Source organism: Elaeis guineensis, chromosome 12 (assembly GCF_000442705.2).
Source record: "Elaeis guineensis isolate ETL-2024a chromosome 12, EG11, whole genome shotgun sequence".
NCBI classification, from domain to species: Eukaryota; Viridiplantae; Streptophyta; class Magnoliopsida; order Arecales; family Arecaceae; genus Elaeis; species Elaeis guineensis.
This window is the reverse complement of record NC_026004.2, coordinates 26,891,053-27,035,231: the sequence shown is the minus strand read 5'-3', so window position 1 is coordinate 27,035,231 and position 144,179 is coordinate 26,891,053. Positions and strand designations below refer to the sequence as shown.

The 144,179-nt window shown below is 38.2% G+C and overlaps 4 protein-coding genes across 7 annotated transcripts; 2 read left to right on the top strand and 2 right to left on the bottom strand.

The window, feature by feature from the left end:
• The first annotated feature begins 52,152 nt into the window (after positions 1-52,152).
• On the top strand, positions 52,153-55,320 carry LOC105054678 (protein DWARF AND LOW-TILLERING). Of its 2 annotated transcripts, XM_010936251.4 has the most exons (2): positions 52,153-52,562; positions 53,306-55,319. In XM_010936251.4, exons 1-2 carry the CDS (start codon positions 52,523-52,525, stop codon positions 54,979-54,981), a joined length of 1,716 nt encoding a protein of 571 aa, XP_010934553.1. In that variant the 5' UTR covers positions 52,153-52,522; the 3' UTR covers positions 54,982-55,319. The 2 variants fall into 2 exon arrangements, with proteins under 2 accessions (XP_010934553.1, XP_019709530.1); XM_019853971.3 differs by lacking the exon at positions 52,153-52,562 and having other exon boundaries at positions 52,960-55,320.
• A 19,699-nt stretch (positions 55,321-75,019) lies between these two features.
• Positions 75,020-79,302, top strand: LOC105054679 (probable methyltransferase PMT15). The gene is given in 6 exon segments (XM_010936252.4): positions 75,020-75,668; positions 77,739-77,949; positions 78,050-78,347; positions 78,432-78,824; positions 78,905-78,982; positions 79,056-79,302. Coding segments are annotated over 6 exon segments (1,851 nt in total). The 5' UTR covers positions 75,020-75,044.
• Positions 79,303-81,589: 2,287 nt separating this feature from the next.
• Positions 81,590-113,829, bottom strand: LOC105054604 (plant UBX domain-containing protein 8). 3 transcript variants are annotated; one of them, XM_010936160.2, is made up of 11 exons: positions 113,570-113,826; positions 95,330-95,391; positions 94,623-95,190; positions 94,467-94,550; positions 94,263-94,381; positions 91,269-91,521; positions 90,941-91,153; positions 90,578-90,742; positions 86,211-86,354; positions 86,031-86,087; positions 81,590-81,910 (listed from the first exon to the last, which is right to left on the bottom strand). In XM_010936160.2, exons 1-11 carry the CDS (start codon positions 113,651-113,653, stop codon positions 81,803-81,805), a joined length of 1,857 nt encoding a protein of 618 aa, XP_010934462.1. In that variant the 5' UTR covers positions 113,654-113,826; the 3' UTR covers positions 81,590-81,802. The 3 variants fall into 3 exon arrangements, 2 of the variants coding, with proteins under 2 accessions (XP_010934462.1, XP_010934464.1); XM_010936162.3 differs by lacking the exon at positions 81,590-81,910 and adding an exon at positions 83,942-84,312 and having other exon boundaries at positions 113,570-113,829; XR_012135744.1 differs by lacking the exons at positions 81,590-81,910; positions 86,031-86,087; positions 86,211-86,354 and adding exons at positions 87,390-87,518; positions 87,605-87,737 and having other exon boundaries at positions 113,570-113,829.
• LOC140852796 (uncharacterized) lies at positions 95,398-107,956 on the bottom strand. Its single transcript, XM_073246356.1, has 2 exons — positions 106,502-107,956; positions 95,398-106,414 (listed from the first exon to the last, which is right to left on the bottom strand). Exons 1-2 carry the CDS (start codon positions 106,970-106,972, stop codon positions 106,259-106,261), a joined length of 627 nt encoding a protein of 208 aa, XP_073102457.1. The 5' UTR covers positions 106,973-107,956; the 3' UTR covers positions 95,398-106,258.
• Positions 113,830-144,179: the final 30,350 nt, after the last annotated feature.

Sequence of the window (144,179 nt, the reverse complement as noted above, 5' to 3'; positions counted from 1 at the left end):
CTCAATGCCCAATTCATGGAATGATTTGATCATAAACTTTAACTATGCACAGATCTTAATATGGAATCCAAGGTATTAATATAAGCACTAAGGAGGCTCAAACAAAAAGCAATCAAGTAGGTCCTTCGACTAGCATAATCAATAACGAGAGGGATCACTAGCACAGGGATCTAATAGTTAACAATTAAGATCCAAATCTACATATTTGATGCTTATGTCAACAACATATAGAAAAACAAATGAATGGGGATGATTTTTCAGATAGGGAGTTGTTTTGCCTAATGATGACACTGATATGGGAGTTCTTATAATTTTCTAAGGTATATGCACTTCTGATGAATTTTGGATTTTAGACTCTAGTAATTCTTACCACATTTGCTCCAAAAAGGTTTAATTTGATTTTTTTGAGTTAAGAGAATGTACTTTGCAATTAGCCAATGATTCAACTTATGAGATGGTGGGTTGAGATAGTGGAGATTCGCATATATGGAGCAATGCATACTTAGGAATGCATAGGAATCGAATTTCACTAGGTGCACAGCTTCAAAGGTTGTGGAAATTTAGCAAGAGGTTGAGTTTTAAAGGTGACATGTGGCATCATAGTGCTGATGAAGGGAAAGAAGTGCCATAATATGTACTGATCAAATACAAAATTATTAGTGGAGTCATGATGATGTGTATAGCAAGGTGGAGACATTATACTACAGATGGCATAGTTTCAAAGAGATGATCGTCGAGGATTACTTTGGCCATTGTGATAAATGCACTTTTGTCGATGAATTTCTAAAAAAGAGTTGTAGGTTGCAATTAGTTGGCTTGGTGATAGAAGCCAAGGTAGAGAATTATTGGATTGTAGCTTTATCACTATATTAGAGAACTAAATACAAGTGGGACTCGAACTTGGCCTCCCCCTTTCCCACTATGAGAAGAAAAAAATAGTGCTTGTTACATATGGGTCAGGATCAATGGATGCAACTCTTATGAAGTTAGAATTTTTCTTGAATTGGATAATGATAATCCCACATCGATGTTCTGAGCTTTAAGATATGCTATTATCTCTAAATTACTGGCATACAAAAAAAAATATGTGATTTGAAGAATTCTATCCTTTATATCGAATGGTCAAATATTATTTCGTATAATCTAAAATATCATTTTTTTAACTATTTAATGCATAGGCTAGGAAGCTTCAATCATAAATTTTTTAGTGTGTAAATAGTTTAGAGTTATTAGATCACATTCAACTACTTAAATCATCAATATACAATCTTTATTATCCAAATAAAAAAAAGGTGGAGCTTTGTAAGAGTTCCACTATGTGTAATTTGTGTCATCCTATCCTTGACTCAACCCCACCTCAATCAGGATCATCGAGTCAACACAACCTTGTGAGCTAGGGGTGAGTTGAGTACAATCTGACACAGCTAATCAAGATCTTCTTAAGTGAGGAGGTTAGAATCACTATATGATTTCGTTGAAGTCTTACCCTTTTTCTTGTCCAATCAATTCCCTCCACTGGTAAGCCACCAAACTAGAAAAGCTAGCATAAAAAGATGGTCAGCCAGCCAACCTTCACCTATTTTCTTCTTCTTCCTTAGTTTCCATGACCACCATAACCTTCTCCTCAATCTCTCTCTCAAGAATACTCCCCACCATGACCTTCTTCTCTTCCTCTCTCTCTCTCTCTCTTTCGCTCCCCCTTCCTTTCTTTGCTCAAGAATGTTGTGACCTATTTTTTGTGCCATCAAATTTATGGTTGTAGTGTATGCCAAAGTAAGGTAACAGTCCTTGATCCCTTTCTTCATCCTTCCCGCTTCCCAGTTAACCCACTAATGGCTGAAAAGGAGCAAAGGATGGCCATAAATAGGCCACAAAAATCACATCAATTTTCTATGCCAACCCTATTTTTCCATATATTTCGACCATCGCCACCGTCAATATTCATCAATAAGGTCCTCAATCTCTCCCCTATATTGGTCTCTGGTCTATACTAGAGTCCCAACCACCGACAAGTGAATTGAAACATAAAAACTCAAGTTAAGAAACTCCACTTGTTTGGGCTTATTTTCTACCAATTTAGCATCCTTTTGTGCTAGTCATCATTGCCGATAATGCCCAGCTATTTGCTTTCGAGCCGGTGGCTACATCACCATACCTTATGCTCACTATGGCCAGCATGCTAGCCACAACCACTACCAAGTCCCGTGAGGCCTCCTCTTCCTTTTAGAAAGGGGCACGGACACACACTCCTCTAATTTGCACCAAAAAAAAGGGGGAGAAAGAATAAAAAAAGGTCACATCCCTTGCTCGATTCCTTCTCTCTCTACTATCCTTTTACTCTCTCCTTATCACCCATGGGCCCCACTAGTGGGATCCACTGCAATATACTTTGACCATAGTAAGAGATCCTAGCCCTTGGCCGTTGGGCAGCATGTCAGCTCCACCTTAGTCCTTGTCAGGCACTTTTAGATTTTGATCACCATCACTCTCTATTGAATCACCTAAACTCTAGCCAATCTTGATCAATTAAGTTCACCATACTCAAAATGACCTAGGCCGTCGGACACCAGCACCTAGCCAATCCTTCCTTTTTCCACCCCGATTTGGTTATGAAGCCCAATCTAGTCCATTTCAATACCTAGAATTTCATATTGCTTATTTAGATTTTACAAAAATTAGTTAAATATGAATTAATTATATTCTTAAATGGCTTTAAATAGGTGTAGCTGATTTGCTCAACTAAACTTTCTAATTTTAGGACGAATAGAGGTATGTAATCCTGACACTCCTCACAAGTTTTTATTTACTGATCCAATTCAAGTTATATGAATTATAAAATTATAAATTATATTTGATATGATCTAATATTTTATTTAAAATTTAGGGTCAAATATATGAATCAATATATATATATATATATATATATATATATATATATATATATATATATATATATATATATATATATATATATATATATATATATATATATATATAAATGGAATCATCTCAATGGAGAAGCCTCCATTTGACATGTGGAACGGCACCACTCTAGAATAACATTGCGTATGGTCGTTTAAAAAAGCATCGTCATCCCGTGCGTATCTTATGCACGAGGCCTCCATATGCATGCATCAAATCTCATGGTGAATAACATGCCACGCTATCTTTATGTTTCACCAATTTTTGATTGCACGCTATCCTCTGTGCATTGCTCTAGGATTTGCCTCAGTGCTGGTGCAGCCGTCCACCCACAAGAAAACCATCCAACCTTATCTCTCTCTCTCTCTCATAGTTGCTTTTCCCTTCTCTCTCATATTAAAATGGAGGCTTCTCAATGGAGAAGCTAAGGCTAAGCATAAATTAAGTTTGATCGGATTGAGAGAAAAATTTCATCCGATCGAATCCAATTAAATTGAAGAAAATTCAATCTGCTGCAGACCATTTATTATGTATAAACTATTTGAAACCAAAGTGAATGGTTTGTAGCAGATTTGGATGGATTGTATCGGTTTGGACTTCAATATTGACTCAATATTGATTTTAAGTCCAATGTTGGCCTATTTAAGTTTACTTATCTTTTTTTATCAATTTAATATAAAAAAATTTTAACCTTATAAGTTACAAATTTTGAACTTATTTTTGAAACTGTACAAAATAAAATAAAAAAAAAATTACTCATCTAAAAGCAACTATATTTAAAAGCTTTTACTTTAGAATTATCTCAAATTGATATGCTTCTATCAACAATTCAACATTAATATTCTCATGAATCCAAATAGGTGATGCGGTATTTTTTAGAATGAAGTATTAAAGTTTAAACAATACCGTCTCAAAATAAAAATGAGTTTGTGAAATATTATATCAGTTAGATTCAGTTTTATACAGATTAAAAGTGTAGAAATTGAATCCAACCATAAATAATCAATTTTTTACAAACTTCAATCTGATTCTATTCGATTTATATCTTTCAATTAATCGAAATCGATGTTTATTGAGTCAGGTTAGGTGGATTTCTTCAGATTTCAATTATTTGCTCAGCCCTAGGGGAACCCTCTATTTGCCATGTGGAATGGCATCGCTCTAGAATAATGCTGCGTATGGTCACTTAAAATCGTATCATCATCCCGTGCGCATCCCATATACGAGGCCTCCATATGCTTATGATAAGTGATATATTTTTATATTTATTATAGATATTTTTGATAATTTATGATGCTAACATCTTCTTAAAAACTTAATTTCATGAATAAATTAGATTTTCTTATAAAAATAAATAATTTTAAAAAAATATAAAATTAGAGCATATTTATGAAAAATAGATGTTGATTTAATTAAGCGATTTTAAGCAACAAAATAATATAAAATTTTTGAAAAATTTAATGCATATTTTTTTCTATTTTTTCAGATAAAAATTGAAGCAAAAATCGAGTGAAAAATATCTTAAAAAATAAATTTTATTACCTTCGGTGCATGATGCACCAGTCGCTCGATCCATAGAGTCAGGGCGTGGTCCATTAGAAACAATACGCGATCCACAAGCATGGCTCATAGCACGTTGAGATGATTTTGCATGATCCAATGGTCCACAATTATTTTGACTCAGATCCAATGGCTGCTGTTCGTTGCCGGTTGATAAGAGGAAGCTTTGCACGATCCGACAGTCGAAACTCAATCCATCATATGATCAGACGGCCAGCATCATTTTCGACTTTGATAAGAAGTAAAACTACACAATCCGATGGTCCAGAATAAATTTGAATCTAGATTGAACAGTTGTGGTTGAATTCGTCTTTGATAAGGATTAAAACAGTGATTTTTTATCAGATCTGAGTGGTCCGAAGCTGATCCGACAGTCAAAAATAATTGTAAAGAGTTTTATACGAATTCTAAGGGTTTGGAGACTCCTTTTGTGACCAGAAAAATATGAAAAATTTATCTGTAAATAGGGAGTCTGAGAATAAGTGTAGAGAGGAGAAAAAATTAGAGACAAAGCAAGAAAAACATAGAAAAAAAAATTAAGGAGCCTTAGGGATCAAATATTGAGAGATTATAGAGCTAGAGATCTTGATGTGTGGCTAAATCCCTTCAATCCAGGAATACGATGAAGTCTGCAAACAGATTTTTATTTTCTTTCTCTTGTATTTAATTTTTATATAATAAAATTATACTTTTATTTCATTTTTTTTTTTGAGGTATTGATCTAACCTACACGATCTATATCCTCTATTGACGTGCTATGATCTCTGGATACGGTATGTGCTTTGGAGAGATAGATCGTAGTATATGAGATTAAACCTTAGATCTTGTAATTAAATTTAGATAGTTTATACTCTGACAGGATAAGCTGTAATCTACTGATACAATCTGTACGCTTTAGAAATAAGCTAGACTAATACCTTAATCACAAGAATTAATATTGCAACATAAGAAAAAAATAAATAAATCTAATTTACATGGTGGATTCAAAATTCTTAGGTTATTTCTCTGAATTATTTTTTTTATAAATTAATTTATATTTTTAATTTAATTTTTACTATTATATTTCTTTTTAATCCTTCTACAATCAATTCTCTTTTATTTTTTCTTAAAAAAAAGATAATCGCTCTAGATCCCCATGGAAAAGATCCCTACTCACCCTATCTATATAGTTTAAGTTGGTTTTTATTCTTAACCGCCTACGACAGCGATCAAATTTTGAGGCCATTACCAGGGATCTAGGTATGATTATTTTTTTTTTAAATTTTTTTTATAGTCTTATTCTTAGTTTTTTTTTATTTGCTTTCTAATTTGCTTAGTTCCTTAGTCAAACTTACTTTCTTTTAAAAAAAAAAAATCTCGATATTGACACCTCATAATCTACTTAAAAAATTAGATATTTAATCACAAAATTTAAAAAATAAAATAAATTAATTTACTCTTGACTAACTATCAAATCTGGTCATCTTTTCTTCTTGTATTATATAAGTCCATAAAACATCTTAAGGGCACAAATCTTAAACAAGATAAGGTGGAGTTTTCATCACCCTTTCTTGACCCACAAACTACCACACTACATATTGCATTGACCTAAACCTTAACTTAAAATCAATTAGACATTGGCCCCTAAGGACTCTCGAGCTCAATAGGATAAGGAATCCACAGAGTTAGACTGGATTAGGGTTAGTCAGTTTGACTGATGTCTAGAAAAGTGGTTCAGGGACTACATCTTGAAGGAAGGTGGTTATTTAATTGATTCCGTTTGCTTACCTGGTCAACTCAGTTGGGGTCTAAGAAAAGCAACGGGGGGACTCCCACCAACCTTACACTTACCTGGTCAGTTGAATGGCTAGTGTTTCACCTGAGTACTCAAAGATAATCTTGACAATTAGGAGCTATCTAGATCTAGGATCATCCTTAGTTAAGATTGACTGCATAACATGCTTGTTAACTAAATTTAAACTTACTCTTCTCTATCATCTCTAGATTTAGGATCCCTTAAGACTCATCTTTAGAACTCTCTTCTCATCTATCTCTCCTTTCTCTTTTCTCTTCTAACCAAAAAAAAAATTCATTAAAAATCTCACAAGATTGCAACTTCGAAAAGGAAATCTGGTCGTTTAGTGAGAATTGATTCAAACCCTATCCGAATTCAAAAAAATTCTGAGTCCACAATAAGTGAAGTCAATCAACCTCAGGTCTTAAAAGATCTTTGCTATCCTGTTGGGTCAGCCCAACCATCTTGTATCATACTTCTCCAAACCAATGCAACAACTTTTGAAATTAAACCTCAAATCATTAACATGCTTCCTAAATTCACTAGTAATGAAGATGTATATATTTTTATTAGAGAATTTGAGGAAGTATGTGACACCATGAGAATACACCAAATGTCAGATGATGCTATTAAACTTAGACTGATTAATTTTGCTCTCAAGGACAGTGCTAAGAAATGGTTATATAGTCTGCCCAACCACTCGATCACAACGTGGGATGGATTTGTAAAAACTTTCTTGAGAAATTTTTTTTCACATCATAAAACAGCTAAGTTAAGAAATGAAATTAACCAATTTTATCAATTTGAGAGTGAGTCCTTCTGGAAGTGTTTTGATCATTTCAAGAACCTTTTAACCTAATGCCCACACCATGAAATTAAGACTTGGAGACTATGCCAAACCTTTTATGAGGGACTAGACCCAAACTCTAGAACCATGCTAGAGTCAATGTGTCAGGGTTAGTTTATGCATAAGAAAGCTAATGAAGCCTGGCAATTCTTAGAGGACCAAGCAGAAAAGAGCCTGCAGTGGGAAGCAACTAGAAAACCTACAAGAGGTGCTATGCACCAAGTATCCACATTCCTAGCTACAGAGACCAAAATAGATACTATACTACATAGGTTAGAGGCCTTAGAACTCAAGGGACACATCCAAGTGAACCAAGTTTCAACATCTACTTGCAATGGATGTAATGCCACAGACCGCATCATAGAAGAATGTCCCTTTTTGATGAACCCAACTAGGAACGAAATAGCACAGGTTAATGCTACCTACTACAAATCTACAAATGACCCTTATGCACTAACATATAACCCAGAATGGAGGAATCACCCTAACTTTTCTTGGTCACAAGAGTCAAATCCCAGTAGACTTATCCTTAATCAATCCAATCAAAGGCCCACTCAACCATCAAATTATTCACAAGGCTTCAACAATGATCAAAGGCTTAATGCACTAGAAAAAGGGTTAGAGATTTTAATAAAAACCACTTCTGATAGTATACAATTTAATGACCAAAAGCATAATTCACTAAAAAAAAGCCTTGAAGCCTTGACAAAAAACACAAACAATTTCATGCAAACCATGGGCCAATTTATAAATTCAAACACCCAAGCCATTGCCCATCTAGAAATACAATTAAGTCAATTGGCTACCACCATCAGTGAAAGAGAAAAAAGAAAATGGCCAAGCCAACCTGAACCTAACCCAAGAGCCCAAATTGGTCAACAATCTAAACCTGAAGGTCGATTCAACCATGTAAACGCAATTCACACCTTAAGATTTGGGAGACAAGTAGATAATTAGGTAGGTATAACTAAGAACCAAGAAAACCAACCGACTAAACCACAGATTGATCAGACCAAGTCTGATGAGCTTGAATTAACAGAGGTTGATGAGCCATCCAAGCCAATTGCAGAACCCATCACTAGATTCAAGCAAGTTGAGACATCAACCACCAATCCTATAGCTCCTTTTCCAAATAGACTTAGGTCCAACAGACACTCAGCCCATATGGATCAAATCTTAGAGATATTCAAACAAGTGAAAGTAAATATTTCTCTGCTAGATATGATCCAACAAGTTTCCACTTACGCTAAGTTTCTCAAAGACCTATGCACAAAGAAGAAGACCACTAATGTTCCCAAAAAAGCTTTCTTGGCAGCTAATATGAGCTCATATCTTTCAAGCCACATGCCAATCAAGTACAAAGATCCAGGATCTCCTACAATCTCATGTGTCATTGGAGAAACCATCATTGATAGGGTCTTGTTAGACCTAGGGGCTAATGTGAATATCTTATTTTATTCGATCTATGAGAAAATGGAGATAGGAGAATTAAAGCCTATAAAAATTACATTGCAATTGGCAAACCAATCAGTGAGAATCTTCAAGGGAGTTGTGGAGGATGTGCTAATCAAGGTCAATGATTTCATTTACCCTGTAGATTTTGTGATCCTAGAAACTGAACCAGTGTCAAACCTAAAAGGTCACATCTCAGTCATCTTAGGTAGACCATTTTTAGCAACCACCAACATCCTGATCAACTGTCGCGATGGACTCATGAAGCTCTCATTTGGAAACACATCCATTGATCTTAATATTTTTAATCTTGAAAATAAAATGAACCAATTAGTTGATGTAAACTTGATCTAGGATGAGATCTATGAGACCATTGATCCAGAGGAAGAAGATTTTAACTGTAATCTCTGGCCAGATCAAAAATTTGAAATAGCTTATAAATTTTTTTTATCTAGTGATCAGAGAGTTCATCCACAATGGCAACCACCTATCGAATCACTTATAAAGATGAATTTTCTGAATGAACCAATTGAAGAAATTCAAGTCCAGGAGGTTAATGCCCTGCTTGATTCACCTCACCCACCTTACCCACTTGAATTTATCAATCCAATATTTGATACAGGATAAGTGAGGTAGAATTAGTATGGCTTGACTGAATACGATAAACTTAGCGCTCTTTGAAAGACAATCCAAATTTTATTTACTTTATTTTAATTGATCTTTATTTTTTTTAGGAATAAAAGACTACTCTATGTGGAAGCACCTGTCAATAATTTGGTCTGGCTGAAGACAATAAACTTAGCATTTTTTGAGAGACAACCTAGTTTCAGCTTTTGCTTTTACTTTTTTTGCATTTTATTTAAGTTAATCAAGTCTTGCTTCGTATCTTTTGAAGAAATTTGAGCATAATATTGGCTAAGTTGAGGGAAGAACTAATTTTGAAAAGATTTTTAAATCAGGTGACATCTCTCCTTTTTCTTTCTCTTTTTATACACCCTTCATTTTTTTTACTCCATTGAGGACAATGTCGATTAAGTTAAGGAGGAGAATAATAAAAAATTTTAAACTTTTAAAGTCCTCAAGTAAGTTAGTATTTAGTATTTAAGCACTTGATTATACTTAAAAATTGAGTTAAACCAAGTATTTTTTTAAAAAAATTGATGTACAAATTAGAGAGTTTATGAGATATTGAGGGATCAAGTATTAAGAAAACACAATAAAAAATTAAATTTAAAATTGAAATAGTTTTCTTTGAGCATTTCTAAATTTTTCTACTAGCATCAAAGTAGAGTTTACTTCTTATGAACTTATGTAGGGTAACTATATATTTTTTCATATATTTAATATTAAAAAAAAAATTTCAAGTACTTCAAACTGAGTAACCGGGTCTCTTTGTCTAAATAAGTATTGAGTTTCGCGTCAAAAGGTATAAAGGGCAAAGAAGCTTTATTGTAAAACTAGTTTAAACTCATAGTCTGTTTGATTCGAGCAAGTAGATCCGAGGGGTATTCTATACCTAGTGTCCTAAAACCATCTAGTTTGAGAGTCATTGGCTGAAAACTCGCTACATGGGTCAAACAAAAAGCTTAAGGGGTTAAGACACTCAATAGTAGTACAACGTTAAAAAAAAATTTTCAATAAATGAAAGATGGAAGTAACAATATACTTGTCCATATGAGGTTACTGATTTAAAGATAAAGGTAGGAATAATTTAAAAAAAGTTTAGAAAAAATTTAGTATTTTTAGCATAACTCTCACATTGATTAGTATTAATACTCCAATGACATACTTCACTTACGCTCCACTGGACATCAGTGATTCTTTTTAAAAATTATTTGGTAAAATTTAAAATTTTAAGTTAAAAGATACTTAATTCTAAATTCTTTCTTTACTCGAGGACGAGCAAAGTTTAAGTTGAGGAGTGTGATAAGTGACATATTTTTATATTTATTATAGATATTTTTGATAATTTATGACACTAACATCTTCTTAAAAATCTAATTTCAGAAATAAATTATATTTTTTTATAAAAATAAATAATTAAAAAATATATAAAATTAGAACATATTTATGAAAATAGATGTTGATTTAATTAAGCAGTTTTAAGCACCAAAATAATGTAAAATTTTTGAAAAATTTAATGCATATTTTTTTCTATTTTTTTAGGTAAAAATTAAAGCAAAAATTAAGTAAAAATATCTTAAAAAAATAAATTTTATTATCTTTGGTGCACGATGGACCGACCGCTCGATCCATAGAGTCAGGGCGCGGTCCATCGAAAATAATACGTGGTCCACAAGCGAGGCTCATAGTGGGTTGAAATGATTTTGCACGATCCAACAGTCCACAATCATTCCGACTCAGATTCAATGGCTGTTGTTCATTGTCGGTTGATAAGAGGAAGCTTTTGCGCAATCCGATGGTCGAAACTCAATCCATCACACGATCGGACGGCCAGCATCATTTTCGACTTTGATAAGGAGTTAAACTGCATGATCCGACAGCTCAGAACAAATCCGAACCCAGATCGAACAGCTATGGTTGAATTTGACTTTGATAAGGATTAAAACAATGATTTTTTATCAGATCTGAGCGGTCCGAAGCTGATCCAAAAGTTAAAAATAATTGTAAAGAGTTTTATACGAATTCTAAGGGTTTTGGGACTCCTTTTGTGACCAAAAAAATATAAAAAATTCATCTATAAATAGAAGATCCGGAAATAAGTGTAGAGAGGAGAAAAAATCAGAGAAAAGCAAGAAAAAAAATAGAAAAAAAAAATAAAAAATTTTAGGGATCAAATATTGATAGATTATGGAGCTAGAGATCTTGATGTATGGCTAAATCTCTTCAATCCAAGAATACGATGAAGCCTGTAAATAGATTTTTATTTTTTTCTCTTATATTTAATTTTTATGTAATAAAATTATACTTTTATTTCATATCTTTTTATTTTTTTGAGGTATTGATCTAGCCTACACGACCTATATCCTCTATTGACGTGCCGTGATCCCTGGATATAGTTTGAAGAGATAGATCGTAGTATGTGAGATTAAACCTTAGATTTTGTAATTGAATGTAGATAGTTTATACTCTGACAGGACGAGCTGTAATCTACTGATATAGTCCGTACCTCTTAGAGATAAGCTATACTAATACCTTAATCATAAGAATTAATATTGTAATATAAAAAATAAATAAATCTAATTTACATGGTGGATTCAAAATTTTTAGATTATTTCTCTGAATTATTTTTTTCATAAATTAATTGATATTTTTAATTTAATTCTTGCTATTCTATTTCTTTTTAATCTTTTTACAATCAATTCTCTTTTATTTTTAAAAAAAAAAGATAATCACCCTAGATCCCTATGAAAACTATCCCTACTCACCATATCTATATAGTTTGAATTAGTTTTTATTTTTGACCGCCTACAACAGCGATCAGCTTTTGTCAAATCCGACAGCAGACAGCAGGCCATGCTATCCTTATGTTTTACCAATTCCCAATCGCACGTGCATAAGCTCTAGGATTTGCCTTGGTGCGGATGCAGCCACCCAACCACAAGAAAGCCATCCAACCTCTCTCTCTCTCTCTCATAGTTGCTTTTCCCTTCTCTCTCCATCACCTAATCTAATATATCTAATTTAATCTCCCTTTCTCTCACACAACCAATTACTTTTTTATTTCTTTCTCTATTATCCAATGTAATATATCTAAGATATATATATATATATAATATTTATTAAACAAAAGTGTCTGCATTAGTAGAGTCTTCATTTAACACATATAAGGGCCTGCCCTCGAACCTGCTATGTTGCTTCGATGAGATCTTCACAGCTTTTTGTGACACAAAGAACTCACGAGATGGAGAAGACATTCTTGACCGTGGGCAAGGATCCCAATGATGGGGCTAATGACGGACATGAGAGAATCCTAAGCGGCGGCGATGCTGGCCTCGAGAGAGCATGGGAGCTCGCATATGATGCGAGTGGCGGCCACCCAGAGCACCACTATCTCCTTCTTCAGGCCAAAGTGGAACTCCTCCAGGTCCTAACGGTAAGTCTGGAATATGGTGAGGTTGAAGTTAGCTACAACTCCTCGATGTCATCCCATCATCATCCTAGGGATTGGAGAGGATGGATTTAGATAAATCAATGGGGATTGAGGGAGAGGTAGGAATCGAAAGAAAGAAGAAAAGAATGAAGAGAGAGGAAAAAGATAACTAAAATAGTTTTCTGTAGTGAATAATTAGAATTAGAACATTAGAAAATTGATCGATTCAATGATGGTTGGAAATGAATAAGCTCATCTAGTAACTTCATTATTGCGGCGGCCACAACAAACGTGTGCTTACAAGACTTAGAAGATATTTTTAAAAAATATATATAGAATATATATAATAAAATAGATAATAATATTAAATATTATTTTAAAAAAAATACATCCCATGCATCATATGGGGTTATATGCTTGTTATGAATAATTCATGTTTTATGCCATATAGCTTTGTTCCATAAATATTTTACTGTAAATATTTTATTTATGAACTAGGACATCTAAATTATAAAAAATTACATCTCACTATGAAAATGATACATATGGTCTGATTATGAATTATGCACTTTAATAAAAATAGTTAATTTATTGTAAATAATTTCATAATTATTTTACTATTAAAGAATTAATGAACTACAAAAATCTATAAATCCATTTAATTAGTATCTTATTCATGTATGATTTCAGAAAATATATTTTAACGAATATGATCTGAAAATTATGAAAATAGACTCTCAAATAGCTATGTACGGCCCATCCAGTAAATATAATAATTAGTATACAGCTCTGCTAGTGGGTAAAATAGTTGGTATATAGCCCTAATAGTATGGTAGTTGGTAGACTATGATATCTAGTTGATTATGGTCCTATCATAGATATAATATCATCTAATTTGAAAGTATTATTTTATGTTATAACATGGCTAAACGGCTAATGATTTATGAATTTATTATGCTATATATTTGGAACTATATTTATAAAATTACATGATTGACGCATATGCAACAGTGTGATTAGTTTTATGACTAGTTTTATTATATAGTTATTATAAAATATTTCATTTTTCAATGATAGTTACATGATTTATGTATACATGATTAGATTTTTATGTCATGGTTTGTTATATTATCACGTATATGGAATGCTTTAATTGATAGTAAAAGTTATTGTCTAAATATGCATTAAAATCAAGTAAAATTGATACTTAATCTAGTATAGTAATGCAAGGTTATTTACTGACCTGTGAAGCTCATAGTCTAAATCCTATCAACATAGTTATATCCTAGGTCCATAGTATGAATTATACTAGTATAGCAAAAAAAATATTTGTTTTCAAGGTTTCTAATGTTCCTACATTTAGCTTTGAGTGGAAATAGGGGTTTGTGTTTATTTTTTATGTTTAAATATAATATTTTTTAAATATAAAAGTTGGCATGATATTCCATATTTCTCAAATTCTATCTGTTTATTGGATGTAATAATAAAATGAAGGGGAACAGAAAAATACCTGGACCAAACCTCCCGGTCACCCTTTCACCTCTGTTCTTTCTCCTCCTCTCTTTCTCCTCTCTTACCTTAAAATAGAGGGAGAAAAGCATGTCATGCACTTTCTCCCTCAATAACTAAGACCTTGAGTGGATGCAAGGCCGTTTCCAGGCTAAACTACTAGGAATCGAGTGGCTTTAGATGATTTAGCCCAATAAGGACCAAGTCGCACTAGTTTGGACACAAATATATATTAAGACCATGAACCACCAAGATCATGGCTAATATAGTATGGTAGCAACTAGACCAGAAAATTTGGTCCAATACTTACGCCTTGGTCTTGATTGAACTCAAACTGGCAAGTAAAAAAGGGAGGGAAGGTGCTGATTTATAAAAGCAGTGTACAATGAGCTCGTCTTGTAAGACTATTTTTGACCAAGTACAAAAAACTCTAGAAGAAAATTAATTGATGATTCCTTTTCTCTTATATATCATTTTCTCTTTGTTATCCACTTCTTTATCTTTATTTATTTCTCTCTATTTTCTCTATATTTCTTCCATTATCTATCTATTTTCTTCTTACCAGTTGTTCTCTCTCTATTACACATATCCTAACATTCTTGTGAAAACTATGCATACGATTGAAATTAGTAATATAAAACTTGTAACTAAACCTAAAGGCTCTATAGCTGAGACCCATCCTTATTTTGATATTTTCTCCAAATAAAACATGATATCTGAATTGCGAATTTAATTTCTATGCCAGAACCCTTATTACTACTTGGAAGATATCTCTAGGATAATATCAAACCCTTTTGGAATGCCTTAAAAACTCTACATTAATCATTGTGGGACTTATTGATCCAATCACGGAGAAAAAAGAATTTTCTCTACCTGTTTGACTCAAATCTCTTAAAAACAATTAGAAAAGATAAAAAATTTTGAAGTAAGATTTATGTTCCATTTTCTTTCATTGGTGATCCAAACAACATAAATTAAGGGCCTCTATTTATAATAGCAGCGGTGTCCTCTATTACATAATTAAGATTAGATTGTCTCCTAATTTAAATAAAACTAGCTATTCAAAAATAAATACAACTAGTAAAAATAATTACAAAAAAAACTAAAGTTCTACAAAAGATATATCTTGACTTCTATATCGACTTTAATTTCTATTGCTTTACATAATTCTCTATGGATTGAGAGATACGTCCAATCAAAATCTTTCTTGAAAAGAAAATTTTTAGTTTGATCAGCTCATTTTAGAGTTGAAACAATAAAATTCTGGCCCATTTGAACCTCATAGATGGTTGGCTCTAAGATGTAGATCTCAAGAAGTTGCCTATTTAGAAAAAAAAAATCATGTTAATTGGGCATTGTATAACCAAGTTAAAGTCTCTGAAAATTTAGCTCACAATTCAGCTTTTCGATATGGTGGATCTCACTCCTGAGCCTTGTCCAGTCTTATCTATTGTATCCAAAATGATCCACATAGAGTCTGGTGATCTTCCTAAACCATGGCTCTCCTTGTTTAAAAGATTTAACTCCTACTAAACTAAACTTAAGGATGATGAAATGTCTAATTCCCTACTTTTAAAAGATCTGAAAAGACTTAATCCTTCCATATCTCATTTCTGTGACCTTCCTCTCGATGATACAATTTAGTGGCCTTTTCTTATATTGGTCTTTTTTGCTTCTGAATCTCAATGAACCATTTGCCCTACTATCACATTTGGATTATGTGGTCAGCATGCACCTTGCCATCCTTTCTCATTAATGATGATGACAATGACTTCCCCTCCATCTCGATCTTAATCTCAATTGATCAATCAATGGGATGAAGGTATAAGAGCTTAGTCTACCAAAAATAGCTCAACTTCTCATATCATCATTACAAATTTGTTATAGGCATTAAGAAGTTGCTTAGCTGCACTTACAATGGCAATTAATGTTATCTTGGGCTTTGGAGGTGTTGATCATAATTCTTCCCATCCTTTATAAGTTGATACTTCTTCTACTGCTTATAGAAGGTTACATCTCAGTCCCAAAGATTTAGGCTCCTAAGGATGGCTTAGTAAACATCCAAAGAAACTACTTCTAAAGTTACCTTATCAATGTACCTTTCAGTAATTATGAATTTAAAGATATATAACTTGGTAATCTTCAACTTGACATCTTTCTAAATTCAATAGAAAAGATAGTGGAGTTGAAGTTTGGTTTGCAACCCTAGTTTCTGAACTAGAATTTTAGAGATGAGGTTCTTCTAATTTTTAGGATCTATAATAGCACTGATGGTGTCTGCTTCACCTAGACTTCAACTGGAAGAGCTCCTCTTGTACTTTGGATCTACCTCAATTGCTGCCTCAAATTTTTTTACCATCAGCCTCAGTTTTGAGTGTGCTTGCTCTAGCTCTGACAGCTCCTTAATCTCTACAACATTAAAGATCACCTTCTATTTTTTTTTGGAATTCCTATCTTTTGACTTCTTCCTCATTAGCTACAACTTAGGGTGAAGCTTTCAATACTTATTCTTGATGCATCCATAGCAGTTACAATTATCGTACTAATTATTCTGAGTCATGTTGGCCTACTTTGTGCTCTGCTCTCTCGTCTAACTTAGTGTTCTACTACCTTGCATAAACTTATCATTGTTCTTGCCTTTTCTAAGCCAATTCTTCTCCCTAATCCTTATGGCCTTTATATTGGCTTCCCTGATATCTTCAATTTTGAAGAGCTTCAACTCCTTTTGGATGCTATCATGGAGACCTCCAACATACTTCATGATAGCTAAGTGATCGTCGATAGAGATCTGAGGGAGATTGCTTGCTTGTGGAACTCAATGATATAATCATAGATAATTTGTTCATAATTTTGATATAGGTGCTATCACTTGATCCACCACTCATAGCTGATCATTAGATAAAACTATTTCTTGCTTAGACCGTTAAATATATTCCATGTTAGATAAAAGACGTTATTCCTCATGTATGAATTACATGAAGTAAGGGTAAGGGTGGAAAGTTTAAGGTGAGTGAAAGCTACCTTATGAACACTAGAGTATCCATAAATAGTTATCCAACTTCTCAGCATCAACAGTCTTATTATATACAAGGAACTCGATTCAAGCTTCGGCTTTGAAAGACTAAAGAGATGGATTTGAAGTGCCTATAGATTGCTCATCCTCCTTATTGGATAGTACATCTTCCTGCAATAGTAGTTGCTATTGCTTATGCTAAAAGCATCGCCAATCAGGAGACAATCTCAGTGAGTTAGATAATCGTCATCTCTAATTATATGAGATGTCTCTTTTTTCATCATCTATCGAGGTAGAACTAACAACTATACTCATCTTTATCCTTCGATGTACTTGAAGTATAGATATCACTTCTTCTACTTGCTTGTGTCAATGCATTTAGATCATAAATTAAGGACTCCATAGATATGGAGGATCGAAGCTCTAATATCAACTTAATCCAATCAGAGAGAAGAAAAAATTTTCTCAACCCGCTCAACTAGAATATCTTAAAAGAAATTTTAAGGAAGATGAAAAATTTTGAAAATAGGATTATGCCCTTTTTCTTTCATTGATGATTTACACCATATAAATTGAGATGCATAACCCTTACTTATATTAATATTGAGGTCTTCCCTTGTAAAATTTAAGTCAGATTTCTCTCCTAATTTGAATAGGACTAACTTTCTAAAAACAAATATGATTAGTAAAAACAGTTACAAAAAAATTAAAATACTATAGAAAGTAGATTTGACTTCTACATCAATTTCATCTTTTGTTACTCTCCCTAATTTTTTATGGATCGGAAGGTATGCCCAATCAAAGTCTTTCCAAAAAGAAAACTTTTGGTTCAATTGACTTATTTCATGACTTAAATGATGGAAATCCAGCTCTAGGGGGCTGACTCTAAGATGTAGACCTTGAAAAATTGGCAATTTAAGTATTTGTATTTGTGTGTATGTGTGTAACATTAATGTCCATATTCACGATGGCACGAAAATACACAAGAATAGGATCCTCAATGTTAGTTAAGAAATAGCAATCCAAGATCCTGACATATGGTAAAAGATGCTCTCATGATGTTCTTACTTAGGAGGTAACACATTCTCAATTCTCTCTTATTCAACATAGTCAGTCATGCTCATAAAATTTAGCATGTAACATATGAGCCAATGCTCAATATCATCCTCAAACAAACCATTACAATTTGAATGGAGGGATAAGTGTCCGATATCCAAGTATTTAAAAAAATTTAGTACAATAATGTCAAAGTGCCAAACAAGTTGGACGTAGGGTCCCAGTTGCACTAGAATAATTTACTTAATACAAAAAGTTCTACAATACCAAATGGTTGCGAGATGGGATATTTTAGCGAATCATAGAGACAAATTTGCATTTTTGGTTTAAAACACTGCCAGTCCCCAATAAGTTATGAAATAGAAGGGATTCTCATTTTTTTTTTTTTTCTATTACAAGCTAAAACCCCTAATCCTCCATCCCCTTCTTTTGTTGCCACTTCAATTGAGCACAATTGATTGGGTAAAAACATAGAGAATGAGAGAGGAGAAGAGAAACTTCTGGATGCAAGAAAATGCCAAAATAAGAGAAATGGTTAGGAGGAACCTTGTCCTAACCGCTATCTCCTCCCTTTTTTAAACTCTCTCTCTCTCTCTCTCTCTCTCTCTCTCTCTCTCTAGTTGGGTCTTTCTTTGGGTCTTTCTTTCTTTTCCCCCTTCCTTTATCCTTCATTGCTTAAATTGGGACCGGGTACCTCAGGCAATTCAAGATCTAGAGATAAGCAAAACACCTCTTTTTCTTTTATTTACATCATCAACTTAGGTAAGGCATATTGTATTTACCTTCCTCAAATTGTTAAGACTAGTACCATCTTTTCTTAAGAGAAAGACACAAAACTGGCTTGAGTGAGAAACACAACTAAGCCACATACATGTTGTACCCTACTTTCGTAAATAGTTTTCAATCCTCATCAAAGCATATCAAAAATCCTAAATTTTATCATATCCAAGTATGATTGGATTAAACCTAATTAACCAAAATATTTTTGTGATAAGAAATATTAAACTTAAACTAATGTACTTCTACCTTTTTATTACAACTTAGGATCTAATCCAAAAAGATTAGTCAGAAAGTATTATTTAGATTTCTTATTTTTGCATAAGTATCCAAGATCTCCTTGATTAGCAAATAACCAATGTGGCACTAAACATATGACCACACAAGTCCTCACATATTTTCTCTCCCTCCTTTCCATTTAAGCCCTATCATCCTCATCAGGCTAAGGGTCTAAATTCATTCAAATTCAATAATAAGCATCTCAAATCTAATCTAGACCCGTGCTACATTATCTCCTTGTCCACATGGATCATATATAGATCAGATTTGGTCTAACACCACTTCTATCATACCCGAGATCCAATATCTAGATTAATTACATGGTAACCATATGACCCATAAAATGGTGCACTAGAAATCATGCAAGACCTAAATGATAAATAATTTTTCAATAATACCATAAATGTAAATCAACATATAGGTCATAAAAATCCAACTAAATAAATCCACCAAGATCAAATAATTAACATTATTTAATTATAAAATTTTTAAATATTCATTGACATTAGAAAATAAACAAGCTAATTAATAACTTCATTGCTTGAACTCCATACCCCACCCAATCGAGACTAAACATCCTATGACTTTGAAAGGAAAAGTAAAAAAAATGATTATAATCTAGTAAAAATCCCCATACACCTATACAAATATGATAACAATAAATATGAAATCATCAAATAATTATTACTGATATAACTTCAATGCTACAAAATATTCAATACCACAATCATAAAGTACATATAGCAACCACATATCTTTTAGTATAATAACAACATCAAATAATTACCTCAGATTAATACATATATCAGATTTGATAGTATTTAAGCTTTCAACTCCGAACTATCATGACCACCTTCGGGTCAGGCTTAAAGCTAGGCCAAAAATAATTCAAACCAGACTCAGGCTTTATTATAGGGCACGTTTGTCTTTCGAGTCAGGTTTAGGTATACCTCAAGCCTAGCTCGAGCCCAAGCTAATGGTTTTGATCATTTGTTCCCTACCAAAGAGGTGAAGCAATTTTGTCCCGTAATAAAATCCAAATCTCACCTCCATCGATCGTTCAATCCCTACCAAGCCAATAGTCTTGATCACTCACCTCTTTGGGGTGCTCTAGCTCTCCAATCAATGGATTCTAGCCCTCTGATCAGTGCTCTGACAATCATCCCTAGCTCTAGTTGACTCCTTCAGCAGCCCTCCAATGATCCTAAAAAATTGTACTCCCTGACCTCTAAACCAACTCGCATGCTATGCAGCCATCCCTCAATAAACCTCTACATCTTTCTTGACAGACTCATGCCCCTATCTTCAGATATGGTTATAGCTTCAACATTCTTTTGTGCAATGCCCCATGCATGAAATGTTCGATAGAATGCCCGAGAAATGGGTTCCTTTAGGACAAGTTAGCCCATGAAGTGTTGAACTATCCTATAATTTTCTGCTTGCTGGCTACTGGCTTATAAGGTTAGGTCACTATGGTGGATTCCATGCACCAACCAAAATGGGTGGGGTCGAGCTCCATAAGTAGGTCATGCCTCCATAGAGAAGCAAGACATCAATTGATAGCTTAGCATCAAGACAACCCCCGTATACTCAAGGTGTGATCCTGCCTCCTCGCTCTTCATGAAGGCCGGTAGATTGACATGCATGCCCTCAAACCCAACCTAGGGCTAACATTCTCATCTACAACTTGTGTATGGGAAGTGTTTGATAAAATACCCAAGCTGAATTTATAGGGTCAGGCTGTGGTCGGGCTTGGATGCGGGCTGGTCTCGGGCCTGAATTTTTAAAAAATTTTCGAGCCTAAGCCCAGCCCAAAGCCTAAAAAAATATTTCAGGCCAGGCTTGAGTAGGGGTGTGGCCCAGCTCATTTCCAGTCCTAGATATCAATAATATAATATTTCTGGCCTAAGGATGAAATTGAATTAGATGCAAATTGGATATCAATTTATCAATATTCATATTTATTTTATCTGATGAATATAAATATGGATATTAATCAGATATAAAAATTTATATTCATATTTATTTTAAACGGATATGGATACAAATTAGATACTGAAAGTATAAATATAAATATGGATTTAAGTCAAATAATTAAACTTTATGACCACTAAATGAAAGATATAACTAAGTGAATGATAAATCAAGTTAATAACATATGAATATGGTTATATATTTTTTAAAAAAGTTAATGAGTACTATATAAATTAAATAGAATTATAAGTAGAATTGGATATTCGGATATGGATCGGATAATTATCTGACCATATCTATATCTATTTTTCTTTAATAAATGTGAATACGGATATGAATATTAGTCAGATGCTCAAATTTCTATCTATATCCAAATAATTTGGATACAAAAATGAATCCAAATGAATAATATTCTTTCCACTTATCCCTATTCTGGCCCATGATGTGGCTTCTATAGTATCGTATTTTTAGCATATGGTAGGGCATCAATAAATACTATATTTCTAGCTTGTGATAGGACATAGTGCCATATTTCCGGCCTATGATGGGCATCAATAATATAACTGGTCCAAAGCACCACAATCAACTATTAAAAATATACAATTTAACTTCATGGTTGTTATGTACACATAACTCAAGATCATCGTTTTTAAAAAAAATTGATGCATACAAGTATCAAAATCTATCCAAATCAGAATCAACAACATATGGTACATAAATTCATAAAGAACCACATACACTTTACATAATTATGCAATGAATAGTTATCATATACCATACAAAACAAAAATCACTAATGCACAAAAACAGGATATATATATATATAAAGGTGATTAATATCCAAAAATTTTTATTTTTACTAGTGATAGACTAAACTCAATATATACCAACCCACAAAATTATTTTAAGAATTAAGGTGCACAATTTCCTACTCAACGCTTTCTTGTCTAGATAGTTGCTTCCCATCAGAATCAAGTCTAAAATCATTATGTAGAAATTAACAACCTAGGATCCTCTACTAGAGTCCACCTAGAGCCCACCACTGAGTTCCCTGAATCCTTTCTACCAAATTCCCTATATCAATTATAAAGATGATCAAAAGAGAAAAGAAAAAGAAAGAAGGGAGAAAGAGAGAGAAGGGTGAGAGGGAAGGCACTCTCTCTCTCTCCTCTCTCTTTCTCAAAAGACAGGAAGGGGAGGGGAGAGCTCGATCTAGAGTGGTGGTGGTCAAAAGGTGGTTTTCCACGTCAATGGTGGTTAGAGAATGGTATTCCATATTGCCGATAGGGTTAGCCAGCAACAAAGAAGAAGAAAAAGAGAAATAGAAGAGATCCTCATGTTCTATAGAATCCAGAGACTTGCCTGCTTAATTTAGGCATTGACGATGGCCCAGGAACCCAAAAAATGAAAAAGAGGGGGACATTTAGCAACCATATCTTGCCTCCAATGAGACCTCATGGCTGGATTGATGGAAAAACCCCATAGTAATCCCAATAGAAAGCTTGAGATCAATGGCTTTATTTAAGGCTCCTCAAAAATGGGTTGCTATAGATAGAAAAATAGGGCTCTTTTTATAGGCAAAGCTTAAGACAGAGAAAATATTACATCCTCCATCTCACAAAGTTGGGGGAAGAAGATACACTCCTACTAGGAGTCTTGTCCCCCCATCTCATATGCAAGCCACGTGGGTTTCCAACTCGCACTTGGAGTTTCAAGCTTAATACTTATCTAAGTGAGTCAAATGGACGAAGCCCTCACATTTTTGCCAAGAATCCAAGTGCTGTTAGCACATGGCATGATAGCCACTTTTTTGTGCTATGTCATGCTAAATAGAAAAAAGGAATTAAAAGCCCTTTCAATTAAAAAAAAATGAAGAACAACTTAAAAGTTTTTAATAATAAAATGTCTAATGCTGCCATGATACATACCAGCCAAGTAAAATCTTGTTCATTCATATGAAATGTGTACAAGGTGTTTGATATATATATATATATATATACATGGGATACAAACTATTAACCTTAAAATCAATCCTAAAATTAAGTAATTGAATAAGGAACCTAATCTAATTTTTCTAAATAAATTATTGACCTAATCAATCCTAATAAGTTATAACCATATATATACAAGATTGTAAATAGACAAGATTTGAAATTTGAAATATCCCAATATGCCCCCTCAAGTTGGAGCGTAAAGGTCATAAACACCCAACTTGGAGAGTAAGTGCTGAAACTGATGTCAACCCAAGGCATTGGTGAACAAATCAGTTGGCTGCATTGAAGTAAAAATATGAGCTAGAGAGAGAAGGTCCTGTTGAATCAAATTTCGGATAAAATGGCAATCCACCTCAATATGCTTAATTTTCTCATGAAAAATAGGGTTAGCAACAATGTAAAGCACAACTTGATTATCACAATATAGTGAGATGTGTAATGGGAAAGAAATATCAAGAGAACTTATCAAACATTTGAGCCAAACAAGTTCACTAACTGTGTCTGCCATGACACGATACTCGGCTTCAGTCGAAGATCGAGAGATGGTACTATATTTCTTAATTTTCTAAGATATAGGAGAAGAGCCTAACATAATAAAATAATTAGTAATCAATCGCCTAGTTATGAAATAAGCTACCTAATCAGAGTCATAATAAGTATGTAAAATGAGATTACTATCTATAGGAAATAGAATATCCTGACCAGAAGAACCCTTCAAATAATAAAGCAAATGCATGGTGGCATCAAGATGATCCAAGCGAGGATCCTGTAAAACCTGATTTAATATATGTACTGGATAGATAATGTCTGATCAAGTGATAGTCAAATAAATTAGACACCCAATAATGCAATGATATTGTACAGGATCTAGAATAAGATCACCTAAGTCATTGGAAAGACGATAATGTTGAACCATAAGAAAATCAGAAGACTAAGCTCCTTGCATCCCACATTTTGTTAAATATCAAGAGTATATTTTTTTTGAGAGAGAAAAATACGAATAGGAGACTGAGCTACCTCAATAACCAAGAAATATTTGAGTGGATCTAGATCTTTCATGCCAAAACAATGACCAAGATAAGCTTTGAAAGTAGCACAACTTGTGGAGTCATTGCCGCCAAAATAAGATCATCCACGTATATCAAGACAATAAAAAAAATCTGACCACACGTATAAATAAAGAGAGAAGGATCATTAGGTGATGAGACGAAACCATACCATTGAATAGGACTTGAGAATTTCTCTAACCACTGACAAGATGCCTGACATAAGCCATATAAAGATTTATGAAGCCAACACAACATTCCTGGTTGTGCAGACTTATATCCAGGAGGAAGAGTCATACAAACTTTTTCTTTTAGATCTCCATGTAAAAAGGCATTGTTTACAGCAAGTTGGTGAAGTTTCCAATCTTTCACCACCATAATAGCTAATAAACACTGAACAGTGACCAACTTGGCCACTGGAGCAAACATCTCATGAAATCTTGACCCTTCACTTAAGTAAAGTCTCGAGCCACAAGCTTTATACCGTTCAATCGAACCATCTAGATTAAACATGATTTTATACATCCACTTGCAAGGGATAGATCATTTCTCAGGAGATAAAAAAGTGACAATCCAAGTGTGATTGATCTCAAGAGCAGCAAGCACTTTGGCCATTGCATCATGCCAATGTGCATGTTGAACTGCCTGAAAATAGATTTTAGATTCTTTATGGAAACTAAGAGTTACTAAAAAAGGACAATGAGTGGTAGAAAAATGATGATATAAAATAAAACAAGAAAGGAGATGATTAGTACTTGAAGAAGCAGCATTAGTGGGGAGACGACATGAAGTATCACCTAAAGATTGGCAAATGTAATCTTATAGATATGATGGGGGATGAGTAACACGCTTAGGCCATATGGAAAGAGAAATTGGAGGATGATCTTGTGTGCAGGATGTGGAGTCAATAGCTGAAAAAAAATTGGAGCTACTAGATTCATGACTGACAGCATAATCATGGTTATGGGCCAAGGCATCAGATGTGCGATTGAAAATCAGAGAGGGTGATACGGGTACAAAGGAAACATCATCGTCTTTGATTATGTTGGGTATAACTAAGGAAGATGAACTATCCACAATAACATCCATAGAGCCATCCGAAAAGAAAAAAAACAGACTCATAAAAAATAACATCTCGTCAAACATAAATTTGATTAGTAGCCAAGTCATAAATCCGTCAGCCTTTCTTACCATGAGGGTAACCCATAAAAATGTATTTAACAGCTTGAGCATCAAATTTAGTATGAGATCGATCATGAATTCAAGCATAGCAAGGGCAACCAAAGACTCGAAAATAGTCATAAGGAGTGATGGAAAATAAGAGCTCATAAGGCATCTTGTTAATTCATACAAAATGTATACAAGGTGCTTGATATATATACATGGGATACATGAAGGGAAAGAAATCTGTTTCTAGCGAATTACCAGGGTTGCATCTAAAAAGTTTTTACATGTTCAACTAACTAAAGATCAAATTTTTACTTGAATAATAGTAGAATAGGGATCAAATCCCCAAAATCTGGATTAAATCCCTCGTGTAGCCCTGAATCTGCAGGCCCTCTACTTCACGCGCATGTCAGACTTCACAGAAAAGTGGAATGAAACCTTAGATTGAAGCACCTTCGTAAGGCAACCAAGAGAGGAGAGAGACGACCAGGTGTGACACCTCACACTAGCAAGACACCCAAGGAGGGCCCATGGCAAGAGGAGGAGGGGCGGCAAGAGGGGGAGGCCAAGAGGGATGCCCAAGGTGACACCCAAGGAGTTCTCACGCCTCTCTTCTCTCTTTCTCTTTTTCTCTCAATCTAATTTTTATGCATCCATAGGTAAAGACCCTCTCTATTTATAGATGATTCTCATGATCCAATAAAAATAGAACTCTTAATTTCAACAAGTTTTGAATCAGTCCATAACTTATCAAAGAAGGACTCCTACATGAGAAAAGATTGACGCCCAACATGGCGCCTACTTTACACCCACGCCCACACCCATATGGGACGGCCCACAACCAGCACCATACCAAGTGCTAGTCGGCCATAAAGGTGAGAGAGTCTCAGTAAAAATTGACTCTAAGAATTTCGTCCAAAATTAGATCAATTCGAATCCAATTCGAAGCTGATTCGAAATAATTTCGAAAGGCTGTCAATCCTAAACTATTTAAGATTTAGGACCAAATCTAACTTAGAATTTTGAATCCAATTAAGTCTAATTAAATTAGATCTAATTTAAAATTAATTAATACTTAAATTCAATCTCTCATAGGCTCCATGGATCATAGATCATAAATTATTCATCTCCGAGATTGAACCTAATCCTTATGTACAGTGCTAGCTAGATATAGTCAACTCTTCAATCCCATTTGACCCATAACCTAAATCTCAATCAAGTTAGTCTATATATTCAATCAAGTCAAGTACTTCTAAATTAGACAAATAAACATAGGCCAATAATTTTCTACGTCGTCTGATTTTTGTGCGTGACTCCATAGGTTCGAATACTAAGCTAGTAACATAGGAACTGTTTCCTACACTAATCGAAGATACCATCTAGCAATGGTTCCCGACATTTGAATAGATCAAATAATCGTAAGAAAATATTTCAGAATCTATGCATATGGTTATCACATAATTCATCCCTTTGACTCTGAATACTCTAGAATGATCTAGGATTAACTATTAATCCTGAGTGTTTCATCCATATTATATTTCAACCTTTCAAATCTATCTCATGGATTATCTTGATTAAGACTTTACTAAATTGAAATACAGTGATACATCAATTTCTATAATCCAGAGAGGTCAATCCCATCTTGATCCACACACAGATTTCGTAAGTACTTGATGTACCTAATAGCCTTCCGTCACTGTATTAGAAATACAGATAGTCCGACATCAAAGCACAATGAGTTGCTTGCAAGTCACTATAGTGATCTCAGGTCTGAGGGATACTTATGTCCATATGCTTCGTGAGCAGCTCTTGACAGCAGAATGCTCCACAGGTGAGTCACTTGTTCAGTGATGATGTAGTCCTATATCTCACATGTATGCCATACCAGTGTCACTATACTCTTTGGTTAAGAAGACAACCAATCTATATGACACACAATGACCTTCTCTTGATAAATATCATCATTTTGTAATGACGTATCATTTAATCGCAAACATGTTTAAGAACTATACGATAAATCTTTCTTTATCAATTACTAACATAGTTCTAAAGACTTCATCGCAACACAAGAGTTCTACAAGGAAGATGTAACTTTATGATGAATGATGTCAAAATAATTTTTATTTATCAATGAATAATTCATATACAAAAGGAACTCAATCGTCACACTATTAGTTTTAGGACATATTTTTCAACAACTCTCACTTAGACTAAAGTCAATCGGGGCAGTATCTAATACCCATCTTCCATTTGAAATCATCGAACTCTTTGATCTCGAGAACTTTAGTGAAGGGGTCGGCTAGGTTATCTTTTCCGTCGATCTTCTGAAGTTTGATGTCATCTTGATCCACGATCTCTCATACCAAGTGATAGCGGTGCAGAATACGCTTGGTGCGCTGGTGTGACTTTGATTCCTTCGCTTGAGCTATGGCTCCAGTGCTGTCATAATACAGCAGGATAGGGCCATCAATAGAAGATGTAACTCCCAGCTCGGTAATGAATTTTCACAACCACACTGTCTCCTTTACAGCATCGGATGCAGCAATGTATTCTGCTTCGCATACAGAATCGACCACAGTATGTTTGTTTGAAACTCTTCCAACAAATAGCTCTTCCATTCATAGTAAATACGTAGCCTGATATGCTTCTGCTGTCATCACAATCTAACTAAAAATAGAATCAGTATATCCCACAAGTTTCAGATCAGTGTCTTCATAGATAAGTCATTGGTCTTTAGTATTTCTCAAATACTTTAAGGTTGTCTTCACAATCTTCTAATGATTTTCATCCAGATCAGACTGGTACCTACTCACTACCTCTAGTGAATAGATCACATCCGATCTCGTACATATCATGGCATACATAATAGATCCCACTACCGAAGCATATGGTATTCTACTCATACGCTCTCTCTCCTGAAGGATTGTCAGACAATCCTTCTTAGAAAGAATAATTTCATGGCCTATCGAAAGATAATCTTTTTTGAAATTATTCATATTGAACCATTTTAATATGGTATCGATGTACGTAGATTGGGATAATCCAAGCAATCTTCTAGATCTATCCCTATAGATCTTCATCCCTAAGATGTAAGATACTTCTTTCAAATTTTTCATAGAGAACTGTGATGATAACCACAGCTTCACATTCTGTAAAACTGGCATGTCATTTTCTATTAATAGTATGTCATCCATATACAGTATAAGAAAGATGACCATAGAATTATTAGTCCACTTACAGACGCAAGGCTCTTCTCCATTCCTAACGAAGCCATATGTTTTGATCATCTTATCAAAAAACATATTCTAACTCCTAGACACCTGCTTAAGTTCATAAATGGACCTATTCAGCTTGCACACCTTAGACTCGTCTGTGGATGTGAACCCTTCAGGTTGTATCATATATACCTTTTCTTCTAGATCTCTGTTAAGAAAAGCGATTTTGACATCCATTTGTCAGATTTCATAATCTAAGTGCGCAGCTATATCAAGCATAATCTGGATGGACTTGAGCATTGCCACAAAAGAGAACGTCTCATCATAGTCAATACTATAATGCTGATGGTAACCTTTGACAACTAGACGGACTTTATAGGTCTCTACTTTTCCGTCTGCTCTCCTTTTTCTTTTGAAAATCTACTTGCATTCTATGAGTTTTATCCCTTCAGATGGATCAACTAGTGTCCATACATCATTGATCGCCATAGACTCCATCTCGAACTTCATGGCATCAATTCACTTCTGGAAGTCGAGCCTTTGCATGACCTTCATATAGGTAATTGGATCCTCATCGTTCTCATCTAGCTCGATGGGGTCACCATCCTGGATCAAGAAATCATAGTATCTATCCGGTTAACATGGTACTCCATCGGATCTCCTCAATGGTGCCTCTACTGGCTCTAGATTCGATTCTCCAATCATATTCGATTCTGTGTATGTCGATCCTTCCACCTCATGAACTTCATCAAGTTTAATTTTATAGACATTACTTTCTTCTCTAAAAAACTTCTTTTCCAAAAAGACTATCATATTGCTGACAAATACCTTTTATTTTTTAGCGAGATAGAAGTAGTACCCTTTAGTTTTCTTTGGATATCTCATGAACAAGTATTTATCGAACTTAAATCCAAGCTTATCTATCTTTAAATGCTTGATATAAACTAGATACCTCCAAATCTTAAGGTGTGAGAGCACCGACTTACGCTCAGTCCATATCTCATACAGAGTTTTATCGACAGACTTGCTTGATATCTTATTTAGAATATAGCAGATAATTTTTAGAGCATATCTTCAAAAAAAAATTGACAGACTCACAAAGCCCATCATAGATCAGACCATATCTAATAAGGTTTGATTCCTCCTTTTTGACACTCCCATTATGTTGTGGTGTACCAGGAGGGATCCACTGTAAGAAAATTTCATTCTCTTCTAGATATATCAGAAAGTCACTGGTGAGGTATTCACCTCTTTGATCTGATCGAAGGATTTTAATACTCTTTTCAGTCTATTTTTCTACTTCACTATGAAATCATTTGAATATTTCAAATGATTTCAATTTGTGCTTCATAAGATAGACATACCCATACCTCGATAAGCCATCTGTAAACATAATGAAGTAGTAGTATCCTCCTCTAGTACTTATGTTCATAGGTCCACATACATCAGTATGTATTAGACCTAGAATATCGCTGGCTCTTTCATCTTTTCTTTTAAAAGGTGATTTAGTCATCTTACCAAGTAGACAAGATTCACAGGTTGGTAATAATTCACAATCATCTGTTTCAAGAACATGCTTCTTAATTAACCTGTCAATCCTATTCTTATTTATATGATCAAGCCTACAATGTCAAAAATAGGATTCACTGACATTATCTATTTTAGAGTATTTACTGGATGTATACATTACACCAATAGGCTGTGATATTATGTATGTACCATATCTTAATTATCCTCACATAATTACAGCATCATTCATAATGATATCACAAAAATCATCTTTTATTATAAACTTAAAATCAAGTTTGACCAAAAGACCTTCAGAGATGATATTCATCCAAAAAGAAGGATAATAATGATAATCATCTAACATGATACTACTGGACTCGAAGACAAGCTGCGAAGTTCTCAAAGCCAGAACTAGAATAAGGCTTCCATCTCCAATATTCAGAAATCGCTCGCTTTCTCAAAATTTTCTACTTACCTGCAGTCCCTGTAACAAATTACATATATTAATCGAACTTTCAGCATCCAACATCCAGATAGTAGTATCACAAACAGAGAAATTACAAGAAATTATCATATAAGTACCTTATGAAGCAACCATTTACTTCTTTCTCTTATCCTTAGGCCTATTTGGATCAAGGGTGGCCATATAAGCAAGATAATTCCTCTTTCAATGATCCAGCTTCTTGTAGAAGAAGCATTCCGTCTGACTCTTATTGACTTTCGATTTATTGCTCGACTTTAGATCGACGGTATGAGTTTTCTACACCTTCTTCTTTTCTCTCTTAGAAGATCGATGGCCTGCAGGTGAACTTCCCACAACATGCATCGGTTCCTTCTGGAGCTAGTGGTCCTTCTCAAAAATCTACAGTAATCCTAACAAACCATGATAGTTCACCTCAAGCTTCGTCATTCTATAATGACTGAGAAAGAGTAGGTAAGATTTTGGTTGCAAGTTGAGGATAGCATCTTTGCTTAACTGTTCATTCCACGAAAAGTCAAGTTTGCTCAGATGTTCAATCTGCTCAATCATATATAATACATGATCGATGACTGAAGTCTCCTCTCGCATACGGATATTGAACACTGCGCATGAAGTTTTGTGTCTCTTCATATCTTTTAGGGTGCCGAAGGACTCATTTAACATTTAAATGATCTTTTCTGGCCGTGCATCTTCGAACTTATGGTTAAGTTCATCGTTTATGGCTGCCCTCATCATGCAACACATAGTCATGAGATCATTGAGCCACTTCAGGTAAGTATCTCTCGCGGCACGAGGAGCATTGGTAGCAAGTTCTTCAGGTGTCTCATCTGTAAGGATGTACAGAATCCTCTCATGCTCCAAGATGATCTTCGACTTTGGATACCAGCTATCGAAGTTGGATCCGATAAGCTTGTCGCTGTTCAACAACGAATAGAGAGATAGTGTGTTGGCCATAGCTGAAAGAAAAAAAAAATCTATTAGTATATGAATTACATTTAATCTCGGATATGGACTTTAGTTTAAAGGTTCTTTCACTATTTTATACGAATTGATAGCCTCTACTCCAACTTGAAGAATCATACTAATTCTATAGCGGGTACCAGAATCCACGCAGACTGCATTCGGGTCTGAGTGTGGCTCAGCCAATCCTAGTACATCTATGGATAGGTTCATAACCAATTATTTCTTCAAACAACTTCTAGCAATTAGTTTTTGTCCCAAGCATCCTTTCAGTAGGCGTGTGGTGCCTCCACTGAAAATCCTAATTAGATCCAACCATTAATATGACAACATCAAGTGCATCCAACAAACGAATGTCTAGATCCGAGTGTGGCTCGACCAAGCTGAACATTGATCTGAAGGTACAATAAGATGGCCATATGATGAATGATAATTTCAATACCCAATAGACACCAAGCGTGTGGTGCCTCCAATACCTATTTGGAATATTGGACTAATTATCACGTACCTAAATGAGAGGCAATGAACAAGTTATCTCTATAACTGTATCATTTTAAGAACCTAATAATTTAGAGGATTTGATTTTATTGATTTAAAAATAAGAGAAGAAATTGACCTGCAAGTTATAAATCCTCCTACTGACTTCATCAAGTTATATAGAAGATTAGACACAAGCTGGTCTAAAGACACTTAAATCAATCATATAGATTTATCTTGATGGCATGGGTCAGCTCAAATCGACTAGTGATCTAATCAAAATATAATCTACCATATTGGCTAAGTAAGTGAGATCAATGAGAGGGATATGCCACTAACTCATCGTAAATGCTATCTAGGTGAGTAGCTCTCAATTAATAACCACTTGATCGAAACTACCAAACTTATCTTTTATAACGTAATTCAGTGCAGGGGTAAAATGATAATTTTAAAACTTTTTCAAAATTATAATTTTACAGTGAAAAAATATTAATTAATCTAATTAATTAATATAAATTTATCCTACACTAGGATCTAAATATGATATATAGCATGCATGTATTTAAATTTAAAATTTGAATTTGAACAATAAACATTTTATTGTAATGTATTCAGAACACAATACCTTTGTGCGGGTAGTAAATCGTCGCAATCTGATCACTGTCGGGAGAGTCTGATCATCACAATGTAGCCACACAGTATGTCTGGTCTCTGTGGATCATCCACACGAAGCTCCCGATCTGATCGACTCCTCACGAGTGCTAGCTCGTTGTAGAGCCCTTTTGACGGTCGATGCTAATCGAACTCCTTCGATCGATGTCTGTCGATTCTTCGGATGCTCCAGATCGTCAACAGACGTGCTTGAGAGTATGTTAAAGATCTTCCTGAGATTTTGTGGGCTCACGATACTCGTAGCTCACTTTCTCACTTTTCGAACCCCAGGCTAAAACTCTAGGGAACTCACCGGAAACCTTGTACCCATTTTTCTTTTTTTTCTTTCTTTTTCTCTTGGAAGGATATGGACTTCTTTCTCACGCATAAGGCTTCTCACACCCCAGAATTTTTTCACAAAAATCTTCTTCTTACATGCCCCACTCTTCACCTCCTTTTATAACAACGTCAAACATCTTATCCAAAAGAAAGGATAAAGATGAGTAATTGTACATTTGAATTCAAATCAAATTTTAAATTCAAATGGACACCAACTCATCTCTTATCCACTAAAGGCATAAGGCGTGGCTAAAATTATGCATGGAGTAATTTTATGAGAAACCTTTTCTTATGTAATAAATGGGGTATAAAAAAAGGGATAAGGCACAATAATTGATTGCCCATTCAAATTTAAACTTTATTTTGAATTTGAATGGCCAACCAATCATCCTTATCCATTCATTTGGCACATTAAAGTAGGGCATGGAGAGGGCTTGGCATGAGAAAAAAATTCATGAGAAGTTTCTTCTCATGAATTCAAATGGGTGCAATAGAAGTGAGGTGGCGCATGGAGATTGGGTCAAGGTGGTTTAATTATTTAAAACAACCTAATTGAACCAAATAAGTTAGGTCCAATTAGATTAATTTAAACCCAACTAAATTAGACTTAATTAGGCTCAATAAAATTCTAATCAAATCAGAAATTGATTAAGCCCAACCCCTAATCAAATTAGGGACCAAACCATCTCGACGATTAGGTCAACTCTTAACCTAATCGGGTCAAACCCAACTGAATCCAATTCAATTAGACTTGATCCAAAAATAATTACTCAATCAAATTGAGTTAATTAGCGATCAAATCACTAATTAAACCTCTCATAAATACTGAGTCTAAATCTGATGGGCAATCAGGCATCAGAATTCATCGATATGTAATCCTGATCGAAAAGTCCCAACTAGTGGACTCTTGACCCCGGTACCTATAATGTGTTGAACTCATGATCAGAGAATCCTGATTCTCGATCACTGAGTCTCAAACATGTAGAATTCTACATCACCCATCAGATCAGATAGGAACCTCTAATGTGTGTGACCCCACAGGTTCGAACCTAAGTCGGTAGCACAGGAACCAATTCCTGTACTAATCGAAGTGACCATCTAGCAATGGTACCCGACGTTCGGATAGGTCGAAGAGTCACAATCGCAACACTCAGAACCTACATGAATATGGTTACTGTATAATTCATCCTTTTGACCCCTGTGTTTAGGACGACTCAGGGTTAAACTGTCAATCCTGATCAGATCATCCGAATCGTTCTCAACTCAAACAGTCCTGTGACTCCTCACAAGGACTATCCTAGCCAAGATTTTGCTAAATTGAAACACGACTGTACACAGCTCCTAAACTGGAGTGGTCAATCCTATCTTGACACACGCACCGACAAGTCAAGTACTTGACTACACCCAGCAGCCTTCCATCATTGAATTAAAAATTCAGGTAGTCCAGTGCCTAAGGGCAGTGAGTTGTTTGCAAGTCATCGTGGCGGTCTCAGGTCGGAGGGATATTTATATCCATATTCCATCGGAGTAAATCTTGACAGCAGAAATAGCTCCAGAGTCGGTCACGTTCAGTGCAGATGTACCCTTACATCTCATCTGTATGCCATACCAGTGTCTCCACACTCATTGGTTAAGAGGACAACCAACCTATATGGCACACAACGACCTATGCTTGATAAACGTTGTCGTCCTTAGTAACAACGTATCATTTTATCGCGAATAGATTTAAGGACTAAACGACAAATCCTCCTTTGTCGAGTCTAAATAGTCCTAAGGACTTCACCACAACATAGGAGTTCATTAGAAGATGAAATATTTTATGATGAAAAATACCAAAATAATTTTTATTAACTTATAATTCATGTACAAATACAAAAATAAGCACAACCGTCAATAGGCTGACGATTGATTTTGGGACACTATTCTCAACAATCTCCCACTTGGCCTAAAGCCAATCGGTGCAGTATCTAATACCCATCTTCGAGTTATAGTTGTCGAACTCCTTCACCATAATGGCTTTAGTGAATGGGTCAGCCAAGTTCTCCTTCCCGTCGATCTTCTGAAGATCGACGTCACCTCGATCCATAATTTTTCGGATGAGATGGTAGCGGCACAGAATATGCTTCGTCCGCTGGTGTGCCTTTGGTTCTTTCGCCTGAGCAATGGCTCCAGAGCTGTCACAGTAGAGCAGAACTGGACCAACAAGGGAGGGTGCTACTCCGAGCTCGGTGATGAATTTTCTCAGCCACACCGCTTCTTTGGCAGCATCTGATGCCGCGACATACTCTGCCTCGCAAACTGAATCAGCCATTGTGTGCTGCTTGGAATTTTTCCAGCAGATAGCCCCACCATTAAGGGTAAAAATAAATCCCGACACACTTTTGCTGTCATCGTGATCAAACTGGAAACTAGAGTCTGTAAATCCCATAAGTCTCAAGTCTGATTCACCATAAACAAGCCACTGGTCCTTAATATTTCTTAAATACTTCAGGATGGTTTTAACAACCTTCTAGTGGTACTCCCCTGGATCAGATTGGTATCTACTCACTACCCCTAGTGAGTATGCCACATCTGGTCGTATACATGTCATGGCGTACATGATAGATCCCACTGTCGAAGCATATGGAATCCTACCCATACGCTCTCTCTCTTGAGGTGTTGTCGGACAATTCCTCTTCGAGAGAGAAATTTCATGGCCTATCGGAAGATAGCCTTTCTTGGAATTCTCCATGCTGAACCTCTTCAGCATAGTATCAATGTACGTGGACTGAGATAAACCAAGCAACCTTTTAGATCTATCCCTATAGATCCTCATCCCTAGGATGTAGGAAGCTTCTCCCAGATCCTTCATGAAGAACTGTGATGATAGCCAAATCTTTATTCCCTGTAATGCAAGGACATCATTCCCGATTAAGAGAATGTCATCCACATACAATACAAGAAATACTACATTGGACTATTAGCCCACTTATAAATGCAGGGCTCTTCTCCGTTCTAAACGAAGCCATACATCTTGATCGTCTTATCAAAACGTATGTTCCAACTCCGTGATGCCTGCTTAAATCCATAAATGGACCTCTGTAGCCTGCACACCTTAGACTCATCTGTGGATGTGAATCCTTCATGTTGTATCATATACACTTCTTCATCCAGCTCTCCGTTTAGGAAAGCTATCTTCACATCCATCTGCCAGATTTTATAGTCCAGATGGGCAGCTATCGCAAGTATAATCCGAATGGATTTGAGCATTGCCACAAAAAAAAATATCTCGTCATAGTCTATACCATAACGTTGACGATATCCCTTGGCAACCAGACGAGCTTTATAGATTTTCACCTTTCCGTCTACACTTCTCTTCCTCTTGAAGACCCACTTACACCCTATGGGTTTTACTCCTTCAGGTGGGTCAACCAATGTCCACACATCGTTGACCTTCATGGACTCCATTTCGGATTTCATGGCTTCTAGCCATTTCTCAGAGTCAGATCTCTGCATTGCATCCATGTAGGTGATCGGATCCTCATCGTTTTCATCAAGTTCGATAGGATCATCATCCCGGATCAAGAAATCATAGTATCTGTCCGATTGACGTGGTACTCTACCAGATCGCCTTAAGGGTGCTTGTACAATGGGCTCTAGATTTGATCTAATCAAATCCAGTTCAGGTTCAGCAACTTGTGTCGGTTTTTTCACCTGTCGAACTTCATCAAGTTCGATCTTAGAGGCAACAGTCCCTTCACCAAGAAACTCCTTTTCCAAAAAGATTATCTTAAGGCTGACAAACACTTTTTGCTCATCAGCTAGGTAGAAGTAATACCCTTTGGTCTCTTTTGGATATCCTATAAAATTACACTTGTCAGACCTAGGTCTAAGCTTGTCCGTAATTAAATATTTAACATAAGTCGGACACTTCCAAATCCTAAGATGCGAGAGTACTGGCTTACGTCCTATCCATATCTCATATGGCGTTTTGGTTACAGACTTACTCGAAACTCTATTTAGAAGGTAACAAGCCGATTCGAGTACATATCCCCAGAGGAAGATCGGCAGACCAGTAAACTCCATCATGAATCGAACCATGTCCAACAAGGTCCAATTCCTCCTTTCAGATACACCATTATATTGTGGTGTTCCAGGAGGAGTCCACTGAGAGAGAATCCCATTCTCCCCAAGATATGTCAGAAAATCATTGGAAAGGTATTCACCTCCTCGATCAGATCGAAGAGTTTTAATACACTTTCCAGTTTGTCTTTCTACCTCATTTCAGAATAGTTTGAACATTTCAAATGACTCCGATTTATGCTTCATTAAATAGACATACCCATACCTCGATAGGTCGTCTATGAAGGTTATGAAGTAGAAATATCCACCTCTTGCACTTAAGCTCATGGGTCCACATACATCAGAATATACCAAACCCAAGAGTTCACTGGCTCGCTCACCTTTTCCAATAAAAGGTGATTTGGTCATTTTACCAAGAAGACAGGACTCACAGGTTGGAAGTGATTCACAATCACCTACTTTAAGAATTCCTTCTTGAGCCAACCTGTTTATCCTGTTCTTATTGATATTACCTAGCCTACAGTGCCAAAGGTAGACTTCTGACACATTATCTATTCTAGGGCATTCACCAGAGGTTTGAACCACATTAACAGGTTGTGATAGAAAGTAAATTTCATTATTAAGTTGTCAAACAAACATTGTAATACCATTCAAAATGATATTGCAAATATTTTTTTTTATTAAAAATTGATAACCGTTCATGGCCAAAAGGCCTACAGAAATAATATTTAATAAAAAACCTGGACAACAGTGACATTCACTCAGAATTATGTTTCAAAAATTGATTACAAGGTTCATGATTCTTAATGCTATAACTGAAATTTTGCTTCCATCTCCAACGTTCAGGAATCTATCACCTTCATCAAATCTCCTACTGACCTGCAGACCCTGTATCGAATTGCAAATATGATAAGGGCTTCCGGTATCCAATACCCAGGCAGTAGTATCACAAATGAAAAAATTGCAAGGTATTATCATATAAGTACCTTGCTTCTTCTTCGGCCTGTTCGGGTCCAGGGAGGCAATGTATAGAGGACAGTTCCTCTTCCAGTGCCCCTGCTTTTTGCAAAAGAAGCACTCCGTCTGGCTCTGGTCGGGCTTGCGCTTCTTGGTCTGACCCTGTGCAGATGTCCCAGCATGCAGCTGCACCTTCTTATTCTTCTTCTTCTTATTTTTCTTCTTCCCTTTCTTAAACGATCGACGACCAGAAGAAGACCCTCCCACAACATTCACCGACTCCTTATGGAGCTGGTAATCCTTCTCAAAGTTCTGCACAACCCCAACAAGCCGTGGTAGTTCATTGCAGGCTTAGTCATCCGAAAATGAGTAAGAAAGGGGAGGAAGAACTTGGGCAATGAATTAAGGATCGCATCCTTACCGAGCTGTTCGTGCAGGGGAAAGCCCAGTTTACTTAGGCGCTCAATCATTTCAATCATATACAGTACATGATCAGTGACTGAGGCTCCATCCCTCATCCGAGCATTGAAAATGGCACAACTAGTTTTGTGCATTTCAACATCGTCAAGCGTGCCAAGGAGTCGTTCAACATTTAAAGCATCTCCTGTGGCTGGGCGTTCTCGAACCTGCGGCTGAACTCATCATTCATTGCCGCCAGCATAATGCACCGAATGGTGGTGTGGTCGTTGAACCACTTCTGATAAGCGTCTCGGACCATCCCTCTAACGTTCGGGGCTGGCTCCTCAGGTGCCAGATCCGTTACTACATAAAGGATCCGCTCATGCTCAAGGACGATTTTTAATTTTCGATACCAGCTATCGAAAATTATAAATACTAAAGACTTGGACTTTAGTCTAAAGTTTCTCCCAGTATTTTTACGAACTGGTAGCCTCAACCTCCAATTCAAGGAATTACTTTAATTCCTTAGTGGGTACTAGAATCCACACAGACTACACACGAGCCCAACTTTAGTTGGTCAACCCATGTGCATCTATGGGTAGGTTCATAACCAGTTGTTTCTCTAAACAACTTATAGCAATTGATTTTGCCCCAGAACCTAATCAGTAGGCTTTGGCCTCCACTGAAAAGATCTGGTTAGGTCCAACTATTAACATGATTTGATTTGGTGAATTGGACCAATAAATGATCAAGCCCGACTTTGGCCGGCCAACCTGATCACCATCAGAAAGACTCAAACCAAATTATCATATTATGAATGATAATTCTATTAGTCAATAAGCACCAGGCCTTTGGGCCTCCAATGATTATTAAACTAATGGACTCATTATCACTCACTTAATGGGAGGCTATGACTTAGTTATCAATATAACTTAATCATTTTTAGGGACCTAATAATTTTTGAGAATTTTATTAAAGGATAGATGAGAAGAAAATATCTAGCCAATTTCAATCCTCCCACTGACTTCATCAAGTCAGATTAAAAAAAGATTTAATTAAAGCTGGCATTAGGAGCACCTAAATCAGTCAAACTGATTTACCTAATGACATGGGTGAGCCCTAATCATCAAGTGATCTAATCAAAATCTAATTCATCAGGTTGGCTAGGTAAGTGAGATCAGTGGTGGGAATAAGCCATTAACTCGTCAGAGATCGAATCACTGCGAGTAGCTCCCGCTTAAAAATCACTGGTCAAAATGCCAAACTTACCTTAGACACCAATCGGTTCATTAGTTTTAATTTGATCAACTTAGTAAACAGGGTTCCACTGCGTAGCCATGATTAAGTCCATCTTAGTCTAATTAAAGATATGGACCCATTCAACTACAACTATTGGAGTTGAGTCTAGAGTATCCTTGACCTAATCTAATTCAACTTTTGATTAGATTTGACTAATTACTCTAATTTAGTCCATTTCTTTAAGCTAACCTTAGGCCTAACCCAATTATGGACCTAATCCATCTAACCTATTAACACACAAGTTTATGCAATTGTCTTAGGTCTTAATTCACAATTCTAGACCTACTAGACAACACTTAATTCTTTTAATTAAGTATTTGGACTGATGGGTCAGGATTTGGTATTTCGAAAATAATTTTCAAATTTGAAAGATTTTATTTTCTGTTCACCAAATATGTTGACTCATTTCACAAATAGATCAGTACATTTCATAAATAGCAATCCTATTGCTAATTACATAACAGAAAATAACTCAATCAAAATAAATCATGAATGTTCCTTTAGATCTAATCTAACACATTCATGATAAATTTCACAATTGAACCTTTACATCTTAATTCCTTTCGCTGCTTCATCTGCATGGGATATAATTACAGCGGCACCCCTACCGCCATAGGAGACCCCATCGAATGGGAGGAGAGGGCCTTTAAACCCTGCTTTTCTCCTATGACCGGACGGCCATGGCAACCAACCCAATTCAATTACTTGCTACTTGGATCAAGTATATCTAAATATACCAATTTTAAAATTTAAATTTTAAATTTCAAATTTTAAATTTTGAATTTTAAATTTTAAACAAATTTTAAATTTTAAATTTCAAATTTCAAATTTTTGAATTTCAAATTTTGAATTTCAAATTTTGAATTTTAAATTTTAAATTTTAAATTTTGAATTTCAAATTTGAAATTTCAATCAAATTTTAAATTTTGAATTTCAAATTTTAAAATTTTAAATTTTGAATTTCAAATTTCAAATTTTAATATTCAAAATTTAAATTTCAAATTTTTTAATTTTGAATTTCGAACAACTTTCAAAATTTGAATTTCAAAATTTGAATTTCAAATTTTTGAATTTTAAATTTCGAACAACTTTCAAATTTCAAATTTTGAATTTCAAATTTTTGAATTTTGAATTTCGAACAACTTTCAAAATTCAAATTTTAAATTTTGAATTTTAAATTTTAAATTTAAACTTTTAGATTACAACTTAATCTATGCATGCAAATATATATATCATATCTAAGAACCCGCTCTGATACCATTTGTAGCGTAATTCAGTGCAGGGGTAAAATGATAATTTTAAATTTTTTTCAAAATTATGATTTTATAGTGAAAAAATATTAATTAATCTAATTAATTAATATAAATTTATCCTGTACTAGAATCTAATATGATATATAGCATGCATGCATTTAAATTTGAAATTCGAATTTGAACAATAAACACTTTATTGTAATGTGTTCAGAACACAATACCTTTGTGCGGGTAGTAGATCGCCGCAATCTGATCACCGTTAGGAGAGTTTGATCATCACGATGCAGTCACACAGCATGTCTGGTCTCTGCGGATCATCCACACGAAGCTTCCGGTCTGATCGACTCCTCACGAGTGCTAGCTCGTTGTAGAGCCCTTTTGACGGTCGATGCTGATCGAACTCCTTCGATCAATGTCTGTCGATTCTTCGGATGCTCTGGATCATCAACAGACATGCTTGAGAGGATGTTGAAGATCTTCCTGAGATTTTGTGGGCTCACGACACTCGTAGCTCACTTTCTCACTTCCCGAACCCCAGGCTAAAACTCTAGGGAACTCACCGGAAACCTTGCACCCACTTTTCTTTCTTTTCTTTCTTTTTCTCTTGGAAGGATATGGACTTCTTTCTCACGCACAAGACTTCTCACGCCCCAAAATTTTTCTACAAAAATCTTCTTCTTACATGCCCCACTCTTCACCTCCTTTTATAACAACGTCAAACGTCTTATCCAAAAGAAAGGATAAAGATGAGTAATTGTACATTTGAATTCCAATCAAATTTTAAATTCAAATGGACACCAACTCATCCTTTATCCACTAAAGGCGTGAGGTGTAGCTAAAATTATGCATGGAGTGATTTCATAAGAAACCTTTTCTCATGTAATAAATGGGGTGTAAAAAAAGGGATAAGGCGCAATAATTGATTGCCCATTCAAATTCAAACTTTATTTTGAATTTGAATGGCCAACCAATCATCCTTATCCATTCATTTGGCACATTAAAGTGGAGCGTGAAGAGGGCTTGGCGTGAGAAAAAAATTCATGAGAAGTTCCTTCTCATGAATTCAAATGGGTGCAATGGAAGTGAGGTGGCGCATGGAGATTGGGTCAAGGTGGTTTAATTATTTAAACCAACCTAATTGAACCAAATAAATTAGGTCCAATTAGACTAATTTAAATCCAACTAAATTAGGCTTAATTAGGCTCAATAAAATTTTAATCAAATCAGGAATTGATTAAGCCCAACCTCTGATCAAATCAGGGACCAAACCATCTCGACGATTAGGTCAACTCTTAACCTAATCGGGTCAAACCCAACTGAATCCAATTCAATTGAACTTGATCCAAAAATAATTACTCAATCAAATTGAGTTAATTAGCGATCAAATTACTAATTAAATCTCTCATAAATACTGAGTCCAAATTCGATGGACAATCAGGCATCAGAATTCATCGATATGTAACCCTGATCGAAAAGTCCCAACCAGTAGGACTCTTGACCCCGGTACCCATAATGTGTTGAACTCATGATCAGAGAATCCTGATTCTCGATCACTGAGTCTCAAACATGTAGGATTCTACATCAGCCATCAGATCAGATAGGAACCTCTAATGTGTGTGATCCCACAGGTTCGAACCTAAGCCGGTAGCACAGGAACCAATTCCTATACTAATCGAAGTGACCATCTAGCAATGGTACCCGACGTTCGGATAGATCGAAGAGTCGCAATCGCAATACTTAGAACCTACATGAATATGGTTACTGTATAATTCATCCTTTTGACCCCTGTGTTTAGGACGACTCAGGGTTAAACTGTCAACCTTGATCAGATCATCCGAATCATGCTCAACTCAAACAGTCCTGTGACTCCTCATAAGGACTACCCGAGCCAAAGTTTTGCTAAATTGAAATACGACTGTACACAGCTCCTAAACTGGAGTGGTCAATTCCATCTTGACACACGCACCGACAAATCAAGTACTTGACTACACCCAGCAGCCTTCCGTCACTGAATTAAAAATTCAGGTAGTCCAGTGCCTAAGTGCAGTGAGTTACTTGCAAGTCACCGTGGCGGTCTTAGGTCGGAGGGATATTTATCTCCATATTCCATCGGAGCAAATCTTGACAGCAGAAATAGCTCCAGAGTGGGTCACGTTCAGTGCAGATGTACCCTTACATCTCACATGTATGCCATACCAGTGTCTCCACACTCATTGGTTAAGAGGACAACCAACCTATATGGCACACAATGATCTATGCTTGATAAACGTTGTCATCCTTGGTAACAACGTATCATTTGATCGCGAACAGATTTAAGGACTAAACGATAAATCCTCCTTTGTCGAGTCTAAATAGTCCTAAGGACTTCACCACAACATAGGAGTTCATTAGAAGATAAAATATTTTGTGATGAAAAATATCAAAATAATTTTTATTAACTCATAATTCATGTACAAATACAAAAATAAGCACAACCGTCAACAGACTGACGATTGACTTTGGGACACTATTCCCAACATCTTAGACACTAATTGGTTAATTAGTTTCGATTTGGTTCAACAGAAGATTCGGGCTCAACCACGGAGCCATGATCATGGTCCATTTATTAAGATCAAAAATATGGACTTGATCAAACTTCAACTATTGAGGTTGATCTAAAAAAATTCTGACCTAATCTAATTCAATTTTTGATTAGATTTAACCAATTTTTCTACTTAGTCCATATTAGTTTCTAACCCTAGGTCTAACCCAATAGAAGGATCTAATTCATGCTAACCCATTGTCCATCGATTTATGTAGTATCTTAATAATCTTCAATTCTCAAATCTATATCGTTTAAACTTAATTCAGAATTAAGTGTGTGAAACGTGTATTTCAATTTATAAAACTATTCTATCAAGATTTCAGATGAAGTATACCATATGCTTCAAGTCTTGAAAATAAATTTTCATAATATGTTTAACAATTAAATATGCATAGGTATGCTTTAAACTTCATACATACATCACATGCATCATGATAATTTTTAGATCAACACCAATTACATCTAATGTAACATGCTTTTCAGATTCTAAAATAATTTTATATCTAAATTTATCTTATTATAATAAATCATAAATCACTTTAGATCTAATCTAAATATATTTATGATCAAAATAATATATAAGAATCTGTTCGCTTTTTTTCATGAAATTGGATCATAATAACACCCTTACACATCATAAGAGAACCTGACGAATGGACAAGAGAAGAAGATTAATCCCTTCGATCTCTTATGATCGGACGATCTGATGATCTCATCAATTTAAAATCTAATTTATATGTAATCACATCAATATATAATTTTGATAAAATAATTTATGTCATAAACATATCTTTAATCTTATCAATCATATTTTTCATCTAATCTAATCAGATTTGATGCATCATATACATCATATCAGATTTGAAACACATCTTATACTGATTATAAATATCAATTTTAAATTTGATATCATATAAAAAATTAATTAGATGCAAACATGAATACATAAGGATTAAATTTTTGGTTAAATTTATTTTAACATTGTGCAGAATTTTGTTAGAATTTAGATCTGAAAATCTGTCAAAATAAATTTAATTTAGATCTGAAATAAGTCTAACTTTATAACTGAAATAATAATATTAAAATTTTATTAAAATTATCTTAAAATAGATTTTAAATCAGGTTATTATTTTAATAAAATTCAACAACAATAAAATTCTGTTATAACAAACTTATAACAAACTTTAATCAACCATTGATTAGGCTTATATAATCCAATCAAAATCAGATCATAAATTTTATTTAAATAGATCTAAATTAGATTTAATATTTAATATAAAATTTTAATTATATATAATATGTAAATAATTCAAAAAAATTAGTTATACATCTATGTATAAAGGCCTGACTCTGATACCAATTAAAGGAAAAGAAACCTGATTCTAGTGGATTACCAGGGCTACATCTAAAAATTTTCTACATATTCAACTAACCAAAGATCAAATCTTTACTTGGATAGCAGTGAAATAGGGATCAAATCTTCAGAATCTGGATTCAAACCCATACATAGGCCTAGATCTGCAGGCCCTCTACTTCGTGCACACGTCGAGCTTCACAAGAAAGTGGGATGAAGCCTCAGATTGAAGTACCTTCATAAGACAACCAAGGAAGGAGAGAGAAGACCTGGTGTGACACCTCACACCAGTAAGAGGGATGCCCAATGAGGGCCCATGGCAAGAGGGGGAGGGGCGGCAAGAGAGGGAGGCAAAGAGGGATGCCCAAGGTGACGCCCAAGGAGCTCTCACGCCTCTCTTCTCTCTTTTTCTCTTTCTCTCAATCTGATTTTTATGCATCCATAGATAGAGACCCTCTCTATTTATAGATAATTTTTATGATCCAATAAGAATAGAACTCCCAAGTCAAACAAGCTTTGAATCAGTCCATAACTTATCAAAGAATGACTCCTACATGAGAAAGGATTGATGCCCAACATGGTGCCTACTTTACACCCACGCCCACACCCATGTAGGATGGCCCACAACTTGCACCATACCAAGTGCTGGTCAGCCATGGAGATGAGAGAGTTTCAGTAAAAATAGACACTAAAAATTTTATCCAAAATTGGATCAATTCGAATCCAATTCGAAGCTGATTCGAAATAATTTTGAAACACTGTCAATCCTAAACTGTTTGGGATTTAGGATCAAGTCTAACTTAAAATTTTGAATCTAATTAAGTTTAATTAAATCAGACTTAATTTAAAATTAATTAACACTTAAATTCAATCTCTCATAGGCTCCTTGAATCATATATCATAAACTATTCATCTCGGAGATTGAACTTGATCCTCATGTGTAGTGCTAGCTAGATATAGTCAACTCTTCAATCCTGTTTGACTCATAACTTAATTCTCAATCAAGTTAGTCTATATGTTCAATCAAGTCAAGTACTTCTAAATTAGACATATAAACATAGGTCAATACTTTTCTATATCGTCTGACTTTTGTGCGTGACTCTATAAGTTCGAACACTAAGCGGGTAGCACAGAAACTATTTTCTGCACTAATCAAAAATACCATCTAATAATGGTTTTCAATGTCTGAATAGATCAAATAATTGCAAAGAAATATTTTAGAACCTATGCATATGGTTACCATATAATTCATCCCTTTGACCCTGAATGCTCTAGGATGATCTAGAGTTAACTGTCAACCCTGAGTATTTCATCTACATTGTATTTTAACCTTTCAAATCTATCTCATGGATTATCTTGATCCAGATTTTACTAAATTAAAATACAATGATACATCAACTTCTATAATCCAAAGGAGTCAATCCCATCTTGATCCACACACAGACTTCGTAAGTACTTGACTGTACCCAGTAGTCTTCCATCACTGCATTAGAAATGCAAATAGTCCGGCATCAAAGTACAGTGAGTTATTTGTAAGTCACTATGGTAATCTTAGGTCTGAGAAATACTTATGCCCATACGCTTCACAAGTAACTCTTGATAGCAGAGTGCTCAGCAGGTGAGTCATTTATTCAGTGATATATTTCTATATCTCACTTGTATACCATACTAGTGTCACCACACTCCTTAGTTAAGAGGACAACCAATCTATATGGTACACAACGACCTCCACTTGATAAACATCATCATCCTGTAATGATGTATCATTTGGTCACAAATATATTTAAGAACTATATAATAAATCCTCTTTTATCGATTACTAACATAGTTCTAAGGACTCATCACAACATAAGAGTTCTACAAAAAAAAATATAACTTTATGATGAATAATGTCAAAATAACTTTTATTTATCAATGAATAATTTATATACGAAAGAAAATCATCATATAATTGGTTTTAGGACATATTTTTCAACAATACAAACCATTAATCCTAAAATCAATCCTAAAATCAAGTAATTGAATAAGGAAGCTAATCTAATTTTCTTAAACAAATTGTTGACCTAATCAATCCTAATATGTTACAGCTATATATACACAAGATCATAAATAGACAAGATTTGAAATTTGAAATTTGAAATTTGAACTATCACAACAAACTAGCATAGGCTAGCACTTAAAATCTTGTTCTTTTGATATTTGTGACTTCAAATCTCAAGTTTGGTTCAATTGAAATGGTCAAGAATTTTAGATGGCTCTGCCTCCATTGAGTTTGCATTTTGTGTTATGTTCTTATGGTTTATTTTGATTGACTATTGTCTTAGATTATGCTGCAAGTACAATTGACCTCTTTATTTTATTTTTCTTCTTAATTTTCTTTATTATACCACAGCAAAATATGTGCATTAGCTTGAGCACCCTAGTGCATAATTAGAAAATGCTAGCCATTATAGTGAACTTCAATAATGTTCAACCGTCATAGAGATTTTTACCTGCTCAGATGCTTCCCTTGGTTATAACCACTACATATTCTGATAAATTTGTTGTGTACCAACATTGTTTATTTGCTTTTCTTTATTGGCAATGATAGATTAGGACTAATCTCTTTTTTTATATATGGTACCTTGGATTCAACTTATGGTCAATAAGAATTAGATTATCAGATGCTAAGGTTTTGTTGATTGCCCTGATCATCAACTGAAAAATGTGAACTTCAAAGGGGTCTTAGGATAGAGAGCTGATCTAGGTTTTGCCAAGTTTCTACCTATTGCGAAAGCATGAGAACTTAAAAGGATGACTTTTATTTCTGCATGTGCATTCCAAACAATTGGAAAGTTACCGAATACTGTGTCAATACCTTGAAAAGAGCCTCTTTAGTGTTTGAAATAGATTTTGTTGAATAGGAATACAGCAATTATGAGTTTCAACCTCGGAGTTCGCTACCTTTTTGTTAGCAAGCCCTTCAAGGAACAAGACCTCGAGATACTTCAAGTTGTTTTGGGTTTTGGACTCACTTTTGGTTTGGGAAGTACTTGTAAGTTTATCCAATGTGATCTTAATATCTACTCAACCTTGAAGTACATGCTTGAATATTTAGCTTGACCTAGATGGCTAGCAGGATAGAAAAAAATATGGTGGCATGATATGAAGAAATGGATGATCGAATGCTCATAGTGGTGCCAACAATGTCCATTATCTTCTCTAGTGAATTGATTGGTACCGAGAATTTGTTACAGAAACACACATTTAAATTACTTCTATAGTTCTAATTTTAGGTTTCATGACATTTACTACATTTTGCATTAAATTTTTTTCTTGAAGCAATTGTCTCGTGTAGCTTTTGTTCGAATATCTTGATTTCACCATCTACACTATTAGTTATGGAGATAAATGATGCTTGGTATTTTGTATGGAGAATGTACATGATTGCCATGTTTCTAGTTCATCATAAATTACATGGCTTTACTTGAGGTTTAATTTTTTTCGATTTGGAATGTGCTTATTATAGAGCCAGCATGATGCTATTTCAATGTTGCCCCTTCATGCTTATTCCTAATCAAGGTGCATCATTAATTCTTTCTTTGTTATCTTTCTACTTCTATGCTTGGCATTGGCTAATCATGATGATTAAGATGCAACTAATTGAATATTAACTCTTAGAAGACCCTCCTTTTGAAGAACTTTATGTTCGCTAAAATGGTGCAGTCAATCCAGCTGCTTTAAATCATTGGGGCACACTTTTCATAGGATGGTCAGATGAGAATCACCAAGTTTAAGCCAACTTTTTATTACAACATCTTTTGTGTGTGAGTTGAATATATTATATTATAAAAGTAATTTTTATATGGTTGCTATTACAACAACACTTTATTCTTCTCTTTAGGCACCTGTCATCAAGTTCTACAGTATAGTAATGCTTTACTATCAATCTAGACTCTCCAGCTGTTACCCATGATACTTTCATGGCCCTTGCTCAATTCTTGAAGCATGGTGTTTCTAGCCTGCATTACTAGTATTCTAATATTAAGCTCTATAAATATTAGTGGTAAAAGTTGAGGCAGGAATATAACTTAGATCTCCAATAAGACTATTGAATCTTCAACTTTGACATAGGACATTGTACTATTTGAAAGAGGAATTTTGTTTCAAATGTTATTAATATGTACAAGAAATAACTAGTTTGAATTAGTCTAGATTAAAGAACATCATGTTAGGATAGGCCAAAGGATCCTTTTCTTTTTCTTTTAATATAGTACACCACTCTTAGTCACAAAATACATAAATAAGTATTTTCAAATAACAATTTTCATTTTATGATTTTCCTATTCCGTTACAATATGCACAATACTTTCACTTAATTAATCTTATAATAAAGATGCACGATGTTTTAGCTTATCTTAGTTTACTCTTATTATTTGCTTAAAACATTGAATCATGTATCTTTATTATGAGAAGAGGTGTCAAATCCATATTTCAATTTGACCTTTGAGAGAAAACAATCCTTTGAAGTGTATTTTTATTATTTCTAAGGTCAAAATGATCTTGTGACCACTATTAGTAATTATTTTTCATTCTTATCTAATAATTTTGAAAAAAAGAAAACTCATCTAATTAGAATCTATTATTCAATTTCAAATGCAAAATGATATGTTTTTTGGTATATTTTTGTTCATATATTTTTCTTTGTTTAAGGTAGACCATCCCTTCTTTATTATGATGGAGCAATCAAGGTAAACTCTTGTGGTTGGATGAATAACTATTAAGTATATCTTTTCTATACAAATGTTGATGAGCTAAAACTGAATCAAAATGGCTGGTTTATCACTCACTTCTCAAGTAGACAATTTCTTTTTCTTTCATACTATGATACAACTGTTATGTTCTTTAGCCTTCCAACAAAAAAATTTCTCATTATTTTGACTCTAAGACTAGTGATTTGTTCAATCGAAAAGTGACTATAATCGAGCCAAATTAAGATGAGTTATAAATTTTTAGGTATATATGATCCAAAAACTTACAGCATCCAAATCAAAAATCCTACAAAAACCTTTAGGTAATAAACTATAAGCTATCTTACAGGTATATTGCATAAAAATTTCTTCTTACAAAATGGGATCTTTTTACATATACATCCCTAAAAATATGGCTTATTGCATACTTATTACCTTCTGAAAAAGCTATTTACATCTACCCTTCCAATTGTCCTATTTTTGCAATAATTCTTATTCTATAAGAAAATTAAAGGATAATTAAAATAATTATTAATTAACATCATCCATCAAAAATCTAAAGAGAAGGGAATCATTAGAAAGCAGCATAATAAAAGGGGTGTGTATGTATATGTATATACATAGAGTTATTTTCAAAAGGTTAATATGCTACAAAAAGATCTGCTTATCAGACGGGCTAGGCCAAATTCGAGCTGGGCTCAACCCAAGGGACAACATTAACATTTTAGACCCAAGTTCAGACCGATCTAATCTTTAGGCCTCCTTCTCAAGCTCAATCCTACTCTATTCCAGGCCGCGGATCTTAAGATTTTTTTCTTCAACTAAAGGAGAAGGCCGCCCGGACCATAGGCCTTAGGTTTTTTTTTTTCTTTAACTGAAAAAGAAGGACAAGAGGAGAGGGGGGAGGGAGGCGGCGGTGGGGTTGCTGGGAGGAGGCAGTAGAGCGGCAATGGAAAGAAGGCAATAGGGAGGAGGCAAGAAGGCCAGGAGATGGGGAGGACTCGATGAGAATGTGGGGACTAAGGAGATAGGGAGAATGTGACGGGACTGCGGAAAAAAGGCAAGGACCCAAAAGGAGGAGAAGAAAGGAGGCGGGAACGTCGAGAAGGAGGTGAGACAAGGAGGCTGCGGCAATGTGAGGAGGCAGTTGCTAGTGGAAAGGATCGGAAGTGGTGATGATGCAAGGGCCCACGAGGAGGTGGAGATGTCGAGATGAAATCGAACATGCTCTGAAGATGAAGAAGAGAGATCCGGGAGGGTTGATATACAGCTTTAGGTTGGGTTTGGGCCAGGTTGATATAAATCCGAGTCTGACCTGTTTTACAATTCGGATTTGATTTTTTGGTCCAAGCTGACTCGTCGAGCTGAAAATTATAGCCCAAGTTCGTTTTAAATAAGCCGAGCCCAGACGAGCTAGGTGGGCCACTCATGAAATGATTATAAGAATATATATGAAAAAAATGATAAAATACTCTTTACAAAGTAACTTTACTTTTTTTTTTTTTTTTTTTTTTTTTTGAGCGGATCCTTATCAAATTTAAGAAGATAAAAAAAAGCTTAAAACTTGTTGGACACCCCACAATAGCTACTTAAAATGTACAAAGCAATGTGAAGCATACCATCTCTGTATCCAGACTGATAAGATTTTGGAAATATCGATAAGCCTTATTTTATATAATTAAAAATTGTAAAATAATATCGTAGTTGATTAAGACTCATGTTGGTTGGGCAGATGCAGAGGTGGCTTCCTAGCAATTGCAATAATGCTCAAAACAGCTTCTGAGCAATACCATTATTACATAAATAATGGTAACACTAATAATAGTATAGCTAACAATAAGATCCCTATCACACCTTGCACGCGAGGGCATATCATTATCTTAACTAAATTGATGAAAGAAATGCAAGGTTTTGACCCTAGGAGACGAAATATATACTTCTTTGGCTCCACCTCAACGTGCAGCACAAAGAAGCGTGCCATGTTTATCCAACCTAGATATTTGCCCGCACGGCAGAGTAAAACACGGCCAAGTGTCCGTACTTCGCTGCCGTTTCAATTTGCAGAACAAAAAACACAGAAAACCACCTGATCAAGTATTGACACTTCATTGCGTCGCCAAATATGTCCTACGTGTCGAGTCGTGAATACTTGGTTTTGGTGCACGGTGTTTGGAGAGCTGATCCAGCTCCTGGTGTCTCGGTTATGTGCCAACGGTCACCGTAAACGGACAACGGCCGCAGGGTAGCACGTGCGAGTCACGGAAAGGAGGAAGCTTCCGCGATCCGGTCACCGTCTCGGGCGGTCCGTGCACCGCCCTCAGCCTCCAACGGTCATATTGACCCAAAGCGCCATTATAACCTAACGGTCATATTTACCCCGCCTCTGCTCCTTAGGATCCTCATCCGACGGTCCAGATACGAGAATCGGGTAGTGCCTGTAATCCCAGCTTTCTACGGTCAGCGTGTTTTCCATGGCCTAAATGGTGTCCGTAGAGTCACTCGCATCTACAGGAGGAGCAGAGACAGACGGGGAGGGAGAGAGAGAGGGCATGGGTATAGAGCTAAGGGAGGAAGAGGGCATCAAAATCTCTAGATTTTCTTCCTAAAATTTCCAATTTAAAAAAGAGCTAAATAAAACATCATCTAGAGGATAGGGATTGATAGGAGATCAATCTAGAGAGCTGAAGTTGGTCGTTTCTTTCTTTCTTTTGCTCGTGTTCTAAGGTTGTGTTTTGTTGGAGCAGCTGCTATGGAGGCATCGGAGATCATCCATGGTGGTGGCTCAGAGGCTTCTGTGACGGGAGAATCCGTGCGAGCTTTGCCGTGGGATGTCCATGGCTTTGTGCTCGAGATTTGCGGCTCCTCCCGGTAATGTTTTTTTGAATCCAATTCATGATTTCTTTTCTTCTTTCCATTCTTTGATTCTTTTATATAGGCTTTTCTCCCCTTTTTTTTTAATCATTCAAACTTTCCTTCTTTTTTCCAAAGAATTCAAACTCCCCTTCTGGTTTCTGAATATAGACACTCTAACTTTTCGAAATCATCAGTTCTTGGTTGAAGTTTTCAAATTCTTTGAAAAATTCGTTATAGACAAAGAACAAGAAGCATTCTTCTAACAAAGAACAGAATATTAATGAATCATTATAAGAGGTGAAGAAACAAATATACATCCCAGGGTGAAACAAGAAGGGAAGAGAGGGGTTGATTAGATATATATATATATACATATATATATATATATATATATATATATATATATAGAAGAGAAAGAAGGAAATAATAAGATTAGCATTCAATCCAAAAACTAAAATCAAAAAGACAAATTGGAAGAGAGTAGAGGATGTTGGCTGGGTGCTCCTCAGCGCTGCTGTCGCCGAGGCACCGACTAAGGAGTGACGCTTCCGTGCAGTTGCAAGGTTCCCATTTCCAGCTGCAGGAGAAGCATTACTCTTCGCAGCAGAGGATGAGTACCCAGCGCATTGACCTCCCTTGCAGCTTCTCCAGAAAAGATGCCCCTCGGGTCGCCCTTTCGCTGGAGAAGCCACCTGAGACCAGAAGTAGTAGTTGTTCTTTTAGGCCGAACCCCGTAACACCTTCTTCATCTTCCGTAGTGGCACAAGCAGTCTCGTGGGAAGGAAGGATAGAGATCACTGAAGGCGGGCTTTGGGAGCGACGGAGGAGCTCCAAGAGATTCCACGAGAGGAGCTCATCGGAAGAGGATTCATGTCTCGATCGAGCCAAGAGGACAAAGACCAGCGACGCTACCCAATTAGCTGGTGGTGAGGATGACATATGGTTTTCTCAGTGCACCAAGGAGCATCCATTGGTGGATGAAGAAGAAGAGAAGGTCTTTCTAGTTCCTAATGCAGCATTATTTCCATTTTATAATACCTCAAGCAGCACATTGGTAGGCTCCTTTGAAACTGAAAAGAATTTGGTCAGAAGTGTTCAGCCAAACTACAAGTCACAGTCCGATTCGAGTTCGTCATCGGATACCCACAGTTCATCTCCAAAGCGACAGAAGGATCCCTTCAAGAATGTAGCACGGAATGGTTCTCAAATCCCTAACTCAACTGGATCTGCCGGCAGAGTAGGTCAGGGTGAGAATACCCAAACGGAGCAGCAGGGTATCGAGCTTGTGAGCTTGCTCACATCCTGTGCAGAGTCTATTAGTTCCGGTAATCATGAAGCCATCACCTTCTCCCTATCTAGACTTGGAGAGCTTTCCTCGCCGATGGGAACCCCGATCCATCGTGTGGCAGCCTACTTCACAGAAGCATTAGCCCTCCGAGTCGTAAAGCTCTGGCCTCACATCTTCTCTATTACCCCACCGCGGGTGCTCGTCGATCAGACAGATGATGATGATGCCACAGCGTTGCAGCTGCTCAATCAAGTGAGTCCAATTCCAAAGTTTCTCCATTTCACAATGAATGAGAGACTGCTCAGGGGTTTTGAAGGAAAGGACAGGGTTCACATAATAGATTTCGACATCAAGCAAGGACTTCAGTGGCCTAGTCTATTTCAGAGCCTGGCTTCAAGGCCTAATCCCCCAAGCCATGTGAGGATCACCGGGATCGGAGAGTCTAGACAGGACCTTCAGGAAACAGGAGCTAGGCTGGCAAGGTTTGCAGAGGCCTTCAATCTTCCTTTCGAGTACCATGCAGTTGTTGATAGATTGGAGGATGTGAGGCTTTGGATGCTTCATGTGAAGAGGGAGGAGTGTGTTGCAGTGAACTGCATTCTAGTGATGCACAAGGCACTCTATGATGAGAGTGGAGGGGCTCTGATGAATTTATTGGGTCTGATTCGAAGCACCAACCCAGCAATTGTTCTCCTGGCCGAGCAAGAAGCCCAGCATAATGACCCTAGGTGGGAGACAAGGTTGGCCAACTCACTTCAGCACTACTCTGCCATCTTTGATTCACTGGATTACAGTCTACCGGTGGATAGTCCAGCCAGGATCAAGATCGAGGAGATGTTTGCAAGGGAGATCAGGAACTTGGTTGCCTGTGAAGGGAGTGAGAGGATCGATAGGCACGAGAAGTTCGAGAGGTGGAAGAATCTAATGGAAGATGGTGGATTTAGAAGCACGGGCATTGGAGAAAGGGAGATGCTTCAGAGCCGCCTGATTCTAAGGATGTATAATGGTGAAAACTACAGCATAGATAGGCAAGGGGATGGCGACGGCGGCCTAACTCTTAAGTGGTTAAATCAGCCTCTATACACAGTGTCTGCATGGGCACCCATTGATATTGCAGGCAGCTCCTCTACACATCTGCCGAGCTAATGGAACTATATTTTCTTCATGGTTTGGTTTTCTTTTCTTTATAAATCTCCAAATATTCTTTTATACCTTTGAGAAAACACACAAGTTCTCATATCTTTCGTTCGATGAAATAGGAGAAACCTTTTTTCTTAGATTGTATTTTTTTTTTTTTTTTTTCATTCTTTGGTTGCTGAACATCAGCAAGAATTATGTTAGAAAGAGAAGTTTCATATGACACCTCTCATTCAGTTCCTCAGCAGATTGCCTGCAGTTACATTCATTAGAATTTGGATTTTATTTTGTTGTAATTCTTTTATTTCCCTTCCTTGTAACTGAAAAAAAAAAAAAACAGAATCAAATGTTTTTATTTCTTTATTGATGTGTGTCCCTTGTTCACTGTATTGATATCATTTATAGCTGAATTCTTGCGGATGTTGTGGATCATCCCCTTTACTTCGATCCCCTTTTCTTTCTTAGTGCTGCTATAAATGTGGTGTTCCTTTCACATACATTATGCTATTCTGCTTTTATTGTATTCTTCTTGTTTCTCTGTGTCTATTCTTTGCTCTTGGATGCAAGTAGATACTGCATAACATTATCAGAGTAGGATATTTAAGTGACACACAATTTAAGTGGCTAGTGGTTCTTTTCTTAATTGGAGAAAAGCCTACAGGTTATTTTCTTGCCAATTATCTAAAAATTTGATGTGTATAAGCTTTCTTTTCGTTCAAATTACATAAAATAAGATGCATATAATTGATGACTAGAGCCTGTTTTCGATCTTCGAAAAATAAATGCTGAAATCTTCCAAGGGTGGGGTCGATGCTTAATTTAATAAGCATCTTCCGGATGAACATTTGCACAGAGACAGCAATAAAAAACTCCCTTCTCTTTTCTCTTTCTATTTTCTGAGTTGTACATACCTATGTGCATGCATAAAAAGATGGACATGTGCATAATTCAGGCTTCATCATGGCTCCTCTCTTTTATAAAATTATAGACCTCTCAATGAAATTGTTTGGGCAAGGTGATGGTATGCATGTGACATTAATCAAGTATTTTGAGCATCCAAAGTCCAAATTATAGAATTTCCATCCAATCATTGAAACCAAACCACTATTGGACCCTCATTTTCATGCTTATCTTCTTTTTCTTTTCTCCCTTTTGCTCTCTTCTCAGAGTTCTATTTTGTTACAGAGTTTGTTTTCGCAGCATCATGCTTCTGATTTTCTGCTTTATTATAAATTATTATTACCCTCTCATGTCATTAATTTAGAATGGATTACATTTACGATTTACGACCAAAATTATTTCATGCCACAATTACGAAGAATTTTGTGTTTCATACTCCCCCCATGCATTGTATAAAAAGAAAGTCGATTAGATGTGATAATTTTAGTACTTAAAAAATATCCATTACTTGGCAAGAATTTGTACTTTCCTTTTCTTAGTGCAGGATAATTTCCAGATTCTCATAATATTTAGTTTAGATTTGAAAAGGGAAACAATCTTTTACCTTCTTATTAATAGAGAGGAATATATATTATGCTAGGGATCTTGCATGGTGGATCCTACTGTCTTTCAGTCCAATGGAAATATAATATACAATATGCAACTGAACCCATTGCCATCTTGAAGCTCCATCATTGTTCTATTACTACCCAGAGCCTCTTTAAGAATGTGTTGAGCCAAAAAAAAAAAAAGAGCTGGTTTTTATTGCTATAGGCTTTGAACAAATAACTGGGCAGGGGAAGGGAAATCCATGTTGCTGAATTGTTCATATTTAAGCTCACCTCTGTGCACATTCGTGTTGATTCTTATGTCTCTGAGCACCACTCCGACAAGGTGAGCTCAATCCCATTGTCAATAGTTAGAGGAACTATCAAATGCAAGCATGGCCATTGAATCTAGATATTAATCTAGAAGGCATGAATCCAATAATCCATAGAAATCGTATGAATTTTAAAACTATTTTCTAAATTTTATTTTATAAGAATCTTTTATGATTATGGAATCTACTTTGTTTTAGCGATTTAAGACTAACTTGATTTCGGGTTCTCCAACCAAACCCCTCGCAAAGATTGTCATCTATGAGTCGGGTCTATTTCCATTTCTTTTCCTTCATGTCATCTAAAATACCATCTTATACTGTCAACCTAACATTGTTGGTTGTTGAAAATACTGTAAATATATCTCAGAACCAATCATAGCTAATATGAAAAAACCAACCAATAAGAGCCCACCACAAGCTTGCCACCATGTGGCCACTCTTAAAGTGCTCGAAGATGCCAAATCTCTTACCACTCAATTATAACTGGCTCATAATAATAAAACGATCTCCATAACTATGAAATACGCATCTTGCAATATCTTCCAGATGTGTGAGCAATTATTTACAACAACTACCCTCACACATCTCAAGATTTTGATCGCGATGGACTTTGGCCCTCGCCTATATAAGCCACTCCAGGGGGGTCCTCCAAGTAAGTTTCAGATCTCAAGTTAAGTCCCAAGTGCTAAGTCCAAAGGGAGTCCTAAACAACTCTAGGTTGAGTAAAGTCCCTCTACAGTGGAACTCCACTGGACTCTCTAAGATCTCTCTCTTTTTCTCTCTCATCGACTCATTGACTTGCTCTCTATCCAGCTTTAATTCAGAACTCTTATTTTTTTTTTAAAAAAAATTTAACTTAAACATCAAAGAGTCCCCTACCAAAAAAGCCTCAAGCAAGTGGACTTTTTTTATCTTTGACCTTTCAAGATTGAATCTGACGGTAGAGCAAAGATTTGGCCACCATCAGTGCCCCAAGATCTCTAGCCAACATTAACCGCTTGACATCTCCGACCATCATACTAAATCTCTTAGCCACCTCGTCAAGCTCTTCAGCACACCAACTAGCTTGATGACCTGAATCAGACCAATCCTCAATGACAGCAACTATAAATACAATAAAAAATTAATAATCATAATAATAATAATAATAAATACAACATATAGAAGTCTTTCCATAGTTCACTGAAAATTAAGTCATGTCCATGGTCCATAGATGTTAGAGATTGAAATGAATTTTGGTAGGTTCCATTTCTCAAGTTTCCAACCCTACATAGTAACCAAATTCATATTACTTCAATATTTTTAAGTCAAAAATAACCCATATTAGCTTATATTGGAGGAACCTAACATACAATATAAATTAGGACTAATGATCCAGGAGGATCTCTGAACTTAATGTGGACCACTTTGGTCATTATGGATAGGATTGGATAGGATCCAGGAGCAAAATCTACAACATCAAGAAGTCAAATCGTATGTCAAATTTTAGGAGTCAATACTTGATCATATAATGCTTGATTGAATTTTTTCTTTTTTGAAATTAGATAGTTTTTCAAGATCTATAATGTAAGGTCATTCAATAAAGGGGGTGGCACTCCTGGCAATCAGAAAAAATTTCTTCACTTGGGCCCTAAAACAAACTAGTCAATCCAAAAGCTTTTCTATTGGATAAAATTTTGATTAAAAATTATCTTCTAATCTAAAAAGAATCTGATAGAGCGATAGAAGGTAGAGTTGATATAAAAGTCAAGATCCATCTCCTGAAGAATTTTAACTCTTTTTAGATTATTCTACTAGACACGATTATTTTAGGTAAAAGAGTTCCTTTAGAACTAGAAAAAGAATCCAACCCAATTTATATTAGGATGGATCTCGTTATTATAAATAGAGAATATATACCTCATTTTAATCAATGAAAAAAATAAAAGAGAAAAAAAAGAGGCTTGATCCCTACGTTCGATAATTCTCCTCTTTTTCTATCTTTTCTTTGAAAGATCTGAGTTGAGCAAATTGAAGAAAATCTTTCTTTTCTCCGATTAGATCAAGTTGGTATCAAAATATTGATTTTTTATATTTGTCGAAACCTTAGTTCATGGTCTAGATGCGTAACTAACACAACCAATCAGAAAAAAAGGCTATCCATGATTCAAGTATATCGAAAGACTCAGGTAAATATGGTTGCTAGTTTTTTCTCGATGGATGATGAGATAAAGGGATGTCTCATACAATTAGAGAAAAAATTTATCCAACTCATTGAGATTATTTTCAGATTGATAGTACCTTCAGCATAAGCACAAGTGCCAACAACTCCTATTATGAAACTATCTCCAATGTTTGGAGAAGAAGATCCTCCATCCAACAAGGAGGATGACTAACCTAAAGATATGAAAATTTTCTTTCTTCAACTATTTAAAGTTGAAGCTCAAATCAATATCCCTATGTACAATAGGATTGTTGATGCAGAAAAGCTAGATAACTGGCTGGACTAGTTAGAAACCTACTTTACTATCTATGAATACTCTAGTATCTGGAAGGTAGCTTTTGCATGTCTCAAGCTTTCTGGCCATGCTCTCACATAATGGAATTCAGACATGAGAAATAATGGTGTTTCTAATATGACATGAAATAAATTCAAGAGCCTGATCAAGAGATAATTTTATCCAATCAACCATAAGGAGAATCAGTGGATTAAGTGGTAATATCTATGATAAAAGTATGAACAATTTATCCAGAACTATAGTACCGAGTTCCACAAGCAAGCAATCTTCTTCGAGATCTCTATCGACGATCATGCAATTTTCATAAAGTACGTTGGAAGTCTCCATGAGAGCATCCGAAAGGAGCTGAAACTCTTCAAAATTGAGAGCATCAATGAAGCTAGCATGAAAGCTATGGTGATTGAGGAGAAGAATCACTCTAAGAAAGATAAGAAGGATAAGAAGCATGTCAACGTAACTCAAAAGAATTATTGCAATCAACATAACCTTCGTAGACATACAAAGAAACAATGTTGGAAGCTTCACCCCTAGTTGGACCCCAAAAGGAGGAAGCCAAAGGATGATGATTCCAAGAAGCGAAAAAAAGGAAAAAGATGGTCTTCACTACTGTAAGGGTTGAGGAGCTATCCAAACTCGAGCAAGCGGACTCCAAATTGAGCCTGATGGCGAGAAAATCTTAAACAGTAACTGAGGCAGATTTAGAGGCACATGAGAAATTCTTCCACTTAAAGATCCAGATGAAGTAGAATATCATCAAAGCTATTTTAGATCCAAGAAGTTAGAAGAATCTCATCTCCAAAAATCTAGTTCAAAAGCTAAGGTTGCAGCCCAAGCCTCACCCACGTCCTTATCCTATTATTTGGATTCAAAAGAATGTCAAATTAAAGATCACCATCGAGATCAGAACAGAAAGGCTTCTAACTCTGGAAATTTCGCTAGTTCTAATTTGCACATTCAAGTTTGCTATCATCAAGAGATATATTGATAAGGTAACTTAGAAAGTTATATCTTTGGATGTCTGCTAGGTTATCCTAGGAAGCTCATATCTTTGGAATTGAGTTACAATCTTCTACAGGTGGCAGAGGAAGCATCATCTTGTCAAGGATGAAAAACAATTCATAATCAATGCTTCCAAACCACAAAAAAATGCAGACCTTACAACTGCTACCTACATAAAGCATCTTGTTAATGCCTACAGCAAGCTCATGATGATGGTTCGAGAAGTCGGTACTACTCATAATTAGCCAAGCTCTCATTCTGTGGTTCTACTAGCCGATCAAATGAGATCGAGATTGAAGAGGAATCGTCATAGACATCGTTGCCAATGAGGAAAGATAGCAAAAAGCATCCTTACCAAAACGTCAAGATATGGGACCAAACCAAGTGATTCACCAAGATCCAAGAGCAAAGAAGAGCATGATTAAAAATCATCTTCGAGCAGAATCAAGTGTTTCAATGATGAGGTGGGGAAGGAGTCTACCTCACATTTAGTGCTAATTTAGTGAGCTAAATCCCCTAAGGAACCTTGATCTAGGAGGATCTTTGAACTTGATGTGGACCACTTTGGCTACCACGGAGAGAGCTGGACAGGATCTAGGAGCAAGAACCATCACATTAAGAAGTCGAATCATACTTCAGAAGATGATAACTTAGTCATATGATGTTTGATGGAGATAATCTTCTTTTTTTAAATTGGATAGTTTTTTTAAATCTATGACGTGACACCACCCCATGAAGGGTGTGGCACTCCTAGCAATCAGGACAAGATTTTCTCATTTGGGCTCCAAAATGGGCCGATCAATCCAAAAAAAAAATTTTCATATAAGATTTTAATTGAGCATAGCATCCAATCTGAAAAGAATCTGACGAAGCGATATGAGACAGAGTTGATGTAAAAGTCGAGATCTACCTCTTAAAGAGTTTTAGCTTTTTTCATATTATTTCTAATAGACACATCTCTTTTAGGTTAAAGAGTCCTTTTAGAACTAAAAGATAAATCCGACCTAATTTATGTTAGGACAAACCTCATTATTATAAATACAGGATATGTACCTCATTTTTAATCAATGAAAAAAATAATAAAAGATAAAAAAAAAAGGATTTGATCCCTACTTTCGATAATTCTCCTCTTCTTCTAACATTTTTTTGAAAAGATCCGAGTGGAATGGATCGAAGGAAATCTTTCTTCTCCCTAATCATATCAGTTAACCTAGGCATCCATGCAATTTATTGTTTATTCACTATTGAAATGTTTAATATCATCATCCAACAAAAAATTAGAATTATATATCCATCTGTGGAGAAACATAGATATGTGGCAATTATAATATGCTTATATTTTTTGATAATGAATATAAACTATAAGAGACCAACTAAAGGAAGAGATATCTTACATGAGGATTGTTTTTCATGTGAATTTTTTTCCATACTGTCCATCTATCTTTTATGTGTCCTTCCAAACAGAGGTGGCAATGGGGGTACAATCCATTTACCGATCCAAAATCTTTTGTTTTGAGACCAAAAAATGAGCGTAGTATTACTATGTCAGATTTGGATTAGACAGATTCATAATTAAAATCTCAGCTATACATACATATCCTAGAATATATGCAGGTATAAAGACACATGGAATTGATTCAATATGCATAAATTTATTATTAAATTATAATTATGTATTTGGCATGGGTAAATAGAAGGTGTCTATATGAATGGGAGCTTGTCCCAAAGATCGTACCTTTCTACTTAGCAAACAAAGGTTCTAGGTCCGACTCTTGGGTAGTGTATTCCAACTTCTTGAACCTGGATAATTTAAGAGAAGGTGGGCCTCCCTCCCCTTCTCTCTCTCTTTCTAAAAAAACTAGTAAAGCATGTCAACTAGCTAGTACTTGACCAATAAAATTTACAATATAACCTAGCTAAATTTGGCAAGCCTCATGAATCAACAATAATTAATATCCATAAGATTCAACGTATGTTGGTGGAGGTGGGAGATACATATCCGATATTGATGGTGGATTATGGTCTCTGGGTAAATCATGTAAACATTTGGTGGTGCTATTGACCATCTATCTCTCTCTGTCTCTATTTGTTTCTTTCGAATTTGTGCATATGTTAAGCATAGATTGATGCTAAAGATCATGTCATCTTTTTGCTTAGATGATATGGCATCTAACAATTCAGAGCTCCTTATTCAGTCATCAACAACTAATGTAAGATCCATGTAAAATTATGATGGTATCTGGTGTTAATGTTGCTCGATGTTCACAAGGCAGCATTTTCTGTGCATCAAATTAAAAATACCAAAATAGCTTGACAGGTATCAAAAAACCGATACCTGATTATTGGGTTTTGGGTCTATTGCCACCCCTTTTCTTTCAATTCAAGTGCAGTGTCGTACGCTTTTATAAGGAGATGAAAACCAGCATCCATGAACAAGGGTTCGATTAACATATGTTTTTATTAATAAAACATATGTGATTTATATATTGATCACCAGTGAGAGTCGAACAAAATTAAATGGTGGCAGATTGCTGATTGCAATCCCCTTCATTGCAATCAATCCCTTTTTCTTTCACTAGGTCCAACATGTTTAAGAAATTAAAAAAGAAAAAAAAGAATTTTGAATATTCCATTTAAATTCTACTGGTCATGTTTCTGCAAAATATCATCCAAATAATCCTTAAATTAAAAGACAACCAAGTAAATTTCTCTCTCCAAATTAGGAAATTAACTCAAGCAATTATATCTTTCATTCCCCAACAATGGCAAATATAGCTTTTAATTAGAAAATTCTAACCATGACAAGATTGGCGTGGCAAAAAGGATACCTGTTACCATGAATGGAGTTTGGTTTATTGTCAAACAACTGCCAGGAGCTAAAATATCTTATCAAACCTGCTTGAACTAAAATAAAATTTGATGGCTTATCCAAAAACTCTGCAAACATCACATTTAAATAGAGCAGTTAAAATGGGACAGGGCTGTGGGTCGGTCCATTTGGCCTTAAAAATAGGTTGGATCGGACTAAAAAATTTTGATCCATTTATAAAAGTGGGCTTTTTAGTCCGGCTCCTATAGCCCATGGGCTAAATCAGACTAGAACCGGATTAGCTCGTGGGTCGGCCCATACCCGATCAGACGTTGTAAGTTTAGTTTTTATTCGATCTTGAAAATTCTATTGCTACTTGACTTCTTATTACTCGTGGAATGCTGAGTTTTAATTTTCTTCGCAGTGACTCCAGAATAAGGGGAGAAAACTATGAAAGTGACTTTAAAATGGGTTGTGCCGGCTCTAGAAAAGAAAAAATATTAAAAAAAAAAGAAGTAGACTGGCCCGGTCCTAACCCACAGCCCATGTGGGCTAGGACCGGGCTGGGTTTTTACGGCCCATTTTAACAAGTGGACAGAGCTCGGCATAGCCCACATAATCACATCCCACATGAGCTAGGACCGAGCTGGTCCATTTTGACAACTCTATATTTAAATGATGTATTTTATTATTACTTTTTTACTGAATATATGTTGCAAGTGGTAATGTGTTGATATCTACCCAAATTTAAGATGCATATCACAAGATTACACTAGCATATATACGAAAAATGATTCAATGCACCTATAAATTATTTATAAAAAATTTATCAGGCTTATAATTGCTAATTTGGCAAATCCACAATCAATTTATCCATCGTATTTAGCGATAAATCTAAGAGTTGCACCAATATTCCCCCTTGGAAAGTGTTGCAGATGAAATTCATCCCAGGTCGGAGGCGCTGGAGCATGACGAAGTCCGACGTATTGACGTGGCTAGACCTGCAAGAAAAATCTCCATCAAAGCCACCTCCAGTGGGGACCCTCCGATGCTCAAGTTAGATTTCTCGCAACAGAAGAGAAAGAGTGACTATTTTTGAGAAAAAGAGAAGGTGTACCTTTTGAAATCCCCTATTTACCCTTTTATATGTGAGGTTGGAACCTTCGAGAGAGAAACAATTGTTAGGAATAGTTTATCTCCCATTAATGTCTTTAAAAATTATGCCTGACAATATCATTTCATGGCATATGAGGGGCCATCTCTGTTAATGGTACGGACTGACAAGCAACGACAGGAGAATATGAAGGACTGATTTTACTAATAATTACCCCCATTTATTAAAGAGGATGATGTGACGGGCCATAAGAATGCCTCATGGGAGTTGATGGCTAAAGCTGATAATAGAAGCCGATGTCAGGATCAGAGGTTGAGGTGGGATCCAACGTGTGTAGAGAGCACAAGCATCCGCAGACCAAAGTAGGATGTGGAGATGCATCCTCTCCTTGCCACCTTTTCTCTTCCTTTTCTTTCTTGTCTTATTATGCTGGTCATGGGGGGGTCAAGTCGAGGGGTAAAGAGGCAATCAATGCCTCTTTCAGATCCGATTCAAAAGTTTTTCCCTATGTCTTCGGCTAGTATCAAAATACCCCCAACACTAGCCCCCCCACTTTCGAGTTCGAGTCATGATTTGATCTGGGGAAGGGAGTGCCATAAATTTGCTGAAGACGTGCACAGGGGTTTTCTTTCCCGCCCGTTGCTTTTGTTGTAGCTTGATTTTTGTAATTAAGTAATTAATAAAATATTCTAGATGAAAATATCTTACTTTGTTTGCTTCCTCCTCGCTAAGTGGGGTCTTTTGCTCCCCCACCGATGAGAGGATCAGCAACCAGCGCAGGGGCCAAGGCCGCCATGGGTCCCATAGGCCAAGGTGGAGATCGGATGAGCGCAGGATGCACGAACACTTGCGGATGAAAATTAGGTACATGGGTTCGCCTCTCCTTGCTCTTCTTCCCTCACCACCTTTTCTCTATCCGCCTCTTCTCTTTCTTTGTCTTGTGTGACTTATGGGGAAATGGGATAAGTAGGAGGAGGTATCAATGCCCGTATCAGGCTCACACGATCCAGGGCAATTCTCGAAGGCAATGGGGCTGCATTTATTAATTGCATGGGTTGACTTTAAGAGAATTTGAGAATGGTACGGCCTCACCTCTCTCTTGACCACCCACATCCTTTAGCAAATGGACGTGATCGGATCACAGAAGAATGCCTCAAAGTCATCATAATAAGCCATCAACTTTAATGAGCTAACATGGGAACTTTGGATGAATGTCATCAGATATGGGGGCCGAACCAAGGATTGGGGAGAGTAGACCTCGGGGGTCGATCATGCATCGTCGAATGGCGTGATTTGGTTTGAACCGAGCTGATCACCTATAGACAATTGTTTGCAGAGATGGCTCACTGAAAAGCATCATGATTCAGAAGGGTTAACTTTTCCTGAAATATTTTAATATAGTCATTGGTATGACATATGATTAGGAGTAAAGATCGATCCAAGATCTTTAGAGAAGAAGCTTGAGCTGTGGTATACCTTGGATCAGTATTCGATGTCTGGATGTTGTATCCAAGCTAGGGGCATGACTGAGGCAAGGATCAATTGTCAAAACCAAGATAGTTGGCCGAAGTTGAGATCGGCCCCACAAGTCATGAGGATGTTTAATAGATAAGGATTGGTAAGATCTGATGTTAAGCCTTCAATTACGCTACATTAGATGACTTCCTGAATAAATGTCCCATTGTTCTGGGGTGGTGTATCTTCCATCAGGATTATGCTCATTATTTTTCTTCGGATACTATAATAATATTCTTGTATGCCATCTGTCATGAATCCTCTTCTATTTCATGTCTTCGGTATAACTGAGGTGTCATCCTCCAATATATGCCCCCTACTCCTTGGTTTGAGCCAAGATCAGGCCTAGAGAGTATGAACCAATGTTTTACTTCTAGAGACACAAATCAGATCTCAATTTTTTGATCGACATGATATGCCCATCGTATGGCTAGTTACTCTACATTAATGACTTGATTTGATTGATGCATGGATGCCTTGAATCATGTCTATGGTGGACGGCATCTCTAGTTATGGTCAGTGAATTGTAGGCCCAGATGACGTGGGTCCCCCTTCATGAGGCATTGCTTGCTTTAGCATTTATTGATAGCATATCTATGGGTTGCTTAAATTCTGATGTTGTCAAAGTGGGTTCCCACCCATTTGCTTGAGATGATAGATCCTATGCGTGATGAATACGTCCCAATTTCGGATGCTTAAAGCTAGATACAAGGGCCAAGAGAGCGGCGATGTCCCAATTGCGGCCCAAATGACTTCGGTGTCATCTGAGTTCGGGCGTGCAAGATAGTTCGATGCTGGAGAGGGCGTGCATGCAAAAGGGATTGAGGCTGCTTATGAGGGGAGCTTGGAGGTTTGGGCTCGAAAGGGATCGGTGCTGTTGGATGAGCATGCGCACTAGAAATTTCGACTCCAATAAGTTCGATCTTCAGGCGGTCGAAGTCAGCCCATGAAGAATTCTTTATTCGCACCCAGAGGAGATCTGCTCTACAGGGAGAGTCATGGCAATGAATGATTTCTCTCCGTAGATCTAGCAAAGGAGAGGGAGAAATGACGAACAATGCCGTCAGAACTCAGGTAGCTCAAAGCCGAAGAGGACTTCAACCTCTCTGTAATTGGCCTCGGGACTACCCTTATTTTGGTGATGACGGCACCCGGTGATCTTTCACCCGCAAGAAAGTCTGGCTTGCTTCAACTAGCTCCTGTTTCAGGGCCATCACGAATGATCTTGGCGTCACCCGAAGCAGCGTGCTAGAGGGTGGTTTTAGGAGCCTGAATCTGGAAAGGATAGTTGCCGTGAAGGTTCGGTGTAGCCCGCCTGTTGGTGACTCTAGTGCGGCTGGGATGCACGTGCGGGGACACCGGCAACCCGTGTGCATGGTCTCGGCACTGCCTATGATGGGATCCGCTGGTAGGATCCGATGTTGCTAGGGCGTAGGATGGGTAGCATGGTCTCTTGCGACCAAAAATCGGCCAGCTGGAGATCTCCGGCACCATCCAAGGATGAATCGGAGCTCGATATGGCCTAGGATCGACCTGCTAGACGTGGAGTTTGCCCTGTTGCAGTCGATCCCCGATCGTGGGATGTTTTGGTGTTGAATAAATGTGCAAGAGGGGCACAAGGCCGTTAAATGCTGGTTTTGCATCGATCGGGCCTGCATATGTGATCGAAGCACCACAATCCAGGGGATGTAGTGCCACCTGTGTATGCCTCTCGACGGCAACAAAGGCCAGGCACGCAAGATGAGCTATAGGCAGGAAAGCTTAGGCTAGGGAGCTTCGACCAACTGGATCCAGCAGGGATCGGCTACACTGACCAGTGAAGCTTAGCTTTGAGGAGCTAGAAGAGACCGATGGTATCAGCAAATGGCTTAGACCCCATCTAGAATCGAATCGCTTAACGGGCATCGGCATTGCCTGAGGGAGGATCGGGGCTGCTCGAAACTAAACTGGTCATGAGAGTGTCGGCACCGATAGGAGATGGGATCAGCTACAAGTTCTAGTATTAGGAAGAGCTACATCAACTGCAGGCTTTGACGTCGGGAAGCACTAAGGCAGCCACGGGTTCTGACTCTTAAAAGGACCGTGTGAATATCACTAGAGGGGAATTAGTACCATCCGAAAGTGAATTCATGGGTGGCTGGCCCTGGTACCGCCTGGGATGGATTAGGCGATGGGTGTCGATGTTGCCGGATAGGGTCATCAGATCAGCTGATAAGATCTAAGGATCAGCTTTTTTGACAAAGTGCAATTACTGTCGAGAGTTGGATCGATCGGTGGCGCTCCAAGTTTTGGCATCGACTAGGATGCACAGGGAGGAGCTCTATTATGAGACAAACAAAGAGAGTGATGAGGGTGACCATTAGCTCTCTCTTCTCCTTGCAGGCAATTTTGGCACTAGCCATGGGCGTGCGTGGGCTTCGTGCATGGTGGGATGGCCTCTTGACTATGAAGAGGTCAGTAATGGTGGAACTATGATCCCTCTATTCTTCGGTTGGTGGCTCTACAAGGCCTCATGTGTAAATATCTGGCAACGGCATTATGAGAAGAGATATGTGGATGACGTCGTGATATATAATTTATCAATTCTTATCCATATTGTCTTCTTGTCAACCGAGCGCCTCCTATTTTTCCTTCTTCCTCTTCGGGATAAGTCACTTGTAAAGGGAGATGGGATAAGAGAAATTAATTGCATGTACGAGACCCAAGTGTTCCAAGGAAAATCTCGGAGCACATGCAAGATAAGTTCTGAAAGGTTATTTGAGGTCGGAGTTCGATCCTAAAAAGATTGCCTCCCGTGGCTTCAGGGATCTTCAGGGCCCGTGCAAATACCACAGGGATTCGGAGGTCCTTCGCGTGTTGTCTTGTTACTTCTAGGATCGTTTGTGCATGTGAGAGAAATTGCGGCATGTGCGGCCTCATCATGGTCTGACGTTGGGCATGTGGAGCCTCTGCTTTTATAATCAAACTGTTATTAATCAAAATACTTTGAATTGAAATTTTTCACCTTTGCATTTCAAATTTGAATATACTCAAGTTTCTTATAGGTAGAGAGTGAAAGATCCTCACTAAAGAGTGGGGATCTTCCCCTCTGCTAAAGAGCGGAGTTGGGAGTCGGTGGCATCTTTACTCTATACAAACTTGATGGCATTTTTGCTCTATCAAGACCCATTTTCTGTCTCCTCCTGCTAGAGAGCGGGTTCTGCCCCCATTGAAGAGCGGGGTGTTTGGAAGGGCATCTCTCCAAGAGCCCAAATGGGCGCTGAAGGGGCCTCCTCCCATATTCATTCAATCTTGGGCTTGACTCTAGTTCGGCATCAGTGCGCAGGGAGTGCGACCACTTATGGGCCACCTCAGAGCAAGGGCGTAGCATGTGCTCGAAAGGGAAACTTGCAAACTGTCATTCATTCTTTTTTTTTTGTCACCTTCTCCCTCTCCTCATTTCTTCTTCTTTATTCTTTTCTGCTGTCACTTGTGACAGGGTGAGACTAGAGGGAAAGGACAAAGCTCCTCTCTCTTTTTCTTTCTTTTATCTTGTATGCTCTTTCTTCTTCCTTCTTCTTTTTTCTATTTTGTCCTACCACCCACAATGCTAGGGGAAGAGACCATCCTTGTGCCTTCTGACCGTGCCATTCCATCCATCCTATTAGGGCGGGCATCAGAGATTTTTTGCCCCTACTAAATATCTTTGAGAGCCATGCTTGGCCTTCCAACTTTCTCAAGTTGGATGAATAACGTCATTTCATGGCACGTAGGGGGCTACACCCATTAATGATGTAAGTTGACAGTCAAAAGATTGAAAGTATGGCTTTTGCAGCTACCCACTTATTCCAACAAGATGATGTGATGGGTCTACGCAAAGCTCCTTTGGGGCTATCATAGCGAGCCATTGGATGCATTAATTTAAGCAAGGGAGAATAGGCTCCAACAGTTGGTCAAGTTTTAGCAGGCAATAAAGTCGGCGTGGATGTTTGAATTGGGGGCTACGGTCAAAATTGAGACTAATGGTCAAAGCCAGAGTCGACGTTCGGGGGATGGATGAGGGAACAAAACAATGGCCGATGTGGGTTGACAGCTGATGAGGGTAGAACCGAAGGTAGATGGAGACCCTTCAGTGTCGGTTGGAGTGGGTCGGTCAAACTGATGACATCTTGGGCCTTTGATTCATACATACTCTCAGTCCAAGCAAAATTTTTCCAACACCTCATGTTTTCGGCCAGCATGAAATTACCCCAGCAATCTGAGTTGTGGCTGCAACTAATTTATCTTACATGTCGTGAGACTGGCTTAGGGTCACCAATGCTAGGCTTGGCGTGTGTAGGGGCCGTCGATCCTGGCCTCAGCACCAACAGAAGCACGTCAGTGTGCGGTGGGGTGCAGGAGCTCCAAGGCCATCGAATCAAGCTTCAATGATGGCAGAAGTATGCGAGAGAGCCGGTAGGCCCTGGGCTAGCTGACCCTGGCTTCGGCACCAGCAATTGCACGAGTGAGCATGGGAGAGGGCTGGGGCCACCGATCCTAGCCTCATCGTGGTTGATAGCATGTGAGGAAACTCCAGGAGTGCCATGGATGGCTTCGACCGCATCGGAGGCACATAGGGAGCGTATAAAGAGCACGTGTAGATGCTCCAGTCACCGAGATGGGTGGCTTCAGTGCCATCAATCCAGCGGAACTTGATGTGTGGGTGCACAAGAGACCAGGGGCATCGATATCATTTTTCCTTTCCCCACTTCTCTCTCCCCCTATCTTCTTTCATCTTTATCTGGTTGTATCACCTAGTGCCAATCCCCAAGCATGTGCACAGTAGATAGCATGCAGCCAAGAATTAATGATATCCCAAGATAACATAGTGTGGTATGCATGGAAAACCCTTATAGGGGCCACTTGCAGAGGTCACATATGGGCGGTCTCAGCATCATCCAAGATCGAACACAATCATCTGAGATCAGATGCAATCGTCTAAGGTCGACTTCGGCATATGCTTGTTTAAGGTATCTCTTGCAGCAAATTTTGGAGCTGTTAAAAGCTAGATCAGTTCAAGGGGCCACTTGTGCACGCGAAAGCATGACTACTCGAGGGGTCCGTCCGTAGATAGCCTCATCATGATCCAAAGTCAGATGCATGAGGTTCCTATTCCTCCTATTGAAGAGTGGGATCTTCTTCACCTTCACTGAAGGGTGGGGTTTTCTGCTTCCCTACTGAAGAGTAAAGTCTTCGACTTTCCTATTGAAGAATAGGGCCTTTGGTCAACGAATTTCGGCTCTCGCCTCTAAGAGCATACTCTAAACTATCCCGACCCGATCTTCTTCTCTCCTACTAAAGAGTGGGATCTTCTTTTGCACTCCCACCAAATGGGTGGGGGCTTCGAATGCCCTCCTACCATCGTGGGTGCTTTATCTGCATTACCAGCAAATAGATGGGGGCTTCATATGCTCTCAAAAGAGTGGAGGCTTTGCCAGCTCTCCCACTGAAGAGTAAGGATTTCGACTGTACTTTTTCAGAAGAGTAGGAGCTTTATCGGCTCTCCTACTGAAGAGTGGGGGCTTTGGCTACATTCTCTCGAAAGAGTGAAGACTTTATCGGCCCTCCTACTGAAGAGTGAGAGCTTTGACTGTACTTTCTCAGAAGAGTGGGGGCTTTATCGGCTCTCCCATTAAAAAGTGAGGGCTTTGGCTACACTCCCTTGAAAGAGTGAGGACTTTACCAGCTCTCTCACTGAAAAGTGAGGGCTTCGGCTGCACTCTCTCGAAAGAGTAGGAGATTTATCGACTCTCCCACTAAAGAGTAGGGGCTTCGACTGTACTCTCTCGGAAGAGTGGAGCTTTTATCAGCTCTCCCGCTGAAGAATGGAGACTTTACCGACTCTCCCATTAGAAAGTGAGAGTTTCGACTACACTTTTTCGAAAGAGTGGAGGCTTTGTCAGCTCTCTCACTGAAAAGTCAGGGCTTCGGCTGCACTCCTTCGAAAGAGTGGGGGCTTTACCGACTCTTCCACTGAAAAATAGAGGCTTCGGCTATACTCTCTCGGAAGAATGGGGGCTTTACCAGCTCTCCTACTGAAGAGTGAGGGCTTTGACTATACTTTTCTCAGAAGAGTGGAGACTTCGACTGCACTCTCTCAAAAGAATGGGGGCATTATCGGCTCTCCCACTGAAAAATAGAGGCTTTGACTGTACTCTCTCGAAAGAGTAGGGGCTTTGCCGACTTCGGCTGCACTCTCTCGAAAGAGTGAGGGCTTTTTTGACTCTCCTACTAGAAAGTGGAGGCTTCGGCTGCATTCCCTCGAAAGAGTGGGGGCTTTGCCAACTCTTTCACTGAAAATGAGGGCTTCGACTGCACTCCCTCGAAAGAATGAGGGCTTTACCGGCTCTCCTACTGGAAAGTGAGGGCTTCGACTGTACTTTTTCAAAAGAGTAGAGACTTTACCGGCTCTTTCATTAAAGAGTGGGGGCTTCGGATGCACTCTCTTGAAAGAGTGAGGGCTTCGGCTCAGCCATAATCTGACTTCGGATCGACCATAATCTAACTTCAGTCGTAGCCTGATTTTAATACTCATAGGCCTGCAATTTTTTCAAAAGAAAAGAAAATGAAGTAAAGGGTGACGGCTTAAGAACCTCCTACCAAGAAAATTTTATGCAAGTCTTTTGAAGCTTGGTTCTCCTTCCGATACGGGTTGTATGCCCCCTGTTTATTGGATTCAAATGGGAGTGCCAGAGAAGACACTGGTCGATCTATTTGATTTATGGCCATGAATAAAGCAATATTTGAGCAACTGGATTCAGCACCATTTACGAACTCATAGATCACCAATGGGACTTTCTTCAAGAAGCCCCTCCTATCCTGATAAGAAAGAGGAAAAGGTGTTTATGGCAATAAATAATAAAGTAGGTGTAAAGTTCCATTATAATGGGGTATAGAAAAATGGGAGACATCGGGATTAGTTAGAAATCCCTTGTATATTTTTATGTTTCCTTTCTTTCTTGGTCTCCAAAAAATCTTTTCTCCTTTTTCCTCTCTCTTTTCTTTTAATGCATATTTGAAAAGAAGCCATAGGGAGAGAAAGGGGCTTCGGATGATGGATACGAAGTTACATCTTGACTTTTTCTCCTTCCACCTTTTATTTCTCCCTTCTTTTTTTCCTTTCTTCTCTCCTCTCTTTTCTTTTTGCTATCACTAGTGACAGGATGGGACAAGAAGAGGGGAAAAAGAAGAGCCACCAAGATAAATCCCGAAGCATAAGTGCAGTAGATAACGTACAGCTGAGAACTGATGATGTTTGAGGGGCCCAACATAGGATATTAGTGCTATTCGAGATCGAATACGCACAGGAGAAATGACACCGGCTGCTTCTATTTTTTTTTCTTTCTTTTCATTTGTTTCAATAGAAATAGTTACACAGCAAGGACCATCTTATTTTTGCCAGGAGCCGACAGAGGGGGTCGTGAGGCTGTCTTCAGTGGCTAATATGGAGCATACTTTGGATTAAAATACCTTAAGAATGCTTTCCTCGACAACATAGTGATAGGTTGCACATTTTTCTCCAAAAGTGGGCACAAGCTCTCCTTCCAGCGCAAATCTGTCGTGGATGAAATTCGTCCCGGATCGAAGATGCTGGAGCATGACAAAGCCCAATGAGTCGACGGTGATCGGACCTGCAAGAAAAGTCTCTGCTAGAGCCATCTCTAGTGGAGATCCTCTGACGCTCGAGTCAGATTTCTCGCAACAACAGAAAAAGAGCGAGTATTTTTGAGGAAGAGAGAAGGCATATCTTTTGTGATCCCTTGTTTAACTTTTTATATGTGAGGTTGGAGCCTTTGAAAAAGAAAGAATCGTCAAGAATATTTTATCTCCCATTAATGTCTTTGAAAATTATGTCTGGCAATATCATTTTATGGCATGTGGGGCACCATTTCCGTTAATGGTACGGGCTGACAAGCAGTGGTGGGAGAATATGAAGGACTAGCTTTACTAATAATTATCCCCATTTATTAAAGGAGGTGATGTGATGGGCCATAAGAAGGCCTTATGGGAGTTGACGGCTGAAGCTGATAATGGAAGTCGATGTCAGAATCAAAGATCAAGGATCGGAGGCCAAGGTAGGATCGGATGTGTGTGGAGAGCACAAGTATCCACGAACCGAAGCAGGATGTAAAGATGCATCCTCTCCCTGCCACTTTTTCTCTTTCCTTTTCTTTCTTGTCTTATTATGCGGCTTATGAGAGGGATAAGTCGAGGGGGAAAGAGGCAATCAATGCCTTTGTCAGATCCTGTTCAGAAGTCTTCCTCCATTTCTTGGGCTAGTACCAAAATACCCCCAACACAAAGGATTATTCATTTACTTACAAAGTTTGCCATGAGTTTATAAATTTAAGGAGCACATCACTTTACATTAAATTTGTCATATATAAAATGATAATTATCATTATAGATGGGCAGAATTTAGTAAGCTATTATAACAATCCCATGGTAGTCCAAACCGAATACGCCATCATCCTAAATGTAAGACTGTTTTTAACACCTAATTTTCTTAACACCAAACCTGCACCATCTTGTTACTACACTGATCGACCTTGTCTAGACTCCACTTCAACAACAACAACAACAAAAGAGAAATTACTATTACACAATCCTAACAATATATTCTTATTTTATCTTTAAAAAAAAACTAAATTTGTTCTCTATTTTTCTCAATATCCAATAATTATCAAATATTTTTAATAAATAAATTTATCAAAATATATCTAACTACTCTTATATGTTATGTACTACTTACTAGAGTCTATGCTACAGAGTAATGATATAGTCCATGATTTATTTTTCATTATAAACAAAGTAATACCATATGAATTCATCATATCATATATATATATATATATATATATATATATATATATATATATATATATATATATATATATATATATATATATATATATATATATATAATATTTTATGAAAAAATATTGAAGTATTGTCAACTTAATTTTTTAAATAAATTTTATTGTGCCATCCGAAAAGAACACATCTTCACAATTAAATTATATTATTAATATATAATATTATTATATTTTTATAATTAAAAATTATTTATATAAATAGTTGAAAATATAAAGTAATCTTAAAAATTTGAATAAATATTATTTTATTATTTATATATTTTTTAATCTGATCAGAGAAAAAAATTTATTTTACAACCCCGCGCCAATCCCAATCTCCCTCGTCCCTTCACCTCCCCTCCTCCATTGCCTCAAACTTCCAACCAAAGCATCCAAAAAAAAAAAAAACAAGAAGAAAGAAGTAGAGCACTTCTCAACGACGACGATGCTCAAAGTCACAACCACGACCACCCGTCTCTCCAATCCAGAGAAGAAGACTCCCGACCTCTTCCCCTTCCTCCTCCTCGCCTTACTCTGCTCCGCCTCCTACCTCCTCGCCGCCTTTCAGCGCACCTCCGGCGGCGGCGCCGCCCCTTTCTCCTCCTCCTCTGTCTCCTCCAACACCACCACCAATACCACCATCTCCACCTCCGCCGCCGGTGGCGGCCGCCACTTCCCTGTTTGCGACGCAATGTACACCGACTACACCCCCTGCCACGACCACAGCCGATCGTTGAGATTCCCGCGCGCGCGGCACGCCCACATGGAGCGGCACTGCCCGGCGAAGAACGAGCTCCTTCGATGCCTGGTGCCGCCGCCGGCGGGGTACCGGCGGCCGCTGCCGTGGCCGGAGAGCCGGGACGCGGCGTGGTTCGCGAACGTGCCGTACAAGAAGTTGGTGGCGGAGAAGGGGAACCAGAGCTGGGTCCGCGTGGAGGGCGACCGCTTCCGGTTCCCCGGCGGCGGGACGACGTTTCCTCGGGGAGCGGACTCATATATCAAGGAGATCGGACGGCTGATTCCTCTCCATGATGGGTCCATCAGGACTGCGCTGGACACGGGATGCGGGGTGAGTTTAGTTCCTTGATTTATTTGTTTATTTATTCTTATTCTTCTTATTCTTATTTCTTCCTCTTCCCCTTTTCTTTTCTTTTTTTTTTCTTTTTTTTTTTTTGGAATGGAATGGAATGGCTCTACCGCTTCTACTTGTTTTTAATGTTATTATTTTATGCTCGTTTTGGCAAACGAATTACTATTATATTTTGGATGCTGCTACATTTACATAATAATCACGTCCATGAGGCAAACCCAGTATTTTTTTTTTGTATCAAATATAGTTATGGATGGTTTATTAGGAATCAAAATACTAATTTTATCCTTGATGGTTTAGATAGAAACATGTGTTTCAAGGAAGTTTTGGGAGTTTTATCAAAAAAAAAAAAAAATTTTGGGAGAGATGAAATTGTTTCCTGATATTTTTGAGATTATAGAAAGAAAATCAGCATAATTGAGAATACCATAATCCTGGGCATGTATTCCTCCATACCTTCTTGTATGTGTAGCATCCGAGAGGTAAAATTCAGACCATAGGATGATACGTATATTAGCCAGTAAGAGCATGGAGATTTCTGTAACAAAAAAAATCTACATACTCTAATATTATATTGATGAAAATTTGGACAATCAATTTTATCCCCTATATCAATATTATTATCATTAGAATAATTAAAGGCTAATCTTAATTATTCAACAGTATTTGTGAAGCTTGATGAATTTCTAAAATTCTTTTGGAAGAAAGAAAAAAAAAATTATATATTACGAAGACGTTAGCTCAACTTCCCTTCAACTTGAATGCCATTTTAACCTTAACACCTCTCAATGGAAAATTCATTCGTAGTCCTCAATTTTGATGAACCTTTTTCTTTGTAAAATTTCAATTTCCTTCTATGCTTGATCCCTCTTCCATTCAAATAGTTGGAATATCTGTTTGTAGAACAAACATAATTATATTTAAACTATGTCTAATTATGTATATGTGAAGTGTGCAATTTGTATGAGAAGTAAATACAAGATACTAATTTGTATGGGCTAAACATTAAACTAACATCCAAACAAAAGCTGAGGGGTAAATTCCCTGAAACATTGTAACCATAGTTGCATATCATCATTATTGATAAGTTATCCTGCTAAACAACTAGCCATTTCTAATTACCAAGAAAAACAATTTCTACCCCTCCACTCAAGTGCAAATAAATGTCCATTGCTGCGGATCCATGTTGTGGACCAAAGATGGCTGCCGGTTTATAGGTCCGATCCTAGTACCATTAGAATTCCTCTCATAGTTGGCATACAGCAAAAGAGAATTGATGAAAAAAATCCTTTTAAAGCTATGAAAATATATTTTTAAATTTACTAAATTGTGGGGCTGGTAGGAAGCATGGCCGAAAAATATTCCGAATATTGATAGCTGTGCTATTTGAAGTTCTATGGAAGGTAACTGATCAAAGCTTTTACTTTATTAATTCATTCCAAGGAATAAATATATACCTCATAATTAATTAGAAAATCATGATCTTTTTTTTCTCCCTATAGTGGCCTCACAACTCTCCTTTTCATCTCTTTGCATATAGCAATTTTCTTAAAAACATGATGAGCCCCATTTTATTTTTAATTCAAAATATAATTCATCTCTTTATTATACAGTCAATAAAAACTTTTAAGTTATTAACAGTTTTCTACTAAATGATGGTTAATCATGGTCAATCAATTAGTATATAGAGTTTTTATTGAATTTATCTATATCCTACATGATAGAATGATTCTACCTAATAATTTTTCTGACTCCCCTTTATTATTATCCTGAATTTAGATATTTTCAGCTTTGCCCTTTTCCAAGTACCAAATTTGCAAGGGCCATCCATGAACAGTTCAAATGCATAGTTGGTCAAAAAAAAAAATTTGTTTTCTGAGTAAATTGGTCAAAAACAATTTACATGCATGCATTGAAGCCTCCTTCTTTCCTTCTGGCTTCCAATGGAAAAAAGGATGGAAACACAAGGAAAAATCAATATTTCAAATCTTCTTCTTTCTTCTTCTATGTTTCGGTTGAATGTTATAGATTACTTATTATATTGTAAAGGTAGCTAGCTGGGGAGCTTACCTTCTATCTCAGAACATCCTTACCATGTCCTTTGCACCAAGGGACAGTCACAAGGCTCAGGTCCAACTCGCCCTCGAGCGCGGCCTCCCTGCAATGCTCGGCATCTTCGCCGCCGATCGCCTCCCTTACCCCTCGAGGGCCTTCGACATGGCCCATTGCTCTCGCTGCCTCATTCCATGGCACCTCTATGGTACTACCCATCTCACTTCCCTCTTCCACCACCTTTTGATCTCCTTTGGCCTCTAATAATCACCATTGCAAATGTTTACAATCCTTGTGCTTCAATACAGATGGGCTCTACCTGATGGAGATCGACCGAATCCTTCGACCTGGGGGGTACTGGATTCTATCAGGCCCTCCAATCAATTGGAAGCAACACTGGAAAGGCTGGCACATGAAACAGAAAGATCTAAGTGCTTTGCAATCCACCATCGAAGCCATCGCAAGGAGCCTCTGCTGGAAGAAGCTGAAGGAGAAGGAAGACATTGCGATCTGGCAGAAGCCTGCTAACCATATCGGATGCAATGCATCCCGAAAGGCCTCCCTGATGCCAGGGTTCTGCTCAGCTCAAGAACCAGATGCTGCATGGTATGCTTCTTGTGGCTACGAAACTTATCCACTTGACCTTTTGCTTGAGCCAATGTTAATAAGTTTTGACTGAATTCTATTAAGGTACACAAAAATGGGAGCTTGCATCACTCCCCTACCTAAGGTGGCAGGAATGCAAGAGAAAGCAGGAGGAGAACTGGAGAAATGGCCCAAGAGACTAATGGCAGTGCCACCAAGGATCAGTAGTGGAAGCATCAGTGGTGTTACACCCCAGATGTTCTTGCAGGATACTGAGCTGTGGAAGAGGAGAGTCAGGTACTGCAAGGCAGCAAGTACAGAATTAACGCAGAAAGGGACGCATCGCAATCTACTCGACATGAATTCAGGGCTTGGAGGATTTGCAGCTGCCATGATTGATGACCCAGTGTGGGTCATGAACATTGTTCCGACTGTTGCTAAGATTGACACCCTTGGAGTCATCTATGAGCGTGGATTAATTGGAACATATCACGATTGGTGAGTTCTCAGTTTGAAGGAGGTGCTGTGTTTATTCCTCCTGTGATTCTTTATATCATATATGTTTCCTTTGGTTGTAGGTGTGAAGCTATGTCTACTTATCCCAGGACCTATGATCTCCTTCATGCTGACTCCGTGTTCACCCTTTACAAAGACAGGTAGTTAAGGATGTTGCGACCTAAAATTTTTTTAGTATGGATTGATCCTAACATGCTACAAACTGCCATTCAGATGTGAGATGGAGGATATTTTGTTGGAGATGGACAGGATCTTAAGGCCAGAAGGCACGGTGATCTTTAGAGATGATGTGGATATTCTGGTCAGGATCAAGAGCATTACAGATGGCATGAGTTGGAATAGTCGAATTGTGGACCATGAAGACGGCCCGCTGCAAAGGGAGAAGCTTTTGATTGCTGTGAAGGCAAATTGGTCAATCTCTAACCAAACCCAATGACAATCGACTGGATCTGCTAACTAAAAGAAGCATTCATCATTGAAGTGCTGTAGAGAAGTATATGGTTCATTGAATTATAATTTTTTAACGGTACTTTCATTGAGCTTCCTGGCTCTCGTATCTTTTTTGGATACTGAAACACACACAGACACACACGCGCGCGCACACACACACACACACACAGAGAGAGAGAGAGAGAGAGAGAGAGAGAGAGAGAGGGGGGATCAGCAACGTTAAGCTAAGCGTAGCTAGTGAATTGGAATTGGCCTGTAAAAAGGTGATTAAGTTGTCCGTCTTTAAATCAGTTTCCGAACCGCACAAGTTAAGCAGATTTTGTAGATCATCTGCAGTATTAGCGTTGAAATGTGCAGGTTCAACTCCTTGAAAATTCATCAGACTATAATATTCCTTATTATAAAGAGATACAAATCCAAAAGCAAACATTTTTTTTTTTTTGGCATCACTTTTGTTTTGTTATTTTCAGAAATAAAAATAAAAATTTTATTTTATTTTATTTTTAAATTTTTAAAAATATAATTATAGTGGTTGGTTGTAGCAGCCAAGATATGGTGAGTTATAGGAGGGATGATGGTAGTAGTCGTAGCAATAATTATAGTGGAGGTGATGGCAACGATGTAATGGCTGTTGAACTCATTAGCAGTAATGGCAAAAAATCAAGAGTTTTTTAATTTTAAAAATAATAACACTAAGAATTATTTTTCTAGAAATAATAAAACTAATATTTAAAAAATAAAAGTAATGGCATCTAAGTTATATGATTTTATTTTAAAAATAAGAAATAAGAATAAAAACAATGGTAAACAGATTCTTAGTTACGATGTAGTTTCAAACCATCCTTATAACCTACCACCCGTTTCCATATACCTCATTGGGTGGCAAGCTAACTAGTGCCTCCTGTTACATAATCCAGTGCCTCCAGTTTTAAGCTGTGTGACGAAGCAATCAACCGGCACAAGCAGTAGCACAAGGAACTGCTACAAGAGCCCATAGGCTAGGTGAACTGATGTGGAGCATTTTGCCTTCGTGACGTCCACCACCGCACAAAGCGGCGAGAGGAAAAAGTGTGACAACAATTCTTTTCCGCTTCATTCAATAAATTGGAAGTCTCTTTATCCTAGCGAGAATATATTATTCTAATTTTTGTTTCTGTCCATCATTATGTATGGATTTTTAATCCAGAAGATTCCAGTCCGCCTCCGCCCTACGAGATGACAAAATTTCATTCCCATCTGGCCAAGTCTCCAAGCTTAACCTGCATCTCCAACAACCAAATATTATCTTTAAGTAGTTTGTCTGCATTGAGGAGATAAGCTACAAAAATAGCTCAGACACTCCATCTCTATAGGAGTATGAGCTTGAACCAAGACCACTCCTCCAGACATTCAAATATTTGAATCCAATTTCATTGTTGGACTTACTTGAACCAGTCTCTTACAGACCTACAACCAAGCTACAGCTGCCTTTCATCCTATAAACTATTAATTGTTTGGACCATTGGAAGATTGGATCAGAACCACCAACAAGATCAGTAGAAAAAGCACCCACCGGCCCAAATCATTCCTGAATATAGACCCAATGCAACCTGCATAACCTTATGATCTTACTGTTGATTCTGTCCCAATTCTATAGAATTTTCAACTCAATCATCTAAACAGACCTCAAAGACCTATTTGAATGATTGGGCTAAAAATCCATCAAATTATTGGATTAAGTCAATATAACCAATTACAAAATAGGATCACAAGCTGGACTACCAAAAATAGCTTTAGATTAAATGGACCCAAATCTCATTAAAAAAAAAAAAAAAGACCTGAAATTTTTTTCCTACGAGATTCGAACCAACTCGCTCCAAAATCATTCCGGGATGCTTATGGATATAGCCCTAACCCCACCTATACTCATATTATCCAACCCCAACCAGCCCTGTCAATGAATCCAATGAAATTTTCAACCCAATCATCTAAACAAATCCTAAATGAGTTTGAATTGCCTTGAATTGCCAAGTATCCTACATTCGAGCAGACCACCTTGGCTGCTATTGCCACTTTTTTCACTCCTGTATTTTCAAAATAAATGACAGTATAAATCCACAACCATAACGGAATCACCATGTTCTTTTTTTTTTTTGGGTAGCAAAATCACCATGTTGTTTAATGACTGGAAAAGAAACTAAACTGTCCTTTCTCCCTTTTTTATGTAGCCAGCATGGATCATGTTATCTGCTTTGGTATGAGTTATTTGCCTGTATACATCAGAGTTGCTATCTAGACGATAGAAACAGACACAAAACTTGGCTGGAAGAGCACTGAGATCTCATCAATAGGAAAATCATTCAGCAAGCAATGAGTTCGAGCCTTTGATCCCCACAGCTTCCGTTGAGTGTCATCTCTTGATTCCTTTTGGGCACCTCTATCAAATACCACAATAATTTCAAATTTCAAATGGCATGTTTAGCTACCTCTGCTTGCCATTGTGTACACCTTTTGTTTCTCAGATAACACTTCTAGATTAACTCTAAGAATAACGCTTCTTGCTTGCCAGTCAGGCCCAGTTGACCGAGTGAAAGCTCACTTTCTCCCTCAGTGAATGCACGCCGTGGATATGGCCTCACCTGTCAGATTCAAATAAAGCGATTGCATAAGAATTACTTCCCGTACCTGTTACCTACAGCCAAAACAAAACAAATTCTAATAAAAAATATTTTCATGGCATCACATGATGCACGGCGAGCAGTTTACTAAAACTGCCATGCCCAATGACGGCTAAAATGCTAGTTGCCCGTTCCGGCCTTATGGAGCATCCGGTAAAATATTAGCTGTTCTTCAAGACATCATATGAAGTCGAAATGACAATTGTTATCAAAGTCATTGCTTATCCTTGACAACCTGGTTCTGGGATACCTGTGGAGTAACTCAAGCCCCAACCTTGTCCCATCTCCGCATCAGAAGTCAGCTTAGAGCTATTGTCCAAAAGAGTTTGAAAGGATTCGCAACCCACTTGACGTAATGTAAACTTATTGTGGATTGATGTCAGATTTTGGAACAAGTTAATTTGACATGAGGAGCAGTCATGACACCTAAAAGGCTAGCAGGCAAGTGCAGACCTGGCCCGTTAGTTATGCAATCAGCACACATGAAACCAAGGGAAAAACCCTTTTTCTCCCAAGACTTGGAAGGTGCATAAGAGAGAAGAGGAGGTAAGGTCCGATAAAGGAAACACAACCATCTCCAAGGCATCAATCAAAAGATAAACTCTGTAATAACTCTTTAACCATGAGAACTACCAGCTAGGGAATGCACAAGAGAAAGCAAGTTCCAGTCCAGGACAAAATGCGGAGGATCAAAATGGTTTAGCCATACATAGCAAATAAGTAACTAATCAGCTCTTCATGTGCTAGGGTGCTCCCTAGATTTTCTAGTGATCATGTAGCCTCTTGATTACCGTGAAAATCCTTTAAGGCAATTGCTTGAAAAAAGCTTTTGCCTGGTTGTGATTATTTCAGTTTGGTCTTCCTCAAAGGCATCTTTATCAACCAAAACTTGGTTTACTTTCCACCCTTGCCTAAGACAATTGCGTGAGAAAAGCTTTACCTGGTTATGATTATCAGTTTGGTCTTCCTCAAAGACATCTCTATCATCCAAACCTTGGTTTATTTTTCACTCCTACCTTCCTCGTTTAATAATTAGTTCTATTTATGATTGTTAGAAGGGTTAATCTTGAAAGAATACATGAGGTCTTATGGAAGCATTATCCAAAATAATGTATGCATGTAGAAATCAAAAACATCCACCTCTCCTTATCAAAATTTAGTTTATTTTCATCTTTCCTTCTCATGTTCTTCCATCTCCATCATCTTGACCTTATGGTCACTGTCAATTTTCTCATTGTCCGGCACGTTCTGCGAATATATTACCCTTTTCAGTGCAATAGTTTCATAGTTAATGATACCTGTTAACTCCCATCAAAAGTGTTTTTACATTAGCATTCAACTTGAGAACTCACTCATTTTAGCAAAGCTAAAAACGCAGTAGTTCATCCTTCAAAAAAATCTATAAATATGGCAAAGTCACATGGTTTCTATCTTGTACCTTTTAATCATAGTGTACTATAAATGACTCCCCTCTACCCAGTGAATTTATGTTTGCATCCTCCAATTGTTCTAAAGAACTACATTCCTACCCTATCTTTACCATGATCAACATTTTCCTCTTTTCCTCTTCATATGATCTCAATAAGTCTTGAATCAATTTGTAATCTTTGATTAATACTTGTAAAATTGGTTCTTTTGATATATTGGTGAGTGGCCTCCCCTTGTCATCTTTGAAGCCACATTCCTAACCTTAAAAAAAAAACAGACTCGTAATAGTCAATAAGTAAAACCACTGTTATGTCTGATTTATGGAACAACAAATAAAACCTCTTTCCCTGATGTCAAACAGAACCACTTTTGATAAAGCTCTCAATTTACAGATGCCAAATCTTATCTCAACTTTATCAAATCCATTAACAATGAGGTTGTTGACACCATGGTCATACCAGAAATTCAAGCATATCCTCAAACTACATTCTAAAAAGGGACACTTTGAATATTTTCATAGGAAAATATAAAGCTGTCTTTCATGGCAGTATGCAAAGAAAAGTATATTAAATTATAACATTGGCTATCGTATTCAATATAATGAATGTTTTGTGTACCATTTTTTTAACAAAAAAAGGGTCTTCCATGCCACACTTTAAAAGCTTGTTTTGGTTCTATACCATGCTCCGTTCTTGAGACGGATAGATCTTGAGCACTCTGAAAAGCCCTACCCACAAGCTATCGTGATATTCAATCTTCTGCATCATTCTAGTGACTAAATCTTCTTTCTGCTCTGAAAATTTAAGCAAGTTATCCAAAATCCCCCATCAAAAAGTGCATCAAAAATGTCAAGTTGGAAGGAACAAGGTTGTCAGATTGATCAGGCAGTCCTTTATAGAGGTCCCAGGTGAATGCCTAGACAGCTTTGCAGGCACCTAAGTGGGGGAATTGCATGTTACCACATATAGTTAGATACACTTCATAAAAGCACATCAAAGAAAACCATATTGATAAACAATAAAGTTGTCAAATTATCATGTAATAATGAAATCTTGGAGTTGATTACTTTAATTTTACTTAATAATTCTTCTACTAAATGAATTTAAGTATTTAAAGATTCTGAGAAAATGTTCAAGCATCAATTGATATCTAAGGGAGCATATTAAAAATTTATTCAACTTCTGTCTCTTCAAGTAAATATATTTTTCACTTAAAAGAGTGAATTAGTTTAGTATCTTCAAAAAATCAAGGAACAAGGCACCTGTCAGAGAGAAAGGGGGTTCCCACATGGCAAGATGCCCACCTAGGCAGCAGTATACAATTGGCAGCTGTCTTGCTTGAATGGCTAAAAAGCACAAGGCCTAGGCAGTTGAATTATCCAAGTGTCTAGGTAGGACTTCCTAGAGTCACAAACTTGTATTAAGCTGTTAGGAGGACCAGCCCAGGCTAACAAACTCATGTGGCATCCTTTTTATTCAATGTGGATCTATGACAATCTCCCCCAAATAATTACATGATGCCCTCACTAGGCTAATAAACTCATGTGGCATCCCTTTTATTAGTCAATGTGGATATATGACAATCTCCCCCACATAACTGCATGAGGCCCTCATCATGATTGGCTCCTCCTTGACAGAAGGGGAACCACCCATGGCTCGGGTCCTAGTCTATCCTACTAAGTCCTCCTCGACACTCATATCCCTCAGTTAGGGGCCCATATGACTAACAAAGATGGTGATATACAATGGGCCTGGCTCAAATACCACTTGTCATGGACTTGCAGCCCAAAAGCTTAAGCCATTAGGAGTAGGACCGGCCTAGGCTGATAAACCCATGTGCAACCTCTTTTATTAGTCAATGCCAGACACCAGGCACTTGTGACAACCTAGAGAAAAAGATGAGAGAGAAAAAGATGAGACCATCTTCCCAAAATTCTTGGCTACTTCTCAAACTTGTTCCATATTGCATGTGAGCAAACTTGCTTCTTATTCTAGGGTCTAATGTGGCCACATCAACTGATTACACTTGAACTTTTTGCTTTCAGAGCCAGCATGATGAGAGTAGTGGCAAGTCCATGACAACCAAAAATCAGTTATTGGTGAATTTTTTATAATCATATGCCTGACAGTAGTTGCCTTCATATTGTTGCACTAATCAGATCTAACAGCACTTCTGGATTATGCTTATAACAGCTTTAGCCATACCAGCTAATTTTCAAATCATTTCATCTTTGCCCCCATGAGGGACTCCATACACTTATCAACTGAAGTACTAACTTTCAGAATGACATTCAGGGTGTCATATAAGTAACTCCTGGAATACATTTCTGCACTACTTACATCATGATCTTTCATATTTTCACACCAGTGCTTATGTAAATGAATATTGAATTACTGAAATTACTAATTTTGATGGTAAAATGGTAACACAAGGTATTTTCATGCCAATGACACCCTAAATAAAATTGCAGATTAACAATTTACTGTTATCAATTGGATTGCATTCCTTGAAAGAAGACTAACAAGATCAGAACATTCCAATCAAGAATCTAGAAGGCATATAAGCTATTAGCAATCAGAAAGGTTTCTGTTAAATATAAAGTATTGAAATATGCCCGAATAGCAGAAATTAAATGGATGGACAGAAGAATTACCAATCTGTAGGTGCCAGGCTTAACCACCCTTCCGATGTCTATATAATCAAGAAGGAACTGCAACAAAAGTCAGCAGTTACGATCAAGTCGTGAAGATGGAGAGACACACACACACAGAGACAGACAGAGAGAGAGAGGAATTAAAATGTTTATAAATCATGACCAATTCATAAGATTTACCTGAAGCTTGTCGGACTTCAGAAAGCGGCGTCCACGGCGACTGCCATCAGGCATGCGGACAAGAAGTGTGACAGCATTTTCATCATCTGGAGAAGGTTCCTGTGGAAGAGAAGCTTCTTTTGCAACAAGTTTCCTCTCACACTCCTGTTAATCAAAACACATTTAGAAGAAACAAATGTAAAAATTTTATAAGACAACAGATCAATAAAAAGGCAACATTTTTTTGAATCAGAAAGCATCATATTACTAATACAATTTGACCATTTTGAGTGTCAAAAATACAATTCAGAAAAAACAATAACCTAAGGCAATCACTTCTCCATATATATTAGAAATGTGTAGTAATATGTCTGGCATACAAGAACCTGATGCAGTAAGTTTGGAACTAATTCAATTTATGAGTTACTACAGGACCAAAAGTGGATGTTAATGAAGTTTGCATGAATATATTGCTAGGCCTTCAAAATAATGAAAAGTAACTGGATAATTGTTATATGGTTAACTACAATGACCCCAAATTGTAGGGAGATTTTCAGCCATATGTCAACTCTTGCAGCATTCAATACTAATTAATAATGGATCAAGCACTTCACATTCCAAGGTTGCAAAATCAGCCATCTGGTTGCTCCATCATGAGAAAGACCCATATCGAAATTGACCATATGACTGTACCAGTTCAACAGTAAAGCTGAGGACAGAGTCAGGAAAAGATCTGAAGGATAAGATTTGTGCAAATCTGACATAGCCTAGTACTAGTGAGGATCATCCATTTTTAATTTAACAGTTTTTACTTTCAGTTACTGCACTACTCATTTGAGTTTCTGGAGATGTTTTCTGACCCAGAGTTTTATTTATATGAAGTTTCTGTTTAGGCATTAAGTTTGAGTTTTCAGGTTTCTTTAGGTTCAGTGCTCAATATTACACCTCAATCATGATCATTTCTGTAGGGGTGGACCAATATTCTAAGGCATGCTTATCCAACTCATCCTAAGAAGGCAGTTGGAAGAGTGTCATGAGTACAGTCTGCACTCTGTCAAGGAGAAAAAAGGACACCTGGCCTCTCCAACTTATCTTGCATTCAAAAGGTATTACTATATTAGAATGAAGGTCTTGACATAGACGAACAGAAAAGAATGGAAAACCCTACTGTATAGTCATTCAGAGCCCCATCTTTTTATGAGAAAAAGAGAAATTGAAGTTGCACTCCATCCATCTACCTTATGTCCTCCCTCCTCTTTTTCTGATCGTCCAGTTCCATGTGACCTCATTCTAGCTTGCAGCAACATGATCATAAGAGAAGCCAAGGATCTGAATACTTATGGCATGTCAGGTTACTGTTACAAAAGGAGTTTGACCAGCATAAGTTCATTCTTTATAAAAACTTAAGGAAAAACCTGGCTTTTCATAGTAATCTCTATTCCCTATATTTTGCTTTCTGACTTTTTCTTTTCGACCCTAGGCTTCAGAATTCACCTTTCAACATGAAATCATCGCCCATTCAGCATTTCAGGCAAAATCTAAAGCAAACTGCAGAGGGAATTTAAAAAAAAAAAAAAAGAAAGAAAGATCAGAACTAATTTCTTTTTTTTTTTTTTTTGATGTATTTTCAGAATCCAAACTTTGTGGGATCAATCAGTTGACATTACCTCTCTCTCTCCCTCTCTCTCTAGAGAATCAACTTTATATTTCAAGAGAGAAACATGAAGTTTAGCAAGATTTTACAACTGGTTCTCAACATGACATCAAATGTCTACAAGTTGGGGCTAAGATCCCAATAAAAGCAACCTTAAGCAATAATAAACCTGCCATAACACATTATATATATATATATATATATATATATATATATATATATATGCACACACACACACACATATATATATATATGTATAGAGAGACAGAGAGATGTATCACGGTTATGTAGCTTGCTAGTCAAGTTTCACTATAAACTAGCTTATAACCCCATGCATGGCACGGGATGCGATTTTTTTTTTGAAAAAATATTTTATTTTATTGATTTATTAATATCTATTCTATATATGTTTCAAAAATAATTAAAATAATAAAAAAATATATTTTACGCATAATGTGGATTATAAGCTATTTTTTTTTTTTTCTAAATTTGGAGTTCTCCAAGGATCTCTTGTGGTCTAGCTCCTCCTAAAACCCTCGTCCTCTTTCTGTATTAGCATTTGTTCTTCTCTATTTTGCTTTTCACCTCTGAAGTTCACTCTCTTTTCTCTTTTTCCACTGCCATGTGCCAGTGACCATTTCTTTGGGAGCTGGAACGACAAAAGAACCGGATGAATTAATAGGAAGAGTCCAAAAGTTACGCGGACAATCGACGTCGATCCAACAGGCCAATCCGAGTCCATTTCTTATCCTGATCGAACCAATTTGCCACCTGACCGGACCAAATCCCCACAATCATGACAGGACGCAGGGTCCAAATCCGCACCTGGGTGTACGCCCATGGAGATCTAGTCGTGCCTCGCCAGAGAGCTCCCCAGCTGCTTCCTGGGTATGAAAGCCATGATATTTTTGTTCCCTCACTCCACAACTCGCCCCACCCTCTGCACTGAAGCCACTTTTTCCAAGCCCAAGGATGGCAATGGCGGTGGACTCCACCAGCGATCCCGCAAAGGACGAGGTGCCTGCTACGTCGATCCCGTCGGTGAGCTCAGAGGACGAGATCCATGCCATCACCCGCAAGTTCTCCGATCAGCCCATCCAGAACCCCAACCTTAGCGTCTGGGCCATTCTCACCACTATCTCCAAGAACGCCCGCCAGCACCCCCAAGTATCCGTTCTCACTCTTTCCTATTCCCTTTTCACGAAGAACTCCTCGAATCTTGATCCTTCTCCTAACCCTAGCCCTATTGTCTCTCTATCATACCCCATCACTCTGCTGCGTAGGTACGCACGCAGTAGCCCTCGCCGAGATCCGAAGCAAGCTCCGCTCCTTGGACCCCGATACCAAGGCCGTCGCCCTCCAGAAGCTCACGTACCTCTCCTCCATCCACAGCCTCGACGCCTTTTGGGCCGCTTTCCACGCCCTCGAGCTCCTCCCTTCCCCTTCCCCCCTCCACAAGCGCCTCGCAGTCTCCCTCTCCTTCCACCCCTCCACCACCGATGTCCTCCCCCTCCACCCACCAGCTCCGCAAGGATCTCTCCCCCTCCTCCCCTCCCCCCACATGTCAAATGCAAAAGCAGAAAAAAAAAATCCATCATCACGGGTTCGAAAGCTACGGGTAGAGTGGACACATGGCGGATGGTGCTTGAGAAAAACTACATACATGGCGGACGAAGGTTGAGGTCTCCATTTTCATATATATAATATAGATACAAAATAACTTCCCAGGCTACAAGTTCCCAAATACACAAAGCATACCAAAAGATATGTAACCTAACACATTTAAACGGAATTCAAATTTAAGCAATGAAATTAAGACTCTAAATCAAAACAAGAAATTTATTTTACAAGCTATGCTCCAGCATCACTTCCCTTTTTATTTTTCCTCTCTTTAAAAAACTACAATATAATGAAACCAAGATTAAAAAAAAGGAGAAAAAGACTTGTACGTTTCTATGAACATCAATCAGTATCTGTTTTATCTAAACAGTTAAAGAGACAAGTTTCTGATTAGTTTCTACAGCTAGAAACAAGATATCAGACAGAAACTCTACAACAGACATATAAAGAGAGATCTCAAACTACCCCATGAGTTCTTCTCATTAAAAATGAATAAAAGAAAACAACAATTGATAATTTTCAATAATCTACAGGGCTGCTCAGGCACAATATCAAGTAGATCATGTTGGTGCAGTACTGTCACATGTGCTCTTGACTGGTAATTTCAGTTAGATCTTACAGTTTCTAAGTTATTTGAAAAAAAAAAAAAAAAACATTTTTCAGCAACTGAAATGAATACAACCAAAAAAACATATCTGCAAAAACAATAAAATTTGAACTTAACATGCAATATTCTTCAAATAATTATTTGCTTTCTCGATTTGATATTATACATTGTCCGCAACTGTTTCTGAAAACAAACTTCCTTGATTTATATGAGTCTTCTTATATATACTGAAGATAGTTCAGGATAGTTTAATTGATGTTGGCAGACAGTGCATAATTCTGTCAAAATCAATAGAAGTCATGCAAATGAAAGAGAACAGAAGAAAGTATTCCAAAGGCACCTGAAGAAATCAATTGCGCAAAATTGAAATGTTCAAAAATAAGAACTACACATTTACATCTGGCAGTGTGTAAAATAAGTCTTTTTAATTCCAAGAAAGATTTTCTGCAAATTAAAAAGATCATGAACTAATTGTTTCAAGTCAAGGAGCTTCTGACTGCAGATTACCTCCTCCTCAAGTTGTTTCCTGTGGTTTTCTTCCTCTTCCTGTTTCTGCTTTTCAAGTGCAGCTTCTCTGGCAGCAGCTTCCTCCAAACGCCGAAGTTCAGCCTCCTGCTGGGCCTTCAACTCTTTTTCTCGATCTGCTTGCAATGATGCAAGATACTCATCATCCTACAAAATTAAGCAAGTTATCAACAATGTCAAAAACTGATACCGGATTTGAAAGTTCCCCTGCCAGGTATAGTAATTTTTCCCTAAGCTACTGAGGCCTCAAACTCATCCATTCATAAATTCTTGGTATAATACATACTCATAAATGAAAAAAAATCACTGTTGACCGCCAATTACTAGCAATATAACATGTCAGACCTGTTGCTCCCTTAACATGCGTTGTGCCATTAGTGTTGGTGATGGTGGACGAGGTACACGAGGATAGAGACTAGAGCTTTGATCAGATCCAGTCTGCATGACTTGATGAGATGGGTATGCAAAATGATACGATGCTCCTTCTGGAATGCCACCAAACATTGCAGCCTCGAGCATGACAGCTTCATCATGCTCTTCAGAAGATATGCCACCCCACTTATCCAAAATAAGGCAGAACGATAAGTTTAAAAAAAGCAGACAAATATGGTGAATCAATCCTATTCATACAGGATTCAGTACACAAGCAACTTTTCATGATAGCAAATGGTACCTCATCCGACCGGAAGGCATCTCCGTTATATGGAGGACCACTGCCAATATTATTCTGCTGAGGACTAGATGGAGGACTATAAGCCAATCCTCCAGATTCTGCTAATTCTGCATTTCCTGAAGAAGTGCGTCTGGAACGGTGCCTTACTAGAGGCTGCTCCTCCACATCTTCAGTTTCCTCTTGGACAGATATGTTGCCTTCCTCTGATTTTAATTGACTTGAAGATCCAGTCTTCACCGAACCAAATCCTTGCCTCCAGTAACAGAAAAGACACATATCAGTAATTTACAGTTAAAAAATTTGTTTGCAATAACCTACATGGTACACATATTTACCATCCAATATAAAAAAAAATGTGAATTACACATATGCATAGCTCATGACTTAATTTCTAGAATGTTATTTATGTGCAACAGCAATTGGAATTATCCCAGTTTTAAGCATTGTTTCATAGCAAAGTCCACAACCTAATAGTTTCATGCTAGTGCTGCCTCCTGAATAACTGGGCCCACATATCAGTGGCTCCTGCCAACTCAATTTAAAGGGTATTTTTCTTTATATCAAAAAAAAAAAAAAAGCCCATGTATGTATGTATGTATGTAATGCATGTAATGTATGTATGTAATGTATGTATGTATGTATGTAATGTATGTATGTAATGTATGTATGTAATGTATGTAATGTATGTATGTAATGTATGTATGTAATGTATACACACATACATACATATACATACATAGACATACATACATATACATAGACATACATATACATACATACACACACACACACACACACACATATATACATATACATATATATATATATGCATATGCATATACATATGTATCATTTTTTTTTTCAAAGTTCAAGATATCAGGGAAAATCAACCCCGATCAGTATACTGAATAAAATTTTGCTATATCACATGGATAATCTATCTGCAGAACCAAACCAGGTTTTGGCTTAACAAATAATTCTCAATAATTTCACTATGTGATGAACGTGATTATTCAGGGATGCACATTTCATGGATTATCATGATTGCATCAATAAATATAACATTGCTATGACAGGGTAGTACAACTAACTGACTCAAGAAACAGTTATTGGATTGTTAACAAAAAGTTGGTGGACAGCAGTGGACAGATGGCATCCGAAAGCACATGCCAAGCCCATGACTAATTAAGGAGAGCAGAGTATTTGGTTTACAGATATATTCATATTAATCAGCAGACTATCACAACAACATACATAACGCACATGACTAATCAAAACGAAGTATGTGATGCATGTTTCTGATCCCATGAACAGTGTAGCCAAGGGTTGAAGTATTATTACCAGTAATTTACATGTACAATATGGAACATTATGCACCATATTTGTACCAACGCACAGAAACCCTCTTGGTGCTAGCACCTTAAAAATGATGGACACATGTTTAGAGTACAAGTCCAGTACGATACATTATAGCATGTATATGCTGTTACATCCTTCGTTGTAACATTACTTCACACAAATTTCATAGTGATTATTTGATGAATGTCTGTGATTCTAGAGAAGGAATACTTGGTGGATGGCTCCGATCTGATAAACAACTTGCCCAACATTTGTTACCATGAGACATTTTATCTTTATCCTTCAAGTTAAATCACTAAACCCATAATCAAGTGAATTTCTAACATTTATTGCCATAATACTTTTTATTTAACTAAGGTAAATTCATTATTACTCTCCACTTTTTAGTTGATGTGCTTATCTATTTTAACACAATTATAGAAGATCAAGGAGAAAGCACTTTGAGAAAGAGACTGTTTAAAAAAGCAAGCATCACCTATCATGCTCAGTTATGTGAAGAAAAAGAACCAGAATTTCAGGGCACATGATCTGCTAGCTATATGAAGCCTCACGTCATATCTAGTAAAATAGAAAAATGCCTCAATCTAGCATGCCAATATCACGATTAGGTTTCAGTTTACCAGATGATTGTTCTCATTGAACATAATAAGGTTTTGCCTTTTTTGCATATTAAGAATCAGGATTTTACCACATCAAATACTAAACTATGGGTTTATGTACAAATTAATTATTATAGTTCTCAAGAAATTTTTTGTTTAATTGTTATGTCAACAAAAATTAATAAGTAGAAATGATGCATTTTATAATTCTTGCTCTTTACTTAACCCTATGAACTGACCTTAGGCACATGTTATGAAGTGGGGTTGATAATACTATTATATTTTTTAAATTTCCTTACATTACAGGCTAAACACAAGATCCTGGAGGAGAACAAGAACATAATTGAATTAAAATTTATGGAACTGTTCCTATAGCATGATATATTTACGGCCATGAATAGTAGCATTCCATGCTTCTTAAATTAATAAGAGAGATTGGCTAAGTCTAGTAAATGGCAAAGGTTCAAAAACAAGTGCATGCAACACTACTAAGCATATTCGAAATAACTGCATAGAGAAATAGATATCCCCCTCAGATCTAAAAAACTCAACAGGATATCATATCAATCAATAGGCCAGCGTATTAAATAGTGGTCCAAATCATGCCAAACCTAAGCATGGGATGCTAAACAAGATTGCCATCCTGTAGACGACCCACAGAAGAGATATTAAATCATGATTTTATATGAGCCTGTCAAACCCAAAACATCACTTTTAAATATGAATATCCAAAACCACAAAACTGACTGTAAAGCTCTAAATGGAGAGAAATTCAGAGTGATATTTAGAAAAATGACCACTTATTCTACATGTAACATGCAATTACTAATTATCTCGGTGCTCAAAATCACATAAGCCAAAGCTAGGTGCTGATAGTGGGCAGAAACCATCAACAGTGAAATGAAGTTGCCATTGTCATCCAGCAGCAGAGGTTTCGGATAATCAAACAGGGAGAAAAGGTGCACGTGAAGATCTCTAGCATAAAATAATGATTTTTTCTTCAGCACTGCAACGAAAAGAACAAGAAAATATCCACCTTCCTTTTGCTGTAGTATCTCTGTCCACATCATCCACCTCCATTACAGCCGAATTAGAAGACTGTTTCTCTCCCGAATGCATCCCCCGGCCATGAAATGCTCTTTCTTGCTCTGCAGTCTGTAATATGGGAAATCAGAATAGGAGCAGCCAAAAAAAAAAAAAAGCAAGCCTGCAACAGAAAAGAATAACATCTGATGGAAACCTTCAAGGACAATGAGACCGCACGTGCAAGCTCAGCATCCTCCAATGCAGGGGACTTCTGATCAAGCTCAGGACCAGTTGAATCCTGCATGACAAACAGTTAGGTCCAGACAAATGGCAAGAAAATGAACAGAAAGGTTTAAGACAAAAGACCTACATTAGGAACATCAAACTGCTGACTAGGGTGCCCCTCAACTTCTCGTTTGGAAGCTTCAATTGCAGCTTGTATCATCTCCTCTTCAATATCATTGTTATAGTCAGTCACATCAACCAATGGAGAAACACTTGGTTTGTGATGCCTTCCAAGAGGACCACCAGTAGCAGTGTTATGATGATTAGCAGGAGCAGTTGGAAGGTTCTCATTGTCATCATCATCATCAATAATGACAGTCACATGAACATCCGGATCATGTGCAGGTACGTTTCCAGTTACATCCTCTATGCTAGGCCCTAGACCAGAAGAACCAGGTTGCGTATTCCCATCCTTAACTTCAATAGGTATCTCCCTCACCTCCTTTGGATGTGAAACTCGTGGGGCAAGGCTCGGAATACCAGTAGCTCCTCCAACATCAAAAAAATTTCGACTAAAAGTTGAATCAAGGAGTGAAAATGGGTTCAAATTTGGAGAAAGCGGTGGAAAAGTAGGTCTTAGGACTTCATCATCACTTGGATCATCTATGTGCATAAAATCATCGCGAGGGGCCGGAATGGATACTTGCTGTGTGCTGGACATTCAAATAACCAGATATTTAATTAACTATTTACTAGAACCAATGATAGAAGTAGTAAATAGCCTAAATATTCCGAAGAATAAAAAGATGCAATTTCTTAACAAAAAACAAATAATGCACTTGAAATACATACTTAATCCTATCTCCTTCATTGAAATGTGCATTCACAGCTCCATTCAGGTCCCCACCATGTTCCTGAGTGTCATTCACATGAAACAGAATAAGTGACTAAGGTAAGAGAACAAACACAGAACTCCACTGAAGTGCAATATATAGGTTCATATAATAACAAAAATTATTAAAAAATACATATATAACACCATGAATAAACACAGGGACCAACAGTCATGCGGAAGGGATACTTGGTGCAAACAAAAAAAAAATAAGGATTGAATGGCACAAGCATCTATTATTTAATACATGAACAGGGGCATTAGTCATCTCAAATTCATTTAACATGAATCAGCAGAACATTGTACAAATAAGCAAGAAAGACAAAGGTGAGATTGGCTATACATTTCATTCCTTAACCGCAATATAATGAAATCAAACCTTAACCGTCGTTTACAAACATTTGTGTTGGGTATAAAATAACCCCAGCCGAAGTTCGTAAGAAGCTAACCCTCTCAGGACTGTTTCGGCTTCCGACCTTGTGCGACGTCTTTCTGAACTCCCCCGGCCGTCCGAACTTCTACAGTACCATCCGGACTCCTCCAGCAGTCGACCTTCCACAGTGTCCTCCAGATTCCTCCAACGGACGAACTCCTACCGTACCCTCCGGACTTCTCTAATAATGAGCTCCTTCAGTCGTCTATTGGACTGCTCCAAATGCTCTCTGGGCTTCACTATCAGCCGATTTTCTACAGTGATCAACTACTCTTCTCTTCCAGACTTCCTCCTGTCACGATCGACTTTACTCCGAGCTTCTTTCGGACTTCGTCAATGTCCGAACTTTTCCAATAGCAGGACTTCTACAGTAACCAGACTCCATCCAAGTTTCTACAGTGGTCGACCGCCTTCCGAATTCCATCCGAGCTTCTACAGTAAGCAAATTCCGTCCGAACTTCTATTACAAGCGGACTTCAGCCGAGCTTCTACAATAAGCGATCTCCATCCGGGCTTCTACGGCAACCGATCTCCATCCGAGCTTCTACAGTAAGCAGTCTCCATCCGGACTTCTGCAAGAACCGGACTCCGTCCGAACTTCTACAGCGGATGGATTCCAGACGAACTTCTACAACGGACGGGCTCCAGCAGCCGGATTTCTACAATGACCGACTGTCTCTGGTGTCTTCCGTACCTCTCCAGCCATCAACCTTCAACAGCGCCAACAGGACTTCAATAGTGTCCTCCAGACTCCTCCAGCGGACGAACTTCCACAACGCCTTCCGAACTCTTCTATCGGTCAACCTTCTATAGCGCCTTCCGAATTCCACTATCGGTCGACCTTCTGCCGGATTCCTCATGCAACCGGACCTCTCCAGCGGACAGTCTTCAGACAAGCTTCTACATCAAATGAATTCCAGACTGACTTCTCTAGCAATCGGATTCCAACCGGATTCCTCCAACAGAAAGTTTCCGTCCGGACTTCTACAGCAGATGACTTCCGTCTGCAGCATCAACGCCTAAGGCACCCAACAACAGTTAACCCGTTAGCAACCTCGGAAACATCCGAGCTTCTCTTAAGTTGCTGAGACAGATGGCTATTCCGCTATACCAGACGTCTCAACCGAGCTTCAGCCGTCCGACCCGAACTCCCCGACAAGTCGCGACAACGGACACCACTCCACTCTCTGTAACAAACTCCACGTGGGCCTACCACTCTCCGGCAACTCGCGACAACGGACGCCACTACTCTCCGTAACAAACTCCACGTGGGCCCACCACTCTCCGGCAAGTCACGACAACGGACACCACTACTCTCCGTAACAAACTCCATGTGGCCCCGAACAGCCCACTACCAGACAGTTACGGACGTCGCTGTCAATCGATTACGCTCTCCCATCTATAAAAGAAACCCCCCAGATACGTTCTCCTCTAAGCTCTAAGCACTATCTCTAAACTCTGCTAAAATCTCATTCGAATGCTCCATTTCTGTTGAGGCAGAGTACTGACTTGAGCATCGGAGGGTCTTGCCAGAGCACCCCCAACTCCGGTTTAGACTTTCCTTGCAGGTCCCGACAGCGGCCGTGATCCCCTCGACTCCAGCTTCTCCGACATCGGCGGAATTCTGTACCAACAAAATTGACGCTAGAGGAAGGGACTGTCTTCGCAGGACCCTTGTTCTTAAAGGAGTACTCAATGGGACTGTCTCCAGTCATCTTCTTCGACATCTTCTTCTTTTCCGGCCAAATCCCAACCTGATGCCTCCCCGAAAGGCATCCACCAGGTGATTTACGGCCTCCATGGCCAGATTTCAGCAAGATCCGCCAGCTCCGGCTTCGTCTCCAATTTTTCAGGCTCCTCCTCCTCCGACAACGGCAGTCGACATGGAGCAGTTCGACCTGCTGGTTCAGCAGGTCAGGGGCCTCACCGAAGCGGTGCAGGCCATGCAGCAGCAGCAGCAGCCGCAGGCATCTGTGCGGCTGGAAAGAGCATCGTCGGAGTTCCAAAATCTGACGATCGGGCGGCCCACTTGGGCCAGTCGCCCTGTATCCCCCGAAGAGGGGAAGCAGAAGGCGGAGAGCCCTCTGTATGATCATGATTCCACCCTCGGAGGGTCCCTACCTCCGTTCTGCCAGAAGATTCTCGAGATTCGCGATCGAGAGGATCTCCTGAATCAAAGGAACCGATCTCGTTGAACTTCAAGCTCTCCCAATTTGAGAGCTACGATGGGACCTCGGATCCGGTTGACCACCTGGAGGCCTTCCGGACAATGATGCTACTCCATGGCGCGCCAGATGCCATCTTGTGCCGAGCTTTCCCATCTACCTTGAAGGGAGCAGCAAGAAATTGGTACTCGACACTGAAGCCGGGTACTATCTTCTCCTTTGATCAAATGAGCCACCAGTTTGCGACTCATTTCGTCAGCAGCCGACGTCCCCAGAGAGGTTCGGAGTCCCTCATCAACATCAAGCAAAAGGAGGGAGAATCCATCCGAACTTACGTCAACCGTTTAACGCCGCCGCATTGGAGATCCGGAACTTGGATCAATCAGTTGCAATGGCCGCCCTGAAGAGCGGTCTTCAAAAGAATGACCTTCTGTTTTCCCTGGAAAAGAAATATCTCAGGGACTTCGCTGATTTGCTGGCTCGGGCCGAAGGATATGCCCGAGCAGAGGAAGCCTTCAAGCTAAGGACGAGGAGGCCGCGAGGGAGCGGCAGGCGGGTGACTCCAGCAAGCCCGCAGCTGAAAAAGGGCCGAGTGAAGCTCGACCACGTTCTCGAACTCCTCCCGGACACAAGCGTGTCTGAACTCCCCCCCGAGCTCGTAGGCAGAGAAACCCGGACCGCAGAGTTCGGCGGAGCTCTCTCCCAAGAAGATTCCACAGCTACGCCCCTCTCAATGCTCCAAAAACTCAAGTGTTGATGGAGATCAGGGAGTAGCTGCCAAGGCCGGAAAAGATGCGCACACACCCCGGAAAGCGCAACCCTAACAAGTTCTGCCTCTATCATCGTGACCACGGCCACGACACGGAGAAGTGTATTCAGCTCCGAGACGAGATCGAGGAGCTCATCAGACAAGGTCGGCTCAACAGATTCATCCGATGCCGGTCTGAAGGTAGGGAAGATCGGCCGAAGGCCCTACCACAACCAGAGCCGTCAAGGAGGGAAGAACAGCCTGAAGATCGGCCTCCAATCGGGATCATCAACACCATCTCTGGAGGACCCCGACGGGGAGCAGCCAGTAGATCGGCCGGACCGCCCAAGCAGCAGAGGACTGAAGAATCTATGACCTTTACTGAAGAAGATGCCCGAGAGATTCAATTCTCCCATAATGATGCGGTCGTAGTTTCTTTAAATATTGCTGACTATGATGTACGCCGCATTCTTATTGATAATGGAAGCTCGACCGATATTTTGTTTTACGATGCATTCTCAAAAATGTCCATTCCGGATGATCAATTAGGGCCGATAAGCTCCCCATTGGTAGGGTTCACTGGCGATGCTGTGCCAGTGGAAGGAATAATAACTTTGATCGTAGTTGCAGGTCGGTGCCCGAAACAGTCTAGAGCGCAAGTGGATTTCCTGGTAGTAAGGACGCCGTCTGCCTACAACGCAATACTCGGCCGACCTGACCTCAATGCCCTCCAAGCTGTGGTAAGCCAAAGGGTCGGAGAGGTCAGAGGAGATCAAGTCCTGGCAAGACACTACTATAACATAGCCTTACAAAGAAATGGTCAATCTGACCCCTGTCCGGTTGATGGATTAGACACCCACGACGACCTTGCTGAAGAACAGGGTGAGCCAATTGAAGATCTTGTCACAATTTTTTTGAACGATGGGAATGAAGAGCACGTGGTGAAGATCGGCTCCAACTTGAGAGAAGAGGTACGAACACAGCTCATCAATTTTCTACAAAAGAATGCGGATGTTTTCGCTTGGGTTCCGACGGACATGCCGGGGATTGATGCGGAAGTCATGAAACACCGTGTAGCTGTTGATCCCAAACATCGGCCGATGAAGGAAAAAATCCGAGGTCATGCACCGGAAAAGCAGAAGGCAATAGCTGAGGAAGTTGATAAACTCCTGAAAGCCGGGTTCATCAGAGAAGTCTACTATCCGAACTGGGTCTCCAATGTGGTTCTCGTTAAGAAGGCGAACGGCAAGTGGAGGATGTGTATAGACTTCAAAAAGCTGAACAAAGTCTGCCCGAAGGACAGTTACCCTCTGCCCAGAATTGATCAATTGGTGGATGCAACCTCGGGCCACGAGCTTCTCACTTTCGTGGATGCATTCTCCGACTACAATCAAATCAGGATGGCGCCGGAGGACGAAGAAAAGACTACTTTTATCACTGACCGTGGTCTTTATTGTTACAGGGTCATGCCTTTTGGCCTCAAAAATGCAGGGACGACCTATCAACGGCTGGTGAACAAGATCTTCAAAGAGCAGATCGGCCGCAACATGGAGGTCTACGTGGACGACATGCTTGTAACAAACAAATCCTCAATGAACCACGTCGCCGACCTTGAAGAGACCTTCAGCGCCCTCCGAAAATACAAGATGAAGCTGAACCCAACCAAGTGCGCTTTTGGAGTAACCTCAGGGAAGTTCTTGGGCTTTATGGTATCGGGGCGCGGGATCGAAGCAAATCCGAAAAAGATTCGTGCCATCCAGGAAATGACCGCCCCGAAGTCAATAAAGGAAGTTCAGCGCCTTACTGGCTGGGAGAGTAGCGGCTCTGAATCGCTTCGTCTCAAGGTCGGCCGAACGATGCCTACCTTTCTCTCAGACTCTCAAGCAGCCGAAGAACTTCTGTTGGACCACTGAATGCCAGCAAGCATTCGAAGAATTGAAGAACTACCTCGGCTCACCTCCGCTATTGGCAAAGCCCGAACCTGAAAAGTAGTTCCTGTATCTGGCGGTCTCCCCTGTGGCTCTCGCGGCAGTACTGGTTAAGGAAGAAGCAAAAATTTAACGGCCGATCTACTACATAAGTCGAGTATTGAGAGACGCCGAAACCAGGTACACTAAATTAGAGAAACTAACTTATGCCCTATTGATTGCAGCCCGAAGGCTCCGACCTTGCTTTCAAGGGCACACCATAACATTGCTCACCGACCAACCGATTAAGGCAGTTCTGCATCGGGCGGATGCTTCCGGAAGGATAGCGAAATGGGCGGTCGAGCTCACGAAATTCGACATCAACTATCGACCTCGGCCGACGATAAAAGCCCAAATATTAGCAGACTTCATAGTGGAATGCACCATCCCGGAATAAGCCGAACTTGAACGAAGTGAAGCTGACAACCTGGGGCTCCAGCCGAACTCCCCTGAGGAAAGATCAGATCTCCCTGATGGTTTTTGGGCCCTCTACGTGGACGGTTCCTCCAACATGTCAGGCGCGGGCACGGGCCTGATCTTGATCAATTCGAAAAGAATTATCGCGAAGTACACGCTGCGCTTCGAATTCCCTGCGATAAATAATGGAGCAGAATATGAAGCTCTAATTGCAGGACTGAAGATCGCCAAATAATTAGAAGTAGATCGGCTCCAAGTCTACAGTGACTCCCAATTGATGGTGGGACAAGTCAGCGGAAACTATGAAGCTCGGGAGGACAGTATGGCCAAGTACCTCGAAAAAGTAAAAGAGATCACCCCTGTCTTTGGCAGCTTTAACATCAAGTAGATTCCAAGAGCAGAAAATACCAGGACCGATCTTCTCTCCAAGTTGGCTACCCTGACTCCGGCTGAACTACCTAAGGAAGTACTCTTCGAAGTTATGAAATGTCCAAGTACGAAAGAACTGCAGCTTGTAATGGAGATCAGCCATGAACCCAGCTGGATTGACCCACTGGTTGCATACCTCAAAGACGGGGTTCTTCCTCATGATACAGAAGAAGCTCGAAAGCTTAGAAACCAGGCCTCTCGATATATCCTTTATGAGGGCAAGCTGTACAAGAGGTCGTACTCTTTGCCCCTCCTGAAATGTCTCCGACCTTCTGAAGCCGACTTTGCCTTATGGGAGGTACATGAAGGAGCCTGCGGAAGTCACCTGGGGGCCAGATCTTTATCCCACAAGCTGCTCCGACAAGGTTATTACTGGCCTACAATGTACCACGACTCCATTGAATATGTCAGAAAGTGTGATCGGTGTCAGAGATATGTGAATATCCAAAGACAGCCCGCCTCCAAACTTACACCCTTGAGTGCCCCATGGCAGTTTGCACAATGGGGGATGGATATCCTTGGACCTTTTTCCATGGTGTTTGGACAGCGAAAGTTCCTCCTGGCGGCCATTGACTACTTCACCAAATGGGTCGAAGTCGAACCTTTGGCGAAAATCACAGAAGCTAAAGTGCAGGACTTCGTCTGGAAGTCAATCGTTTATAGGTTCGGCTTACCCAGAACTCTCATTACTGATAATGGGCGACAATTTGCTGGAGCAAAGTTTGCTGAATTTTGTGAGGACTTACACATCTCCCATAACTTCACGTCAGTAGCCCATCCGCAGGCAAACGACGAAGCCAAGGTGACCAACAGGACTCTATTGCAAGGAATCAAGACGAGACTTGAAAAAACAAAAGAAACTTGGACAGACGAGCTTTATCATGTGTTGTGGGCATACCGAACTACTCAAAGACTGCCCATGGGGGAGACCCCCTTTGCCTTAGCCTTCGGAACAGAAGCCGTTATCCCGATTGAACTTAAGCTTCCGTCGACGCGAGTCATGACATTCGACGAGCAGCGCAGCTCACAGGATCTCAAGGCCAACCTCGACTTGTTAGAAGAAAAACGGGAGACAGCTCAAGTTCGGACGGCAGCCTACAAGCAGAAAGTAGCCCGCTACTACAACTCCCGGGTCAAGAGCAAAGCCTTCAGAGTGGGGGACTTAGTACGTCGGCGAGCCGCTGTTTCACAACCTCAGAACCAAGAGAAACTTACCCCAAACTAGGAAGGCCCGTATGAGGTCAGGGAGGTAGTCCGGCCCAGAACATACTATCTAAAAGAGCTCGAAGGAGCGGACATTCCGCGACCATGGAATTCGAAAAATTTACGAATGTATTACCGATAACTTTGCCTTAAATAAAAGTTTCATATTCACATATATTCTTTTTTGGCATGAACTTATAACGACAGGGAGTAGCTCCTCCAGACAATCGAAACTAAGCGTGTCAAGAACAAGAGGAGAACCTCATCCCGACACAAACGAAGATCCAGTTATTAAGAGACCGGATGGAGAGAGAGGCCCTCACAACGGCCCTTATGTGCCTCCACAGCCATGTTAGGAACAGGAGAACCTCGTCCTAACATGAGCAAAGTCGAAGGTCCGATTATTAAGAGACCGGATGGGGGGAGAGGCCCTCGCAACGGCCCTTATGCGCCCCCACAGCCATGTTAGGAACAGGAGAAGAATCTCGTCCTAACATGAGCAAAATCGAAGGCCCGATTATTAAGAGACCGGATGGGAGGAGAGGCCCTTGCAACGACCCTTATGCGCCCCCACAGCCATGTTAGGAACAGGAGAAGAACCTCGTCCTAACATGAGCAAAGTCGAAGGTCCGGTTATTAAGAGACTGGATGGGGGGAGAGGCCCTCGCAACGGCCCTTATGTGCCCCCACAGCCATATTAGGAACAGGAGGAGAACCTCTTCCTAACATGAGCAAAGTCGAAGGCCCGATTATTAAGAGACCGAATGGGGGGAGAGGCCCTCGCAACGGCCCTTATGCACCCCCACAGCCATGTTAGGAACAGGAGGAGAACCTCGTCCTAACATGAGCAAAGTCGAAGGTCCGGTTATTAAGAGACCGGATGGGGGGAGAGGCCTTCGCAACGGTCCTTATGCGCCCCCATAGCCATGTTAGGAACAGAAGGAGAACCTCGTCCTAATATGAGCAAAGTCGAAGATCCGGTTATTAAGAGACCGGATTGAAGGAGAGGCCCTCGCAACGGCCCTTATGTGCCCCCACAGCCATGTTAGGAACAGGAGGAAAACCTCGTCCTAACATAAGCAAAGTCGAAGGCCCAGTTATTAAGAGACCGAATGGGGGGAGAGGCCCTCGCAACGGCCCTTATGCGCCCCCACAGCCATATTAGGAACAAGAGGAGAACCTCGTCCTAACATGAGCAAAGTCGAAGACCCAATTATTAAGAGATCGGATGGAGGAGAGGCCCTCGCAACGGCCCTTATGTGCCCCCACAGCCATGTTAGGAACAGGAGGAGACCTCGTCCTAACATGAGCAAAGTCGAAGATCCGGTTATTAAGAGACCGAATAGAGGGAGAGACCCTCGCAACGGCCCTTATGTGCCCCCACAGCCCTGTTAGGAACAGGAGGAAAACCTCGTCCTAATATGAGCTGAAATTGACTGTGTCGGGAACAAGAGGAGAACCTCATCCTGACACAAGCGAAGACCTGATCGTTTAAGACCGGATGAGGGAAAAAGCTTCCTCAATGACTCCTCTACACCCCTACAACCTCGTTAGGAGCAGAGGGAAGACCCTCGCCCAAACATAAAAAAAAAGAGAGAGAGAAAAAGGAAAAGCCACGAGCTACGCCAGAGATAAAGGAAAAACGAACTACATCTAAGACACAAGGAACCTCGTCTCAACGAGGAAGAAAACTCTTGTCAAAAATCCTCAATCTCTAAGGAGGAACCCAACACTAGCAGAAAAAAATAGACTTCCTCATAGTAACGAGAAGTTCGGACCCCAAGCTCGAACATCAAGAGAAAGCGTCAAATTCGAATGGCCTCGAAAAGACCTTCGATCATGAACAAAAAGGGCAAATCAACGTGGCGATGATCAAGAACCTTCAAACAACGTCGACATCGAATAAGACAAAAGACAAGAGAAGCTCGGTAAACGACAACTTAGAGCAAAAACAAACAAGGTAATGAGAAAATTCCTTTTCATTTCATTAGTAAAAAGAGCATTACAAAAGCCTTTGAAGGCCAAAAACAAGAAAATAAAAGAGTACATGGAACAAAAGGTAAAAGAAGCTCTAAGGAAGCTCGACTTCTTCTGACTTCGAACTCTCGATTCTAGCCATTATCAGGGATTGTTTTAAGTTCTCAATTTCTTCTTTTAGTTCCTTCTTTCTTAACAGCATCTCCCGATACATTTGGTGAAACCGCCGGCTTTCGCCCTCCGTTTCCCGAAGCCTCTTCCTCAGAACTTCGGACTCCGCTTCTGCATCCTTGACCGCCTGCTGCTCATAGGTCAGCTGAATTTTCAGCCGCTGCAGTTCAACCTTCTCCTTCCCAAGGGCTACGGACAATTCTTCCATGATCCCCCTCAAGGATCGGAGCTCATCGGAGCCTTGAACCGAAATGGCCTGGGTTCTTTCGGAGAACTGCTTCTGAAGGCAAGCAACCTCATCGGTCGCCGTCTTGAGCCTCCTTCTATAGTTGTCTATTTGCCCGCACCAGCCGGCTCGGTGAGTGTTGTAATTCGTCTCGACATCCTATAGCTGCTTCTGAAGGTCGGAGAATTTCTTCGACCAGTCCCAACCGTGGTCGGCCTGAGTTGTAAGCCAGGACGAGCTCCCTTTCAATTGATCGATCTTCTCCCGTGCGGCCGCCAACTCGACCTCGAGGGAGCTGATCTTGGAGGTCTGAGTCCAAGACCAGTCGCTGGCACGTTTCTAGAGTTCCTCAAACCCCTTCACGAAGTTGGCCTTCTTCCAGATGTAGTCCATGAAGCCCTTTTTGTGGAGGTCCCGAAGGCGAGTAACCTCCACGGTAGCTTCCGAATGGCTCTTCCTCAGCCTGTAAAGTTCGTCATCCATTTTCTTTGATTTCTTCGTTAGGTGACGAACTTCCCTTCTCAGATCCCGGATCACAGACTTCAAAGGAATCCCTTACGGTAGGGGAAGAGCTTCGACAGGACACTGTTGTCGAAAAACAAGAGCGTCACAATGCAAATCATTGCAAAGAAAAAAAAGAAAAGAAAAAGGAAGTAGAAGAAGAAAAAGGAGCTCTCTGTAAATAGAAATCCGATTTCATTGATTAAATAATTCTTAAGTACAAAAAAAAAGATTGCAACAAAGGAAAAGTACAAAATTAGAGGTCTCAGACCTCTGGAGCAGAAGTGGAGGAGCTCGGCACCTCCGGAAGGTCGATCACGACAGCTGCGGCAGTTGAAGAGGTTCCGACTGGAGGGAGACCGGCAGCAGCTTCGGAAGGTCCAGCTTCATCGTCGGACGCTTCATCCAGGAAGCTGAGGTCGAGTTCGGGAAACTTCCCGACCATCTTCTCCTGGCAAAGCTCGAAGCCTTTGATAAAGGTAGCCTGACCGAACTTGATATTCAGATCCCTCATCTCAGAGGAGGTCTTGAACTCCACTGCTTGGGCCCTTGCCTCCGAGACTAGGGTCGGAATCTGCTCCTTTAGCTTGGAGACCTCGACCTCTACCTTCCTTCTTTCCTCCTCCAAAGCAGCCTTCAGATCTGCCGAAGTTTATTCCTCCTTCAGGAGTGCCTCTCGGAGACTCGCGACTTCGGCGACCTTCTCTTTAAGACGGGCAGCCTCAGTCTGGCGACCTTCCTCCGTTTGGGCTGCTTCCTTCTTGGCATTGTTTATCGCCTCGATGTTGGTGATGAGCTGGTGTCCAATCTGTAAGAGCGGCCAAGAAGTCAATGTGAAAGCTAAGGAATGCACTAAGTGAAGAAGCGAAAGGAAGAAAAAAGTAAACCGACCTACCTCAAGAAAGGACCCTAGAGAGTCCCAAACCCGCTGTTCAGGATCGGTATGGACGATCCTGTGGACAATCTCGGACAAAACGCACCCGTCGACCAACCTTTTTATTGAATTCCTGTTGTTGAAGGGATTCTCCCTTGGATCCTCTTCGGAGCCGTTGGACCTTTCGATGGCAGCCCTGCTGCTGCTGATCTTGCGGACCACCATCTTCTTCCTTCTCTTCCTTTCGACCCCCGACGCCTCTTCGGGACGAGACTCTGGAGCGAGAACCTCAACCAGAGGGCTTCTTGAAGAAGCTCGGGGGACTGCGGGCTCGACGTCGGAAGGGGCATCAACGGCAATGGCCGCCTGGGCAGGCACGGCCGAGCTTGTCTCCTCTACCCTCGCCTTCTTCGCCGACCCAGAAGTTGCAGCGCATTTCTTCTTGTGGGCCTTGAGACCCTTGGCTAGTATCTGAGCTGCGTCTGCGTCCATATCTGCAATGAAAAAAAATCGACACAGCTTAGAAACAGAATAAGAGAAAAGAGGAAACAGCGAATGACCTGAAATAAAATAAAATAAAATAAAATACCGACAGGGTTGAGAGGGCTCAGGCCGATATTAAATAAAAACTGCTCCTTCAGAAGGTCGGAGAGGAGAGGAGCTAGATAAGTCTTAAGTTTATTGGAGGCTTCAAGGTCGTCCTTCTCCAGACTAGAAGCCCGGCGGACAGAGTCCCTCAGGGAGCCCCAGGGGAGCAACCCCAGCATCAGAATCGGGCATCGGACGTAGAAGTACCTCTCCTTCCAGTTGTGGATAGAAGAGGGGGCACCTTTCAGCAACCCCTTTCTACCGAACTGGGGGGAGAAGTACCACCAGTCCTTTGCCGAAGGATGACGCTTAAAGGTATAAAAGTTTCTAAACAAGGGAAGAGTTGGCCGGACTTCAGCTAAATGACAAAGGAAAAAAAATCCTATCAGAAACCTAAAGAAGTTCGACGCTACAAAAACTAGAGAAATGTTTAAAAAGCGAAAAAGAGCAACAACAAAAGGTGAAAGTGGAAGTCGAAATCCGACGCGGAAGGCTTCCTGGTATAAGCAAAAGTGGCCCGAGGGAGGGGCGCTAGCCTGATCAATTGGCCCGGGAAGCTCAAGCTCATACTCCGGAGAAACCCCGTACTGAATCCTAATCAGCGAGAGTTTGTCCGAGATCAAAGAGCTGGGAATGGTGTCTGGTACGAAGACCGGACGAGGTTCGGTCCTAAGTGCGGATTCACCTACAGTACTAGGATTTTGGGGGGCTGGAGCTGACGAACTTCTAGAACTGCTAGAGGAGGAAGTGTTGGAGGACATTTTGAATCAAATGAAAACCTCAAAAAATCTCGAAAAAATTGGAAAAAATAGGAAACAAGGCGCTCGCGGAGAAACCGAACGAGCGGAATGCAGAGGAGGAAAAATGGAAGAGCAACAAGAAAAAGAAGGGTTCCGAAACTAACCTAGACCGGTCCGAGAGGTGCAGGAGGACAGCGAAGGCGATGGAGATCGACCTGAAGGGCGCCTAAGACCGAGAGGGACACTGGAGGAAGACGAAGCTCTCGGAGAAGAAAAGGGGACCGAAGAAAAATCTCAGGCAAGGTGAAACCCATGAAGGAAGAGGACGGGTTTAAATAAACCTCAGGATCCGGCGCAATAATGATTGCAAATCTCCTTTGGCCGATCTACAATCGCCGCGTGTCCCACTCGTCGTGGCAGACAGCTGACGACTGACAGAAACATCATTGCACCGTACCTGAGGCGACGCTCCAGCGGAAATTCCGAAAAAATCTTTTCGGATCGCTTCGATTTGAAAAAACACCAGCACCGGCGCGCCAAACGCCAAAATATCTGGAAATAATCGAGTACGAAAATCAAGAGGGGCAACTTTGACTGTAAAAATTTCTCTGTACTTCATTCGAAACCCGAACTCGAAAGTAGGGTGGCTGGTGTTGGATATAAAATAACCCCAGTCGAAGTTCGTAAGAGGCCAACCCTCTCAGGACTCTTCCGACTTCTGACCTTGTGCGATGTCTTTCTGAACTCCCCCGGCCGTCCGAACTTCTACAGTACCATCCGGACTCTTCCAGCAATCGACCTTCCACAGTGTCCTCCAGATTCCTCCAACGGACGAACTCCTACCGTACCCTCCGGACTTCTCCAATAATGAGCTTCTTCAGTCATCTATTGGACTGCTCCAAATGCTCTCTGGACTTCACTATCAGCCAATTTTCTACAGTGATCGACTACTCTTCTCTTCCAGACTTCCTCCTGTCACGATCGACTTTACTCCGAGCTTCTTCCGGACTTCGTCAATGTCCGGACTTCTCCAACAGCAGAACTTCTACAGTAACCAGACTCCATCCAAGTTTCTATAGTGGTCGACCGCCTTCCGAATTCTATCCGAGCTTCTACAGTAAGCAAATTCCGTCTGAACTTCTATTACAAGCGGACTTCAACCGAGCTTCTACAATAAGTGATCTCCATCCGGGCTTCCATGGCAACCAATCTCCATCCGAGCTTCTACAGTAAGCAGTCTCCATCCGGACTTCTGCAAGAACCAGACTCCGTCCGAACTTCTACAGCAGATGAATTCCAGACGAACTTCTACAACGGATGGACTCCAGCAGCCGGATTTCTACAATGACCGACTGTCTCCGGTGTCTTCCGTACCTCTCCAGCCATCAACCTTCAACAGCGCCAACCGGACTTCAATAGTATCCTCCAGACTCCTCCAGCGGACAAACTTCCACAACGCCTTCCGGACTCTTCTATCGGTCAACCTTCTATAGCGCCTTCCGAATTTCGCTATCGGTTGACCTTCTACCGGATTCCTCATGCAACCGGACCTCTCCAGCGGACAGTCTTCAGACAAGCTTCTACATCAAACGAATTCCAGACGGACTTCTCTAGCAATCGGATTCCAACCGGATTCCTCCAACAGAAAGTTTCCGTCCGGACTTCTACAGCAGATGACTTCCGTCTGCAGCATCAACGCCTAAGGCACCCAACAATAGTTAACCCGTTAGCAACCTCGGAAACATCCGAGCTTCTCTTAGGTTGCTGAGACAGAGGGCTATTCCGCTCTACCAGACGTCCCAACCGAGCTTCAACCGTCTGGCCCGAACTCCCCGACAAGTCGCGACAACAGACACCACTCCAACGGACACCACTCCACTCTCTGTAACAAACTCCACGTGGGCCCACCACTCTTCGGCAAGTCGCGACAACGGACGCCACTACTCACCGTAAAAAACTCCACGTGGGCCCACCACTCTCCGGCAAGTCGCGACAATGGACACCACTACTCTTCGTAACAAACTCCACATGGCCCCGAACGGCCCACTACCAGACAGTTACGGACGTCGCTGTCAATCGGTTACGCTCTCCCGTCTATAAAAAAGACCTCCCAAATACGTTCTCCTCTAAGCTCTAAGCACTATCTCTAAACTCTGCTAAAATCCCATTCGAGTGCTCCATTTCTGTTGAGGCAGAGTACTGACTTGAGCGTCGGAGAATCTTGCCGGAGCACCCCCAACTCCGGTTTAGACTTTCCTTACAGGTCCCGACGGCGGCCGTGATCCCCTCGACTCTAGCTTCTCCGGCATTGACGGAATTCTGCACCAACAATTTGATAAATCACCTTTATGTCTCTTAACTATCGTGCATCTTCTACCAACCTTCTCTCTGCTTGCAAATAGTTTTCATCTCCACATTCCTCTCCACCGAAAAGAATATGAAGAGAAATTAATGGACGAATGGCTTGGTATTTGCAATCTTTTGGAAGGACAACATACAAATATATATAAAAAGCTCATGAGTATGGTTCATAAAAAGGTGGATCTACACGGATAAGCAAAGCTTGCATTTTCACCAAGAGGACTCCCATAAAATCAAGGGTTATTGAGCCAAAGTTTCTTTCTAATAACTGAAGCCTATTAGACATAGGTGTCTATCTATGCGTATGGAAGATAGCAGTCAAGTTTCGACCTAGAGTATCAGCATATCAAGAATCTCTGAGCTTCTTTTCACATTCCTTCAGTCTGCACTTTCACCAATGAGACTCCCATTAGGTCAATTGGTTGTAAGTGCCTCTTTATCAAAATAAGTCTTTATCTAATAACTGAGAATCTAGCATACACGTAAACACATTTACACACGCACATACATCTAGCTATCCTCATTAGAGGAAATTTATGGTAACTGTTTTGTATTCTGGGTAATATAAACCATCTAACAAAATGCCTACCTCGCTCTTATGGAAAACTAATTAATTACCATAAGCTTGCTCCCAAGGTGCCATCCTTACATGTTAAAACATAGCTCTCATAATGAATTCTATTTTCTACCACTTCTGCCTCAGCTGAACCATATTTCAAATATCATATCTCCAAATAACCTTTAAGATCAATTTCACAAGGATGCACATGCACACATGCATATATATATATGTCAGAAGACATTTTCTTAAAAATGAAAGAAAGAAAATCCCAGTCAAATAACTTAGGCAGGCCACCATCATTCATATGTTAGCAATGTTCTCTTAAAATACTTCTCTATGCCTATGCCTTAGAAGTCAGCAAGATAAGCACCTCTCCCTGGCCACATTTTCCTACACTTTTTACCTCCCATTTTCTTTCCACCCAAATGATAACCACTCAAGGAATTGACTATTGACATGGTACATCTATGGTGAGAGCTTTCAATGTGCAAGTTCCTCGATTGCTCTCTTTAGACTTTCCTATTGATGCAAAAGTTCTTAACCTTTCCAGGAGACTAGAAAATAGCCTGTGTGATAAAATAGAATCTACAAGAAAGTTTAGCTCTAAACAATTAAAAAATATGACATACAACATAACGTAACAATATGCATCTGTTTCAGTACTCACTCAAAATATATTAGACAAAAATTAACACAGAGATTTCCCTGACAAAGAAAGAGTTACTTTTACTTATTTCAGCCAAAATTAAGGTGACCATATCCATCATTTCTTCCTTGGTCGAAATATATTCATCATATATCTATTTTCTTATCTTTCTCTGTTAGTGTTATATTAGATTTCTTTTAAAATAACATAAGCATTTCCTGTGGCCCCTCATAACCCCTTATGCATGAAAGCTGGCAAAACATTGTGAGTGCTTACAAAAGACAAAAATATATTGATCTAATTAGAAAGATAAGGTGTTTGGAACTTGGAATTTAAACCTAGTGCCTGTTCTTTCTTTTTCACTTGTGGCATGTCAAACTGTTGGAATCAACACAAACTTGCACGCGCACGTAAAGCCAGTGTAGGTTTTGAATGGCATGTATGAGCATGCATGTAAATGTGAACACACAAAAAAAAAAAGCCAGTATCAGGATTCAATTACATCTAAACCTCCTCTTAGAATATAGAAAATCACTTTTAGAAAAGAAAAATAAAACCTATTTGTACACGAGGATCAAAAGAGAATATATTTTCTACAATCAAGCCCTAGAGAATTCTCTTCAATGTTCAAACTTACTGTACTCGTAAGACAAACCAAAAAAAAAAACTTCAGATGATGCTTATAAATTCGGACACCACAAAATTTAACAGACACTTAGTGATTTTGCTACCAACCATACAATGCCTCTATTCTTAACCTAAGTTACATATACCCTCACTCATATAACAAATGACACATATCTCAAAAAATCAACCATAATATACCTCAGGTTGCGTTTGGCAGCTGGTAATATATCCAGATTGCTAGCAATTTAAAGTGAGCCCACTGAATTGCTGTATTTGGTATGTTTTTTGGGTCATAATCCAAATTATCTTAGCAATCTAGATTGCCTCCCATGAGGCCATCTGGATTGCCTTGGAGAAGAGTGGCTATCCAGATTACCACTTCTTTAACAATATTGCAATAAAAATTTTGGATAAAATTATCTCTGAAATAAATCATGCAAAATCCATCGCCCAACCCTCCCCCAACCCCCTCCGTACGCACCCCCCACCCGCAACTCCATCTCCCTCTGCCTACCTGTGGCTCCTCCGTCCTCGTCCCCTACCACACCCTCACAGCTCCTCTGCACTTGTCCCCACCACCCCCATGGCTATGCACGCACCCACCCCCTCCCCACCTCCCCTCAGTGCCCACGATTCCCCACATCCCCTGGCTCGCCACTTCTCCGTGCCACCACCACACTCACATCACTTCCGTCACTTTTTATCAAGAAAAAAAAAAAAGAGTAGTCGGACAAAATTATTGAGGATATTTTGAAAATTTAATTTTACATTACTAATAATTTAATTATCATACCAAATATGTCAATCAAGATTTTCAGTAATTTTACTGCAATATTACCTGCGGCGTGTACCAAATACAGTAATCAACATTACTGACAATTTAATGATAGCAATCTATCTTGAAAATAATCCACATTACTTTCCAAGATTGCCTAGCGATGCACCAAACACAACCTCAAAGTTATCCGGATTTTATATTTATCATCACCTATGTCCCTCTTGAACCTACCAATGCCGTCTATAGCTCGAAAACATATGTTGCCATAAAATTAATGGACAACTGAATTCTTTTAGAAATATCCAGAATTATCATTTACATACGCAGGAACGATATCATATTTCAGTCCCAAACTACCTCACCCATCAAGTTTTGTTTCGCTGCCACAAATCCATCTTGCACAAAGAAACAATCAGGAATCCATTATCATTTATTTACTCAAAAATGATATCACATTTCAGCGATACTGCAACATACAATTAGATTCCAAGTCATTTAGCTACACAATACCAATCTAAAAACCAAGCCCACCAGTCCAATCATATTACAACCACGCCATCAAATCCAAGAAAACAAAATCATCGCAAAGATCAAGAACCACGAAGTAAACACGATCCAACGCCCCGACTTCAAATCACCATCAGTAATACCAAACTAAAACCCTAACCCATAATTCCCAGCCACCCATGCATCAAAGCCGAAACCCTAGATTGGAAGAGAGAAAGAAACAGAGTGGAGGGCGGCGATCAGAGAAATCGGAGAGCGAGGAGAGAGAGCAAGAGCTCACCTCGAGCTTCTGCAGTGCCACCGCCTCCGAGACGCCGGTGATGCTCATGAAGGTCTCGATTGCGTCCTGCGGCGGCCTCGCCATTTCTTGAATTCAACCACGAATCCGCCTCCACCTAGGGTTTCTCTCACCCTCAATTCTAATGGAAAGCGAGAGAGCGAGAGCAAGGGCGAGCAAACGGAAAATGGAACGTGGACGAGGGTTAAATGCTCTGGTCCTATTTTAGGTTTAGCAGCAGCAAAGCGGTGGGATCAGATTTTTATAACAGGGCTTTGATAAAATAGGGGGTAGATTTTCCTTTCCTTCATTTATTTTTCAAAAAAATTAATAATAATAAAAGGGCGTGGCTTGCCGAGTTCCGCAAGCGTCTACAAAGCCATCGTATCACGCCAAAAAAAAAAAAAAAAAAAAACCGCCTCCACGTTCCAGAATATAGTTGGCAAAATAATCCAATCATATCGTGCCATGTGGCTCACATTTGGCCTGCTAGTACTTCTGGGGATTAAGGTTTTATCTTGAGATGCAAGGCTAGGATAGATAACGAGGAAAGAAGTGGTGGGCCCGGGGGTGCGTGCGACGAGGGAACGGTTGTGGGGCCCTTACCAGGACCGTCCGATGGGTCGGGTACGTTTCTTGGTGAGAACTGCGCGTTGTACAGTGGATTTATGGTGTTTGGTGGATGGGTGGAGCACATGAAAGTCGGTAGGAGGAGGGAGAAGGTATCGCAAATGGAAGGGACAGAAGAAAGCAGTCGCGCAGGTGTAGAGATGATAGCAGGAAACATCGGATCTTTTTTCTCTTTTCCGAAAGGCAAGAAAATCCCTCTAATGTTTTAATAGATGTCCTCTCGTATATTTTCCGTCCTCTTCAACGTTCCAACGATTGACGGGGATTTTAGAATGTTATCATGAGTACATTTAGAGATTAGCAATGCAAAACGTGTAAGGAATGTGGTTGGCCTAGGAGAGAGGATATTTTGAAAAATGGGTTCGATTGATCAAAGAAATGAGATTAATATTGGAAACATTAGAGTAGATCTCAAAATTTGTATACTCAATATAGTCTGATCTAGATACATTATTATTTAGCAAAAATACCAAACGAGCCGTAAATATCTCAACAACTATTATAACTTTAAAGGTTCTAAGTGAAAAAAAAAAAAACATATTTCTCTTCGGATAGTCCAGGTTGCACCTAAAATTTTTTTATTAATCTACATGAATAAGGATCAAATCTTTACCTGATTAGCGGCGAAACTAGAGATCAAATCTCTAAAGATCTGAAACAATCCTTCACGGAGGCCTGGATGTGCAGACCCTCTACTTCGCATATACATCAGATGCCGCAAAAAAGTGGGATGAACTCCGATCAAATCGCCTTCACAACCCAATCAAATAAGGGAGGAGGATGCTGGTGTGACGCCTCACACCAGCAAGAGGGATGCCCACAAGAGGGCCCACGATAAGGGAGGAGGGGCGACACCAAAGGGGAGAGACCAAGGAGAAAAAGAAGGGCTCCTCTCTTCTCACGCCTCTCTCTCTTTCTCTTTTCTCTCAATCTGATTTATTTTTTAAGCATCCATAGATAGAGACCCTCTCTATTTAGATGAATCCCATAACCCAACAAGTATAGGACTCCTAACTCAAATATACTTTGAATCAGTCAAATACTCATGAAAGAAAAACTCCTATATGAGATAGTATTGCCATCATACATGACAACCGTATTGCATCCAATCCCTCACCCACATGGGACGCCCACAATGAGAAAGCTTTCAGGTGTGGGTCAGCTCATAAGAGAGGAGATTTTCGGTACAAGTAGGATTTCTCATGTCTCATTCAAAACGAGTCCAATTCGAAGCTAGTTCAAAATAATTTCGAAAGGTTGTTAATCCCAAACTCTTTAGAACTTTTATAGCAAGTCTAACTTAAATTTTGGACTCAATTAAATCTAATTAATTTAGATCTAATCTGAAATTAATTAATATTTAAATTTAATCTTTCATATGCTCTATGGATCACAGATCAGAAACTGTTCATCCTCGAGATCGGAACTGAACCTCATTTGTAGTACTAGCTAGACATAGTCAACTCTTCAATCCCATTTAATCCATAACTTAATTCTCAATCAATTTAGCTTATATGTTCAATCAAGTTAGGTACTTTCAAATTGGACATATAAATATAGATGAATATTTTCTACGATGTCTGACTTGTATGTGTGACTTCATAGGTTCAAACACTAAGCTGGTAGCACAGGAACCGATTCCTGCACTAATCGAGATACCATCTAGTAATGATTCTCGACGTCCAAATAGATCAAATTATCGCAAAAAAATATTCTAGAATCTATGCACATGGTTACTGCATAATTCATCCTTATGATCCTGAATGCTCTAGGATGGTCTCAAGTTAACTGTCAATCGAGATTGCTTCATCCACATTATATTTCAACATTTCAAATCCATCTCATAGATTATCCTAATCAAGATTTTACTAAATTGAAATACAATGATACATCAACTTCAATAATCTAAAGGGATCAATCTCATCTTGATCCACACATAGACTTCACAAGTACTTGACTGTACCCAGTAGCCTTCCGTCACTACATTAAAAATCTAGATAGTCCGGCACCAAAGCATAGTGAGTTGTTTGTAAGTCACTATAGTGATCTCAAGTCTAAAGAACACTTATACCCATGTGCTTCGCGAGTAATTCTTGACAGTAGAACGCTCAGCAGGTGAGTCACTTATTCCGTGACGATGTACTCTTACATCTCATCTATATGCCATACTAGTGTCACCACACTCCTTAGTTAAGAGGGCAACCAATCCATATAGCACGCAATGACCTTCACTCAATAAATATCATCATCCTGTAATGACGTATCATTAAATCGCGAATATGTTTAAGAACTATACGATAAATCCTCTCTTTATCATACATTAACATAGTTCTAAGGACTTCATCACAACATAAGAGTTCAAGGAAGATGTAATTTTGTAATGAAAAATATCAGAATAACTATTATTCATTAATCAATAATTCATATACAAAGATAAACTCAATCATCACACGATTGATTTTAGGATACAATTTTTAACAACTTCCACTTTGAGTAAAATCAATCGGGGCAGTATCTTATACCCATCTTCCATTTGAAGTCATCGAACTCTTTGATCCCGAGAGCTTTAGTGAAGGGGTCGGCTACATTCTTCTTTCCATCGATTTTTTAAAGCTCGACATCACCTCGGTTCACGATCTCTCGCATTAGGTAATAGCTGTGCAGAATATTTTACAGCATCTGATGCAATATTACATTCCACTTCGCATACAGAATTGATCATAGTATGTTGCTTGAAACTCTTCCAGCAAACAGCTCCTCCATTCAGAGTAAATACGTAGTCCGATACGCTTCTGCTGTCATCACAATCTGACGGAAAACTGAAATCAGTACATCCCAAAAGTTTCAAGTCAGTGTCTTCATAGATAAATCATTGGTCTTTAGTATTTCTCAAATACTTAAGAATTGCTTTCATAATCTTCCAATGCTTCTCATCTGGATCAAACTGGTATCTACTAACTACTCTTAGTGAATAGGCCACATCCGACTTCGTATATGTCATAGCGTATATGATAGATCCCACTATCGAAGCATATGGTATTCTACTCATATGCTCTCTCTCCTCAGGAGTTGCCGGATAATCCTTCTTGGAAAGAGTAATTCTATGATCCATCGAAAAATAACCTTTCTTGAAATTATCTATGTTGAACCGTTTCAATAAGATATCGATGTATGTGGATTGGGATAATCCAAGCAACCTTTTAGATCTATCCCTATAGATCTTCATCCCTAGGATGTAGGATGCTTCTCTCAAATCTTTCATAGAGAACTGTGATGGTAACCACAGCTTCACACTCTGTAAAATCGAGATATTATTTCTTAGTAATAGTATTCGTCTACATACAGCACAAGAAAAATAACTACAGAATCATAGCCCACTTATAGACGTAAGGCTCTTCTCCGTTCATAATGAAGCCATATGTTTTAATTACCTTATCAAAATACGTATTCCAACTCCTAGATGTCTGCTTAAATCTATAAATAGACATATTCAACTTGCACACTTTCGACTCATCTGTGGATGTGGACCTTTCAAGTTGTATCATATACACCTCTTCTTCTAGCTCCCCATTAAGAAAAGTGGTTTTGACATCCATCTGCCAGATCTCATAATCTAAGTGTGCAGTGATAGTAAACATAATCCGAATGGACTTGAGCATTGCCACAGAAGAGAACATCTCGTCATAGTCAATACCATAACATTGACGGTAATCCTTGGCAACTAGACGGGCTTTATAGGTCTCTACCTTTCCATCTGCTCTTTTTTTTTTAAAAATTTATTTACATCCTATGGGTTTTATCTCTTCGAACGGATCAACTAATGTCCATATACCATTAATCTCCATGGATTCTATCTTGGACTTTATGGTCTCAAGCCATTTCTGAGAGTCGAGCTTTTGCATAACCTCCATATAGGTGATCGGATCCTCATCATTCTCATCAAGTTCAATGGGATCACTGTCCTGAATCAAGAAATCGTAGTATCTGTCCCACTGATATGGTACTCTACCGGATCTCCTTAATGGTGCCTCTATTAGCTTCGGGTTTGATTCACCAATCAAATTTAATTCTGTGTGTGTCGATCTTTTCACCTCATAAACTTCATCAAGTTCAATTTTACAGGCATTAGTTCCTTCACCAAAGAACTCTTTTTTTAAAAAAACTATCTGACTGCTGACAAATATCTTTTATTCTGTAGCAAGATAGAAGTAGTATCCTTTAATTTTTTTTGGGTATCCTACGAATAAGTATCTATCAGACTTCGATCCAAGCTTAGCTGTCTTTAAATGCTTGACATAAGCTGGACACCTCTAGACCCTAAGGTGTAAGAGCACTGACTTACGTCCAGTCTATATCTCATATGGAGTTTTATTGATAGACTTACTCGGTACCTTATTCAAAATATAACAAACAGTTTCTAGAGCATATCCCCAAAAAGAAATTGGCAGACTCGCAAAGCCCATCATGGATCGGATCATGTCTAACAAAGTTCGATTTCTCCTTTCAGATATTCCGTTATGTTATGGTGTTCCAGGAGGGTCCACTGTAAGAGAATCCTATTCTCTTTCAAATATATCAGAAACTCACTAGTGAGATATTCACCACCTCGGTCTGACTGAAAGATCTTAAACTCTTCTCAATTTATTTCTCTACTTCAGTATGAAATTATTGAAATATTTCAAATGATTCTAACTTATGCTTCATAACATAGACATACCTATACCTCGATAGGTCATTTGTAAATATAATGAAGTAGTAGTGTCCTCCTCTGGCACCTATGTTCATATATCCGCATACATTAGTATGTATTAGACCTAAGACATCACTGGTTCTTTCATCTTTTTCCTTAAAAGGTGACTTAGTCATCTTACCAAGTAAACAGGATTCACATATTAGTAATGATTCACAATCATCTATTTTAAGGACACGTTCTTTGATTAACCTGTCAATCATATTCTTATTCACATGACCAAGTCCACAATATCAAAGATAGGATTCACTGGCATTATCTAATCTAGGGCATTTACTGATCGTGTACATTACACTAACAGGTCGTGATATTATGTATATGTCATATTTTAATTATCCATGCATAATTGCAGTATCATTCATAATGATATCACAAAAATCATCTTTTATTATAAACTTGAAATCAAGTTTGACCAAAAGATCTATGGAGATGATATTCATCAAAAAAGAAGGATAATAATGACAATCATTTAACATGACACTACTGGACTCGAAGACAAGCTGCAAAATTTTCAAAATCAGAACTGGAACAAAGCTTCCATCTCCAATGTTAAGAAACTGCTTATTCTCTCTGAACTTCCTACTTACCTGTAGTCCTTACAATGAATTGCATATATTAATAGGACTTTCGGTATCCAATACCCAGGTAGTAGTATCATAAAGAGAAAATTACAAAAGAGTTATCATATAAGTACCTTATGAAGCAACCACTTGTTTCTTTCTCTTAGGCCTCTTTGGGTCAAGGGTGGCTATATAAGCAGGACAAATCCTTTTTCAGTGATCCAGCTTCTTACAGAAGAAGCACTCTGCCTGTTGATGTATTGCATTTTTATAGTAATTATTATTATTAGTTTTTAATGATTTTGATAAAATTGGTATAATAATTAACTAAATAAATATAAGAACCTGATATATTTTATGTCAATTGCAGGTAATTGAGCCAGGTTACACCTAATTGGGCTTAACCATGTTTTAAAGGTTAAATTAAGTGAAATTGGTTGAGTCCGATTCAGCAAGGTTTGTCATCCGGAGGCATCAGGTCTTGCATCAAAATCAGAGTCCATCTCAAAGCAGAATAACCAAATCAAGATATCAATGGACCCCACACCTTATCCTTTTTGGCATCATCAGCCAGAAAAAAAATTAGAGGTGCAGGAAATAAATCAAGCAGTTAATCTCTCCCATCTAGTCAATCAATCTAAATTCTGGATATTTTGGTGTGAGGACCCCTAAAGGCCAAGCTACAGGACTCCAAATTGAGCAAGATTAGATTCTACAGAATTTTGAGAGAAGCAAGAAAGAAACATAATTTACAGAATTAAATTTGGATTCCAGATGAGGTGGCTACAGTAGGTTGAAGTTGGTAACAATGTTGGACACAACAAGAAACATCCGATACATCCAGATTCTTCTTAGTGTTTCTTGGCACAAAGATCTGATATGGCAACCAATTTTGGGTGGCAAAAAGTTATCTTGGAAAGAATTAAATGAAAGAAAATCAGAGTCTAAACTAATTCTGCATGAGGAGCAAACTTAGAAAGAATTGGAACCAATTCTTGAAAAACTTGATTTGGGCAGCCGAAACCTTACTTTGTTTTGCAGATTTTGTGGACCCAGGAAAGAAGAAATTCTTCTCCTCTAATTAACCATACCTCCTTTCATTCTTTTACTATGAAAATCAGAATAAAATCAAAAAATTTGGGCAGTATAAGGAGTAGATGGCTGGTGGTTGCTTAAAGCCTATCCAAAGGAGGAGAGATTCTATATCAAATAGAAAGAATGATATATAGAATAAAATCATGAGAAAAATACCACCTTAACCCTAGCCCTAGCCCTATTTAAGGATCCTAAAACACCAGCAAGAGGGGGAGGAGAATCATCTTTGAAAGCTAGAAATCAAGCAAGGAGAGTTTGGAGTATCTGAAAGATTTGAAGAGAGGATTCATTCGGCTCTGCAATTCCTTCAGAGTTTTTAATTTTTTCTCTTGTTTACTTTGAATTTATTTTCTAGAACTCATTGTTAGGATGATTTTGGAGTTTTATTCAAGTATACTTGAGTTTGATTTTGATATGATGAAAAGCTAAATTTCTAGCTAGGGTACCTGATATAGCTTGGATTTAATTTCAATTCCAGAATCTTGTATTAATTTTCTTTGTTAATGCAATTATTTGTTATTTGCACTTAATGCTTTTAAATATTATTATCTTTGGTACTTGATTGATTTCGATTTATAATTGGTACTGAAAAAGAAGATTATAAATTGGAGTTAATAACAAACATCATAGGAATAATAATTGGAGCAGAAGCAGAAGATTTGACCTGTGGGATTTTGGAAATAATCACTGTGCTTATTGAACTAATTGAAATCTATTTTACTATTGGAAGATAGATTATAAGTTTTAATTAGTATATTTAATAAGACTCGGGAGAGATTATTAAATAATTTAAGATTATTTATCCTTGTATTAATAATTAAATTTAGATTATTAATCGAAATAGCTAGAATTGATAATTGGTCCAAGTAAAATCAGATATACCCTAGTGCTTTATCAATCGAATTTTGATTCAGCTTTCATTGAGTTCTTTAGAGTTAATTTTATTTTTCACTATCATTCAGTTTCGATCGTTTAGATATTAGTAAAATTAGTATTTATTTTTGATAATTAAACTCAGTCCTCATGGGAATGATCTCTTATTTATCATTATATTACTTGAGCGATTTCGTGCACTTGCGAAATAGGCTATCAAGTTTTTGGCACCGTTGCCGGGAACTGATGCTTTAATATCAAGAATAGTTGATTTTACTAGTAATCTAGATATTTTATTTCTTAGATATTTAAAAAAAAATCACTGATATTTCATAATGCTTAACTAATATAGTATAACCAAAAATATAAAAAAAAAATCAAACTTGATTAGATATCTTGTTTCTTTGCATTGTATCTCCATAATTAACTTTAAGGGCACTTAACCCATTAATCAGATAAGGTGAAGATTTGATCATCCTTTCTTAGCCCAAAAACCACATCCTTCATCCTGCATAACTTAGACCTTAATCTAAAATCAATTAAATGTTGGCCCTAGGATATTCAAGCTCAATAGGACAAGAAAGCCCTAAAGTTAGACCGGATTCGAATTGATTAATTGCTCAGTGTCTAAGGCAAGTAGTTTAAGAAGGTGGTTTTCAATTGGTTCCGTTGTCTGACCTGGCCAACTCAGTTGGTGTTGCTCCTTAGATTGATTTTGATGATTACAAAGCAGTTGAAGGGGTACTAATAATTTTCATTTGAAAAAGACCCATTGCTCTTCAGGGACAAAATCGTAATTTTATCAAAACTCTAATTTGAAAGTATTAAATAATAGAACAAAAGATTTGTGATCCATTGACAAAAATTTTATTATTTTTGGACTTGTATTTTGAAAGTTATGCATGTTTGAAATCCATGAGTCGACCCATGAGTCAGCTCATGGCACAATGAGCTGTTTGGCACGCAGAATTTTTGGCTTGGCACAACTTGTGAGTCGACTCATGAGTCGACCCCTGAGGCATGAGTCAACCCCTGCAGTTTTAGGTCAAAAATTATAGAACTCTATTTTCTGGTATTCTTCCACAGAGGTCGACTCATGAGTCGACCCCTGAGACATGAGTCGACCCATGAGTCGACCCCTGTGACGGGATTTCTCCACAACGGCTAGTTTTTAATCCATTTTAAGTACTTTTAATGCTCATTTAATATGGTCTAACAGCTCTTTTTCAGCCTAGAATATTTTTCTCTATTTCTTAAAGCTATAAAAGGATTCAAAAGTTGGGAAACAAACAAGAGATTATAAAGAGAAAAAGAAGAGCATTCAAGAGAGCATTCAAAAGAGAGAATTTGAAAAAGGGTTTTTCAAGCCAACTTTTCAGCCCTTATCAAGAGTTCATTCAAAGCTTTGAATAAGCCTTTAAACCAAGCTCACCAACTCCTCAAGTGCACATTCAAGTCTCCAACCACTTTGAGAAAATCTAAAAAGGGTCTTCTTCTCTTGAGTAAAGTGTATTTAAAGTTATATTCGCTCATTAAAGGAGCTTTTCTTGTACTTATTTGTGCTATAAATTATTTTACTCAGTTTGAGTGATTATTTTTGTTTTGGAGGGGTTCCAAAACAAGGAAAGGTTGATCCGAACCTAGAATCGGAGTGTATTGGGTTGGCTTGTACCCGAAAAATAAGTGGTCTAGCTTGAGATAGCTAGAGTCGGAATTTTCGACGTTTGTATTCGGGTTGAATACAAGATTAGTGGATTAGAATTCCCAAGTAGGAGCTTGGGGAGTGGATGTAGGTGCAAGGTTGGCACCGAACCACTATAAATCCTTTTGTTTGTGGTGTGCATAATTGCTTCTCTTTAACTCTTCATTATTTTCTTGCATTCTTGCTTTTGGCAGTTAGTCTTGAATTAAGTTTACACTCCACTTTCATTTAGCTATTGACAAACATTTTTCATAAGTCATTAGTTAAGTTCAAATTTTTAGAAACCCAATTCACCCCCCTCTTGGGTTGCATAGCCGGGCAACAAGTGGTATCAGAGCCCGGTGCTCTACCCCTTCTTTGATCTAAACAATCAAAGAGCCAAAGATCTATGGCAACCCATGTCGGCACTTCTCTAGCCGAGGGGCAATCCACCAACCGACCTCCACTTTTCAATGGGTCTAATTACACCTATTGGAAAGCTCGGATGAAAATATTCATACAAGCACTCGACTATGATATGTGGAGTATCATAGTGAACGGTCCTCACACACCCACTAAAATTATAGATGGTGAGGAATCAACCAAACCCGAGAAAGAATGGGATGAGGTTGATAAGAAGATGGCCCAATTAAATGCTAAAGCAATGAATGTTCTTTATTGTGCTCTTGATGCAAACGAATTTAATCGCATTTCTACTTGCTCATCTGCTAAAGAAATATGGGATAGGTTAGAAGTAACCCATGAGGGAACCAATCAAGTAAAAGAGTCTAAAATAAACATACTTGTGCATAAATATGAATTGTTTAAAATGGAGCATGATGAGTCCATTACTGAAATGTTTACTCGCTTTACTGATATTATTAATGGTTTAAAGAGTCTTGGTAAGTCATATACTAACAGTGAGCTTGTAAGAAAGATTCTCAGGTCCTTACCAAGAACTTGGGAAGCCAAAGTGACTGCCATCCAAGAAGCCAAGGACTTGAACACTCTACCTCTAGAAGAGCTTCTTGGATCTTTGATGACTCATGAGCTAAGCATGAAGCAACATCAAGAGGAAGAAGTCAAAAAGAAAAGAACCATTGCCCTCAAATCCACAGCTCCACCAGATGAAGAAACTGATGACACTGAAGATGAAGAACAGGATGAAGAGATGGCACTCATCACCCGAAGATTCAAGAAATTTTTGAGAAAAAGGAAACAGAGGATGAGGAAGAGGCCATTCACAAAAAGGGAACAAAGCAAAGAAAAAGAGAAAGACCAGCCCCTTATCTGCTACGAGTGCAAGAAGCCGGGACACTTCAAATCCGAATATCCACAACTGAAGAAAGATCCCAAGAAGTTCAAGAAGAAGGCCATGATGGCCACATGGAGTGCGAGTGATGACTCAAGCTCCGATGAGGAAACCTCAACCGAACAAGCCAACCTGTGCCTTATGGCACACGAAAATGAGGTAATTTCCGAAACCGCTAGTGACTTTACATTTGAAGAATTACATGAAGCATTCTATGATTTAGTTGATGAATTAAAGAAACTAGAGACGAAGAACAAAGAGCTAAAATTGAAAAATCAATCTTTATTGAAACAAGCTGAAAACTTTTCAATTGAAAAATTCACCTTGCTTCAAGAAAATCAAAGCTTAAAGAATGAAATTGCCAAGCTGAAATCAATAGTAGAAAAGTTCACCTTGAGTTCAAATAAACTCAATATGATTCTTGATAATCAAAAAGCCGTATATGATAAGGCTGGACTTGGCTATAACCCCTTGAAGAAACAAAAATATCTGAAAAATATTTATGTAAACTCTTTAAGTAACAAGTCTACCAATATTACTTGTTTCAAATGTGGTAGAGTAGGACATAAGTCATACACTTACTTCTTTAACAAATCTGCAAACTCAACTATAAAGAAAATATGGGTTCCAAAAGGAACCATTATGACTAACCAAAAAGGACCCAAGAAAGCTTGGGTACCTAAAATAAAAACTTGACTTTTGCTTGCAGGTGTGTCTAGCATCCCAAGGAGGAAACAGGAAATGGTATCTTGACAGTGGATGCTCGAGACACATGACTGGTGATGAATCACAATTCATCACGCTTGATGCTAAGGATGGAGGGATGGTCACCTTTGGAGATAATGGCAAAGGAAAGATCATCGGTATAGGTAACATTGGTATCACTCCCTCCAAATATATTGAAAATATTTTGCTAGTTAATGGTTTAAAGCATAATTTACTAAGCATTAGTCAATTTTGTGATAAAGGGTATAAAGTTGTTTTTGAATCATCTGTTTGCATTGTAACTAGTCCTATTAACGATGGCATTAAATTTATTGGACATAGACATGGTAATGTTTATATGGTAGATTTAAATGATTTAGCCAAAATAAACATGCAATGCCTAGTATCCTTGAATGCTAAAGTTAATGAGACTAGTTGGCTTTGGCATCGTAGACTTGCACACATTAGCATGCATTCTCTTTCTAAATTAATTAAGAAAGAATTATTTCTTGGCTTGCCTAAACTGAATTTTGAAAAAGATAGAATTTGTGATGCATGCCAACTAGGTAAACAAACAAGAGTTTCATTTAAATCCAAAAATATTGTTTCAACTTCTAGATCTTTAGAGCTTTTGCATATGGACTTATTTGGACCAACTAGAACCACTAGTCTAGGAGGAAAACGATATGATTTTGTAATAATAGATGATTACTCTCGTTTTACTTGAGTTTTTTTTTTAGCACATAAAGATGAAACTTTTCATATTTTCACTAAATTTTACCGAAAAGTCACTAATGAAAAAGGATTTTCAATTCAAAATATTCGAAGCGATCATGGATCTGAATTTGAAAATCAAGACTTTGAAAACTTTTGTGATGAAAATAGAATTGGCCATAACTTCTCTGCTCCTAGGACACCCCAACAAAATGGGGTAGTTGAAAGGAAAAACAGAACCTTAGAAGAAATGGCCCGTACCATGCTTTGTGAAAGCAACCTTCCAAGATATTTTTGGGCGGAAGCAATTAACACAGCATGTTACATTTTAAATCGTACTTTGATTAGACAAATTTTAAAGAAAACCTCCTATGAACTTTGGAAAGAAAGAAAATCAAATATTGCATATTTTCATATTTTTGGTTGCCGATGTTTTGTGTTAAATAATGATAAAGAAAGACTTGATAAATTTGATGCAAAATCAGATGAAGCAATCTTTCTTGGTTACTCCTCTACTAGTAAAGCTTTTAGAGTTTTTAACAAAAGAACTTTAGTAGTAGAGGAGTCCATTCATGTTGTTTTTGATGAATCTAATGATCTTCCTTCAAGGAAGAATGAGGATGTTGATGATGCAGATCCTCTAATAGAAGGAATGAAGGAGATCACCCTGAAAGATTCAACAACTCAAGAGGACGAGGAACAAGAAGATAAACAAGATGAGAGAGGTGAAGAAATTCAAGAACAACCTCAAGGTACAAATGACCTACCCAAGGAATGGAGGTATGTTCACAATCACCCTAAGGAGTTGATTATTGGTGATCCTATGCATGGGGTAAAAACTCGTTCTTCACTTAGAGATATATTTAATCATTGTGCTTTTGTATCTCATCTTGAACCAAAAACTATTGAAGAAGCTGAAAATGATCATAATTAGATTAATGCAATGCAAGAAGAACTTAATCAATTTGAAAGAAATAATGTTTGGACTTTAGTATCAAGACCTAAAAATTATTCAATAATTGGCACAAAATGGATCTTTAGGAACAAATTAGATGAACATGGTAATGTAATAAGAAATAAAGCAAGATTGGTTGCTAAAGGTTATAATCAAGAAGAAGGAATTGATTTTGATAAGACCTTTGCACCTGTTGCTAGATTAGAAGCCATTAGACTTCTACTTGCATATGCTAGCTTTATGAAATTCAAATTATTTCAAATGGATGTCAAAAGTGCATTTTTGAATGGATATATTGCTGAAGAAGTCTATGTAGAACAACCCCCAGGATTTGAAAATCATGCTTTTCCTAATCATGTTTTTAAATTAAATAAAGCTTTATATGGATTAAAACAAGCACCTAGAGCTTGGTATGACAGGCTAAGCAAATTTTTACTAAATAATGGTTTTTCAAGAGGTAATGTAGATACAACCCTCTTTATTAAAAGAAATCAAAATGATATGTTAGTAATACAAATTTATGTTGATGACATAATTTTTGGGTCTACTAATGAATCTCTTTGTCAAGACTTTGCTAAGCTCATGCAGGGGAAGTTCGAAATGAGCATGATGGGAGAACTCACTTTCTTCCTCGGACTCCAAATCAAACAAACAAAAGAAGGAATCTCCATCACCCAAAGCAAGTACACCAAGGAACTACTCAAAAAATTTGGAATGGAGAACTCCAAACCAATTGGCACACCCATGAGCCCCTCATGTAAGCTTGACAAGGATGAAGAAGGTAAATGTGTAGACTTAAAATATTATAGAGGTATGATTGGCTCTCTATTATATTTAACTGTAAGTAGGCCTGATATCATATTTAGTGTTTGTTTGTGTGCTAGATATCAATCTAATCCTAAAGAGTCTCACTTGAATGCTGTTAAAAGAATCCTTAGATACTTGAATGGTACTCAAACTCTAGGGTTATGGTACTCTAAGGACTCACTAATTGATTTATTAGGATATTCAGATGCTGATTTTGCTGGATGTAGATTAGATAGAAAAAGCACAAGTGAAACTTGCCAATTTTTTGGAGTTAACCTAATCTCCTGGTTTAGCAAGAAACAAAATTCGGTAGCACTGTCTACGGCTGAGGCTGAATACATTGCAGCTGAAAGTTGTTGTGCTCAAATCTTGTGGATTAAGCAACAACTCGAAGACTTTGGAATCAAACTTAATGAAACACCCATAAGATGTGACAACACAAGTGCCATAAATCTAACTAAAAATCCAATTCAACATTCAAGGTCTAAGCATATTGAAATAAGACATCATTTTATAAGAGAACATGTTCAAAACAAAGATATAACTCTTGAATATGTTTGCACTGAAAATCAATTAGCTGATATCTTTACAAAGGCCCTTAGCGAGGATAGATTCTGTGAAATTAGGAAAAATCTAGGAATTTTTTATCCTTATGCCTAAGTATTTCTCCATTTCCAAGGAATCGATTTGAGATCAATTTCCATCATCTCTCTTGGTCCTAAAAGCTCAAGATTATCATTCTCACAACCTGTCATTGAGCAAATTTCCTTCTCCCAAAATTCTAAATTTTTTCAAAATTTTTTCATATTTTTTTTGAATTTTTGTGATTCATGAGTCGACCCCCTAGGGTCGACCCATTGGCAAACTTGTAATTTTCGGCCAATATCCCACGGGTTCATTCCTTTTTATCTTAAACCTGTTCATGAGCCGACCCCTCATTCTCTTCGTCTTCCTCCCTCCAAGACCCGTCATCCTCATCTTCTTTCTCTCCAAAACTAAAGATTTAGCTCAAGAACATTCTCCCTTCTCCTCTCCACCTCAAATCACCGCCTGGGAAAGGAGATTTTCGCACCTTTCTCCTTTGATTGAAGCGGTTGGAGCGTGCCCTAGCCTCCACCGTTCTTCTCAAAACCATATCTTCTCTCCGCCAAAATCCCTTTCCATCCTCTTGTAACCCTCCTACTACTCATCCATTTGATCCTCCTAGTCTTCCTGCCTGCTCTTGTGGTAAGAATGGCCCCAAAGATGAAGCTCCCTTAAAGAAGAAAATTGGTCCGTGAGCTGGAAGAAAGCATCCGCAGGAAAAGGCAAGCTGCTCAGTCCTCCACTGCTCCCATTCCGACTTCAGTGTCAGCTCAAGGTCCCTCTCAGTCTCCCCTTAGCCCTAGCAAAATTCCTCTATCTGATAGGAAGGTTGAAACCGGAAAGAATGTGGATTTTAGATTTTTTGAAAAAGAAGGTTTCTCCTTTAGGACAAAGATAAAAAAACCAGGGTTGGGGTTTTTACTGCTCTCTCAAGGAAGTTACTTTTGTAGACCTGGTTAGAGAATTTTATCAAAATCTGCATTATGGCAATGGAACAGTGACTTCTACAGTTAAGGGAGTTGATATCTGTCTGGACCCTATTATTTTGGGAGAGATACTATATTTGCCCTGTGAGGGATATTCTTACATGGAACTCCCAGTGAAGGAAGAGGGGATTAGTGTAATTCTAGGAGGAACCTACTCGGGAAGTTTGAATAAATTGGAAGCCAAAATTTTGTCAATTGAAATGAGGATCTTACATCAATTAGTGACAAAGCTTTTCTTCCCAAGGAGTGGTAGGCATGACCTCCTTTCTGGCAGAGATATTTGTATAATGTTTCATGTGATCACTCAAACCCCATTAAACCTCCCTGCTTTAATGATTGAGGCCATGAGAGAGACACTGAACAGATCCAAGGCACATCTGCCTTTTGGTATGGCTCTCACACTAGTTTTCAGGAGGTTTGGAGTCAGTTTTGAGGGGGAGGCGTCTGCTAAGCTTTCTCACGCAGACACCATCAACCAACACACTCTGCACCGCATGAGATTTACTAAAACTGATGGTGGTTGGATCAAGGGTTCTGAGGAGAGAGCTGAGAACAGAGTAGAAGACAGAGCTGAAGAAGAAGGTCCCTCATCTCCTCTCCATGACTTCAGGGCAGCATCTTCAGATATCCAGTTTGTTTCAGACCCAGAGGCTGGCCCTTCAGATTCTGCCAGGAGGTACACACCAGTACATCAGCCAGAGAGCAAAGCACCTCCTTCAGAGTTCAGATTGGCTGATGATCAGATCGAGCAAATTTCTCAGCATGTGGCTTCCTTGCTTTCTCGACAGTGGAGCACTTCTACATTTACACCAGGGTCTACTTCATTAGATTCATCTGATCAGACCTTGATTTCCCATATCTCCATTGTATTTCAGTTGATCTCAGATCAGTCTATTCGGATTCAGCAGCTCGAGGACAGCATTTTGAGACTGACTGGGAGAGTTCTTGACTTGCAGGGGCAAGTCTTAGCTTTGGCCCATCCTCAGCCACAGGAGAGCACTATTGAGGTCACAGACCTTACTGCAGAGGCTGGAAGGCTCAGAGGTGCATTGGAGGGTGGTTATGAGTTATTGAGGAGAGAGATCAGAGGCTCAAGTGAGCATGCATCTACTCAGTTCACTGCTCTGCTTCAGTCTGTTTCGAGAGCACTGAATGTTCTTGATTCGATTAGACTCACTCTTTCAGTCCAGTCTTTGGCCTCTCAACGTTCTCAGCCTCCTAGTTCATCTCGCTCACCTGCTCGTGCCAGCACCTCCACTCGTGGCAGAGGCAGACGGGGTAGAGGACGTGCTCTTGGTCGAGATCCATCATCTCCTCACCCTATCTCTGATGACTCCGATCCATCTAGTCATGAGCTTTACTAGATCCTAGGTGTTAGTCTCTTGTTCTTTCTAGGATCTGTATTTTTGGGCCATGTAATGACATTAGCTAGCTGACTTTTATGATATGAAATATGTATTGAAACAACTATGGTTTTAATCATCTTTTAATTATATATCTACTCTTTGTAATGGTGTCTACCATCTCTTGGTTATATATCTTCTCTTTATTGATAATTCATATCTATGGTAATCTATGGCATATTTTGGTTAATGATTGCTGTATTCAAGGGGAGCAAACATTAATGATTAGCACTAGAAGTTTGAAGAAACACTAAAAAAAAAACGTATTCAGAAAAAGAGGGAGAGTTAACAATGTTTGATGATGTCAAAAAGGGGGAGAAATTAAAGAAAAAAAATTTATCAAAAGTAAAATTATAAATTATTAAAAGACTTGAAAATAAAATGAATGAATTGGGGAGAAATTAAAGAATAATATCAAAAATAAAATTATAAATTATTAAATGACTCAAAAATACAATGAGTAAATTGCTAAGTACAATGCAAATGAGCAACCTTTAAAATTACTCCTTAAACATGCTCTGATATGCTTTAAAATTTAACTTGCTCTGATACATCTTAAATTTAACATGCTCTGATATACTTTACAATTAATTCTTAGACATGCATTGGTACACTTAATTATTTTTGCTCTGATACTAAAACTAAATAATCAAATGAGAATGAGCAAATTTTCAAGATACAACTTGCTTTGATAACAAAAATAAATTTTCTACTCTAACACCAAAATCACATAATCCAATAAGCAAATATTCAAATCTTTAAGCAAATGGGCAAACTATTTATGCAAATGAGCATTTGTATCACATGCCAAAAGAATCAATCTTCTTTTCAAGCTAATGCACTTATAATGCATTCTTTTGAAATTCATGATTCACATAGATACTTTTGTTCAAGTATTTTGTCATCATCAAAAAGGAGGAGATTGTTTCTCCTTAGATTGATTTTGATGATTACAAAGCAGTTGAAGGGGTACTAATAATTTTCATTTGAAAAAGACCCATTGCTCTTCAGGGGCAAAATCATAATTTTATCAAAACCCTGATTTGAAAGTATTAAATGATAGAACAAAAGATTTGTGATCCATTGACGAAAATTTCATTATTTTTGAACTTGTATTTTGAAAGTTATGCATGTTTGAAATCTATGAGTCGACCCATGAGTCAGCTCATGGCACAATGAGCTGTTTGGCATGCAGAATTTTTGGCTTGGCACAACCTGTGAGTCGACTCATGAGTCGACCCCTGAGGCATGAGTCGACCCCTGCAGTTTTAGGTCAAGAATTACAGAACCCTATTTTCTGGTATTCTTCCACAGAGGTCGACTCATGAGTCGACCCCTGAGGCATGAGTCGAACCATGAGTCGACCTCTGTGACGGGATTTCTCCGCAACGACTAGTTTTTAACCCATTTTAAGTGCTTTTAATGCTCATTTAATGTGGTCTAACGGCTCTTTTTCAGCCTAGAATATTTTTCTCTATTTCTTAAAGCTATAAAAGGATTCAAAAGGTGAGAAACAAACAAGAGATTATAAAGAGAAAAAGAAGAGCATTCAAGAGAGCATTCAAGAGAGAGAATTTAAAAAAGAGTTTTTCAAACCAACTTTTCAGCCCTTATCAAGAGTTCATTCAAAGCTTTGAAGAAGCCTTTAAACCAAGCTCACCAACTCCTCAAGTGCACATTCAAGTCTCCAACCACTTTGAAAAAATCCAAAAAGGATCTTCTTCTCTTGAGTAAAGTGTATTTAAAGTTATATTCGCTCATTAAAGGAGCTTTTCTTGTACTTATTTGTGCTATAAATTATTTTACTCAGTTTGAGTGATTGTTTTTGTTTTGGAGGGATTCCAAAACAAGGAAAGATTGATCCGAACCTAGAATCGGAGTGTATTGGGTTGGCTTGTACCCGAGAAACAAGTGGTCTAGCTTGGGATAGCTAGAGTCGAAATTTTCGACGTTTGTATTCGGGTTGAATACAAGATTAGTGGATTGGAATTCCCAAGTAGGAGCTTGGAGAGTGGATGTAGGTGCAAGGTTGGCACCGAACCACTATAAATCCTTTTGTTTGTGGTGTGCATAATTGCTTCTCTTTAACTCTTCATTATTTCCTTGCATTCTTGCTTTTGGCAGTTAGTCTTGAATTAAGTTTACACTCCACTTTCATTTAGCTATTGACAAATATTTTTCATAAGTCATTGGTTAAGTTCAAATTTTTAGAAACCCAATTCACCCCCCCCTCTTGGGTTGCATAGCTAGGCAACAGTTGGTGTCTAAGGAAAGTAACAAGCAGGGGACCTCCCACATCTTACACTTATCTGGCCGAGATAGTTAGTCATTTTGGGCTTGGAGTGCTTGAAGGCGATCTTGGAATAGTTAGGAGCTGTCTAGATCTAGGTTAACCCTAGGATAGAAATTTTATTTTGTGCTAACTTATTTGCCATTAAAATTTAAACCTAATTAAAACACTCTTCTCTTTCATCTCTAGATTTAGGACTCCTTAGGACTCATCTCTAGAACTCTTTTCTCTCTCCTTCCTCTTCTCTCTTCTCTTAAAAAAAAAAAAGAAGGATAATAATCTTTCAAAATTACAACTTGGAAAAGAGAATCGGGTCGACTTATAATAATTGAATCAAATCCCATTTTAAGTCAAAAAATTGAACGCACTTGTAAACAAAATATTAAAGCCGTCAAAGAAGGAAAGAAATCTGAGGCAAAAGTAGATCCAGAAATGGCTGAAGAACCAAGGAGAGAAGTAATCCTAATAGGGAATAATGAGGTTGCTAGAGAGGCAAACCCCAGGGCACTGCGGGATTATGCCATGCCTACCGTGAATGGAGCTTCATCTAGCATCACAAGACCACCTGTGCAAGCAAACAACTTTGAGATCAAGCCTGCTTTGATCCAAATGATCCAGACAGCAGTTCAGTTTGGAGGATTGCCCAATGATGACCCTAATGCGCACATTGCAAACTTCTTAGAGATATGTGATACCCTTAAGCATAATGGAGTGTCAGATGATGCAATTCGATTAAGATTGTTCTCATTTTCACTTAGAGACAAGGCTAAAGCATGATTACAGTCTCTTCCTGCTGGCTCGATCACCACTTGGAATGACTTAGCACAAAAATTTTTTGCAAAATTCTATCCACCTGCTAAGACTGCCAAGTTGAGGACTGACATCCAAACCTTCATGCAATTCGACATGGAGACCTTATATGAAGCCTTTGAAAGGTTCAAGGATCTGCTTAGGAGGTGTCCACACCACAGGCTGCCTAAATGGTTGGTTGTGCAAACCTTCTACAATGGGCTGAACAACCATACCAGAATTAATATTGATGCTGCAGCTAGAGGTTCATTGATGGAGAAGTCGCTTGATGAGGCCTATGATGTTTTGGAGAAAATGGCCAACAACAATTACCAATGGCCCAATGAGAGAAACATGGCTAGGAGACCTGCTGGAGTTCATGAGATAGACGCTATTACTGCACTCAATGCAAAGGTAGACACTCTTTTCAAAAAATTAGATCATTTGTCTATTAATGCTGTCAATACTCGTGTGCAGACCTGTGAGACGTGTTCTGGGCAACATGCTACTCGAGATTGTCCGATTGACAGCTCATTCATGCCTTCAGTACAAGAACAAGTGCAATATGTGGCAAACCAAGAAAGGCAACAGAACAATCCATACTCAAACACCTACACGCCTGCCTAGAAGAACCATCCAAATTTTTTTTAGGAAAATCAACAGCAACAACAGAATTATCAGAATAGAGGACCACCTGATTTTCCACAGTAAGAAAAAAAGTCTAACCTAGAAGAATTGGTTGCAACTCTCACCAAGGCCACTACTGATTTCATGGGTGAAACGAAGGCAAACTTTCAAAACCAGCAAGCTGCTATTAAAAATTTGGAAATACAAATGGGACAGTTGGCCAACATGGTAGCTAACAGAACTCAAGGGTCATTGCCTAGCAATACTGAAATGAACCCGAAGGAGCATGTGAAGACAATTACCTTGAGGAGTGGAAAACAACTAGGGAAACAATAAGGGAAAGAGCCTGTTAAAGAACAAGTAAAGGAACAAACTCAAGAAGAGACTATGGTCAAAGAGAAGCTAAAAGAGAAAAAGGAAGAGCCAGTAAAGCCCTACAATCCACCAGTTCCTTTTCCTCAAAGGCTCAAGCAAAGTAAGGATGACAAGAACTTTCTGAAGTTTTTGAAGGTCTTCAAGAAACTACACATAAATATTCCATTTGCGGAGGTATTAGCTCAGATGCCTAGCTATGCCAAATTCTTGAAGGACATCCTTTCCAAAAAGAGAAGGCTAGAGGACCATGAGACAGTCATGCTCACCGAAGAGTGCAGTGCAATCATTCAGAACAAGTTGCCATCAAAATTAAAGGATCCAGGGAGTTTTACAATTCCATGCAATATTGGCAATATCGAATTCACTAAAGCATTATGTGATTTAGGTGCTAGCATTAACTTAATGCCTTTATCTGTTTTCAGGAAGCTTGGACTAGGGGATGTGAAACCGACCAGTGTCTCATTACAACTAGTTGATCAATCGGTGACATATCCTAAAGGCATAGTGGAGGATGTATTAGTCAAGGTGGATAAATTTATCTTCCCAGTGGATTTCATTGTCTTAGATATGGAGGAAGATAGAGAGGTTCTTTTGATATTGGGGTGTCCATTTCTTGCAACTGGCAAGGCACTTATAGATGTCCATGAGGGTAAGCTTACTTTAAGAGTGGGACAAGAAGAGGTAATTTTTAACGTGCTTAATTCTTCTAAATATCCTCTTGAGAATGATGAATATTTTAGATTAGATGTGATTAATAAATTTGTTAGTGAAATAATTGATAATTCTGAATATGACTTGATTGATAGTGTTAAAAATAAATTTGAATAGTTAATTGAGCATGTTGATGTATTAAATGATGTTGAGAAAATACAAGATTCAGTAGAGACTAAGCCAAACCCCATGCTTGAGCTTAAGCTGCTCCCTTCTCACTTAAGATATGCATTCTTGGGAGACTCATCTATTTTTCTTGTCATTATATCTGCTCATTTGTCTGCTGAACAAGAGAAAAATTTGTTGCATGTGTTGAAAAAGCATAAGAAAGTACTAGACTGGTCTATTGATGATATTAAGGGAATTAGTCCCAGTATATGCATGCATAAAATTTTAATGGAAGAAAACTACAAACCTTCAATTGAGCATCAACGTAGGTTAAATCCTAATATGAAGGAAGTAGTTAGAGCTGAAGTAATAAAATTACTTGATGCAGGAATTATCTATCCTATTTTTGATAGTAGTTGGGTGAGTCCTGTTCAAGTAGTTCCTAAGAAAGGGAGGATGACTGTTGTTACAAATAATAAAAATGAGCTAATACCCACTAGAACAGTCACTGGTTGGCGTGTGTGTATTGATTATAGGAAGTTAAACAAAGCCACACGAAAGGATCATTTTTCTTTGCCTTTTATTGACCAGATGCTTAAGAGATTGTCTGGATATCCCTTCTACTATTTTTTAGATGGTTATTCAGGATATTTTCAAATTCCTATTGTACCTGAGGATCAAGAAAAAACTACATTTACTTGTCCATATGGAATATTTGCATATAGGAGAATGCCATTTGGGTTATGTAATGCACCTGCCACTTTTCAAAGATGTATGATGTCTATATTCTCTGATATGGTTGAAAAATTTATTGAAATCTTTATGGATGATTTTTCAATTTTTGGTCCTTCTTTTGATATGTGTTTGACTAACCTCTCCCAAGTTCTACAGCGTTGTGAAGAAACTAATCTTGTATTAAACTGGGAGAAATATCATTTTATGGTGCAGGAAAGAGTAGTTTTAGGCCATAAAATTTCATCTAGAGGGATAGAAGAAGATAAAGCAAAGGTAGAGATCATTGAAAAATTACCACCACCAACATCTGTTAAAGGAGTGAGGAGTTTCTTAGGACATGCTGACTTCTATAGAAGATTTATAAAATACTTCTCTAAAATTACCAAACCTCTTTGTAAATTATTGATCAAGGATGCGCCTTTTAAATTTACTGATGAGTGTTTGGTTGCTTTTAACAGGTTAAAGAGAGAATTAATCTCAGCTCCTATCATCACTGCACCTGACTGGAATCTGCCATTTGAACTCGTGTGATACAAGCGACTATGCTATAGGAGCAGTCTTGGGACAAAGAAAGGAGAATAGACTTCATGTGGTGTACTATGCGAGTCAAACATTGAATGATGCACAGTTGAACTATGCCACCACAGAGAAAGAGTTGCTCGCCATTGTTTTTGCTTTTGATAAATTTAGGCCATATCTTATAGGAGCAAAAATAATAGTGTATACTGATCACTCAGTAATTAAATATTTACTTGAAAAGAAGGATACGAAACCGAGACTAATTCGTTGGGTGCTCTTATTGCAGGAATTTGACTTGGAGATTAGGGACAAGAAAGGAGCAGAAAATCTTGTAGCAGATCACTTGTCTCGGTTAGAGTTAAGTAAAGAAATTGAGAACACTGAGGTACCCATTAATGAGTCATTTTCTGATGAGCAATTATTTGCATTACTCACATCTAGTACACCTTGGTATGCTGATATTGTTAATTTTAAGGCATGTGATATTATTCCTCCTAAATTTAATTACCAGCAAAAAAAAAAAATTTACATGATGCAAAATATTATTTTTGGGAGGATCCATATTTATATAAGTATTGTCCAGATCAGCTTATTAGGAAATATGTGCCTGATGATGAAATTAAAAATATTTTAAAACACTGTCATTCATTAGAGTGTGGAGGCCATTTTGGACCCAACAAAATAGCTGCTAAAATATTACAGTGTGGTTTTTATTGGCCTAACCTGTTTAAAGATGCTATTGCTTTTGTTTCTTCTTGTGACCGATGTCAAAGAACTGAAAATATTTTTTTTAGACAGAAAATGCCACTAACCAATATCCTTGAAGTAGAACTGTTCGATGTGTGGGGATTAGATTTTATGGGGCCTTTTCCACCTTCTCATTCAAATCAATACATCCTGGTGGTGGTGGATTATGTATCCAAATGGATTGAGGCAGTAGCACTTCCCTCTAATGATGCCAAGAGTGTGCTCAAGTTCTTAAAGAAATACATATTCACACACCTTGGTATTCCAAGGGCTATCATCACGGATGGAGGTAAGCATTTTTGTAATCATTATTTGGATTCTCTATTGACAAAATACTATGTTACTCATCGTGTAAAAACACCATATCATCCCCAAACAAGTGGACAAGTAGAGATCTCCAACCGTGAAATTAAAAGAATATTGGAGACTACTGTCAACTCATCAAGAAAGGACTGGTCTCTAAAATTAGATGATGCATTATGGACATATAGAACAGCATTCAAAACACCAATGGGGATGTCCCCGTATCGTCTAGTTTATGGAAAAGTATGCCATTTACCTGTGGAGCTAGAGCATCGAGCTTACTGGGCAACTAGGTTACTAAATTTCAATATGGAAGCTGCTGGGGAGAAAAGGTCATTACAGCTCAATGAACTTGATGAGTTCCGCCTCCATGCATATGAAAATACAAGAATTTACAAGGAGAGAATGAAAAGATGGCATGACAAGCATATTATGAGGCGTGAATTCCAAGCAGGACAAAAGGTGTTGCTGTATAACTCTCGCCTAAAGCTATTTTCAGGCAAGCTCCGGTCTAGGTGGTCAGGTCCATTTGAGATTATACAAGTTTTTCCACATGGAGCTGTTGAGCTGAAAAGTGGTGATAGGACCTTCAAGGTCAATGGGCAAAGGTTGAAGGAATACATAGATGGAGGATTTGAGCAATCAAAAACCTCCATATCACTGACATAATGCATTGGGATAGTCAAGCTAACGACTATACACTAGCACTTCTTGGGAGGCAACCCAAGCAAAATTTTTTTTATTTTCTTTATTTTTTTTTGAGTGAATTTTAATCCTCACTATATTTTCAAGGTTTGAATGGACGTTGTTCACTTTTTGTAGGCACATTGAAGAAAACAAGAGAGATGAAATGACTGAGGACGAGTTGCAAACTCGCACAAGCGCATAGGCATGCTACAAAGGAGAGTACCCCTAACCTTTAAGAATGCCTTGCTATAATATGTATTGTGATGATGATCTTATCATTGAGCACAATGTCCAATTCAGGTTTGGGGGTGCATTTGCATGAGCATTTCGTGTTAATAATATAGGATTGCCATTATGTTTGCATCTTTGTCTTTATTTTTTTAATAAAATTTATTAAAAAAAAATTGAAATGTTGATTCCTTGATCACTTATAAGGATATAAAGGGGGATAATTTTATCTTTGTGTTATTGTTTGGCTATCTTAGCTTTAAATTTGGAAGTCAAATTCAGGGATTGACTGTTTTAAACTTGTAAATACTTAAATAAAATCTCGTATAGGAGATAGTTACTTTGCTTCGCCAATCTTATTTGTGAGCTTTGTTGCATTTGTTGAAATAAAATGTAGATAATTTACTTGAGAGAAATGATATAGGCATTCCTTTGGCATACCCTTTTTGATCCCTTGTATTTTCTTTTCATCCTATCTCATATCTACTGTTCATTTTTTTTTTGAGAATAAATTGATTATAATGGTTAGAGTATACTGAATTTTTAGTTTTTCTTCCATTCAAAAAAAAAAAAAAGCACAATCTACTCCGCTGTTTCAAGTTGCCTAGTAACTAGGAGCATTCATGAGCCCCATGTTTGCTTTTATGTCAAATAGTGACTTGAATTATGAGTATGCAAAGTACTTTGAGTATATGACTTGCTGAGTAATCGGGTGCCTTCATCGCCAATGTCGGTATTCGCGTAAAAAGGTAAATGATGAGTTAAGGAAGAGTGCCAAAGTGTATAGGCTGTTCTAAAAGTATAAAATAAAACAAATAAAGGAAGGGATGTAAAGCATAAGTAATTGAGTATGCTCTGACTTATTGTGGTTAATTTATGTGACCATAACCATCATTCTTGTTACTTGCTTTCTATTTTTTTTACCCGAAAAAGTCCTATTGATCTCTTAAGTACGTTGTTTGCACTAGTGGAGATGGGCTGATAGGATTTTGCATTCAGGATTGGATGTTTGAACCGAATTATTTTATTAAAACCTAAAAGAAGCAGGGTAGCTATTGATTGTGCGTAATTTTGTTTGAGTATGAATGAGTTTGGAATAGTTAGCTTGTGGGTTTGCCTTTCGATTTTGAGTTGGGGTGGTTAAGCCATGGCATTTGGGTATTACTCCTTTGTGTCTAAATAGATTTTGAGTATATTAATGTTAAATAAAATTTTTAATATTAATTTTTATTTTAGATTCTCCATTTTTTATTAGACTTTTCTTTTGCTTGGGGACAACCAAAAACTTAAGTTTGGGGGTATTTGATGTATTGTATTTTTATAGTAATTATTATTATTAATTTTTAATGATTTTGATAAAATTGATATAATAATTAACTAAATAAATATAAGAACCTGATATATTTTATATCAATTGCAGATAATTGAGCCAGGTCACACCTAATTGGGCTTAACCATGTTTTAAAGGTCAAATTAAGTAAAATTGATTGAGTCCGATTCAGTAGGATTTGTCATCCGGAGTCATCAGGTCTTGCATCAAAATCAGAGTCCATCTCAAAGCAGAATAACCAAATCAAGATATCAATGGACCCCACACCTTATCCTTTTTGGCATCATCAGTCAGAAAAAAAACTAGAGGTGCAGAAAATAAATCAAGTAGTTAATCTCTCCTATCTAGTCAACCAACATAATTCTAGATATTTTGGTGTGAGGACCCCTAAAAGATAAGCTACAGGACTCCAAATTGAGCAAGATTAGATCCTACAAAATTTTGAGAGAAGCAAGAAAGGAACATAATTTATAGAATTGAATTTGGATTCCAGATGAGGTGGCTACAGTAGGTTGAAGTTGGTAACAATGTTGGACACAACAAGAAACACCCGATACACCCAGATTTTTCTTAGTGTTTCTTGGCACAAAGATCTGATATGGCAACCAATTTTGAGTGGCAAAAAGTTATCTTGGAAAGAATTAAATGAAAAAAAATCAGAGTCTAAACTAATTCTGCATGAGGAGCAAACTTAGAAAGAATTGGAACCAATTCTTGAAAAACTTGATTTGGGCAGCCGAAACCTTACTTTGTTTTGCAGATTTTGTAGACCCAGAAAGGAAGAAATTCTTCTCCTCTAATTAACCATGCCTCCTTTCATTCTTTTACTATGGAAATCAGAATAAAATCAAAAAATTTGGGCAGTATAAGGAGTAGATGGCTGGTGGTTGCTTAAAGCCTATCTAAAGGAGGAAAGATTCTATATCAAATAGAAAGAATGATATATAGAATAAAATCATGGAAAAAATACCACCTTAACCCTAGCCCTAGTCGTATTTAAGGATCCTAAAACACCAGCAAGAGGGGGAGGAGAATCATCTTTGAAAGCTAGAAATCAAGCAAGGAGAGTTTGGAGTATCTGGAAGATTTGAAGAGAGGATTCATTCGGCTCTGCAATTTCTTCAGAGTTTTTAATTCTTTCTCTTATTTACTTTGAATTTATTTTCTAGAACTCATTGTTAGGATGATTTTGGAGTTTTATTCAAGTATACTTGAGTTTGATTTTGATATGATGAAAAGCTAAATTTCTAGCTAGGGTACCTGATGTAGCTTAGATTTAATTTTAATTCCAGAATCTTGTATTAATTTTCTTTGTTAATGCAATTGTTTGTTATTTGCACTTAATGCTTTTAAGTATTATTATCTTTGGTACTTGATTGATTTCGATTTATAATTGGTACTGGGAAAGAAGATTATAAATTGGAGTTAATAACAAACATCATAGGAATAATAATTGGAGCGGGAGCAGAAGATTTGATCTTTGGGATATTGGAAATAATCACTGTGCTTATTGAACTAATTGAAATCAATTTTACTATTGGAAGATAGATTATAAGTTTTAATTAGTATATTTAATAAGACTCAGGAGAGATTATTAAATAATTTAAGATTATTTATCCTTACATTAATAATTAAATTTAGATTATTAATCGGAATAGCTGGAATTGATAATTGGTTCAAGTGAAATCAGATATACCCTAGTGCTTTATCAATCGAATTTTGATTCAGCTTTCATTGAGTTCTTTAGAGTTAATTTTATTTTTCACTGTCATTCAGTTTTGATCGTTTAGATATTAGTAAAATTAGCATTCATTTTTGGTAATTAAACTCAGTCCTCGTGGGAACGATTTCTTATTTATCATTATATTACTTGAGCGATTTCGTGCACTTGCGAAATAGGCTATCACCTGTCTCTTGTCAACTTTTAACGATTTGCTCTACTTAAGATCAGCGACATGAGATTTCTGTATTTTTTCTTCTTTCTTCTCCTAGAGGATCGACGTCCTGCAGATGATTCTTCCACTAAATTCATTGGCTCCTTCTAGAGCTGGTGATCCTTCTCAAAAGTCTGTAGTAACCTTAGCAAACCATGATAGTTCACTGCAATCTTCATCATTCTATAATGACTGAGAAAGGATAGGTAGGATTTTGGTAGCGAATTGAGGATAGTATCTTTGCCTAACTGTTAATGCAACGAAAAATCAAGTTTGCTAAGGTGTTCAATCTGCTCAATCATATATAGTACATGATCGATGACTGAAGCCTCCTCTCGCATATCGGCATTGAACACTACGCAAGAAGTTTTGTATCTCTCCACATCCTCAGAGGTACCGAAGGACTCATGCAATATTTGAATGATCTCCTCTCGCTACGCATCTTCGAACTTACGATTAAGTTCGTCGTTCATAGCTGCTCTCATCACACAACACACAATCGTGCAGTCATTGAGCCACTTTATGTGAGTGTCTCTCGTGGCACGAGGAGCATTGGCTGTAGATTCTTCAGGTGCCTCATCTGTAAGGACGTATAAAATCTTCTCATGCTCCAAGATAATTTTCAACTTTCGATACTAACTATCAAAGTTGGATCCGGTGAGCTTGTCACTATCTAACAGCGTATGGAGGGATAGTGTGTTGGCCATAATTGAAAGAAAATTATAAGCCTATTAGTATATGAATTATTTTTAATTCTAAAGATACGGACTTTAGTCTAAAGGTCCTCTCACTATTTTTAACGAATTGACAGCCTCTACCTCCAACTCGAGAAATTACACTAATTTTTTAGTGGGTACTAGAATCCACACAGACTGCATTCAGATTTGAGCGTGGCTCGACCAACCTTAGTATATCCATGGGTAGGTTCATCACCAATTATTTCTCTAAACAACTTCTAGCAATTAGGTTTTGCCCCAGGCATCCGTTCAGCAGGTGTGTGGTGCCTCCACTGAAAATCTTGGTTAGATCCAACCATTAATATGATAATACCAAGTGCATCCAACAAATGAATATTCAAGCCCAAGTGTGGCTCGACCAATCTGAGCATTGATCTGAAGGCACATCATGATGGTCATATGATGAATGACAATTTCAATACCTAACAGACACCAGGCGTGTGGTGCCTCCAATGCCTGGTTGAAATATTAGACTCATTATCATGCATCTTAATGAGAGGCTATGACTAAGTTATCTCATAACTCTATCATTTTATGGATCTAATAATATAGAGGGTTTGATTTCATTGATCTAAGAATAAGAGAAGAAGATGATCTACAAGCTGCAAATCCTCCTACTGACTTCATCAAGTCATATAGAGGTTTAAACACAAGCTGGTCTAAAGACACCTAAATCAGTCACACCGATTCATCTTAATAGCATAGGTCTGCACGAATCGACTAGTAACCTAATTAAAATATAATCTATCATGTTGGTCAGATAAGTGAGATCAGTAGAAGGGATGTGCCCTTAACTCACTGTAAACGCATCTAGATGAATAGCTCCTAATTAAAAACTATTTGATCGAATCTACCAAATTTACCTTAGATACCAACTAGTTAATTAATTTTGATTTGGTCCACCAGAAGATTCGAACTCAACTATAGAGCCATGATCATGGTTCATTTATTAGGGTCAAACATATGGACTTGATCAAACTTCAACTATTAAGATTGATTTAAAAAAATTCTGACATAATCTAATTCAATATTTGATTAGATTTAATCAATTTCTCTATTTGATCCATATGTATTTCTAACTCTAGGTCTAAACCCATTAGAAGGACCTGATTCAAGCTAACCCATTGCCCATCGATTTATGTGGTGTCTTAATGATCTTCAATTCTCAAATCTAGATTATTCAAAGCTTAATTCAAAATTAAGTATGTGAAATGTGTGTTTCGATATATAAAACTATTCTACCAGAGTTTCAGATGAAGCATACCATATATTTCAATTCATAAAAATAAATTTTCATAATATATTTAACAATTAAACATGCATAGGTCTGATCTAAATTTCATACATACATCTCATGCGTCATGACAACTTTTAGATCAATACTGATTACATCTTATGTAACATACTATTCAGATCTAAAATAATTTTATATCTGAA

Coding starts and splice junctions, on each gene's coding strand:
- LOC140852796 (XM_073246356.1), bottom strand. CDS start 106,972: ATGGACGCAGACGCAGCTCAGATACTAGCCAAGGGTCTCAAGGCCCAC. Junction 106,415..106,501: donor CTCTAGGGTCCTTTCTTGAG/GTAGGTCGGTTT, acceptor CCGCTCTTACAG/ATTGGACACCAGCTCATCAC.
- LOC105054678 (XM_019853971.3), top strand. CDS start 53,035: ATGTTGGCTGGGTGCTCCTCAGCGCTGCTGTCGCCGAGGCACCGACTA.
- LOC105054604 (XM_010936160.2), bottom strand. CDS start 113,653: ATGGCGAGGCCGCCGCAGGACGCAATCGAGACCTTCATGAGCATCACC. Junction 91,154..91,268: donor ATGCCTTCCGGTCGGATGAG/GTACCATTTGCT, acceptor ATTTTGGATAAG/TGGGGTGGCATATCTTCTGA. Junction 86,088..86,210: donor TGAAGTCCGACAAGCTTCAG/GTAAATCTTATG, acceptor CTTTTGTTGCAG/TTCCTTCTTGATTATATAGA.